The sequence below is a fragment of the Siphateles boraxobius genome, unplaced genomic scaffold, assembly GCF_051911475.1.
Source record: "Siphateles boraxobius isolate OS27281-9 unplaced genomic scaffold, OSU_SipBor_1 11, whole genome shotgun sequence".
NCBI lineage: Eukaryota > Metazoa > Chordata > Actinopteri > Cypriniformes > Leuciscidae > Siphateles > Siphateles boraxobius.
In genome coordinates, this window is record NW_027508711.1 from 1,836,366 (window position 1) to 1,980,544 (window position 144,179).

The 144,179-nt window shown below is 39.8% G+C and overlaps 1 protein-coding gene across 1 annotated transcript; it reads right to left on the reverse strand.

Moving 5' to 3' along the window:
- Positions 1–396: 396 nt before the first annotated feature.
- On the reverse strand, positions 397–65,485 carry ccbe1 (collagen and calcium binding EGF domains 1). The gene is made up of 12 exons (XM_077194001.1): positions 65,430–65,485; positions 65,220–65,336; positions 65,016–65,096; positions 23,884–23,936; positions 22,874–23,008; positions 21,248–21,385; positions 18,526–18,632; positions 15,695–15,803; positions 14,700–14,839; positions 3,722–3,757; positions 2,128–2,163; positions 397–833 (listed from the first exon to the last, which is right to left on the reverse strand). Exons 2-12 carry the CDS (start codon positions 65,324–65,326, stop codon positions 573–575), a joined length of 1,203 nt encoding a protein of 400 aa, XP_077050116.1. The 5' UTR covers positions 65,327–65,336; positions 65,430–65,485; the 3' UTR covers positions 397–572.
- Positions 65,486–144,179: the final 78,694 nt, after the last annotated feature.

A 144,179-nucleotide genomic window follows, 5' to 3' on the forward strand; every position in this document is an offset into this window, starting at 1 on the left:
TTTTTTTCACGAATCTTTAATGAATGGAAAAAAGAGCATTTATTTATTTACTGTCACTTTTGACTAATTGAATGTGTTCTTGCTGAATAAAAGTATGATTTTTTTTTCAAACAATAACGGCCCAAAACATACTTGCCCCAAACTTTTGAACAGTTGTGCACTGCATGTTTTATAGTTTTGAAATGCTTAATACTTCAAACAATCCAATAAATTAAACTTCATACCTTTTTGGATTTAACTTCAACTTACAGTGATTAATGTACAAATATATCTTCATAAAAACTATAAGAATTTTTTTAGGGAAATATTTTTAGACCTACAAAGAAATGAACGGTTAAGAAGAATGTCTCCTATTAGTTATTTTGATAGACAAATGACACATTCCAAATGGCCAAATTACAAAAATGTACATCCTTTATGTTATAAAAATAGAGATTTCATACAATGAAATACATTCAGCCTTTTTTTCAGCGAGTATACAGTTAAATAGCAGTCATTCTGTGATATTTACACTACTCATTCTCTCTTTAATCAGTTATTTCTTTCAGTTCTAACTCTGTTCGAGGACAGTCTCAAATTGGCCAATCAGGATTGTTTAAGGTCCGGGGCAATTTCCTCTTTCTGGTGCTCTTCGGGGGGCTCTGGGGTTTGTAGTCTTCTCCGGAGCCGAAGTCCAGAGTTTCCTGGGTATCCCTCCAATTGTCTGGTGCAGACGGGAAGTCCTCTCCTGAGGAGTGCAACGGTCTACTGAACACTTTGTTCTGCAACTCTGCGATGTCGTTACGAATGTCAGCCATCATGAGTAACAGGAAGTCAAAGGATCCTGGCGGGCCCTGAAAACGCAAACACATCATCATCACATGAAATTCCATGTCGCTGGAAGAATTGTCCCAAATCCTCAGTATTAATAGAAATGGGAAGCACTCATGTAAAATACAGATGAGTCACATTGTCAACACACAGACTCTCTTTCTGTAAGTCTAAATTACTGAGTTGTTCCTCCCTTACTGTGGAGCTCAGGCAGATATAATGACAGAACAAATGGTTGATAGATAGAAATACAGAACAAACGATAGACAGATAAAATGACAGAACAAAAGATGGAAATAACGACAGAACAAACGATTGATATAACATCAGACCAAACGATTGATAGACATAACAACTGAACAAATGATTGATGGATAGAAATACAGAACAAACTATAGATAGATATAATGACAGAACAAACGATTGATGGAACAAACGATAGATAGAACAACAAACGAAAAATAGATCGAACAACATAAACGGTAGATCGATATAATGACAGAACAAACCGTTGATAGAATGACAGAAGCGATTGATAGATAAGTCGAGAGAACAAACGATAGATAGAAATACAGAACAAACGTTAGTTAGAACAACAGGACAAACGATAGATGGAACGACAGAATACATTTTAGATAGAATGACAGAACAAACGATAGAAATACAAAACAAACGACAGAACCAACGATTGATAGATATAAATAAAGAACAAATAATAGACAGATAGAACAACGGAACAAACGGTAGATAGAAAGACAAACAATAGATAGAACGACAAATGAAAGATAAATAGAACTAGAAGAGAAATAGATAGATCTATTTTCAGTGATTTCGCATGCATTATTTTAGAATAGCAAAATATTTACGTACATAATTAATTTTAAACGTAACAACAACTACAATACATATTATTAGGGAAAAAATATATTATTTAAATGACAAGGGTATAGAGAACAAAAACATGAGTTGGCTTTGATATAAATGCCACAGATAATTTAAATATATAATAAAATGTATAATACTTTTTTAATACATTATAATCATTCTTTCTACTATTACTATGAGTTGGTATTACTGATGCTAAGCTGCATGGCACCGTTTGCAAGGGTTAGAGATTTTGGCTGTTTTTCAAGAAAAACAAATCTTCTAGACTTGATTTTGTGAATAATCACACTAAGATGTCTGCTTTAGTACTTTGAGAGAAAGAGACAGACAGATGAAAACTGATCAAAGGTGAGAGTGAGAGAAGCTAACACAGACAAATATATTTCAGACATAAGAACCATGAGAGAAAGTGCCATGATAAGAAGTTCTTACTGGAGGTCCGGAAGGGCCGGGAACCCCTTTCTCTCCCTGGAGAAACCAAACAAATATTTGGGTTAGCAGGATTACAGTAAAGAAGCCATGAGAAGTCCAACAGGACAGTTATTGCCCGCTATCTCTCAGTAACATGATCACACGTGAGAAAACAAGCCATCGCTATAGTCAAAATCAAACGTCTCTACTCCATCGTTCAGCATCTCAAACGCCAGCAAATGAATCGCTACACAATACAATTTAACTGCTACATAAAACCAAAAGACAGCGATGGGTTTATTCAACATGACAAACGCTATCTGAGCACTGTTTCTGCGCACCATTTGAAGCTGGTCTATAGCTCATTTGGGTTGAGGTATGGCAGTAGGTACCACACAGACAGACGTTGTGAGATTTTGACCCCTCTGTGGGGATTATGTAGGGTCAGGGTTCACGTAGAGGTAGTAAGCGGCCCAGATGTTTTTAATTTGTGGATACAAAACCAGAAAAACACACTGTACACACATACTATACGCGGATCAACCTTGAACCTCTCTGTGCACATACATGTTGGAAAACAAACAAAATGGAAAAGCATGCTTATATAGCAGTTCACCTAAGGCCTGAGACATACTTGACACACTAGCGGTCAGAAGTTTGGAATAATTTTTTTGTTTTTTTTACAAATGTTTTTGAAAGAAGTCCCTTATGCTCACCAATTAAGGCAAAGCAGAGTAAAACTGTAATATGGTGAAATATTATTATTATTATTATATGTTTATATTATACGCTAATTTGCTGCTCAATATTTTTTTTATTATGATCAATGTTGGAACAGCTGCTTAATATTTTGTGGAAACCTTGATAAATATTTTAGAATGCTTTGATAAATTGATTTAGGTGAACATTTATTTAAAATAATAGAAATCTTTTACAACATTATAAATGTCTTTACTGTCACTTTTGATCCACTTAATGCATCCTTGCTGAATAAAAGTATTAATTTCTTTCTTTTTTTAATATTACTTACCCCAAACTTTTGAATGATGGTGTATTACAGTTGCATTAAACATTTAAATTGTAATAATATTAAACAATATAACTTCTTTTTTTTTTACTAGATTTTTACTATAAATGCAGCCTTAAATGTCAAATCCCCCAAACCTTTAAACAAAGTCTGTAGTTCACAAACTTTGACAGATATATAATAGTATGCAATATGATAAATACGATAATATAACTATGATATCAAAGCTTTTATATAGCATGATTATCTGTGGTGTATTGTGAAATCCCTCATTGTAATTACTCAATAAAAACTCAATATTATGACTAATCATATTTGCCATTTCAAGACCGTAATAATCGTGTTTTGACATTCTGAAATATCTGTAATTTGTCACGCCATCTATGATGTCATATTTGAACATTTTGGCCTTTGGTCATCCACACAAGAGTTTATTTCATTAGTGATTGGTCACCACTGATCTTAAACATCTTTATCCTGTTTTTCCAAATATTTGAATTCTGCACATGGAAAATAGCCCTTGGCTATTTGGCCATGGCTTTGAAAAGTGGTGGATAGAGATAAAGATAGATGGAAAACATACCGTACCTTCATGCCATCTCTCCCTGGAGCCCCGGGAGGACCCTAAACACACAACACATTTTGATTAAACACAAAACCACATACATCTATAAAAAAATGTTTTTCACAAATAGCATATAGTTTCAATTTTTTCAGGAAATGTATAAGGGCATAGAAGATCAAGTCTGCCAAGACCATATACATTAATATTCAATAACACGCTACACCTATTCAGAGAGTTGTCATGATTGAAATATCTAGTTCAGTCCTGAAACTCAAGAGGGTGCAGGCTGATAGATCCTTTACATGGAATCTGCAAGCAATCACACCATTTCCACATAGCAAAAGCCGATTGGCCTCTGCTGATCCTCCAGCCAATGAGATTGCTTGCTCAACATTTAAATAATCTCGTACTGTAAACTTGTACTGCAGCACACTATCAGAGTTCCTCTGAAACCCTCCACCTTCCTTATTGTTTCATTGCTTTTAATAGAATTACTAACATTATTATAACATTTCAAATCAAATAAATAAATGTTTTTGTTTAGTGCTTGATTAGTTTGATTCACATCTAGGTTATCCAGAATGTTTCAGGCATTTTGTGTCGGTGAGTTCTACCAGAAAGACTCGGGAGATATAACAAACAAAGCATTAATTTATTGACAGTCCAGCAAGCAATTATTTATAAAGTTCTTTGGCGTAGGCCCCGTCCGTAGTTCATAATCCGAGGGTAGCGGATCTGCATTTCCTGCCTGAAGACGAAGGCAGGGGCGCAGCCGACCCCCCCGGGAGGTATGGACAGGACCATCCTGGTGGTGGTGGGGAGGATGGAGGTAGTTGTCACGTCAGTATCTGCAAACTCAAACGTGTAGTACCAATCTTTTATACAGAGAGTATAAGGACGTGATTGGATAGTTGTGAAGGTAATAAGTGACGTAGTAATTTAGACTTCCTGGCAGAACTTTATGCTAAAGCTTTCATTTTGTGCAGTTGCAGTTGTGTGTTAGAAAATAACACGTCCATTAGCCCACAGGTTAACGGCAAGACTTTTTAAATCCAAGCCTAAGAGTCTCCGGCTCATTCTGTAACAGGTAAGCCGTTTTGTTTTTGAAAATCAGTTATTTTGTATATGGATGGGTTGTAGTTATTCTGTGCTGTTTTTTGTCAATGTTGTATAACTTAAAGGGGATGTCCAATGCTATTTCATGCATTCTGACTTATTTACACGTTGGATTATCATTCTAAACATGGCCAAAGTTTAAAAAAATATACGAGTTGGATGTATGACGGAGTATTTCTGTTCCAAATACACTCCTTCAGGGTTCGTATAAGTTTTGGAAAGTTTTTTTCGAGTATGGGCCTGTATGACGTCATGAAGGGCGGAATTCCTTGTATCTCCAGAGTGAGAGCAAGAGCTCGCACATCAACGTGCTTCGTTAGGGTTATGGAAGTCATCAGCAGCGCTGCAAGGCACGCTTCCAGGAGCTCGACTGTTTTCAGGAAGAAGCGGTAAAGCTGTATCTGTCTTTTACAGATCTGATAAAATTAAAGACTCCTCGGGAGTATGAAGGATGAAGTACTACTCAATAGATACTCAAAATTAACATGAGATTGGCAGAAACTGTGTGTGTTATGTCCCCTTTAATTCACAATTGATAAAAGTTCACGTCTTTGTTTAGTATTCCTAATTGAACTGCCTACGCCACTGGTATGTCTATTTATGCAGCAGCATATCTTACATGCTCACAGCAGTGAGTCTCTGTGTCAATTAGCAGACGCAACCCATACTTGCTCTGAAGCTACAGCAGCGTAGCAAATCTAGTCCGCCAAAGCAAATACATTAACATATTCAATAAATAAATTCATTAAACTATTGCGAGATTTGTCATCAATGAAATTAATTTATAAAATGAAATATATTTTGTGGCCTCTCAATTACTAAAACTACCAAAATGCAGTATAAAATAGTTTTAGATGGATCATAGCACATCACTTCATGGCATTGTCAAGACTTAAGACAAGCATATATTTGAAAGCCAGGTGCACACTGTGCGATTTTTAATAGTCAATTACGATTGTTGCTTGTCAGACTGTACAAACATGATCCTCGCTGTAAGCCATGTCACACTGTAAGATCTCAGTTGTCATTAATGTCAGACTGTACAACAGTCAAGACGCGTTAAAAACGGACTCACGAAAGAAAAGTTGTCCGGAGTTTTACATCATCAATCAATCTGAGACGTTGGGTGATGTGAGCTGCATTAGCCTACACGTGGGATTGAAATGGTGGCTACAAAGAAATTTCTAACATTTATTTTGGTTATGGCTTGTCTTGAAAAATCGTGGCCAAAATCGCACAGTGTGCACCGCTTAAATTAGATTCCAGAAATTTAATAATGTTATTATTAATAAAAAGTCTTTATCATGCTGTAAAAATACTACTATCAGAATTATCATTTAAATAGACACCAACAAACAAACAATCAAAGGTTTAAAAGTTCATCAGTCTTCATAAAATAGCTTTTTATCCAAACAAACCCATTTGACAGCTAAAGGCCAAAGTAAGGACTTTCTGCCATCCAAGAAATACATAATTAGATTCACCAAATTATAGATTAGATGGATCTGTTCATTCAACTTTATTTTCACTCATCAAATCATGCTTGTCCAGATCTCTAGAGCAGATCTGAGACACATTTGTACCAGAATGGAAAACATGATTCATTGATCTAAAAATACTGCATTGAATTCTGTTTTAATGTGGGTGATTAGAGAGAGCTGGTTCTGGGCCAGCGGCAACATCAACAGTCCTTTAGTAAAGACACAGAATACGTGTTTAAAGATGGAGCGGTTGTGGCAGACAGGGGAGTCTCATGACTACACACATAGGTCTCAGACTTGTATTTATGCACATGCAACACACAACACGATCCTACAGACGCAACTGGCGGCAGCTCCTTAAACAGCCTTTTCCAAGTACATTGTTCCAAATGGCATTACTTCTCATTTATCAAATAAAAAAAAAAGAAACTTTGAACACTCTCAAAATAAATTTATGTTATGAGCTACGACTCCAGAGCATTGAAGGGCTCATGTTTCTACATCCAGGATTCATAAATTATTACACAACTTCAGAAGTATTTTTCTTCATTGACGACTCGCGCTTTAGTGATGTGGTCTAATGCATTAAAAGCAAAAGGTCGACTTTATCGGACGGGGTAACAGCGGCCTCGAGAAGCACATGGGCCAAAGAAAGCAACCCATGTGCAGTAACGCAGTCAGCCTTTTCTCTGTTATTGCCATTATCATTTGTCAACATCCAGAGGTAGGATGAATGTTGTGTTTTGGCATATTGAAAAAAAAAGTACTACGAAAGGCTTGGCACACGACCAGCTTTTTTGGTCCGAAATATATCAATCATCGGTTGAAAGGATGTGTGATCAAATATGAAAAAGGAGGACAGACAAGAACAAAAAAGGAATTTAAAAAAAGGTTGAAAGTGATTCCTGTTACCCGTCTTAGATTCCACCCCACCTGCAAAGACGCCCCCCTTCAGAGAGTTAGAGGTCAGACAGCTGAAGGTCAGGGGGTTTAGGGGACACGTGTTCAAACGCTAGCCCAGGCGGAGGTGACCCAGCTAGGCATGAGCCAATAGTATGACCTGGAGAGCTGAAAATCTGTTGTTTTATTAGAGCTAGACATTTGCAAACTTAAAATTATATCCCTACTTTATTTAAATTCAAAATAAAAGATTGCTTTTTTATTAATGTTAAATAAATATATAAATATTTAATTGATATAATATACATTTTACATTATATATAACAGTAATGTTAAACTTTATATAACATAAATGTATTAATTAGAGGTGGGCATAGATTAATTTTTTTAATCTAGATTAATCTCATTGGAATCTTGGAATTAATCTAGATTAATCTAGATTAAAATGGCTCATTTGAATTCTGCCGAAGGCATTCAGAACATCTGTGCTACCCAAATAATGACTAAAAGTAAGTCTTTGAGAATAGGTCGCCTCGCGAAGGGATGTGAATTTCTGCCAAAAATGCCATTCGACAATAGAGGAGCAAAAGTCGAATATCGGTCAAAAAAATAAATAAAATAAATTAAATCAATAAAAAGCACAATTAAAATGACAGAAAGGGATGCCAATTTCATCTTGAGCGATTTCTCATCAAATAAACTTTATTAATTGAACAAGTAACATGTTTTCGTCGTTTTTTTTAACATAGTAGGCTAATTTGAAGAAGAAGTAGAAATAAGCACGACGTAGCTCCGTTTTTGCATCGCCAAACCAGATGCTCGTTAGATCAAAAAATAATGTCATGTCATATGATTTTATGTGAACCTGCCTTTACCGGCAATAGCCTCCTCCTTTTTAAACAAATTAGTTTCAATAAATGTAAATTATTCGTGTGACTATGCCCCTGCGCAATACACAGACATTACTGCGGGATGGCGGGTGTTCATTTCATAAACTGTACACAATGGTAGCTTATTTATTTTGTAGCCTATAAATTAATGTATATGTCCAACGGATAATGTCATACTTTTTAGTAGTGCTATCGTTGCGTAATAATCTGTTTGGTTGTAAAATGTATAACCCGAATGAAATGAAATCGAATGTATCGTCCTGTGGAATCATTCATTCACAGACAGCTTACGAAGATGTTCAACTAATAAATATCTTCATCGCTGGCAAAAATATGATGCATTTGCAGATTTGCTTTCACTAGACTAAACTGTAGCTCTTGATGTTCTTAAATCTTCTTGTTACGACTCCGTGTCGAGTGTGATTGAACGCGCTTCAGAGTTCAGACGATTCAGTGCGTGAGGAACTGAACAGAACTGATTCCCGAACCGATTTAGACAGATCTGCCAACTTGTTTGATGAAGTCTTTGAACAGAATCGACCCAAAAGAGTGATTCATTTGTAAATTGAGCATCGCTCATGCCCATAAAAAAGATATACACCTTGTGTCCCTGACAGGAAAATACCCTGCTGCGCGATTTGCGCGAAAATATAACGATATTCGAAAAAGCTATTTTATGATCCCAACCCAACTTTGAGAATAGATTAACGGCGATATTTTTTTTATCGCCCGATAAGAGTCTCACGTTAACGCAGCACGTTAACGCCGATAACGGCCCACCACTAGTATTAATTAAAATGAATAATAATTAGTTGAATAAATATATTATTCAATTATATTCATATGAATTCTAATTATATTAATGTTATATATTACTGTCAAAGCGACACTTTAAAAGGTATGAATGTGGTTTTAATTTATTTAAATTAAATTACAATTAAGTATTTATAAATGCAATGTAAATCAAAATATTTATTAAAATATAGTTATATATATATATATATATATATATATATATATATACACACATAAATATTTATTAATAATAAAATCAATACAAACCTAATAAAAAATTACTTCAAAAATATTAAAATAATTAAATAAGAGTAAATGGACAATTTAAGAATGTATTTATACTTTTAATAATTTCAGTTTTTTTCCTTTTGATATCTTGCACAGATATTGTTGCATACATGTGAAAAACAAAAACTAACTGCATATTAAACATCAAATATGCTCAACGCAGAATCTGTGTATAGCAACACAATGGCAACCACTCGCACCATGGTGGCAACTGTATGCATGAGCAATCTTTTTTTTTTAAAGAATATACAATATTGTTGATTTGTACTAATATTTTTTTTAATGTAAATTATGGGATGTTACTGCAAGCAATGTTTTGAAATTGGGACTGTGTATATAATATTTTTAGCAGGATTGATATGACACAGTGATTAACAAGAAAAAAAATGCAATGGTACTTCATGTCAAAGAAAAGTGTATCTTGGCGCGGTATTAAATGTAAACATAGTCGATAATGCCTTAAATGAATGTAAACAGTCAGGACATAAAAACGGGTAAGTGTCAAAATACTGGATCCGGCCATTAGGACTTGCAGTGTAATAGTGTGATAAAGTCACACACAATCCCTTCCATGTAAATTTAAATTAGTCTCAAGCAGGTTCAACAGTGAGAAGCAGGATATTCTGTTGCAATCCAATTGGTTCAAAATCCAACACCGCATACGATGGTAGTCCAAAGCCTTTTTAAATGATTTTAGTGTAAACAAAACAGATCCTTCACCTGCTGATCCAGTTTCATTCTTACAAGGCTGTTGAAACTATTAAGAGCCTCCCGTAAAAGCAAACACGAAGTGGAACTGCATCCAATAAACAAAGAATTCCGTGGCTACAAGAGCTCAAAACTGATTATGTCCCAAATGAGACCAGACATTACAGATTTACTCAGCGTTCATGACCTTAGAGTAAAAATATTTCAACTACAAATGCATCTTAAGTGTATAAAGAAAAAATTCAGTGATATTTCCATGTCAACAACATACCTAATTTCTCAGTAGATCTACAAATATTCGCGGTCATGAACTTAAGACATGGTCTCCAGAGGCTAGATACACACATGCCGCAAAGTGATGATTCGGCTGGAAAGGTTAACATTAGAACGTCTGCTGTGATTCACAGCGCTTGTAATTTAAGTGTGAAAAAGTGTGTGTGTGTGTGTGTGTGTATCTGTGTGAGACCGTCAGTCTGGGGAAGAATGTGTGAAAGAGTAATGAGGGTTAATAGTCTGTAACAGGAAGTGTAAAGCGTGTCACCGTCGATGGCAATCGCAGGTCAGCATGCTGTATCACTATCATGCTGTGTCTAAACTGAAGCTTGGCTCAATAAATATGCAAATGCTAAAGGTGTCAAATGAAGAGTTTAAGGCCACATCCTCACGAAGCCAGAGTTTTCCCTATCCAATGTTTTTTCCCCTCGTTCTAAATTTTTTTTTCCGTAAACACGGCGGCGTCTCAAGAAATATCTGCGTACACACGAAACCACTGAAACCGACTCACACCGATGTAGAATACATGCCAGACCAGTATGAGGCGCTGTAATTCTGACACAGATACACTAAAAACAGAGAAGAAGACCTTGCGTGCGGTATACAATAATATACAGTATGTAATATTAGGCACAGTAGCTTCTTTTTTTTTCTTTTTTACCAAGAACTTTATTGAACAATATGAAAAACCATAAATGGCCAGGTACAAAATAGGGATGAGTCACGATATTCGATTAGTTAGCAGACGCATAAAGCTTGCCACAAAGAACCGGCAAATAGCCTCATCATTAGGCATGTGTCAAATATAGCAAGGAGACATTTTAATTGTTTATTTATAGACTAATGTTTTCTGTGACAATGCTGACTCGCCACCTTCGCAGTATTGTGAAGGTGCATAGAGAGAAATGCGCACTTCATACGGATTATTAGAGTTGTCTTTTTCTTTTCGTTTTGAATTGTTGTTTAAAAGTAGACATTCCAAGCTTAGATATATTTCTGAATTTCTGTTCATTTATGAGACAAGCTCCAGTTCACGTGGGATGCTAGTTATATCGCGTCGGCGCCTCCATGTCCTGATGGCTATTGTCTGCTATATTTGCTTCTTATTTATTAAATCCAGGCAATTGGTTGATGAAACATTGATTAAAATTAAGATACAATTTATACAAAACGAAATTCACTTTAAAGAAAGGCTTTATACAAAACAAAACTTAATGAAGTGGTCAAAACGATGTGTCTCGATATTGCGCATCTCAAGCCTGGTTCACATGAGACGATTTTAAAATTGTCGGCCGAATTTCCAAACCTGAGAGACCCCACACACAATGCAATAAAAAATCATGGGTCTAAACGTTTTGGTCGTACCGTGTGTGGTGCGCAGCCACACGGCAAAATCAACACATCACACACAAATCGATTTGAGTCTGAGCATTCCCAGGTCAGACGGAAAATCTCGCAAAATCCCTTGAGATCAAACGTGACTTCAGAGTAAACAATCATGGCGGACAAAGAGGATGCAGTGGCGATAGTTTGTAGTTTGTTTTAACCGAATCCATCTCCGACGTCCACCAGACTTTCTGGTGCGCCATGCCGTCGGCTGTTTTGATTTTGTTTCCCGGTGCTTCCTCTGCACCTCGTCACCTCGCTTTATGATTGGCAACACGCCACAGTCCACAGGCTGCGTGCTCGTTTGTCCCCGGGGGACATCACACACGAGGAGAAATCGGGCCAAAATAATCCAACATGTTGGATATCCCCAATTTGAGATTGGAGCGGTCCCGACGTCCTTCTGAGCAGAGGAGAGCACTCTTAACACCACACACGGCAGGAATATCTGATCAGATTATTTTACGATAATCGGAGCATCCTTAAAGAAATAAAAGAGGCTCAGTAGCTTCTGAAGCATGAACTCAAGCAAGTAGTCACAGTTGTTGTTGCTGTTAGCCTACTGATTTAGCGTGTCTGACTAGTCAACACGTGGGGTGATGACATCATCGTTTCACAAAATATAAGGCTTGGCCGTACACACGAAAACACAAGGGTGTCGTTTTCAGATTTATCCACCCTGGGACCCGGTTTAAAAAAATAGCGGTTTCAGTCTCCCAAAACGCCGAATCCGTCTGGACGAAACGCCGATCCGATAAAAAAAAATTGTACGTATAGGCTACAGCTAAACGCGTCTCCGTGTGGACAGGGCCTGAGATCAAGTACAACTAGGGTGAGCAGATGAGATTGGCTAAAATTTGGGACGGATGGGGGGAGCGGGGGGTTGGCTACTATGGATACTTCCCCACCCACTTCTCCCGGTACCTGCAGAGAAGTTTTTGCTTTTTAGCGGCGTATTGAGGTTCCGGTACACCAGCCATGTAAACGAAACGAATCAATGAATTAAAATAAACTTATCAATGCAAATCTAAATTCGCGCCTATGGTATCTTTGTAGAACTTAAAAAAAAGAAACAAAAAAGATGCTGCAGCTAATGAGCAGCCAGCAGGTCAATTCCACGGACAGTTTTTAATGTTTTATCATAACTAATAACTAGTAATAACTACAAGATTTTGCTTTAGTATAATTTTCGGGACAATTAGGGCCGGATCGGACAACAGCTTAGATTTCGGGACTGTCCCGAATTTTTTGGGATGTCTGGTCACCCTAAGTAGGCTACAACTAACAATTAAGTTACTCAGCATCTTAGGAATGTAAGTGTAATGTGATGTTTATAATCTTTACACCAGGGGTGTTCAATCCTTCTCCTGGAGGCCTAACTTCCAGCAGAATCGTCTATTATGTTTAAATGCCTGATCGCACATAGTCCAGAGTTCCAGCACTAAAAACATACGTCACATGATTTCAAACACAACAACGCATCTCTATGAACTTCTTCACCCCCTTCTGAAATATCGTACTCGTTAATTTACCATTTTTAGCCAAAGGCTAAAAATGTAACTGTTTGAATGTTGACCACCTTGGCAACTAACTAAAATAAATAAGTTGAAATTTAAGTGCTAAAATTGCTTAAACTATCAGTGAAATATAAAATCAAATAAAAATAAATAAATACTATAATAGTTTATAAATAATTTGGTTACACTTTAGATTAGGGTCCAATTCTCACTATTAACTAACTATTAACTATTATCCTTTGCCTAAATAATCTCCTAATAACTGCTAATTAATAGTTAGTAAGGTAGTTGTTAAGTTTAGGTATTGGGCTGTAAGGGATGTAGAATATGGTCATGCAGAATAAGGCATTAATATGTGCTTTATAAGTACTAATAAATAGCCAATATCCCAGTAATATGCATATTAATAAGGTTAGCATGCACTAGTTAATAGTGAGAATTGGACCCTAAACTAAAGTGTAACGAATAATTCTAAAATAAAACTGATCATATTTCTATATAATATGAATTAATATATCACATACTACTATTACTACGACTACTACTATTAGTACTACTATTATTATTATATTACAGATTATTTCACAAAAAAAAAAAAAAAACTATTTAATGTTATAGTAGGGCTAGAACTAAACCTCAGTTGGAAAATTATGTCCAAGAGAAGGATCGAGCACCACTGATTAAAAAACCTTGAACCTGCTTAAGTACATCCTTTAGCTAGTCATAATAAATGTGGACACCCAACTAGACTGATGTTCAATAATGTAACCCACAGGCCACCCAGATGTCACAAAATGGATGCTGAGCCAAAGCGAGTTATCTTCATAGATGGTGAGGCACAGACAACCGGCAATGGAAAACAACACCATTGCTCTGTGTCCGAAGCAAAACAGACAGAATTAACATACATCAGGATTAAATGGAGCAGTGCAAGACTAGGCTAATTATAATGATTAATATCGATGCAGTAAAATGAACTAGTTCACATTAGTCCTCAAATCAGACACTTTAGGATACTGATTATAGCTGATAGTACATGGTCTGTGAGCTCTCTAGGGCTACGTTCAGACTGTAGGCAAAATTTTTTGCATAACACTGTTAACAGCACAAACCACATGGAATCTGATCTTTTCGATTCTGATTTGAGCCACTTCCATACGTGGTCCTAAACCAGACACAAGTCTGATGTTTTGAGTGCGACCCTAGTCTGAACAGTCACATCGGAATTCATGCAACTTTTACGTCACTCTAGATCAACATTCGTCACAATTCTGCACTGCTGATTTTTCATACCAGTTGTTGTTTATAATAATAATAATAATAATAATTTCTTACAATTATATAGCGCTTTTCTAGGAACTAAAAGCGCTTTACATATGGAAGGGGAAATCTCCTCAACCACCACCAAAGAGCAGCATCCACCTGGATGATGTGACTGCAGCCATACTGTGCCAGAATGCCCACCACACACCAGCTTACTGCTCTACTTACTAGACTCCACCAAAAAGCCAATGAAACTTAGTCAGTGGAAGGACAGTGAGGTGTTATACTCCTAAGTTCTCTATACAGCTCTATACAATCAAAACTTGAGGAAAACTGGAAAACTTTGCTTTCTTTCTTTGGTTACTTAGGAGGATTGATACGTACCATTGGGCCACGTCGTCCCTGTTTAATATGAGACAGGTCTGGTGAGGGCCCAATGGGCCCCATGTCTCCTCTGGGACCTGGCAAACCTGGTGGCCCCATTTGTCCTGGGGGGCCAGGGAAACCTTTGGGTCCTGGGCTCCCTGAGAGGAACATAAGAAGTGACAGTTTAAAGAAGTAAGGCATTATGCAAAATGTAGAAATTACATTAATAGAGAAAATAAACACTAAATAACTGTCACCCCCCCTTTTTGAGCATAAACTTAAATGTTTGTAATAAGTGGATGCTTTGGAATAAAGACCTGAGTTTGGTCTATCTTTAAAAAAAAAGACACGCAGCAGATTATTAAAAATTAAAGAGCATGTAAATGTTATAGAAGTTCAAATTTACTGTAAAGCAAATGTACTGTACTAAACATTTTTTTATTTTATGCAAAATATTTGTTACAATCAAGTTTTCTATAAAATTGCTATAAAATCAAAGCCATATGTCTAACTAAGTTGTGTACCAAATTTTAAGTTGATATCACAAAAATGTATTTATACCAAAACTAGCCACCAGGTGACACCTACATGCCATTTAATTTTTTATGCATTCTCCTGTAACATATTAACAAATTTCTTTCACAATATCACTTCTATCACAAAACAGTCACCAAATATGGAACATTTAGTCTCAGACCTTTGCAATGATATGTGTTAAGTCAAGATTAAAAAAGGTGATTATAAAATAGGTAAAATAAATTTTATAATATGAAACATGACACCGTCTAGAGGAAGGAGCCCGCTAAAAGGGATTAAAGTACCGCTTTCATGCTAATGCAATGTCCAATTTAAAAATGGTTTTCACAGGATGAATTCTGAGTGTATACACTTTCGAATGATACCTAATTTATGATGATTACTAAAATAAATAATAGGAAAAAAGTTGACAAAAAATAGCGGCAAGCATCCCGCAAGCAGGACGGTTACAGTTAAGGAAAGTTAACAAAGCTCACCTGAAGGCCCAGGTGTCCCTGGAGGTCCAGGTAAAAACGAGTGTGTCATCATCATCTTTTCATTGGTCATCTGCTTATTGACCTCTGTGTTGCTTGGCATCAAGGTAATCTAAGGAAAGGAGAGTTCATCCAGGGTCTTGCTGTTTCTTGAATTACAGGACTAGATAAGACTGAACAGAATCACGACATGCACTAGCTTTTTGGTTCTAAAGCTCAACAGAACCAAAAATGCAAGACCTGCAGTTATTTTACAGAAAAGAAACCCATAAATGACAATAGAAGTTATTATTTGCTCTCTCTCATGCTGATCCAAACCCAAAATGTGGTTATTTCTTTTCTGCAAAAAAACAAACAAACTTGTTTAAAAAAATAAATGAATGAATGAGTGATATAGATAACAAGCCATATGGACTACTTTTGTTTATATTGTATGATGATGCCACTATGAATGAACTACATTAAGTTTATTCAGCAATATGACGGAGAGTAAATTCGTTAGAACAATTTCTTCAAGCATATGTTTAAGGATGTTACGGTCACCTGATAGCAATTACAGTACAAAAATTCGGAAACTACAATTTTTCATGTGTTTGAAAGTAGTCTCTTCTGCTCACCAAGGCTGCATTTATTTGATAAAAATAAAGTAAAAACAGTAATATTGTGAAATATTATTACAATTTGAAATAATTGTTTTCTATTTGAAAATATTTTAAAATGTCATTTATTCCCGTTATGCAAATCAGAATTTTCAGCATCATTAGTCTTCAGTGTCACATGATCCTTCAGAAATAATTCTAATATGCTGATTTGCTGCTCAAGAAACATTTCTTATTATTATAATCTGCTTAAATTTTTTTTGCGGAAACAATGATACCATTCAAACATTAAGATTAAAAAGAGAGAGAAAAATTAATACTTTTAGTCAATCTTTTATTCATTCAAGGATACAGTAAATTGACCATAAGTGTCAGTGAAGACAATTATAATGTTACAAAAGGTTTATATTTAATAAATGCTTGAATAAATGTAATAAATGCAAATACTGTTAATTGAACTTTCTATTCATACAAGAGTCCTAAAAAAAGTATCACCATTTCCACAAAAATTTTTATTACAATATTACTGTTTTTACTGTATTTTGAATGAAATGCTTGGTGAGCATAAGAGACTTCTTTCAAAAACATTAAAAAAATGTAATGTTTCCAAACCTATGACAGGTCCTGTACATTATCTGACAGGAGGGAGTGGCTAAAATATGTGATATTATAACGTATATATGAGAATTATAATTGAAACCAAAGTAACATGAGCATGTAATCTGATCTATAAACTGTAACATCTGTGTACATGCCATTTACAAAAACAGGAAATCCCTGAATAATTCAGGTTGGTGCATGGACTGAGATCAGTGCCTGTCTTTTACAAGCGTTCTTTGTGGAGTATTTCACTTCAAAGAACTAAAAGTATCCATTACCTGCTAACCTCTGAGCTCTGGACATCAGTACTCACACACACGCACAGACCTTTGAGGTCTCGCCACACACAGCAGATATAGCCCTAGGCCAAGCGCATAAATCTGCGCAAGTGTCTGTGTCCAGCCCTTTGCAAGCAATTTAAATCTCATTTGTCATTGTTTCTGGTTTTGATTTGTGTCGGGTTCCTCGGACTGCACATATTTCAATTCTGAGTGCCAATATCAACCACTTATGATGCCGCGAGAGATCAGCAGAATTATGTGCCGTGAAGAATAGTGCTTTTAGCAAAAAAAGATCTGTAGTTGAACCAAAACACTACTTTTCTGATTCAAAGCCAGGTAAATATTGCAGACTGCTGCCTAAATAGTCAGCTACCTCCTAAAGCACCATCCTAACCGTCATATAACCTCATAAATTTGGTAATCACACAATATTCTAAAGAGGAAAAAGTACATTTTGACAGTTTGACTTCAAATATATTTTAATGATACTGTTCAGTATTGAATTACACACCGATCACAAACTTTTAAATGGTAGTGTAAGATTTTTTTAATTTTTAATCTTGAAAGAAGTCTTTTTTGCTCACCTAGGCTGCATTTATTTAATCAAAAATACAATATTAGCAGTAATATTGTGAAATATCTTTCAATTTAAAATAAATGTTTTCTTTTTTTATATATTTTAAAATATAATTTATTACTGTGATGGCAAAGCTGAATTTTCAGCATCATTACTTCAGTCTTCAGTGTCACATGATCCTTCAGAAATCATTCTTAAATGCTGATTTGCTGCTCAAAAAACATTTCTTATAATTATCAATGTTGATAACAGTTATAAAAAAAAGATATACTTTTTTTACATCCCCTTCTCATAGAACTAAACCTTTTGCCTCACTCTTACCAGTTCACCACGTTTTTTACTCTCTCAGTCTCTCCCTCACAGTCTTTTGGACCACACACACAAGAGCTATATATCAAGCTGTGACCATGAGGGTGCTGAGTAGATTTGTTGACAGTCTCGCTCTGACTGCAGAACACTGACTCTGTGCCCTCAGCCCGTCTAAACCGCATCACTGCCTTCAACATGGTTTACTAGCCTGCAGCAAGGACAGACATAAGTCCCACTACCAGATCGCTCAGCCATTTGGGCCATGTTTTAGCACTTTTTATTTCGCCTATAAAGTCGCCAACACATCCCTGAAGACCTGTATAACCTGACTCTGACTTGCTCGTGAAATGTTGGCAGGTAGGTTCTCGTTGGGTCGGCTTAAGTCTACGGATTAGGACATGCATATAAAAAGAAATCTGCTGCTTGTTTTAATGAATAAGCCCTGCAGGTGAAACTGGAATAGTGTACCTTCTGTTTGAGTTGGAGAACAGTCATCTTCATCTGATGGAAGTCTTCACATGTGGCCGAACACGTTCCCTCTTTCATGACATTGTCTGACTTCTCAAACAGCGGAGCTGAAAAGAGACAACATGCATGTGGAATTTAAGAAAGGTTGTTGGACAAAACCAAAATAAATTGAAGCTCAGTGAAAAGAATCCATCCATGATGGCAGACGAGTTGAGGGAACTGTTGATTATCAATACACATATTTCATGAAATAAAAAAGTTCTCAATGGAAGCAATTCAAACTCATAAAAAAAGTAAAATTTTACCCATTTTTTTGTGTATGTATTTTTATGCTTAGAGCTTTGCACCATTAGCTTAGCAATTTGCGAACACCAAATTTTAATGAAATCAACTGTCAAGCCTTGTGAAAAAGAAGTAGACTTAAGCATTCTTTCGAAAAAAGGAGTACTTATGTAAATAATCTACTTCAAAAGAATATACTAGTGCAAACTGAATGTGACTGTTTTCGGACACTTATTGCATGTTAAAAATTAAGTTAAAATGTATTAGTTTACATTTACAGTATATTAAATGCAATTAGTGCTTTTAAGATGCACTTAAGCAGGCATTTATATGTAAATTCATAATTACTTCTATTGTCTTTGGAATATGGTAAAAGTGTAATGCCGATTGTGCTGAAAAGCTTTTATGGTAAACTAAAATATGCTTTAATGTAATTTCTATTGAATATTGTCTATTTGTAATTATTATATTTGTATATTATATTTATATAAGTTACAATTTAGTACATTTAAAATTTATGTATATAATCAAGTACTTTACATGTGCTTTTATATGTTAGTCAACACATTAAAATAAGTGTACTTCTTTAAAGCATGGCAACAGATTATAAAAGCAATGATTTAAAATGTACTTTAAAGTAAAACTATTAATTTTACATTATAAAAGTGCTTACTGTAAGTGTGTTATGAAACAGTCAAGAAACACTACTCTAAGTAAGTATACTTAAGTGGGCTTTTATTTTTTTCTATTATATTAAAATAAAATAAAATAACTTTTACAGTTACAGCGCATTAAAAGTTTTTTGCATATTCATAGAACCACGTATACTAAATGAGGCAAGGGTGTAGAGTTACAATCAAGCTATTTTAAGGCATGAAGATTTTTTTTTTCATGGAAAAAAACATTTAAATATGTCAGTTTGGTGATCAAAGATGAGTTTTAAGGGATACAAATATTGACTACAGACGAACTTTAAGTCTTATTCAAGGTCATAATAGAGGCTCACTCTGTACAGGCATCATCAGAATTGTACTAGCTCAGGACATTCCTGCCTAAATTCAGCTGAGTTATATCACAATCTCCAACAGCTTAGTTTGACTGATAGCTGATAACCTCATCTGATCCACACACTGTAATCTCAGTGTTCTGGAATTCTCAGAATTCTTTTTTGTACATCTGGGTTGTTGCATCCTTGAATGCCCCAAAAGGTCATCTCGTTTTGCACTCAAACTGACCCAAAAGAGAGGAAACAGCACACAGGAAACTCTGACAGACTGACACGCTCCACAAGAAAGCCAAAAAGATAGATGGACAGAGGAGAGGAGAAGAGGAAGTGATTGATGCTAATGCTAACCGCTAGCTGGTGTCCAAAGTCATTAACCGCAATGGGTCAGTGGACTTCCTGCAGGGAGGCAGGAAGCAATGTCTTATAAATATGTCAAAGCAGAAGAGGCTGCAGAATGGATTTTTTTGTAAATAGTGAGGTGATTAAGAGTTAAGCCATATCTGACATGCACTTATGATGTTCTTGGTATGCAACCAAAGCCAGGAACAAGGAACATGTACACATGCAAAGTTCCAATTCCATGACATTATTCAGATACAAAGGAAACTTAAAATTTAGCATCCACCCTTTCCACTTGGCTTATTTTCTTCAAATCTCTGCTTGCATTTGCATTGCTACAATCAGACCTTAAAGTTTAATGATGCATCCATGACCAGTCAGAGCATTTTGACTGCCCTCAATCCTTTCCACACCTGTGTGATAGAGAGATCTGTGCATGGATTGTCAGGCCCAGACAGGAAAACGAATATCTCTGGTTTTCCTTGTTCTATTTAAAACCTCACACAGCAGCGATTCGTCTTTTCCGTGCTCCATTTCTGTTGTTTGTTGGAAATGCATTGGCGAATCAGAGCAGAACTGTGAGATTTGCAAAAGCAGCTTCCAACAGGAAAGTGGTTCTCAAACTGAACAAAAATCGCACAGAAAAACTTTGGAAATGAACTACAATCCCACAAAGTATGGCAAATCCTCCAATCAAATTAACCAAGATGATTCAACATAAAACTACTAACAATAACAATAACTTAAAAATAAGCATACAGATATGTTAAATTCAAAGGTTATCAGAAAATTATTTGACTGCCAAGTTGATTTATCTTTACAAACGAACAAGAACTTCTCTAGACCTTGCTTCAGGATTACAGGTCGTGAAGTACTTAATTTGGGCAATTAATCATTTTTATCAAGGAGGGGGTCTGTACAAGTATACAGTGAGGGCCATTAATGAATTTAACAAATGGGTCCAAAACAAGTGTGACAAACACAAAAGTACAGAAGAAAAGTAGAAAAACTAATTCCAAAAGAGAGAGCAAGGAAACTAATAGAATAAAGATCTTTGTTGAGAAATACAACCAAAGATCCAGAGCACACACTCACCTCTCTCGCCCTTGGTGCATGTTTTCCCATCATCCTCTAAGTAGAAGCCCCTCTCGCACTCACACTGGTAGCTGCCGGGGGTGTTCACACAGATCTGTGAGCACACCGTCTCGTTATTGTTGGCACATTCATCAATGTCTGACGCAAGAACAGAGAGTGAAAGTGTGAGGGATGGAAAGTTGGCAAAGCGCAAAAGACGTGTATTTGCTAATACAGAGCGCTTCTGTGATATCAGCCCATTCTGTGATATTGACTCCCATCAAATCAACACTTCAGCAGTCTGGGAGGTCGGACCCTTTAAGAAACACTCACGCTGATATTAAAGAAACATTGAGAAATCAAGCCCCATAAACTAAAAACAACTTATAGAGGGTACTAACATCTTCATACGGTTAAATATATGATCAAACAAGTACAAATTCAAAACATCTTAATCCAATTACAAGTTTAAAGTCTTCTTTTGAAAAACAAATTTTACAGCAGCAAAGAAAAGGTTCTTTATAGAACTTGAAATTGATCGTTCATATCACAGGATCACAATTATGTTTTAATTAATTTTTAATTGTAATTAAATGTTATGAATGAAATGGCAAGTAACATACTTCACTAGAAAAAAAAAATCAATAACTCTAGGGTTCTATATAGAACCCCAATTGAACCTTTTTTTTCTAAGAGTGTGATATTAGGGTTCATGGGTGTCAAAATAAATTAAAATGACAAACCTTTAGAATTTTTTAAAGATGCCCTATTGTTATAATTATTCATTTATTACAATTTTACAGTTTAAGAATATATAAAAATAAAATAAAAATGAAATGGGTACATGTATATTAGAGTCTCAAAACCATATAAAAGGAACAGGAACACATGCAAATGCAAAGTTTAATGAGAAATTTTAATGGTAAAAATATAATAAAAATTAATAATAATTTATAAACAGCGTGTCCACAAACCCTCTTTTGGCGTTTAAAAACTACTTTCAGGATATACTAAAGACACGCAGTGAAAAATGAGTGCTGAAAAGCTGTGGACAGGGTTATTTTTGCAGCTGACCTTATTGCAGATGCATTTGTAGGAGTTTCCCTTTCAGATGCAACATTTATGGAAGGAGAATATTTAAATGAATCATGCGAGGTGATTTACTAAGGCTTGCTCTACTTAACTTACTGGTATTAGCGCCATTATTTACCGCCCCCAAAAAAGCATGTCTTAAACCAGACTTCAATTTGTGTTGCTCTTGGTAGATTGCATTGGTCATTATGGAAATGCTCCGGTTGCATTTGTGTTCGTTAATTTGCTCGTTGTCAGTAGATCATGCGCTAAACTTTCCACTAACATCTGCACTTTTTTGGAACTTTTTTCTCACGCTAATGCGCCCTGTTTAGTAAACCTGGCCCTAAAATGGGAGTATGTACATTAGTCTCAATAAAAATAAAAAATAAATGAAAGTTTTTTTTCTTGTTTATGATTGATGCATTTACAAATTTGCAGCATTTGCACTGTAAAATCTGTGAATTGTTCTCTGGAACATTTCAATTATTACCAAACTCTACCACTCTCTGTATTTGAATATTCTCTAAGTACACTTTTATCAATATATTAATTTAAATAAGAGTAAAATCTTACCCAGGCAGTACGGCTTCTCACGGTTTCTATGTCGTTCCCGGTCATAGCGGTACCCAGAGTAACAGGTGCACACCACACGGCCAAAATGATCGGTACACTGCTGTTCACATGGAGCGCCGGCACACACATCATAGTCTGTATATACAAACACACCCACAAACAAACAAATAAATATAAACACAGCAAGAGAGGAAAGCACATGATTACAAACATAAATCCTATAAAACAAAAACACAATATCGCTGTAATTTCCGAAATCATATGCAAATGTGCTACTTCAAATCTTTTCCCTTCAGAATTTTAACTAGTAGAGGTCTAGGAAGCCAGTACTGCAAGTTCCAGCCCAAGAATTCTCGCATCTTTTCCTTATTCCACGATTTATCCTGGAAGAGCCAAATCCATCTCAGTCACAGCATGAAGTGCTGTGTGAGTCAGGGAAATGTGTGTCCATTCTCAACCGGTACTTTATGTGTTTCTCATCAGTGGAGAGGGGGCAGGTGAGGACACCAGAGAACATAAACAGCATAAAAAAAAGAAAAAATACTTTAAAAACAAGCTCTAGACTGTCTCAAAGGGCCGTTTCAGAGACCAATATACACCCTCTCAATGTGGCAGGGCGAACCGCAGAACGAAGACAATTTAATTGCATGCTTTTATTTGACAGTTACGAGTAAAAACTTGTTAGTGGTTTGAACCCCTCAACCAAAGATCGAGAAGTACATTACTGTATTCATAAGCTAATATACAGACCTGTTCCCACTATAAAAATACACACGAGGTAATCAAGATATCGTTACTGGTTGGGAAACTCTGCCAAGATCTTTAAGGTGTGCTGGAAATGTTAAAACAACATTAAAAGCACCCGCTGAGTTATGTCCAAAAGGAATGATTTTGTTTAGAACCCTAATGGGAGACGAGGGAAAACCCGTCCAGAAATATCAGAGCAAATTCAACCCAGAGGAGTCTAGTGTGGGTAGAGAGAGAGAGAGAGAGAGGGAAAGAGGTCTTACCTTCTGGAATACACTGGCCCAGTACAAACTTAAATCCTTCACAGCACTTCTTTCTGAAAGAGAGAAGAAATGACAGAGAAAATGTTAAATTTTCTTTAAAGTATGATTAAGGCTTACCCTTGACGCTAGGGCGATGTGTATGGTTGCCAGGATGATGCTACACTACTGTTCAAAAGTTTAGGGTTAGTAAGATTGTTTTTTAAGAATGACATTTAGGGCCAGACTTACTAAACAGGGCAAATTAGTGTGAGAGCGCAATTCCAAAAAAGCACAGATGTTAGTGGAAAGTTCAGCACGTGATCTACTGACGACATAAATTAAAGAACACAAATGCAGCCGAAGCATTTCCATAATGACTAACGCAATCTACCAAGAGCAGCGCAAATTAGTGTCTGGTTAAAGACATGTTTTATGTGGTAGTGATTAATATGGACTATGCTTTTACTATCATTAAAAAAATCCCTACCACATGCATCATCTTCTGCCTATTTTTCTAAAATGCTTCAACAGTGCTGCTCTGTCATCAACATGTTAAGCCCACCCTGACTTTTTTAATCATAGTTAGGACATGCAGAGCAAATTAACATTTTCTAGTGGCGTGTCTAAATTAGTAGGCTTAGCTACTTTATAACATTTTCTAATATTTCCCAATTTTAAATATTTTGACAATACACTCGAATTCAGTATCTTTTAAAACTTTATTCCCCCATAACTAGTGATGGAGACGAGACCGCCTATGCCGAGTCCGAATCAAGACCGAGACTTTGAAGGGTCGAGTTCGAGTCAAGACCGAGTCTTTAAAGGAACAAGTCCGAGACGAGTCCGAGAAAGCAGAAATCGGTCTACATACTACATCACTATTATTTGGGCAGTAAATTGTGCAAATACCAGTAAATTGACTAGTGCAAACCATAGTTAATCACCTTGTATGATTAATTTAAATACTGCATCTGAAAGGGAAACTCCTACAAATGCATCTGCAATAAGGTCAGCCGAAACAATAACCATGTCCATGCCTTTTTGAGCCATAGTTTTCCACTTTATCGCCAAAAGATGGTTTGCGTTGGTGCAAGCTGTTAGTAAATCTGGCCCAAGAAAGTTACAAAATATTTCTATTTCTAATTAATATTGTTCTTTTGAACTTTCCATTCATTAATGAATCCTGAAAAATGTATCACCGTTTCCACAACAACATTAAGCAGCAAAACTGTTTTCAACATTGACAATAAGGCCCTGTTTTTGAGAATGTTTTGGTCGATCGGATCACAATCAGATGAGGCTGACAAATACCCGTTTACCCCTGGTGTTTTAATCTCTTTTGTTCACTTTCAACCTATCCTGAAGTCTCAGAAATGTTGTTTCTAAATGCTCAAATTATGACCTAAAAAAAAATTGAATTTTTCAGGCTGGACCAGCCAATGCGCATGTACAGTCATAAGTGCGCATCTCTGAACACTGTTTCAGTAGCAACCAGAGCTTCTAACAGCAGCTGAAATAATGACTTTGCCAATTGACGATTGGCTCTTTTATTTAGAAGGCGGAACTTATTCCTCCATATTTTTGAGTAGTACTTTCTCCCATTCATAATAATACTAGTGCACCGTCTTTGTAAATCCAAAGTCTTGCTGGGACGGGTCAAACACATGAGTTTAATACTCAAAGTTATGGTTTTATTCAACTTAATAGATGAGAAATAACAATAACTTCAAGCCAGAACAGAGTTTAAAATCCAGTCTGAAACAAAAGTGTGCAAATGTGTCTGTTTTTATGATTTTCCTAATCTGATTTAATGTGATATCCATGCCCACAATACGAGACAGACAAACAAAAGATTAGAAGGAAAAATTTAGTTTTTTCTGGACAATGATGGAAAACTCAGACAATAAAATTCCCCCCAACCTTTTTCCTCTCTAAGTGGTTATTGTGGAGAAGTTCCATTTTCGGAATGACAAGGGAACAACTCATAAGCACTAACAGAAATGATTCAGTTCCAGACTATGCTACAATGATTCCCAAATGTTTCAATGCTCAAAAAATGAAAAAAATAAATAAATAAATAAAATCAAAAATACAACAGGGGGGAAATGGAATTTGAATATTAAGTAATGGCAATAATCCTTTCCAACCGTATTACTCACAAATTTTGTGGAACTGTTTAGTCTAGTCTGCCAGAGTAAGCTCTGTTGGTCTATGCTGGAAGCAAACTGATCAAAAATGTTTAAATAGTGCATATTAAAAAGGATATCAGCATGGTAAAAATTTTAATGCACTAGTTTACAAGTTAATAAGAACAAAAACAGCTAATATATTTCCACACAATCACTTTTACAGCCGCATACAGAGTACGAGGTCTGAGCTGAGCTACAAGCTAGTATGGTTTGAATCATGGGAGCTGTTCAGGTGGTCTGATTCACACAGAAAAAACTTTATTGTTTGTTTGATGTTCAAGATTAAATATTGGGAACCACAATCTCTCTCTCACACACAAACTAATATTAAACCCAAACCCTAAACCCAAACCCTAATAATAAATACACATAATAACATACTTCAGCTACATGAAACCATATGATATTCCTTAATGGAAATGACATTACAAAATGTGATTATTTAATATTTTAAATGAGAAGAGGAGAAATAACAGATCATTATTAAAAAATCAGTACCCACAACTTGGCACTGAACTTAATAGACTTGAAACACAGACTACATTAGCTTGTTTTCAGACAAAACTTGCAGTCTTTTTCCACATCACACCATTTTTTTCTGCCGCATGTTGCCCAGAACTAATGTGTGTCTTTGGAGTCCCCTCCAAGATAAAGAATTTTCCCACACTAACAAGAAACTTTAGCATTCAGGCTGCAGATACCTTGACTGGAGTTTGTTCCTTTCTAGACTCTAAATGAAGGTTTCAAAAGTGATTTTAAGTGAATCATGATGTCATAGGAGAACATTTTGAAATCATGATGCGATACAATAACCTTTAAAAGAACTTTGATGACATAATATAATCTTTAATGTTTTCTTATGTCATAGAAGACCTTTTAAGGTATCATGATGCGATAGGAGAACCTTTAACCTTTTAATGGATGTTTATCTAGCCTATGTGCTAATTAAAAGAACTAAAAAAAGAAAACACAAATAAATGTTTCTTTTTCTGTAATATATGTATTAAGGTGGCCCACACTAAAACGCAGAGCTGTCAAATCTACTGTGCAGTGCCACACAAGTGCCGTAACTCACATTTATGGTGAAAAACAGCAGAAATGGAGAGAGTCCATGGGGAGGAAGCACTGAGAAGTGGAAGAGGAGGGCTGAGCAGGCACAAATCTCCTGCTTTGGGAGGTGATGATGGGTATGAGAGCTGAACGAGGTGGAGGCGATTTTCACACTTCGACGTATGTTTGCAGTCATGTACACACAGACACTCACTCACACATGCATATGCACACTGCTATAGAAACATAAACAAGGCATGCAAATGCGATAAGTTTAATTAATTAAGTGCAATTGGAGATTTTCAGAAAAAAAGAAAAAATATATCATCAAGTAATATCATCTTACATGTATCTCCTATCAGAAGATATCTCAACAATGTGCTCAGATTTATAAGTATACTAAAGTATGTAATTGAAATTCCAAGAACTTCCACAAACACATACAGTACAGTATAGTCAGGATGTAGGTTTAGGTGCATAGAGATCCAAAAGAGAAAATCGTTTTATGGTATGCGGACACCAAAACCACCCTGATCCTCCACAAATAGACAAACTCTAATATGTCCCAATCTTAACAAACACGCAAAACTCAGAAAGGAGAACAGCCAGAACTGACCCTGGACCGGTGTCTGCTAGGGTAAGCTTTCCAAAAATATTTTTAAAACTTTGTTTATTGACTCTCTGAGCTGTTTACTCTCAGGGTTCCATCCATCTGGTGTTCACAAATATTCATATTCACAACTTTAGTTTTTTTTTATTATCTCTTAAAAACTCATATAAAACACAAACTTTGAAACCTATCATGATTATTTTTATTTTTGTAATTATGTATTTAGGTTATCATAATCATAGTATTAATGATATCTTTATTTACCCTTTATTTTAGTTTTGAAATGTATTGGATGTTATAAGATATGAGGCATGCAAATGAGGCATCAAGAAACAAAATCTGGACTGCATGAAAGTATTTATTAGTGCATGCGTCATTAATATGAATAATTCGGCAGACTCAATGTACAGGAGAACATGAAATCCAGCTGGACAAAATCTCATAATGATCTAAACAGAGCCAGAAATGTTCAAACACAAATCCAAGCTATACTGTATACATCACACAATCCAAAACCATGTAAATATACAAAACTTCACAAGGACTATAATATTTTGCCTTGAGCAACCCCAGATGTTCTGTTCTGACGTCTTATATAGACTATTGCTACTTACACCGATTCATAATCTGTGTGACACAGTGCTGGTTTAATCTCAAAAGCTTGAAAACACAACACCATTCATGATTCTTTGCAGTCTAAGTGTTCAGGTCTGTTTCTGAATAACATCCACTGTACAGATTAACGGCAAATTACAAAATCAGTGGGGGAAAAAATAGACTTTTTTCCAAAGATCAGGTCAATAGCACTAGGATTAAAAAAACATGACACATATTAATGTAAATCATTTGAATCACTCCCCATATTAGTGGCGTATCTGGCAGAGTGGTTAAAGCCTGACAGCCTGATAAAGGCCAGAATCTCTAGAATGACCATTTCCCATGACAGGACCTTTGAGAGACACTCCAGCCTACTGGAGTCTTCATGAAGGAAATTAGACACATGCTTCTGAGATAAGTTTCACAATATTAAGCACCTATACATAAAATAAATACTACAAAAACTATGAAAAAATACTATAAATCTATAAATGTCTGATTATATAATATGAAGTTAAGGGAATTATTCTTCTCAAATGGGCATTCAGCAACTATTTCAGCTTAATAAAACCGTTTAGAAATCATGTGGATGGTTTAGTAACCTGTTCTGGTGAGAATGGTGACTTTCCTCGCTCCCCCCAATGTTCCTAGGTGGAAAACCAACCTTCCAACATGAGGATTAACATCCCGGTATATTAGAAAAAGGAAGTCTCGTGAGAAGCGAGAACGAGCGAGAAACACAAACTGCTTTATGGCAATTCGACATAAACACACACGCCGCCCTCAATGTGTATGATGTATTACCCACCTCGGTAGACATAGCTCCACACGATAAAGTTGGCCGGCTCCGATAATAAACAAATGCACATGAGTAGCGGTAGAAAGGGGGAGAAGGCTGCCGCAAGTGAGTTTTTTTTACGACATTGTTGTGAAATATAAGCCTCACAGCTGTAGGGGGAGCTCGTTGATAAAACATGCGACAATAAAAGTGAAAATCAGCGAAGAAATAGCTAGGGTTGCCGAATGCCCCTTTAACACTGAAAACCTTTCAAAAGGATACTCAAAATGGGAGGTGCTACACAAAGCAAAGGATTACACGATTTGAAAAGATTTATATTTCTAAACACAGCAGCACTGATGTGTATGGAAGCATTTTTCTGCCACGGAATAAAAATGTAAAATAAGTAAATGTGACACACAAAATGCTCTTTTTTTTTTGACTTTTCTTTCCCCCTCGCAATTGCTATTCTGACTTTTTTCATTGCAATTGCGATTTTATAATTCGCAAATCTTGGGATTGTGGGAAATAAACTTGCAATTACAAGAAAAAAAAGGTTTCATAGATTTGAGATCCGTAGCTTTCATAGATGTGAGATCTGTCCAATGTCAGAAAGTTGTGAAGGTTCAGAACAATTTTTTCAGTTAAGTTTAGTAAAAAAACCCAGATCTTTTTGGACTGGAGAGGAAGTTTTGAGCTCTGAAAGTTACAATATGTTTTAATATTACATCAAACTCTTATTTCAAAAGATCAGAGACAACTTAATTTGATATGACCCCTTTAAAATGGTTCTTCTTAAAGCAACACCAAGTAACTTTTCCTCTGCGGTCGCCCTACAGGTTGGAAGCAGAATTGTCCATTACCGCTGTCGTAAATAATTTAGCCTACCGCAGCCTACTGTCGCACGCGCACGCACATGCTCTCTGTTTATCCAGCACCGGCTTTGGAATCAACAATGGCCACAGACAAGGTAGAGTATGATGCATGATTTTATGAAAGTATGATGTATTGCGACATCACAAACGAGCAATTGTAGCAATTGTAACGCTTGCCGTAAAGCAATTCAAATTAGTAGTTTTCTTATGTCTCATTAGAACTACAGAAACGCGACCCGATCTGGCCATAGCGTGGATATATCAGATAAAGGACCGCAAAGCTGTGACATAAGTGCATTTCACCATGTCACGACTTGATGAACCACTGAAACGATTTTGGAAACATTATTTTAAGGTAAAAAATCTTAGTTAGTGTTGCTTTAACTCTTTCCTTGCCAGCATTTTAGAAAAAAGTTGTCAGCCCCACCAGCATTTTTTAAAATCATTTTCACATAAAGCTTCATGGCCCCCCAGAATATTTTGTTGTATGAATATCTGAACATGCACAGAAAGAACAGACCCTCTGCTTTTAAAAAACAACAGCCCTGTTTTATTCTAGCTTCATACATTCCTTTTTATCAACACTTGAATGTGGGTAAGTTTCATAAAAAAGCAACATTTCTAGCAAAAAGCTGATTAAAGACGATTCAAGACTACTCTCAAAGACTACATTCAGGTCGGATCCAGAACGATAATCAAAACAGATGGAGTAGATCAAGTCCATCAACACGCCCAACGCTTTAAAGTCCTATAGTTTGTTCTGGGTCGGCATTTCATTTGGTAACATTAGGCTGTTTTGATTTATATGCAGTTTAATGTTGATGATCGCATTATTTTACATTTGCATCAGCTTACATATGATATTACATGTTTCTGCTTCTTCAATGCCTGTGTCTTGATCAGGATATTCAGTACTTTTTCAGAAGATGTGCCATAGTGCCCCTACTGTAAAACAGTGAAAACATGGAAAGCCTGGAAAAGACAATATACTTAACTATGCACTCATCATATTAAAGCCACCAAAAGCTAATCAAAGAAATCCAAAATTGTATTTAATTTTATTTCTGCATTGAACCTGATCAACTGAGTGAAACTATATTTCAATGGATTAGGATAAGTTACTACAATTGCTCAGATTTTTTTGTGGGACCTTCTTTCACACAGATGTTTTCACGCAGTAGATTATTATTCCAGAATGCCATGCCACTGCAGGCTGTTACATAATTTACAATTTAACATCCTCTAGGGGCCAGATTGTAAAGATAAGATCACATTGAAGAGCAGAGGAGGATGTGAGGCACTGCAGTGTGGTCCGATCGCTCCAATAGTGTACACGTCTCAGGAGGGGAGGATCCAAATGTTAACCCAACCTCAGGAGGTTTTAATACGGATAAAATGCATTGGTTCAGGTTGAATCACAACCAGACTTCTAACCAAATCAATGTTATATAAGAGAAAAAGTGAAAGAAAAAGAATTAGCATGCAGTGACACAAGGGTCAACACAGATCTTTGTAAGTGAATGGAAGAAAAGAAGTCTTGTCACATTTATTCAATATCACCTATTGATTAACACAAATCCTACTCCATTTGGAACGTTCCCCTTGAGCCCTGTTCACAAACTTAAGCACCTGGTCTCGACTCCTGAGAGCATTTTAGTCCTCACAGAGCAGGTGCATTTACTCGCAGATGAAAAGGAAAAGTAGAGTTTTTCTGGCACGTTAAAAGGGCTTACAGCAGGACAGCAAAAAAATGAGCAGGGAGGGTTTTGTTTAGATACATTAGTGTGGAAAAGGAAACGTTTATTATTTTTTCAGCCTCTGCTAAATGATAGATGAAAATTATGAAAATTATCCAAATAAAAACAGGTGCATTATCAGTGAGTCACATTCGCTTTTAAACAGAGATTTTACTTGACTGTCAGATGTTATTAGTGGGTACGGTAGCACCTGTGCTTTCCTAATGCTGTGTTTATTTAATTTCCCACGCGGATGGGGATCCGGTTACCAGGAGAAAATCAGGTCTGGATTAGCGTGACCTCAGCCCCACTTGCTGGGCTTTGAGAGATCTCTAATTACCTTATAAACAAACAGAGTAGAGACCTGGAATAAACACACATACAGACAGTTCACATGCAGGAAATAACATACATTCTGGCTACACTGAGAAATGTACCATGGTACACGGAGTCTATAGCATCAGTTCAGTTCAAAACAAATAAAGGTGCCTATATAGTTCCTATGATGCCCTATAAAAACCCTTTTAAGGTCCTATAGTTTCACGAGAGAGCTTTTTAAAGATCCAATTTTTTTTTATTACTCTGATACAGTTCACATCTAAATATATTATATTCAAATGAAAACACATCAACATGAAGCATATTCTGCTAATTTTGCAACATTTCTAAGTAAACAGTATTTTTAAAAATGTTGAGTGAGACTTTACACACACACACGCACACACACACACACACGCACACGCACACGCACACACACACACACACACACACACACACACACACACACACACACACACACACACACACACACACACACACACACACACACACGATGACAGCATTACAATTAACATGAGTTACGTAATCAGATTACTTTATTCAAGTAACTAGTAAGGTAGCGCATTACTTTTAATTTACAACATAATTTCTGTTACTTTTTTAAAATTACGCAATTACTGAAACCCGCAACAATTAAATAGGTTTGTAAAGGTTTGGAAAGCATTACTTATAAAAGTAACTTTCTCCAACACTGTCTGTGTCTGTGTGTGTGTGTGTGTGTGTGTGTGTGTGTGTGTGTGTGTGTGTGTGTGTGTGTGTGTGTGTGTGGTCACTGACACTTAGGACACGTCAGACTAAAATTTAGACTTTTTAAACTACACGACTTGGAGGAGTCCACCAAAAGTCAGAGTCAGTCTGCAGATTTTGGTCAGTTGGAATTGACATATCTCACAGAAAATAGGTATGATGGGCACAGACTCTGTTTATTTTAGTTTCAGACTATGATTCCAGCCAGTCAGAGGACATAAAACATGTTGAGATGATTTTAGAACACATATAGTTTTCAGTTATCATGTGTTTCCTAGCAATGAGGTGCACTTTTCTGCATGAGTTTGTTGTGTTCAGAACGAGTTGAAAGTCTGGTAGTGCGTCATCCTCAGTCACTTATTTTACGATGCATAGTTTTTCCTCTGAAACCACTTTCAAAGTCAACAAGTGATGTCTAGTGTTGAAAGTGCTCAGATTTGAATATTGTATTCCAGCTTCAAGAGGGAGGTAATTGCAAAGGCTCTAATGAATCATGCACAATAAGACCAGGAATGTGAATCAACAAAATTAATTGGGGCCATTTCAAATCCATCCACGATGACTTCAAGCTTAGCATAGCACTTGAACTTGATACTTTATATTTAATACTCACAGATACATTTTCCAGACTATCCAGCCAAGTACAGCACGAAGAGTCATCAACGTTCACAGCTGGATATCACAGGCTAACAAACGCATAACAAAATCTCAATTTCCTTCATAATTAGCATCCACATAATTGGCCAGGAGCCTAAGCCATTACCAGCGGCATAAGGTCGTATTATTTCATGAATTCACGGCAGGCATCTCTCTCCCCTTTTCCTTAGCAAAAACCGCTACAGCTGGAAACTGTAAATTACACAGACCTCCATTAACGTTTGACGATATATAATGAGTGTGTAACTCAGCGCAGGCTTTGTGTAAGTGTGTGGGTGTTTGAAGTTTCAGTATTAAGTGTGTAAGGGCCCTATTAGAGTCTATATCCCATTATATCTTATATTGTATGTCAGTAATCGCCCTTTGGTTGAGTTGGGCCTCTGAAAACTGATTTGATCTTAGAGCTTTTTTAATGCCAAGTGTGAATATACATGTTCAGGGGGGTCTAATTGTTTTGATGGTGCTCTGACGCAGAGGGCCACTTCACTTTCTCTACTTTAATGCTTAGGATAATGTGGCACAGATCAAGAGCCTGGAACACACACACACACATAGACAAAAACTCACCCTACATTCCTCCACACAGGCCCCAGATGTGGTTCCTCATTTTTCTTGTCTTCTCTCACTGTAACACCACCCACAGGTCTTTTTATAAGAGTAGGGAGTCGGTGTGCCTCCGTTAACTCACTGGACTGAAGTCTTTTTTTTCCCACATGCTTTAACGTTAAAATCACAGAAGTGCTGGTGCTTGTTTAGGTGTAACTGCTTGGAATCGGGCCTGACAGAACCAGCCTGCCAATGCAAAGATCTGTCTGTCAACATTTCAGACATGCTGAGGTGATGAGAAATAGAAATGAATTCAGATTCATGGTGTAATGGGCATTTAGCTTATCTGGAAACCCCACACTGGCATGGGCACCATATAATCCAGTTATAGTCAGAGACTTTTCTTTTACTATGCTGATTAAAGTCATTCATATCTATTGAAATTCACATTTCACTTGAATTTAAACTGTGCTGGCCAATTACTTCAAGCTGATAAATTATACAGTGTGCAATTGTGACACTTTAAATATACAGTATTATAAAAAAATGTATTTCAAATGTAATTTATCAGAGGGAATAAGGTGGGTAATAATTTAAAAGTAATCAAATAAAAATAATTAAATAATATGATTATAATTTTAAATTATATATTTATATTATTATCAAGAACAAAAATATTTTATAAAATAGCATTAGAACATTGATTATTAATATAATATAATATAATATAAATTTTTTTGGAGGTGTACTTTTCCTAACCCTTTTGTGGAGTTTTACATAACTGTGATGTAAATGTATATCAGGTGACAAATTTGCACAGGTTCACAGTTTTTGTATATCGGCCACATCTAGAATGCACATCAATACTTTTAAAAATGAATTCCAAGAAAATTCCAGCACAAGATTGGCAAGCGGGAAATGTTTTGTGAAACCTGAGATATTGGAGAAATATAATCTCTGTGTTGAGTTGTTGCTTTGGCAATCCTCCTCTCTTTTTTTGTTGCTCTGCCTCTCACTCTCCTCTATTGTTTTCATGCCACTCCTGTTCGCAATAAACAGCTCGAGAGAGGAATCTGGATCTGGAGCAGGCCAACTTTAGAACAGAAATCACTTACGTACGATTTAATGTCATTCTGTAAAAGTATGCATTGACTAGATCTGTCTACAGTTAAAAAAAATACCTTGTTGGTTTTCCCTGTCCAATGTTTACGATACGATATGTGATCATAAACTGCTTCGTTGTCTCTCGCCGTAGACAAGCCAAGAACTGGAAGCAAACACATGGGATCAGCATGAGGAATTATTTGAAAGCTGTTCAACATACAGTCTAGAGCAAAGTATGAAACAGTGACCAAGCGCTTCTATTCCAACAATCATTCTAAGCTTTATTTATAACATTATACCTCACATTAAAGCCATTTTCTCGAAGGCTTGTGTTAAACCCCTGAGCATATGATGTTGCAATATTTAGGAATCCCCAAAATCTTATAAAATCTCCCCAATAACAGCAGTTTGACATCCATCACAGTCCTCCGTGGTTCTCAGTGTCCTTCAAATATCAACACATGGGGTCCGCATACAATCTCAAGCCCCATGAGTTCAAAATAAAACCGATGTTTGGGCAATCAGATAACTTTATGTAACTCACTTTATGTAATCTATGGTAACACCGTGGCAAGCTATCTGTCAAAACACATACTTATGAATAAACAGCTCATCGACGCAGAGGTGAACCAAATGTCTGTCATGGTGCGCTGGTTATTCAACCGAGCAGTGAGAACGAAAGACCTCGCCAGAAAGTTCAAAAGAGGAGAACGGCTGTCGGAAAATAGTAGTGTTATGTCTCCAAAACACATTGCCTTGTGGGAATACTGTTACAGGAAGGCATAAATTACAAAGAACAGTTACCTCTCTGAAAAGTGCTAGGATATCTTTTTGGTTTTTAATATTTCTTCTTCCAAACGTCATATTTTGGAGGAACTTCCTACCACTGCTAAAAATATCTCTGTAAAACCACAGGATGCGTTGCAGACCTGAGAAAAGTGCCTTTTATCACGAATTGCAGATAATCTTTAGAAGGAACTGCACTTTTTCATGAAAGGTATAATTCATCATGTTTTTTTTTTTACTGGAGTAAAATGTTTTTCCTGTTACATTTACTTCTTTACTACCCCTTCATAGTCCAATTTCAGCCGCTACAGTTGCCTTGAGACTAACATAAACCTAATAGACTGAATTGATATAATTGTACTAGGTACAGAGGACAAGGCGATTTGTCTTGAAAAATGATATTACTCCAAATATGTACTGTGCACAGGTCAGCGTCTGTGGCGCTCTGATTGGGCAGATTTTCTGTAAGAGAATAATGCTGGATCACATCTTTAAGCTTCTGAACTGTCTAGTCATCCTAAATGCTAACCAGCCAAAGTTTAGTTGGTCTCCATGGTGCTCTTTACAGTGGTCACGCACAAGCCACGAAAACAAAAGCACTTGTACAATTCTGTGTAATAGAATAAAAAAGTAAGTACAATTAAGGGGCTTCTTGGTTATGCTGTCTCAAAATTATCTTTAAAGGGGTCATGAACTGAGAAATCAAATTTTCCTTGAGCCTTTGACATAAGAAGTCATCATGCTATAAGAATATCCTGTAGGTTTCAAAACTGAAAACTTCATTGTTAGTCCAAAACCATTTTTTATTGTACCCAAGCCCAAAGAATGACTCATTGTCGAATGTGCCTTTCTATAGGTGAAAGACTGCCTCTGTAGAAGAAAATCAAAGCCTACTCCATCATTGCAACTTTGGCCCCGGTCACTGGTGTATTAGTGAGATGACAAGGATAGAAGAGCGATATAGAATCACTTGACTAAAAATAATATTATTTTCCCAAGGATCTTAATGCTATAAATGTGGTTATTTGTTTTCAACAATGTGAATGTATCAAATGAGCATTATTTATTTGTATTCGGTACAATTCACTTTGGATTCTTGGGTAAATCAGTCACGATTTCAGCGCAGGATTTGCAAAAAGACTTTTACGATATGGACTCGATACTCGATGTTATTTCTAATGTCTGATCTGTGACCAGTGATATGTAATGATACATGTACAGTTAGATGTTCTTTGTCTACGAGTCAGTAGGGATGGGCGATATGACCAAAATTTCATATCACGATATAAGCCATCTTATATCCCGAAAACGATATACATCACGATATAGTACCTTTTCTGTAAATTCAATCAATTAATAGTTTATATATATATTTACCACATGGAAAATACTTTCTTTTAGTATATATCAACTAAAAGAATTGTTAATATATTGAGTATATACTCAAATGTACGCATTCATATGCGATTATTTTTTCTCTTTTTATTTAGAACTCGTGGGCAAATGTTTGATTAAGAATGTAGAAATATAAAATATGAATGAAATATAAAACACTTTTCAAAAACAAGTGATTAGGCTACAGGCCCAAAATAAAATATTGCTATATAAAATACCAAATGTAAACATTGTACTTTCATGCTTCAGAGGTAGCCTCTCGTTTAGGAATGAGCTCCTCGGTTTGTTCTGGCTCATCCTGTTCGGAGCCACCCGGTTCTGTCTCCTTCACTCGCCATGTTATTCACTGACTGCCTGCCATGGTGGCGTGCAAGTTTGCAGTCATCCAAATGATGAAAAAGTTTTGCCGTAAACAATGTTTTTTGCGACACCACAATATTAACGATATGAATTAACGCATAATATGAAACGATAGACTTTTTATATCGTCCATCTGATTTCGTCATACCACACAGCCCTATGTGTCAGTAAATCAAACCAGAGACTAAACGGTAAATTTCACATTGTTTCTCTTAGTAGGATAAAAAATAATAATATTTTAAACTGTGATAAAAAAGCAATCAAAGAATGCTGGAGCACTCAATAAAACAGCTTGAGTTTATCAGTGACTGAGTTCTGGACTCTCGCCTAAAACTCCCATTATAACAAAGTCCCATTTATCTATAGTCTATTGTTATAATTAACAAATCTCTTATTTACATTGTGTTTGCACTCATCATTGCAAGCTTTCATGCCACAATCTAAATATAATGCTATAGATCTAAATATAATGCTATAATCTACCCTTTTTTTAAATCGGAGGCTAAAATCAGGGTAGGAAAAATTTAATTTCAAAATTAGGAAAATATTTGATTGAAATCACACTAACATTATAAGTGCACCCCAGGAAACATTATAAAACAATACAACAATGCAGTTCCTGACCCCTTTAAAGAGAGGAATTTACACTCTTTGTAAAGTGTCTTCAAACTAAGCATTGCATTTTGCATTTGTATTACAGAATTATCTGTTCAATCAAATGTTTACAGCTGCTTGTGTAATTTTCTGGTGTGAAAACGGCTTTTAAAATATTTAAAAAAAAATTTTTTTTTAAATCATACCAACCCCAAACGTTTGAACTTTTGTGTGGGTATATGACAGTTTCTCTAAAATTCCCTGTCAAGCCTCATCTTATCCAAAACAAACAAAAACATATACATCAAACCTGCATGAATAGTTTGTTTAATTTAATAATGTTCACTTCACGCTTAGTTCCGCATTCCCAACTGAAGCATTGTCATATGTTCAGAAAATAATAAATCAGTTGCCCTGCAGTCAAATCACAACACTTCTCACAGTGTAAATGTGCAGAATGATCTGCTACAATGGCCAACATCCTCCAAAATATCAAAATATTCACAAAATGTCATTGAAAGGTAAAAAAGAAAACTGCTTTGATAATCACTTTTGGACGTGAATTACATTAAAGGACCTGCTGCAGAATATTTATGTCATTATCGTGTGAGGTCTTGTTTTTCCCATCACAATCACAATTCCCAACCTGAGACGCACTTGGTTTTTGTTGTTGCACATGCTCACTGACATTAGAAATGCCAAATTCTTTGTTGTCTTCACTACAGTCATAGGGTTCTAGAAAAGACCCCCTAAAGCCCATGTGGTTGTGGTTAGATGCAGTTCTGTGTCTCCTTTTGGCCAGTAATCACATGTGGAGCAATCTCTCTTCTCATCTCCATCTCTCTCTCTTGACACCAATTTCGTTATCTGAACCACCTAAATATCACACGATATTTCTTTTGAGCCTGTAAACGATAAGGGTAATTAAAACAAATAAAGAAAAGATGTGCGTCGTCTCAGATACATAAACCCTTGAAACCGAGTGAAACACCAAGAAATCAGTCTGAAATCTGCAACGTCTGGCTTCAATATACAGCAGGCGGAGGAAGTGAAGGTATCTTTAGAAGCGTGTTAAGGAGGACTGGCACTGAATCTAACCTGTGTGATGTCTCTCACCCTGACAACCCCGGAAATTACAGCGAACATGCCCGTCCATAGGTTGTTATACAGAATCCACGTTTACGGACATCCTTTCTGCACTTTATACTCTCTTAACTCGAACCATACTACATCCCTGGCCTTGGGCCAGATCAATGATGAAGAAAGGGCTTCGACTACTGGAACCCTCAATAGACTCACGATTTGCACAGTAACGGGAGGTTTTTCCGGGAAAATGTCAAGTGCTTAGCCTGACCATTTGGGCCGCTTTATAAAAAGTGACACCTTTACTGCCAAAGGACATGAATGAATGATGGGATGAATGAATGAACACGTCCCTGTTTGGTGAAAAATAAATCCTGGAGGCACTCACCTCTGGAAAGAGGTTTACAAAAACACCAAATCAGCACAAAAAGTTGTTGCTTGGAAACAAATGATTCAGTTAAGCGGAAAATATATTATATACGTCAACATGGCGATTTTAACGATAGCTGCAGTTAAAGCATTCTCAGACAAAGAAGTTTTTTCTTTCACATCCAATTTGTTGGAGAGTCAAAGGCTTATGGGGTATCAGATGACCAAGTTTTTCCCTGCGATTTAGCAAGAAAACCGAGCTTGTACAATTTGCATGTCCTGAACTGAAAGCAGTATGTCTAAGTGACTAAGATTTATGTATGACCTGGAAAGTCCATCTGACTGACAAAAATATTAAAATTCAGTAGCATACAATAGTATAATGGTGGTACAAAGACAAAATTCACAAAAAAAGACCGGTCTGGCATCCAAACACTTGAATATCCAGCTGCTAGCAAGAGAAAATTATTACTACTATAGCACAGTGCAGAACATTTCCTTTCGCTTGTTAAAAATTATCGTCTATGGGAGAATAAATTAAGAGTTAAAATGACCACAAATTGTGTATAAAGCAAGACAGCAAAACAGAAACGAAAAGCTCTGCTAGTAAAATATGCAATGCAAATCCAAAAACGTTAACCACCTAAAAGGAAGAAAAAACCCAGACTGTGGTTTTGCAGAACCCTGTACAATTTCCTATGCAAACCCACATTAACAGTTTCTTGACAATCCATGCTTGACTTCATTATCCACTGGCACATCAATCATGCAATTTAACACATTTAATGTCTTTCCATAAGAATTAAAATAAGCACAATTTAGCTGCTGTACTATCAATTTATAGCTTTGGTGGATCCTGTAAGAAATATCAAAATATTCATAATAATAAATATTCATAAAAATAAATAAATATTCTCTCACACACACACACACACACACACACACACACACACACACACACACACACACACACACACACACACACACACACACACACACACACACACACACACACACACACACACACACAGTACAAAGCTCCATACATCATCAACCTGTGTCTCGACCATCCTGTTTTAATTCAGGCCAAATCCAACATCTGTTTCTCCTTAGGAAGCCAAATCCTCAGTAGTCTGCATTCAAACTATTGGCACCTATTCAACACAAACCCCCTCAAAACCGTGGCATGGGCAAATGAATAATGACAAAATTATGTTTAAAAAGGATTAGTGTGTGGCAAAGACAGAGTGACAGTGCTATGTTTCATGTAGTTGGAAAGAGCCAAGGGCTTGTCAGTACAGCAGGGGACTGAAACAGTTAGATTACCTTGCTATTTTTGGTGATAACTAGACTCATCCTCACAACGGGGTCTGATAAGGGATTGTCCTAACAAGGTAATTTGGGAGGGAGCCACATTGAAAAGTTTAACACATGTGCTCAGATACACCGAACTGTGGAAATTAAAAGGATAACAAAATTTCCAATTTCCAGATCCAGCTTGATTCAATTAGTTTTCGGATATTCGTAAGTGACAATTACATGTGCATTTGTGTACATTTTGATGTACTGTGAAATATGTAATATGGACATTAATGACATAAACAACATTAAATTATACAAAATCATACTTTTTTTTTACTTGCTTATATACTTAAGTTCTGCTAGAATGCATTAGTAATGATGCTGAAAATTCAGCTTTGTATCACAGGAATAAATTACAAATATATAAAAGTAGGACAAGTTTATTTTAAAATTGTAATAATCTTTCACAATAGTAGTGTTATATTGTGTTTTTGATCAAATAAATGCAGCCTTGGTTAGCAGAAGAGACTTCTTTCAAAAACATTTATTTCACTGATTAAATGCAATAAAATTAACCCTTTTAATTTCATGGAGTTAATATTCTAAGGATTCGTAAACCTTTTAAGGTTTTAAGTTAAAGTTGTTCATACATAAAATGCTAACTACATTTTATATACAAAACCCTACTAGTAACAAGTTCACATTGCCCGGTCCCATTTTTGCCTTCTTCTCTCATTTCCGGACCTCTCGCTAATAAAACTTGCAAAAGTAAAAGACAAAATATACATCAATTAGACACTTAAGATCTGTTCTCAAAAAAAAGTGAATTTTCAGGTAAATGGTCAATTAACGCACAAAGAAAGCTATGTGCAACATACACAATGAATGTGCAGAAAAGTAATTAAATCAATATTTTTCCTAAGTTAGAAGTATAGCTTTTGCAAGTAGCACACAAATATTTGGTAAAACAGGATGTTTCAGTCATGCTTTTACAAGTGAGCTAAACATGATCAAACAAACCTATCATAGCATTGTGCAAATTTGTTTATAGAACCACATGCCATACCCATAACAGCAAATAATGAGCAAGAATGGAATCATCTATGAATAACAGAAGCTTGGAATTTTGAGGTAAACATGTAGACAGGATGAGTGGACCTCTGCCAAGCCAAAACCTTGAGGCTAATCCACACCAAAGAGAGACGCGGATCAAACTCATAATTTGTTGGCAAATAAGTAAACGTTTTTCACTACCAACATGCTCGTTCACATTCTATTTGACCTGATCGCTGAAACACATGGATTACAAGACATTTCAGTGCCCACCTAACAGGTCTGGACAGCTAGTATTAAGTCTGGCACAAAATAATAAAATGATGCTAATGCCCAATTACACAATTGTTCTGTTTTTGTGCCAATTTACTTCATCTTTAACTATCTACAGCTCATCATCTGCCATGTCTGCCATAAAAATAATAATAAAAACCATCTAAAACATTATTAATACTGTATAAATGATAGGTAATCATATATATATATATATATAAATATATATATATAAAGATTTATATTCACAGCCCCAAACAAAGATGTTATTTAGAAGAGAGATATTTATCCAAGCCTAAAATCCCCTTTGGTTGAAGGTCTGTTTGTCTTTAAGCTCTTCATTGGTGGTAGTTACTGTAGTGCTGAAACCTGACATCAGAAGTGAAAAGTCATTGGGAACTGAAGCACTTATAAAGGATCATGAAGATCATTACTATCATTTGGATAAAACAACCCTGGCAAAGGAATGTAACAACCACGCCAGCCACATTCAATGTAATGAACAGTAAACAAAGATTAAGTTATGAAAACAGGCTCAACCCAAGGCTATGAAAAATAAAGAAATCAAATGCCCTGATAAAATAATAATAATAAAAAAAATATAAATAAAATAGGTAAATTCCCCCCCAAAAATAAAAGAATAAAGTAAATGGTCATTTTCTGTCAATTTTAAGAGAGAGCGTAAAGGCAATTTTGGAGCACTTTCAAATCCATTATTGTTTATGGACTAATTTTAACTCCGAACACACTTATAGTGCTGTTTTTGTGTCTAAATAAAATAGTTCATAATTTGAAAGGGGTGCCAGGCTTTAAGTACTGTAAACAGTATTAAGCCACCATAAGCTAAATTTAAATTTAGTAAATTATGTATTACGCCAACAATGAGCTCAAAGAAGTAACGTGATTAAAGGCCCATTCACACCAAGAACGATAACCATAAATATAACCATAAAGATATAGTTCTAAAAATTGCTCTAAATATAAAAGTATAGCAGAGTTCACAGCACAACTATAGCTAACGATAATGGCACAGATAAATTATATCGTTGGAATCACTTTCAGAGCGATTTTTTCCAGCTGATGAATGATAAAAACATTGACAGCCAATCAGAATCTTTCCAACATTAAAGAGCTTGAGCCTTTAAAGCGGCAGACGTCAAAACTGAAACAGATGCTATCGTCCGCTGGTGCCTGGTATTGTTCCTAATATAGTTATCGTTCTTGGTGTGAACGGGCCATTAGAGTTTTAGATATTTCTGCAAAGTACAAAACCATGGTTATAGGGTTGACTATTGTTGGTGCTTTTACAAAAAAGACCTACATATTTCCTATAATTCATTGTTAAAAGTGTATAGAGTATGTGTAATTTTTTACATATCACCAGATTCATAGAATGACCAAAGTGTCCTGAAGCATGCACTTCACAGATGCATCTTTTTCGTAATTCACCTCAATAGCCTTGTGTATTGCCCTGGTACATCCTGCCAAAAATAAGAGAGATTCTTAAAGCTTGGCACACAAACATAGAGACCATCAGGAAGGAAGGACAATCCACAGAATACTTTGAAAAAAGGAATTCAAAAGCTCTCCAAATGGTGTGTTGATCCCTCTGTACTAATAAATAAAATCACTAATTTTTAATGCATTATGTAACAGTAAAATGCAAGTTAATTTGGCCTGGTGAGAAAGACAGGAAAATGACTGGGAAACTACTTACATTTCTGTAGGAATTCATCTATAAATACTGTAACCTTCCAAGACACAGTATCTATAAATAGGACATTTTTCCCGTCAGTAATCCACAAATATGAACTAGCGAAATGAACTGAATCAAATGATTTAATCTTATACTCAATATTGCTTTATTGTAAAAAGTCACGCAATGGTATAATCCTGCAAATAAAAAAAGACTGCCAACAGCTTTGGTTTATAGCTGCCTCGGAGAATGAGAATTCTTACCAAGCGTGTTCATGATGATATATGAGACTTAACAGATATGTATGACATTTATAGCGCTTGTTTGCCAATACTCTAGCATATCACAAGATATCCTGCTGTGATACTCCAATACCAGCTTACTTAATTACATATCATGAGCCTAGGAAGAACGCCAGTGCTATCCACTGGTTGAGATTTAAGACTGCCATATATATTGAAAATTAAACCCATTAATTTGGGTTTGTTTAGAGCTACCTGTCAAATGTTATATTCATCCAAACTCTCTAAACGAATAACTACTTGCATTGGCTTTGCCTCTGGCTCTTTCTGGGTGGAAATCATAAGCAATTTAATTTAGAGAACATCAATCAATGCCTCTATGTCTCAAATAAGTACTGCTTGACATCATCTGAAATGAGTTGAACAACATGGCAAAGAATGTGTTATGCAGAAATATCGTTTTTAATTAAAATATTAGTCAATAAATCCAGTAGATATTTCTAGATAAAAGCAAATTATGTCTTCATATCCTTCATAAGTTCAACAACATGCTTTGTTAACATGGCTAACTCAATAAAAATGGCTGGACAAATGGCTCTGGGGAGGGAAAAACTATATCATTTTTCTGTTTCTCTAAACAGTGGAGATAAATTACTGAAGGCCATCCAAAAGAAACGACAAAGAAATTTTCACTTATTTACAGCTCCAAAAAAAGGCGCTTCAAATCTTTACAGCCTTGAAAGTGAGAGGAAAATGGGTTCATGCAAAATTCAAGCAGCACTATATGGTTTCACAATCAGCAGCTTATGCAATGATTTTATCATAGCAGAAAACACTGGAATACTATAAACAATTTCATTTACAGACAGCTGATGACATAAATGTCGAGTTTCTCTGGTGACATCTACAAAGTGTTTTAGTTAACTGCCTCTGCCCTGCATTGTTCTCAAAAAGACTGACATGAGAACAATAAGAAACCTACATTAATGGCAGATATCAATCTACACCCATTGTAATTGCTTACAGGTGGATCAAAAATCTTGCCAGGTTGGAAATCAAATGGCTGACATGGAAATTTCACTTCTGCATTTGCAAGACTGGTGCTTAATGTGTGTGTATGAATGGACAAAACAGTGTTTTAAAATAGGGCACAGATTTCCTAGTTGTGATATTATGAAACTAGCTTCCCTCATAAATATTTTCATTGTATATTTTAATTTAAATATTAAATATTTTACTGTTAAAAATGTGACATTGATCTATAGATAAGGTCTGCAGTATAGAATTTGCTCATTTTTGCTCAGGTCAAAACTAAAGTGTAAACAATAACGATTAACTCAAATCATTAAAATAGCAATATTAATAGCAGATTAAATTGCTATTTCTCAAAATTTCTTTCCAGCAATGTACAGTACATCAGATTCTGTAGGTCATTTGATCAATGGATGGATAAGAAATTGAATTGGATGGATGACATGGCAATGTTTTCGCTTAGAGCACGAAACATTCAGGGTTCTAGCCCACTCTAATATGACATTTGATTTTAATTAGCCAAAATTGCAGCTGTACAAAGATGTATATCAGCAGCAAAAACATTTGTTTGCATTTTGATTTGTGATTTCACTGGAACGGACAGTGAACCGCAGAAAAGCAAAAGGGAGGTAGAGCGCACAGCTGTGTGTGGTAGAAAACATGGACGCTCTATGCCGCTGTAGACAACTGCAACAATAACTCAGCAAACAAATTACAAAATTCCAGCAAATCACTACTCATGATAACACATACAAACAAAATACAAACTTATGCCTCAGAAATGGAGATGCTTCCACTATATTAGATACATGACTGTCGCAAGTACTGGGAACATGATGTCACTGTCCCCACTGTAAATTATGCCTATCTACATTAAAAGGATGAAAAACAGAGATGGGATGGATAGCAGGATATAATGAAGCATAATCAGCAAACGTGAACGAGAGCAAGACCAGGGTTCCAAAGCATTTCATACATCACTGAGGAATGCAACACAACAAAAACAACACGTCCTCTCCCCCGCAAGCCAGCCAAGATATCCCAAACAGCACTGCAGACTCCCTGTTGCTTAACTGTGCTCTCAGATTGTGCCGAAAAGATCTCTGCTTTTTTCAGTCAATACTGGAAAAAATGGGCTTTTAACAACGTGTTTCCCGGATCTCTCTAATGCCAGGATGGAGAGAGAATGCTACATTCACTTTAGCCGAGAGGTTTCTCAATGAGCTGAGGTACTAAGTTATTCATCCTGAACGACTGGCAGAACTCGAGAAGAAGGGCTCCTGCCCATGTCTTTGAGGGTTTTGAGATTCACATGCAGCTAGCCATAAAAAAACCCAACCTACACCAAGGGCATTTCAAGTGATGGAACAAACTGAATTTATTAAAGTGCCCCTATTAGGCTTTTTCGAATATTACCTTTCATGCAGAGTGTAATATAGCCGTTTGTGAATGGAAAAGGTCTGCTAAGTTTTAAAGATCAAAATACACGACAAATAAAAGTTACTGCCTCCTAAAAGAAAGAATAGATTTTGAATTGTCGAAATAAGTCATCACCAATTTAGTCTCACTTCCTGTTACATACCTACATAATGTAGCAAAAATGCCAGCCCAAGGTCTTCATGGTCTACACTGTAGTTGTCGCTGAGGCCTGAAAGAGTTTGGTTCATGTTGCCATGAAAACGCTGTTTTCAACGATGCGATTACACTTTGCATACACTTCAAAAGGATGAGGACTCTCCCTGGAACTTATACGGAAAAACCGATGCCATCATTACTGTTCGTATCACTGTGTATCAAGCATTGAGAAAGCCTCTGGAGCTAAAATTCAGATACGGTAATGAGTGTTTAATTTCCGACATGCGCTGTAAGTGGTAGGCCAATCACAACAGACTGAGCCGTCTGACCAATCAGAGCAGAGTAGGCTCTTGGAAAGGACGAGTTTAGAGAGACTAAATCTTCAAACTTACTATTTTCAGACTAGACTGAATCTTCAAATGAACTGCTTTTAGACTCTTTGAGAAGTCTTTATTGACCTTTGATGGATGTAAATATATTGTAGGAGACCTTTAAAATAGCACAATTGGGCACTTTAAAAAAAAACAAGTCCTTGGAAATAGTGCAAAAGGTAGGGGTTCACTAGACAATTAGTTCTGAATTACATTATTTCAGTGACACTTATTCAATACGTCTTCCATTCACAAAGTACATAAGAATTAAACGGCGACGTAGATGTGGTAAGATTGTCCACATTCATTTGTGATGTGTAAGCTATGTCAAGTCAAGTCAACTTCATTTATATAGCGCTTTTAACAATATAGATTGTTTCAAAGCAGCTTTACAGTGATAATGGGAAATTAAAGTAACAGATTGTTTTGGCTTTACAGCAGCTCTAGAATAAAGTTATTGTGTAGCTTAAGTTAGTTTTGATTGATTCACTTCCGTCGCAATGATCATTAGTTATTAACTTAGGGGCCGCTAACACGACACCGTTCTAACAGAAAACCCTTAATGCGATCCGGCCGCTCATTTGCACAAAACAGTGCCTGGTGGCTCAAGAACGCAAACCATGAAATAGGTTCCAAAGAATAAAAATGGAAACACTCGAGAACGCAAACCATGAAATAGGTTCCACGGTACAAACATTGACAATTTTTGTATCGCTTCCGCATAGCCACATGAACCGGAATTATCCCGACAACGTTTTATCTGTACAGAGGTAAAGGGAAGGGAAGGAGGCCTTCACAGGGGAGAGACTAGCTGACACTTCAGGACTGCATTGTCTTCGTCTCCAGGTGCAAGTCATTCATCAGATCCAGATACGGCCTGGATCCGGCGGACTGCGGTAAACCACGGGATAAACAGAAAGACTAATATTAGCGTAGACACAATCCTTCTTATGATGTAACATGTACATCAGGATTTATGGGAAGTGTTCCCGGTTCCGGCTGACCTAATCTATGCAGCCTAACATTGAATTATAGAAGTCTATGATGTGTTATGTGTATGCTAGGTCAAAGAGATGTGTTTTTAGTCTAGATTTGAACTGACAGAGTGTGTCTGCTTCCCGGACAATGTTAGGAAGACTGTTCCAAAGTTTGGGTGCTAATTGGAAAAGGATCTACCGCCAGCAGTCCATTTTGATATTCTAGGTATTATCAACTGGCCGGAATTTTGAGATCACAATAGACATGATGGACTATAATGCGTAATGGACTATACATTTATTTTGGCCACTGTTTCAAATAAATACCTAGGGTTTTGTTTATTTTCTTTGAATAGGGTTGAAAAATAAGCAGATCTAGCAGCTTTTAAGGCCTCTCTGTACGCAATCGTGCTCTCTTTCCATGAAATGCGAAAAAAAACTCTAGTTTGGTTTTCTTCCAGTTGCACTCCATTTTTCTGGCTGCTCTCTTAAAGGTGGGGTATGTGATTTGCAAAACGCCCGGCAGATTTTGAAAATACACAACTCATAAGGTCCTACCTACTTCTCCTGCAACGCTGGCTCTGACTCCACCCATTCGAAAAACATGGACGCGCAATCAAGCACGAGCGAAAACTCAGATGCCCGTACATAGATACAATCGCTCACATTAGCTTCCTCCCCAAACAGGTTGTTTAGCTAGCTAGTTCTACATATGGCTGGGCTATAACGTTAGAACAGCTACAATTCTCGTGCTCATATCGTCAGTAAAGACAGTTCCCTGATTAGTAGTAAATACTACAAGTTAATCGGCTTCTCACCTGTCAAGCAGAAAAAATGCCACAGCCGCATCTGTTGGTAGTCCTTCCTGGTCCTTCAGTTGCCGCCAACGTTGAAAAGCATCGCCTAGAATGACCCTTGTTTTAGACCTTTCTCTTTCGGCCGTTTTGTTCGCAATTGCTCTCTCGAAAACAGATTTCCTTTTCTGTGATGGTGTCTTGTCTGACATTCTCCAAACGGAAGCAACTATACCTTTTCCTTCTCTCTCTGTACCGGGGCGACTTGCACTTCCTGTGACTGGGTCAGGAGTTTTGAGTATGCGCACGAACAGGACACGCGCGCGAGGGGGGGGGGGGGGGGGGGGGGGGTGGGGGTGTGGGGGGGGAGGGGGTACATGGTAAGACCGTTTGAGCGACGCATTCTCTGTCCAATGATTCTAGACGGTCTTGAAAATGATTGGCTGGAGTTTTTCGAGTCATGCCCGTTCCACAGATGATTAAATTGCTTAATTTTCATTTCAGTGCTTCTAATTTACAGCCAGCAAGTGGGTCAGGAATAGGATTTCAAGTAATTTTGAAAAAATGGTCAAAAAAGAAAATCACATACCCCACCTTGTATACCCCACCAAGGGCCTGAGTGTGCTCGTTGTACCAGCGTTAGACTATTTTTCTTTAATCTTCTTTAAGCGCAAAGGAGCAACTGTGTCTAAAGTAGGGATGCACCGATCCGATACTCAGCATCGGTATCGGGCCCGATACAGCCATTTTTGCCGGATCGGGTATCGATCAGACGAGGCCGGTCCAAATCCGATATTGTGCGTATACTATTCTGTGTTGTTGTTAAGCTCCCCAAAAGCACAAAAACATTATAAAGCACCATAAAGTTTTCGTGCACTGTATTACAAGTGTTCTGAAGCCATTATAGTATAATGTGAGATAGAAATTAACATTTAAGTCATTAAATTCAAGATCACGTAAACTTTTCCCTCCGCTGCGGCTGTCAATCATTCTTCATTCAGTATTCAGTGTCGCGTTCGGTTACGACAGTCAACATGATGAAACTCTCTCCAAGATGATTCTATTTTACTATTATTATACTTGATCTGTAGATAAAGCTCTATGGTTTCGCATAAAACAACTTTATCTTGCTGGACTTTATTGCTGTAGCTTAATCATGTTTCTACCGGGTGTCTGTTAGATCACAACACTAGAGTAGAGTCCACTATAATTGTTCTTCACGCGCACAGTAACTAAAATTTAAAACTTTTAAAAGAAAAGGCTCAATAAACTATTGCATAGACAGATACTGTATAATACACTACGCATCAATATGTCTTTCGTTTGTGCTTTGAACTTTTCAATGCGGACTCTGCGCGCATGTTCCTTCAAGCACATCATTCTGCGCTCGGGATGCGCATAAGCGCTTTGAAACGCACTGTATTGCATCCTTTCATATCATAATACAGTGACGCAATGAAAGATTATTAATGGCCTATCTATCATATGTTGCAGCCTCATTAAACAGGTGTGCTATACATTTAAAATATGTCTCAATTGTATATTAGCCTATAGCTATATAAAATAATTTATCTTTTTGATTATTGTTAACATGTTTTTCATGTATGTATTTTACAATACAAAGAGCAATGTGTAATGTTTTACCAGATTTAGTGTAACACTTATTGTCTCTGTTTTTTTCACTAGATGTTCAGATTTTATACAATTATTGTGGACTTATGATTTTTCTAGACTAAATTTTACTGCTGAACTATCCACTAATCTAGTTTATAAAAGCATTTTTGTCATAGATTATGATCATGTATTTTTTTTATTTTTTTTTCTTTATAATGAAGTGGTCTGTATTAAGTAGATTGTGTTTAACACACAAAAGAGTGATTATCAGTTCAACACACAGAGAGTTATATAAATTCTACTTAATTTAAAAAAAAACTGTGTTGGTATCGGATCGGCATCGATATCGGTTGATACTCAGAATTTTTGGTATCGGATCGGATCGATTCTGAAAAAAGTGGTATCGGTGCATCACTAGTCTAAAGTGCTGGAAAAGAGAGAGTCAAACGTTTCTGTCTTGAGTATTGAACATTCTAATAATCAAAGAATATTGGTAAAAAAATGTCACCGTTTCCACAAAAACTTTGAGTAATCGAGTCAAGTCACATTTATTTATATAGCACTTTTTACAATACAGATTGTTTCAAAGCAGCTTTACAGAGATTTACCAAGCGGAGATCTTGGACGAATTAGGGCATGGGCTGGAAAAGGGAACCCCTTCTGTACCCTTGTGGAAGGAGATCCTTATGGTTAACGATCTCGTCCTCCCTAACGCTCGTCAGGCCGTCCAAGCCTATAGAAAATAATGTCACAGTCCAGCTTAAGTAAGTTAAGAATAGCACATTTGTTTTCAACCCTGATAAAAATAAGAAATGTTTCTTGAGCAGCAAATCAATAGGTTACTATCATAAGCCTGATTCTCTGAAACATCGAGTGGAGAGATCCACCTATAGGAAGGGGATCCGTACCTGATCTCTGCAGAAGCATCCAATTGCAGCAAGAAGCACGCAGCCAATGCCAGCTAAGGCCCCACCCCCTTACGTGAGGGCATGTAACGCCTGTAGAGCTGTTCTCCAGTAAGTGTATTCGCTTCTCGTGCAGCAATCGGGGCAAAGCTGGTGGATCTCTCCACTCGATGTTTCAGAGAACCGGGGTTACTATAGTAATCTATTGTTCTCTTTCATCATCTAGTGTTCGAGATTCACCTATAGGAGAGACATGGACAGCTGCCTGATTGCCCAATACATTCATAGTGAGGTTCTGTAAGCCAGAGAAGGACGGTCGCCCCAGGGAGGCGGTCCCTGACACGTCCCATAATCATAAATCTGCAATCCTGATGCACACTTATAACTGCTGTGCACATGCAGGACATGAAACATGTATGTGGCACACACACGATAATAACCCCATGCTTGGTGACAGGAATGTGCTTAGCCTGCCCCTAAGCCCCTCGTGGAATGAGCTCTGATGTCCCCTGGGGTCTGCACTCCCTTTGATTCATATGCCAAAGCTATAGCATCCACAAGCCAATGTGAGAGGCGTTGCTTAAATATGGGACCTCCCTCTGTGAGGGGGCGCCCATGAAACAAAGAGTTGGTCGCTCTTCCGGAAAGCACTGCTCCTGGTCATGTATGTCTGTAAGGCACGGACAGGACTCAGAGCATTCAGCCTCTGATCCTCTGCGGAGGAAAAAGGTGGAGGGTAAAAAGCAGACAGCTCTAACCTCCGATGTGAATGCAGGGAAGCATTTAGGAATGAAAAACGGATTAGGCTTAAGGGAGACCTTATCTCCACTAAGAGAGAATTTATTGCACAAGGAATGGATCGAGAGAGCCTGTAGCTCACTGACACGTTTAGATGACGCCAAGCCCAAGAGCAACGCCATCTTGAAGGAAAGCAGCTTTAGGGAAATACTTCCCAGAGGCTCAAAAGGATATCTGCGGATTAGAGGATGCTGCCCGACTGTTCAGCCAAGTAGACCTTAATTGTGGAAAAAGACCTCCCTTTTTCCATGAGGTCTTGAAGAAAACAAAATATAAGGAACTGAGCACTGATATGATGTGAAACCACGCCCATCGCACCACCCTTCAAACACTTGCCACTTACAACCATCTAAGGGCCGTGTAGAAATGGCCCTGGCCTTCTGTATAGTAGCAATCACACGCGTCAAAAGCCCCAGTGCGCTTATGTTCGTCCTCTCACAGGCCAGGCTCATAGAGCAATGCTGTCCGGGTGTGGGAGATAAATCTCCCCGTTTACTTGGGACAATAGGTCTGTACGGCAGGGGGAGGCGCCACGGCTCGGCAAATAACAGAGGGATTATCTCCACCAGCCATGGTGCTTTGGGCCACCTGGGTGCTATCAGAATGAGAGACAGGCCCTGCTCTCTCACCCTGGCCAGTGTGGGAATTAACAGGCACAGGGGAGGTAAAGCATACAGTAGCACTTTGGGCCATGGGAAGGCCAGTGCATCTACCCCGAGGGGTGCATCCACGTCCTTTAGCGAGAAGAACATAGGACAATGATGGTTTTCGTGCAAGGCGAATAGATCTACGGTTGCCTGTCCGAAACTTATCCATCTCATGCATAAAATGTCCACTATCTGAGGGTGAAGGCGCCAATATCCGTAGATTGGTTTTCCCCTCGATAGAAGGTCCGCGCCTCTGTTCAGAATGCCTGGAACATGAGCAGCGCGTAACGACAGGAAAACCCGTCTGCTCCACACCAAAAGCTTGTAAGCTAGAGCGCGAAGTTTCGACGAGTGCACGCCGCCCTGAAGGTTGATGTAAGCCACTGCCGTGGTATTCTCGCAGTGTACGAGCACATGATGTCCCTTCAGGCGAGGCAGAAAATGATTCAGAGCTTTCCATATGGTCATAAGCTCTAAATAATTTATGTGCGTTGAACGTAGTCTGCTCGGCCACAAAACGTTCACCGTTCTGCCCTCCTCGGTGGCACCCCAGCCTGTTAAGGACGCATCTGTTGTCACAACTTTCCGCATCATATTCGTCCCCAAAGAGGTTCCCTGTGTGTAAAAGTCTGGACTCTTCCAGTGGCGCAATGCTGCCGAGCAGGCACTGTTACAGAGCAGCGAAGACTGCGTATCGGGCTGAAATGTAGTGAAAAAACCCATTTCAAGAACGCTCTCATTCTCAGGAGTCCCAGTGGCAAAACCTGGATAGATGAAGCCATAAGACCCTGCAGTCTGAGGGATGTGCGATATTGTATTTTCCGCCCACCTCTCTGAATTGCGATAGACGGTTCATTAAAAGAGAATGCGCTCTTGAGAGAGACGCGCTCGCATGGAGACTGAGTCCAACTCCAATGCCAGGAAAATCACATTTTGACTGGGTGTAAAATTGCTCTTGTTCACATTCACGCACACGGCAGGTGTCCTGCAACACTCTCTCCTTTGATTCGACTATAAAGAGCCAATCGTCTATGTATGTCAAAATGGCATGCCATGACATTCTCATGGGTGTTAAGCCCGCCTCCGCACACAGACAGAAACTTTGAGGGCTTAACAAGAGCCCAAATGGCAGAACTGTGAATTCGTAACATGTGCCTTGGTAGGCGAAACGAAGAAACGTTCTTTGTGGTGGATAAATGAATATGTGGAAAAAAGCATCTTTCAGATCGACCGATGTGAACCAGTCGTTCTGTTTTATGGTGCGGGTGAGCGAGCCATAAGTTAACATTCGGAAATTGTATTTCCTCAAATGTTTGTTCAACACTCGGAGGTCCAAGATTGGGTGGAGAGAGCCGTCCTTCTTTGGGACTAGGAAATAACGAGAATAAAATCCCTGATTCATCAGATTGGGGGGCACCACCTCGCTCCCTTGTTTAGAAGGGAAGATATTTCCTCTTTCAGAAATTGTGGGGCGCTCTCCTCCATGTGTGAAGAGAAAACGCTGTTGAAAACCGGGGTTTTTTATTGCAAACTGCAGTCTGTAGCCCTGCATTATTGTACGCGTCACCCACTCGGGAGCTGAAACAGTTTGCCAAGCCAATTCTGACTCGCAATTCTGACTCACATGACTCGCGAGTGTTCCCACGGCGCTGTGTAAGCCCAGCTGGCTCATTTGTGATGCAATGGCGCCCCCTTGTGGACAAATATAGGTGACATGCAGGGGTTCAAAGAGTTTGTCTCTCTCTGCAGGGAGATGATTTCTCTCTGCGGAGAGAGATCCTCTCTCCGTAACAAATTAATTGGATTTGTTTTTAATGTGTTTTTGTGTTTTTTTATGTTGGGGGAACACTGGGGCCGAAGCCTTTAATATTTGGGTGAGGGGAACAGAGTATGTGCGGTGTGGTGACACTACTTTTGCACTTTTCCTCACAACAGACCCCCTGAACGTGGGGGGAGGACACACAACGTCCACTGAACACATGGGCAGGGCAGCCTCGGGAGGGGGGGGACCAACCCATCCGCGTGAGACCCTCCGTATTTTGAACAGGGGTTCTAGGGCAGGAAGAGAGTCCAAGGGGCTCATGGCCCGTGAACGCAGAGTTGATGCCCACATCGGCCAAACATCAGGCAGGCTGCTTGCATTTCGAGTTGGTGGGGGTAGGGTTCGATTATCTTCCTCTCGCGGCTGTTGTGGGGAGTTCTTTGTGGGGCCTTTCCTTGCCCTGATGAAAATTTCGTCCCGTGACAGGGGGGTTAGGCAAACGCGCAGGGGGCCCCCAGACCACCCTAGGCGGGGTTAAGGTGTCTGGCGATGGAGGGCTCGATAGCGGGGGGTCACCTATGCCAAGAGCCGCCATATCCTTCGTCTCGAGGCCTGTGAGACCCTGCTTGAGATCGAGCGGGTCGCTCCAGTTGTGCCTCATGTGCTTCGCGCATGCTGAAAGGACGGGGAAAGAGTTGTTTCCTCAGACCGGGAGGGGCTCCCAAGCACTTTCCCGTCATAAATGTCTCTTTCCTGGTCGGTGGCGCTCTGTAGAGAAGGCCACTCAATGTTGAGGCGAGGAGGAGTAGACTGAGGCAAGGCCACGGGGGCATAGGCCTGGGGAACGCCAGAGGGCCTCCTCGTCCTCCGAGACCACAAGAAGGGCCGCGTTATCCTCATCGCCGGAACCAGCCGGTTCATCGACAAGCGGGAGGTTGCCCACGAAGATGTCCTCTTCGGGGAATGCAGGATTGGGCTGGTCAGCCAAAAATAAGTGAAGTAGCGCCCCGGGAGGCCCCCCGTCGTCGTCACTGTGTCCCCCATCCGAGTCAGAAAGGCCGAGCTAGGCGCACTGGGTCGCTGCGACTTTAAGACGACGTCGCAAAAGCTTCTTGGGCAGCATAAGGCACTGACTGCAATTCTCCGGGTTCTTCAAGGCTTCTTGAGCGTGTTTGAGGCCCAAGCAGACCACGCAGAAAGAGTGAAGGTCCTTGGCGGACCACATGCGGCCGGGTGGGCCCGTGATAGGCTGATCCCCGGAGAAGCGGCAGATTTGGACAGCGACATACCGGTGAAAAACTCCGTAGTGGGCAGCCGTGGAAGGGGGAGCAGGTGAGAGAAGCAAGAGCGCGGCTCCGGATGCAGAACACAGCTAATCAGGCTGAATAAACGACTGTCACATCTGGCAAAAGCTGATCAGGCGATATGTCCTTCTGAAGACACGCAAGTGTGCAGTGTAAATCCAACCGAACTGTACAGGTGCAGGGATCGCGAGAAGCGAATGTCAACTGGAGAACAGCAGCGCTCGCAGGCGTTATATGCCCTCAGGTAAGGGGGTGGGGCCTTACCTACATTAGCTGCTCGCTTCTGTCTGTCTAGCCAGACTTGGTGCAATTGGATGCTTCTGCAGAGGTCAGGTACGGATGCCCTTCCCATAGGTGGATCTCGAACACGAGATGATGAAAGAGAACAGCATATTAGAATGATATCTGAAGGATCATGTGACACTGCAGACTGGAGTAATGATGTTGAAAATTCAGCTTTGCCATCACAGGATTAAATAACATTTTAAAACATATTCAATTTGAAAACAGTTCTTCAATATTTCACAATATTACTGTATTTCTTATGAAATAAACGCAGCTCTGGTAAGCATAAGATAATTATTTAAAAAGAAGCTTTTAAAAAGTCGTACTGACCCCAAACTTTTGTGTATGGCAAACTTTAGGTGAAAATTTCTTAGTTAATATCAACTTAAACATTAAATACTTACAAGTGAAGAAATGAGGTAATGGGAACTGGTTAAAAGACAACATGACTTACTGGATTTACCACAGGAGGCCCCAATTATTCAGGTTGTTGACCTTTGACCTTCTAAATTGCACGAGCAAACCATTACCGGCCTAACCATGAGTCTTTATCGTTTTGACTAGAGAGACAAAACAGACCACCATTGCTTCTCATTACTGCAAAAAGAACAGCGATTATTAGCAAAAATATGTAAAACTGTGGTCAGGTAATTAACCTTTGTGAATGTAAGACAGTGAGAGGGATGGCCATCATTTGTATGTGACACCATAATGTCATGTCACAATAACACGGTAAAACTTCTGAAATAGGATTTAAATACAGTCACGAATATAAAAAAACAAGGATGCATAATTTTTATACCTTAGTAAAGGTAGTTTATTTAGCCTATCAGTTAAACCTAAATAATTTCAGAGCCATTCTTAGCATTTTATATGAAAGATTTGCAGGAGAATTTTTCATAAAACCCAGCTAATGATCAAATTTGATAACGTTTTCATTATATTCATAAAATCGCATAAGCAAATCTGTCTGAAGGTGACACCATTTGTTTAGATGTCAATGGGGCGTTACAATTTTCACCTCCGATAATTACTTCAAGACTGATATTTCGAAGAAAGCTCACAAACACATCTGAATTCATAGGTTACAGCTGTGTACACACTCCAATGCAGCATTACCAACCAGACCAGCGTTGAAAGAAACTGCGTCATGACAAGATGTGGAAAGCAAAGAGAGAACATTTTTAAAGGAGACTGCTAAAAAACAAACACCTATTTTCATCGGAATTATCACAGAATTCATCAGAGAATTGTGTAAATTCCAGTGGTTGTTGGGTAACGCATTCGGTTTTCTTCATGCTTTGACTAGCTTAGCTCAATTGATCCCAAACTAACTCTGGCCACGTACCAACTAGAATCACTCAATCTAACGTTTTCCTGAGCTGGCTGAAAGCACGCTGAAAACGCTTTTCAGGGGACATTCATTAACTTTTGGGGTTTTTGGAGAAGAGAATGAAGGTCTTCCCTGTCGTAAATACCGGCCAGTTGAAAAGCCTATAAATCAGCTTGAGTGCTGTTGACTCAGTGGTCAGTGGTCCATTTGATTTAAGCATCTACAGAACTAATGATGTGCTTTAAAAAGATACATATTCAGCGTAACTCCTGCATGAAATCATTGTGGCTTTAAAATCACCCCATAACACTATAACAGAGCTCTGTATGAGCAAACAAGAAGGAATTCGTATGATATTCAAAAAAACAATACCACAAAGAAAAGACTGGTACAATGACCATGGATTGATCTGCTGCCATTAACTCCCACAGACATCGTAAAGAGACAACAGAGAACAATGCAAAGGATTTCCTGTTAAATCACCCTTTTCATTTCATGGGTCAAAAACACCAATATCCTATTCCCCAGAATTTCACGAGCTGGTGGTCAAACGGTTTGTATGACAGCGTGTTTGACCTGATGAGGACTTTGAGCTGATTGATGGATACTTTCACTGATATGAACCATCTGGTCAACTTAACCAAGAAGGGCATTATTCACTGTAAAATTGCATAATTTTTCTGCCTAAGTCATAAAATGAAATGTACCAAAATCCCAAATGGCAGATGCTCTGAGAGTGATTCACATCAATTACTTCCAGCTTGTGGCTTTTGAATATTAAAGGGGAGGAAAAAACCTTCTTAAATGTTTTTTGGAAATAAATCATACTTAAATATTGTTGCAATTAAGCAGTAAAGGTATCTTATGTCTTCAGCCTGCTCATGTGCTGCCGCATGTGTTAATCTAGACGACTGAGTTCATGCTCATAATAAATATATTTAGATGAACCGTTCCTGATGAAATATGAACACTGGCAAAGTCTAATTCAATTAAAATTGATCCATTTTAAAAATCAAATTACAATAACAATTTAGAAAAACCTTGTATGAGAACACACCAGCTTCTCTAACAACATTTTGATCTTAATCTCTGCCACATTTTTCTCTTCATCACGATGTTCCAATCACAGTTTGTCTACATGTCTGTGGACTTACACAATTGATAAACAATAAAAGAAGAAAACTTAAATATCCCCATATATATTTAAGTGAACAAATAATAAATCTGTTGCAAATACAAAAGAAACAGGACACTGAAAGATTCTCCAACTTCAATTGTCTTCTCCTCAATGCAGTTCCCACACACACACACACACACACACACACACACACACACACACACACACACACACACACACACACACACACACACACACACACACACACGAAATTTCCATGCCTCATGGTACATTTGAAGGCAAAACATTACTAGGACTTCACATTTTGTGAAAGGCAATAATGTCATGGCGTGTTTATGTATTAATTTGGTGTGGGATGCGGGATAGGGCTATACGTGGCTTGTCCAAACAATGGAAGTTAAGGGGCAAAAGGGACAGTAAGAATGTTTTGGAAAACATTCGTCCTTCAGTTTTAAGTCCCAAATCTTATAGTACCTTAACGATCAATGCTTAAGCTGCTCAGCGGTAGGTAACCTGTACCCTTGTGAAACCATGTTGCAGGTTTTGGTTTACTGAGCATATCCCAGACACATCTGCATTTTCTCAAAGGAGCTTTTGGACATGTCTGGGTTGAAATAAACAATATGATCTTGTTTCTTTTAATGGACACTTTTGGAAATAATCTCCCTAGACACCAGTGGATATTAAAGATGAACTAGAGGGGTGAGAAAAGACATGCGACTAGATTTTATGGGGTTCTCAGTTTGTATGGTTAAGCCGATAATTAAAAAGCTTTCCGCTGGCGACGAACAAGTGCTTGTGGTCAGATGAACTTAATGTTTAAGTTCATGGCTGGTTTTCTGTCCTAGAGGGGATAGTGATAGGGTTTATATGATATGGCCTTTGTCTGTTTGGTTCACTTTGCCTTTTGCCCTGGAATGCTTCTACTTCAGAGTACAGAAACAGGCCTAAAACCACCAGAAATATTTGGAAGAATTACCAACAACCAAGTTCTCCAGAAACATCTCCAGTATGTTCTGGAAAGCCCTATTCGGATCTGGCTTCACAATGTTGTCCCTGATCCCATTTCAGTGAAACAATACATATTTTAATCCAAAACTATAGGACTAAATCACTTTGTACGCTGCACTTCATTTAAAATAAAGACCTATAAATTCTATGGCACTATATCAACAACTTCCCAGCAGCCTTTCAGAATACACAGCTTTCCCCTGTAAAACTATATCTTCCAATAAAGCTCAACGCTAAATAATGGAAGGATCCATGACGCCATTAAAAATAACTCATCCACTTGTTCCTGACGCTAGTATCTTTCTGAAGTCTCAACAAAAATGAGCAAATTAACCATTTAAACAGGATGCGTCAAAGTGAACATTCCTTTATGCTTCCATTTACTCTTCCATTTGTCCGGTTGTCGACAGACTCAAGTGCGTGGAGTAGAAGGCTACATTGGGATTGAGATCCCGCAGGTCCCAAAGCAAATCTTGTGGGAGCGGGCGGTTTTACCCATAGACTGTAAAAAAATATGGACGTAGAGTCTGTGACATCACCCGTAGGTTTCTGAAGAGCATTTTTGCAGCCCAGAGTGGCCCCACCGTGCATCATTCCCGGATAACCGAAAATAGGCAAAGAGGCTGAGGTTACGTGACGGCTAACAGACAGTAGGCAAACGGGTAGTAGTGACAGCAGAGCAATCAGCCTGTCACTCAAGTGGCCATGCCCTTAATTATGCAGAACTTTAAGGCTTAATATAGTTTAAACGGATGAAGAAAAAAAATGTAATTAAAATTTGATTAAATAAAGGATGTTTTAAGCTATGAAAATTGTAGGATGTTTTAATGGTACAAAGACCTCTTATATGTAAAAAGATCATGGCAAATTTTATATGTCATGACCACTTTAATGTTAATTCAGTGTGAATAATTACAATGTATATGCATACAGTGGTGTTCTGAAATGAGAAGGAAACTGTCCTTACAGTTTTTTTAAATGTTTTTTCCAATGTAAATTCATGTACACTTAACACTTAATGTCTCCGGTTTAATTAAACATTACTTAGGCTACACTATAAAAAAATACAATCAGGTTTCATTTTGTCTCGTCAAAGTGGTGACATCCTAAGTGGGCCAGTTGTTTACTTTATAAATGGGGTGGTTGATTGCGATTTCACTTTTTTCATTTTAAATAGTGTGTAATGTTGCTGTTGGCGCATGAACAGTATCTGCAAAGTTGCTGCGCTGAAAGTTCAACGTAAGCAGAGATACCGTCTTTTAAAAATCAGGAAGTTTAATGCCTACAAAAACGACTCGAATGGAACTACAACGAGGTACTTCCCGGGTTTTATACGTAACTAACCCATAAATTTACATCAACCCTCCCTCCGGGAATATGCAAAAAAGGGGACATGGCCATATTTCTGCGGCTTTGTCGAAGAGGAAGAGTTATAGTGGAGAGCAGTAGCCATGCCGTCGAAAGTGTGTTATTTTCACCCAGCTGTCAGGTCTTCTGTGTTCGGGCTTCCTACGGACGCTGTAATTCGTCAACAATCGCTACAATTTATGTTTGATTATGTTCCTGAAAATTACAATCGTAATTTAGCTCTCTGTGCTGCGCATTTTACGGAAGACAGATTCCAGAATCTCCACAAATTCAATGCCGGATTCAACAACAAACTGTTACTAAAGCATGAAGCAGTTCCAACTTTAAAACCAGAGGCAGCAGCTGTTGAGCCACAACCTGTAAGTAAGACTTAATAATTTTAAATGTATTTGCATGTATAATTTTAGACGTAATGTTTTAGTTTTATCAAGGACGTAAACAAATGCCAGCGCTGGCTTTAGTAGCTACTTAGTTATGCTATTTTGTGTCTATGACAAACGCGTACAAACATTTTGGACCTGAATTTGTAATTATGTACTAATTTATAGGCATATATATTTTTACAATACCTTTTGTATTTCTTTGCAACAGATGTTTTTACGTTCTGTTGGCATTTTAACACAGTTGCCACATGTACACCTAAAGAAAACGATACACAGAGTAAACTAAGTTTTGTGAATAGATAAACGGTTGTTTATTATATCGATAAAACAATAACTTTAAAAAACGGTATTACTCAGGCATTTATTCAGTTCTATTAAATATTTAATCAGGAGAAAACCGTATCTCAAAAGCAAACAAGCAGCAGTAGCATTTTCAAGTAACAGTGTATCGAAATTCTTATATAATAATAGTAGGATAGAATAATAATAATACAAAAATGTACCATTCAGAAACGTTTTGTAAGAGCCGTGTTTGGGGAGGTTCTGCTTGACTCTCTTCATTGCCGCTTTCTGGGTCTGATTCTGGCTCAAACTGATACGGCAGTATTGACACCATTATTTACATTTGACCGGAGCACATGCAACTTTCGCCCGTAAAGGTAATGGGCGTGAGGTTTCCGGACAACTTGCGCTTCGCAGTTTAGCCAATTGCAACACACCGGCCCAACTAACTAATCTGAGCCCATTGCCTGTTTCTGAGGGAGTAGTTTCATAGAATCAGGAAGTCAACCGGTCGTTCAAATGACAGAGGAGAAAGCGGCTTACAATAAAGGTGAAATTTATGAAAAATAACGCTTTAAAAAACAAAACAAAACACGAAGACATGTTATATTGCACCCCATAAACACAATCATGCAAAGAAAAAAAGCAGTAAACCACCCTTTAATTAGTCTTCCCATAAACACCGTTCATTTAGGCTGAATCGCAGACGTGGAACGCACATAAAACAAGAGGCGGGATTTATCGCGTGAATAGAGCAATTGCCCAATTATAGTACGATTGAGACATTGCCTCCAATCACGTGACTTTTCCCTGTTCATCCTTAATTACTCCCCACCAAACCCAAGGCACACTTAAAGGGGACTGTTAAAACTCAATGGGCTTAAGGGAGGCGAGAGACATGCTGCTTCCCGAATGTAACTTTAACCGCTGGTGTCGCTGTTGGAAAGTGTCACTTAAAGAAACATGTGATTTACACTTTTAAAGTCCAATTTTGTAATATTTGTGTTTTATTTTTGAATTGTCGATTATTTTCTCATCCATTAGCAGAATTTTTTTTTTTTGTATAAAACATTGATATGCATTTAATTTCATTTATTTAAATAATTAGCACAGCTGGTAGTTTGATTTAGATATGTAGGCTAATCGTTAACAGTCCTTATTCAGATACAAAATACTACAGTCAGCCACAAGCAAATTGGCACAACATAGAACCAAAATACTTTTATACACAAATAGATTCAAAGTCAATAAGTCAAATATTCAATTCTCAAAAACTGATCATTCATTGATGGACAGAAAGTTTTAGCAATACATCCCTGGCTAATTTTCACAGCTATCAAGCTCCAGGATGGATCACAACCAAAGACAAGGTCAAACAGCAATGCATGAACATTCTCCTTAGTTAGACATTATAATCTATTCAAGAGACAAACCCTGGCTTGCAGGCATGTTTCTAACACAAGAACAGATGTGCAGAAGATCAAATCAAATCAGATCACATCAGATCAGAAGAATTAATTGAACAATAAATGACACACAAATATTTCAAAATATCCCATCACCAGTTTGAGAGCCGCCAAGCCACAACCGAAAAAAAGGGGTGTGGTGGTTATGCTAACTGCACCTGTTAATTTACGATGAGCTCATATCAAAACAGCGATTGAGTCATTTTAGCGATCTGCATATGAGCAAATGGTACTGACAAGCGTGCTCACTTGAGACCCAGTGTGTAAATACTCTCAAAGCACGCTTGAGAGATTTAGGGACTCCACAGGTCACCAGCGCTGGCGCACCATACACGCCAGGAATTTACAAGGACAAGCTTAACAGCGATTTTGGCAAGTGTTTCAAAGCATCACACATCAGCGCCTGCTAAAATAATAATAAAAAACTGTAGTAGTTTGTGTTTTAACTTGCTACTTCCAGCTTCCAGGATGCAGGTGGACTGAAATGCACCACCACAGAGGAGAGTGCCACAATTATCAAGTGATAATGGAAGGGAGAATACAATCGTCTACAATTTTGATTACTTGATTTCTATTCTAAATACATTTTTAAAGAAATAATTAATCCTTAAATGAAACCTGTCATTATGTATCAATACATTTCCAAACCTGTGTGACTTTATGCCATCCATGGACCACAAATAAGAGATTATGAAGAATAAAAGTAGTCCATATGTCAACATTTATAATACTTTATGGTGCTTTCAGTCTTTTGCAGCTCAGCAGCCCTTATCTATGCTTGCTTTAAAGTCAAGTACATTCATAAAAAACGTATTCTTCAAACATAAGGGTTTGAAAAGTTATGAGAGTGAGTTAATGTAAGTAGATTTTTAAACAAACTATACCGTTAACTGAGTGGCTGTGCAGCAACACAATAAACCTTAATAACAATCTAACCATCCCTTGGCAAAGTAGTAGATTGGAACGACAAGACCTGCTTTCAAAACTAGCTTAAGTTACTGCGCTAAGGCTGAGGAATCTTGGTCTGCATTGCATCCGGAGACGGCTTAAACCTCCAGCATCATAATCCCCAACCTTCAAAGAATAATATCTCCTTGCTTTCTTTCACTAATTCTAAAAGGTCACAGGCATGAAAACAGGATTACTTAACATGCCCCACACAAAACACCAACACTACTAACCAAGTGAAAGAAAACCCTCGGCAGTTTATGAGAATGAGAAACTGACCGACTGATTGAACAGATTTTAGAGTAATTTTCAATTTGAAAGGAAATGTGGGTCTCAAAATATAAACTCAGTATATGGTTCTTCCAATCGACACATTAGAACTGCATAAAACACAGCTGAAGTCTGTGTACTGTTGGTGATGTAGAATACAATGGCACATTAAAAACTGGCTGCTGTCAGAAATGGAGCCAGTGGTTCTATTTCAAACTTAACCATAAAACAACTAAAGACAATTTCTTGGCAGCCTTCCTGCAAATACGATTTTTTTTTTTTTTTGTAGAAAACCTTCAAGCAAAGCAGGTTTCATTGCATAAACATGTAAAATAACCATGGTAGACATACATATAGGCTCTTATTCATATGAGAAGCTCTAATTCAGCCCTGCTTCAATAAATACAAAACGTTAAATAAATTAGAAAAGCGATTACAGACTATATATACGCACAATCATACACAAGAACCTACAGAGTGCTAAAATGTATAAGTAAACAGTTCCTTACCTGTAGCATGTGGTCACCTCTCCCGTGGATTTTACGCACGGGTATTTCGTCGTTGCGATTTTGCTCTCTGAACACACTTCTCTGTAACACAAAGAAGACGTCAGCTGTTTCTTTTACAGAAACAATCCTTCCTGACGCACATGAAACAAACGTTCCATCCTCTGAGTTGGTGCAAACAACGAGCTGACAGCACGCGCAATTTACCTGTCCACATCCTCCTTCTCCTCTCGGAAAGTCCACGGCGTTCCCAATGAGAAGAGTATTACCACCACAGTGAAACTGAGAGGAGTTCCTCTGCCCGTGGAGCTCATTTCAAACACTCTGAGATGATAAAAAGATATTTGTCCGAATAAAGCCAGTGTCTTGAAGTTCAGCGCTTGTTTCTGAGGAATTGAGAGAGTATTGATTGGTTACCTCCTGCGAAGCCCCACGCGCAGATTCCCTCCGGCCCCTCCTACTGCAACCCTTGATCAACTTCCATAGGTTCAGAAAAGCAAGTTATAGATATAATATTTAATAATTGCCGCACGTAACAGTAAAGTCATTGCTGAAAATAAGCTTTAAAAAAGTGAAAACCCAGGGAGTGTGAGGATTGAGTTACATAATTATTTTAGTTTATGTTATATAATCTTATAACATGTTTAAATAGAAATTAATGTGTGTGTATATATATATATATAAATATGTCATTTATAAATATACCACTAAACATTAAGATATATGTCTCTCAACTAATGAGATTTTTAATTATAATCATAGAATAATTAGGGAAAAGAGTTAACAGTTGTAGATGGAAAATGTCAAAATGATATTTCAGCATGTTTCTTTTTCTTAAAAAAAGATACCCTATAATAAAATATATACCCTATGACAAGTGTTTAATTTTGAATATAAGAATTTCAATTGCACAAATAATCTTATGAAATAAATGTTTTATGAAATAATGTATATAGAAATGTGAAGTGAATGAAAATATTAAATTATAAAAATACAAATTGATTGCCTCCTATTGATTGTCCTCAAAGGTTAAACTAGGCAAACTGAATGCCTCACAACAGGAATTGTTTGCACCAAGTCTTCATCCTTGACCTCTGACTAATGCCATAAGCTGTTAAGGGACCCAAATTGCCCACAAGGCCAGGGGCATTCTGTTGTCACAAAAAAAGATTTAGGCTAATAGTATAATCCTTGAATTGTAGTTATTTTTAAGTTAGTGTTATTGATGCCCATGTAATTCATAGAACTATTTCAGTTGTGGCCACAGATGAACTGGGGGACTTTTTGAAAGTTTCGCCCCCTAGTGGCCGACAAAGCAGCAGCTGTTTCTTGTTTGTATGCAGAGGAGCCCTCACTAAAAATGATCTCCATTCCCAACCATCCGAATAGCGATAAATGAAGATGCTTTCGCCAGAAAAAAAACTTCCTGATGAATAATCTCGCATCTCATGAGTTTCAGAACCGTCTCTCATGAGTAAGCAACTCTAAACATATCAGACGAGGTCGACCTTGGAAGCGCTTGTGAAGCGCAAATAAATGATCTGCTTCCAAACATTTGTGTTTCCATGGAGCTGTTTGCATGATGCTGCTGATGAATCTTGGCTGAGATCACTTTTTCGTGGCGTGTTTTTTTATAGTGATAAACCCTCCTTGTCTTTTTCTTTCAACACTTTCATTACAATCCAAGCAACAGATTTAAGATGCAATTTGATGTCATCAGGGCCAATGTCTAGACTTTATGGAGACTTTAAGCTAAGTATTACAAGTTCACTCATTGGTTTCAAGGCTCAAAATCTGGGCAGAATGTAAATTCATCTTGCTTCAATAATTTTTAGAAAATTAGTGAATTAGAAAAGAGACAGTTGTTAAAGTGCCCCTATTATGCTATTTTAAAGTTTCCTACTGTTGTTTTGGAGTCTCCTACAACAGGTTTACATGCATCAAAGGTCAAAAAACTGTTTCATTTTCTCATAATATACATTTGCACATCACCACATTTTCAATGATTCTCAAACGACTTGTCAGTTGGTAAAAAAACCCCACAGTGGCTGGTGAGCAAAAATGTTAATGTGAAGCCCTGTGTGAGTGGATGTATTATAATCTACTCTATAATATTTAAACTTTCATTGCAGTATTTGTTTTCAAATTCTTTCCAGCTGTTTATATAGAACATTTTTATCTCAGGTGGTTGCATAATTCATGCTGTGCTATTCAAATACCCAAACAACAAGTAAATAGAACAAATGAATTGTTTTCAGACAGAGAACACCTGCTCTTATAAGAATTTAAGACGGCAAGACAATCAAACAGAAATGAGCAATATAAGTTTTCTATTGTTTAACTAAGCATTTTATGTAGCTGCAAAGTGAAAACACAATTTAGCATTTTGTTGTGCTTTAAGGGATGGTCTGATTTACATAAAAGTTAAGAATTATGTGGACTGTTATGAGTCAGCCATGATTGCAATGATACAAATATGTGCTAGAGTGAGTGTGCTTGCAAGTTTAGTTTTCAATAAGGCATAGGAAATAGGTCAAATTGAGCAGCGTAACCGCAGGAAATTATGCAGTCTTAAAAGCCTTCCAAACATTTTAATGTCAAGATGCAAATATTTGCAGTTGGGTATGACTGAAGAAATAAGCCCCCCCCCCCCCCCAATGTGTTGTATAATAGCTGCAAACATTCCAAGTTCCAAGGAACAATGATTTGTTTCAATGTAATGAAGTCTTGAGCCAAAAGTCAATTACACAAATGTGTTTTTGTAAGCAGTGGTTTTGTACACTTCCATTGAAAATTTTGAGGTCAGTAAGATAAATGTGATTCTTTTGAACATTCTATTCATCCAAGAAATCTGAGAAACTGTAGCACGATTTTAATAACAATATTACACAGCACAACTGTTTTCAACTTTGATATAAATAAGAAATATTTCATGAGCATTATTAGATATTAAATATTATTAGAATGATTTCTTAAGGATCATGTGACACTGAAGACTGGAGTAATGATGCATGTTCCTGTCATTTTGCCTCTCAAGGAAATTGATCATGATTTAAAAGTGATATTTTACTGAAAAACAAAACAAAAACACTGAAAAACCCCATAGAAAGTTTTTTTTTCTTCAGTGCAGACATTTTTATATTTCATATCTAATGCTTTGAAGTGCATCCAAATACTTTTTGGTGACAAATATTTAAATTAATCCATAGGCTAAAGGCCCTTTTTAAACATGTGATTGGATTTGGGACCTGTGCCATTTTTTCTTTACACAAAGTGAGAATCATATGTGTTCTTACATGAAGGTTGAACTCCTTGTGATAATGACATTTACATGTGTGTACTTTGGTGTGTAAGAACAGGAAGAATTTACCATGCTGACCTCTGGGTCGCCTAAATCAATGGTCCATAATCAAGGTCATCCGGGGGGCTCAGCACTGTTATTTTTTCTCCTTCCCTTTCTCTCTTCAGTTGATAGTTGACACAATGAAGAATACAGCTCTAGATTTGAATCCATGTGAAATTGTCTGAGAACAGAAAATGAAGCTGTTGGATTTACTACGACTCTGCATCAACAACAAAACGTCCAGTCAGGATGAGAGAGACCTACTTCGATTTATACATCATGTAACACACAGAGAGAGAGAGAGAGAGAGAGAGAGAGAGAGAGAGAGAGAGAGAGAGAGAGAGAGAGAGAGAGAGAGAGAGAAGGGGGGGGGGGGCATCTTGATATTTGCTGTCTGTCAGATTTTCTACCTCACATGACCTGCCTGGATACTAGATTTGTGAACCGAGATTTACTCACTGGCTGGTCTGTGTGTCGATACAGCAAATCGTTATGGTTTAAAAACGCTCATCCTGTCATACATAAGCACTTCATTACGTGATATCAGTTTTATTATTACCTCTTATTGTTGTCAATGCTGGCATAGGAGTATAAGATATCCCTTGACCAAGGGAAAAATCCACAAGAACACGGCAAACTGCATTTGTAGTACCGCTGTTGACCGCTAGATGACTCTTCGACTCCAGTGTAGCGCTTCACACCTCCGTCATCGTAAACAAAATGGATGACCAGTGTTATAAATACCGGGGTGCGTCACGACTAGGGAGTGTGCCTGCTGTGCCATTTAAGTTTCTGCAGTTTTTGATGGCTCAGCAGAGAGGAGGAAAAAGGAAGATAGATAAATTAGAGAGAGCAGCTAGGGTCATTATATGTCTCCAGGTGCAAACATCCCTCACAGCCAGTCTTAAAGAAGAGAGGCAGTGTATTTCCCTGCCTCTCTTCTTTATATCCTACGTTTTACACAAGGCATTTTTGTTGCGTTGTTGTGCAATGTGTCTGTGTATAGCCTAAATTAATGTGAATATGAATAACTTGAAATAGCCTCGAAAGTCCCACCTTTGGTGTTTCTGTTGTCTCTAAACAAAACATGCAATCTTTTTATTTTATTATTTTTAAATTTTATTATTGCAATCGTTTAGTAAGAAGCAGGCCTATAAAAAGATGGCAGAAGGAAAAAATAATGAAATTGCAAAGCTAAGTATGTGGGGTCAAGAAAGTTAAGCATGTCAATTATAAGAATGCTAGATTAACTTTTTAAAATAAAAATTGCAACTGTTAGCATAGGCTAAGTTCTTTAATTAAAATATCACATTAGCTGGACCAACTTTGAAAAATAAAATTGTAATTTTCATATTTTGTAAAAATATAAAGATTGATTTGAGCAATACGAAGATTTAATTGATGTCAGCAGTATTTATTTAAATACAGTATTTAATTGCTGTATTTATTACAGTGGTGATATAGCAGGGGAGTCCAAATGTCTGTCAAAATGCCTAAAAAAAAATTGGAACCCACTGTACATTTTGGACAGCGTGACAAACAGTCACAGTCCCTATTGAAGAAGATAGTAGCAGATGTGCTTACGTGATTTGAAAATAGCTGCCAGGGGTTTTCGCCAAGATGGCTGCCAAGTGAGCAAACTTGGTCCAAATGAGAATTTTGGTTTAGCGGATAGAAGACTGTAAAAGATGGTGAACCAGATCTGGAAATGTCACAAGTTGGAATCAAATACCCTTCGCCCTAATGAGCCCCTCAATACGTCAGAGCATGTCCACTAACTACTAGGCCACAGCTCCCAAATGCATGCAATCTTCTAAAGTGCAAATTAATATTTTCATTTAATGGTATAAAGCATATAATACAATACCAGTGCTATTGTTTAATTGTATCTGCAGTTTGCATGTGTACCTTTGAGTCAGGCCTGCAGATGTTGCAGCATATTTCTCATTAGAGGATCCTGTGCACCACTTTACCCAGGGAAGTGTCACCATAATGAGTTCGGCTTTTGTTTACCCCCTTATATTTTTTTCTTGGTCCATTCGGTTACATATTATACCTTGCCTGAGAATTGGGCCTGTGGACAGGGAAGATTCTCTGTGGTGGGCATAAGGTGATTACACAACGCTTGGCACACCAATCACAGAGCGGCACCATGCTGACTCCTGGACACACACATGGCCAAACTAATGTCTCTTTCTCAATTCATCCTTCTGTTCCATTTTCCCACTCCTTGATTGCATCTTTTCCCTTATCAACCATTTTATTTCCCTCAATTCTTACCTTTTTTTCTTTCAACAAAGTATATTTTCTCCTCTCCCCAGGCTAACATATTCCTATTCCAGCCCCAAACTTTGTCATTTTAAATGACTTTTGGGCTCTATAACCCCGCATTTTCAGCATTTGAAAGAACGACAAGTAGTAATTTATGTATATACATTTATATAATCATTTACTTTATCATGTTAAAATATGCTCCAGCATCCCCACAATTTCAAACATTTTGGAGACTAGATAGATGGATATCATTTAATTAATTCTACTGTTAAAAAGTTTGGGGTCAGTAAAATTATTTTTTGAATGTTACTTTTATTCAGCTAGGACACATTAAATTGATTAAAAATGACAGAAAAGACATTAATGTTTAAAACAAATAAATGCTGTTCGTTTCAACTTTCAATTCATTAAAGAGTGCTGAAAAAATGTACGTTTTCCAGAAAAATATTACACACCTGTTTTCAACATCGATTATAAAATGAAATGTTTATTGAGCAACAAATCAGCATAATAGAATGATTTCCAGAGGGTCATGTGAAGGCATCTGTAGGATCACTTAAGACTGGAGTAGTGCCTGTTAAAAAATCAGCTTTGCTATTTTAAAATATATTTAAATAAAGAGTTATTTTAAATTGTAATACGATTTCATAATATTACTGTTTTACTATATTTAAAAAAACAAAAACGCACATGGCAAGACTTTCTGGGCAACGAGGCAGCCTTCGGTTTCAGATTCAGCCTTTGAAAGCATTGCAGCTGAGAGAGGACCTTGCAAGGAATTCTGGGATAAGCAGAGAGCGAGAGCTGCAGTGCAGCCACCATAATCTGTTTACGGTGTCTGTCTGTATAGACGCCAGCTTCTCTTCTCCTCCCTCACAGTTCATACTCTGAATTGCACAGTGCAGTCGTAGCAAATGGAGGCTGTCATAACATCAGCATCCATCACTGTCAGACAGGCACCTGTCAGCTACAATACAGGAAAGTCCCATAGTGCTATTGCTTCAGACAAACACTCGCAAACTCTCGGACACATAAACCAACAGTCTGTCTGACCACCTAAAAAGAGGAGGTACACCTACTTGTGTTTTTATATTTAACAAACACATAAAAACGGTCATGACCCACACTAATATGTTTTTTCACAAATAAAGAGCCAAAAATAGATGTTTTTATATTCTAATTGCCCGTGGAAAACTTGCTACCATGACACCAGGTAGTTGCAATAGCAAAAGTGTTCAGATTTACCATACTTTTGATTTTGAAGTAGGCTACTGTATGTAGTTTGCAGACAAAATTGAATTAAATAATTTTTCATGTGTTTATAAATTATTATATATTTTTTCTGAAATAACACCACATGGAATGTTACAAGGTCACGTGACAACAATTTTGCTAACTTATTTGACATGTATATTTAAAAATAATTTCCGAATTAATTTGTCTGTGCGTGTGTGTGTGTGAGTGTGAGTGTGTGCTGTTTACTTTTGCATTCTGTATCATGTACTGTTTTAAACGTAATTGGTATAGGCCTAGAGTTAGTATGCAGTAGGGATGTGCCCGAAGCCAAACACTGGGTGCTTCACAATATCCCTCCTTGTCTCCTCGCTCCTCTGTCCTCCATCCTATGACCCGGAAACCAATCAAGCACAGCCATCTTGAAGGACATCTCAATTCTCTAATTGCACCGCGAGGAGTCGAGGATCGAGGAGTGAGGAGGCTTTCAGAGGAGTCATGAGCGAGGATGCACAGGTGTATCCTATGCGGAAGTGTTTATTGACTAAACGTGATGCACGTATACATTCTCCTCCCCCTTAACATCGGTCACAATAATTTGAATTTATACTTTACCCTTGCAGTTTATATAAACCAAACATCTCACATATTTCAACAGGGTATCTTGCTTTATTATTATTATTCATTATGAATTTCTTAAATAAACAAACTTCAACAACATAAGGGCAGATCCTTTGAGCGCTGCTGATGACGCTATGAAGTGACGCTTGAGTGATCAAGTATTCCAATGTAAAAAAAGCTTTCATTCGATTCCTCCGTCCTCATTTTTTTTCCTTGCGTCCTTCCCTCACATCCTACAGGGGGAGGAGCTGAGACGCTAGGAAAGGAAGCGAGGGAAGGAAACGAGGATGCACAAATAAGAAATGAGAAGCACCCACTATATTCAGAAAGGAAATGACGCATTCTATGGAGCCCCTAAAGGGACATGGCGATGAAAAAAAAAATGCAGAAAAAAATATATTTCAATGCTTTCGTTTTCTCTTGCAATTCTATAGTCAAGTAATTATATTGTATGTATTTATATTGTATATTGTACTTTACCGCTATATCAATATGAGGAGTATTGAAATCGTGTTTTGAATGTGCGCTTGCTATTCACTTTCACTTCGAAATTGCGTTTACGCGTAGGCTACTCTGTGTAGGCTATACGAAGTGCTGGTACTGACAGAGCACACATTTTATAAGATAACATATATTGTGAATGACGCTCAGGATCTGTTGCGAACCAAATCCTCCTACATCGCCCTGTCAGTCATCCCTCTCTACTTTAATGTATCCACCTCAGCAAAACTACACACTGTTTCACACAGAACATGTTTTTGCTGTGAATAACTCGAGACACAGGTCAATGGAAATAAAAAAAACCCCGCAAGGTCTAGAGATGCTTTTTTTTTTAAAGTTGAACTTCTTTTAGATTCTTCTTTTTTCTTTGAGAACCACATTTTTAGAATGCTGTGTCATGCTGCAAAAGACACGAGCACAGTGGTTAGACATCTGTCTAGCACGTTTATATTGAAAAACAATGGAAAAGTAGCGCAGTGGAATGGAAAATCGCGCTCTATGTGAACTGCCTCTAACCATGTCGCTTTAGGGGCTCCGTAGAACGCGTTACTCATTTTCCATGCCTTTCCGAATTTAGGCTTCAGGCATCTCTATTATGCAGTAGGCAGTACGCTAATATTCAATTCCTAACATGGCCAAAAAATGATTTCAGATGAGTTCTCTGCATTGTAAAACCCATGTGGTCATGGTCTGGCTGGTTAGCTTCAGTTGGTCCCTGCTCATAAATACCATATACAACATTATGTGGTTAAAAAGGCATGACTGAGTGATGAGAGTATGCAGGTAAGATGACACCTCTTGTACAGTTCTTGTGTAACTCCAGACACCTTGTCTCCACCTGAGCTCACCGGATGGCATCAGACCTGCTGTCCTCTGGCTGTTGTCCGCAGGGAGCTGCTGCCACTGTCTAGCCTGAGAGCCCAGATAAGACAAATGATTATGTAAATTGTAATATGAGCTATTTGAAGCTATAAAGATGTAAAGAGGTTACAATTATACTTTGTATAATGTGTGTATTACTTTTAAGTGTCCAAATATTAATAATAATCAAATTATTTCACTTACACCTATGTGAATAAAAAATGCCTTAGAGTTAACTTTAACTTGTTTACTGTAACTAAATAAACATCTGCCAGACAAAGTTGACTTAATCAAAGTTGATAAACACATAGGCAAGGCAAGGCAAGGCAAGTTTATTTATATAGCACATTTCATACACAGGTAATTAAAAGTGCTTTACATATAGAAGAAACTGTAGTTTGGCTTCCGCCATTGTCACAACAGAATTAAAAAAGGCTGTGGTGACCCCCATTCTTAAAAAAACAGGCCTTGACCATCAAAACATGGACAATTACAGGCCAATATCTAATTTAACATTTTTAAGCAAAATCCTTGAAAAGGTTGTGGCTACGCAATTGAGATCATATTTAGATGTTAATGGTCTTTTTGAACCTTTTCAGTCAGGATTTCGCCCATCTCATAGCACTGAAACTGCTCTTTTTCGGGTGGTTAACGACATTCTTTTGTCCGCGGATTCAGGGTTAATAAACATATTGATGCTTCTCGATCTAAGCACTGCATTTGACACAGTCTGCCAAGAAATACTGATCTTTGAAATTCTGATCTTTCGGCATCACTGGTTCCTCTCTTTCCTGGCTAATTTCTCACATCAGCGACAGAAAGTACTATATCACCATACAAGGGTATAGATCTGCCTCTGCTTCGCTTACACAGGGTGTTCCTCAAGGTTCAGTTCTTGGCCCACTATTGTTTATCATCTATATATACTGTATATCCACTTGGTGACATCATACACAGGCATGGACTTCAATTTCATTGCTATGCTGATGACATTCAAATTTATCTTACCACCAGCTTTGATAGGCCATCCCTGCCTAACTCACTCACTGCATGTATCAGGGACATCAAGCATTGGATGTCCCTTAATTTCCTCAAATTAAATAATAAGAAAACTGAGATATTGGTGATTGGCTCTGCTGCCTCAGTCAAAAGGATGGACCTGTCCTTTAATATTGACGGAGTTCATGTTAAGCCTTCGTCATCTATTCATAACCTTGTTGTGTTAATAAACTCAACTCTATATTTTGGCTCTCATATTTCTTCTCTTGTTAAAAACTTTTTTTCCCATCTTCGTAATATTGCACGTCTTCGATCTTCGATTATGGAAAGGCGCTATACAGTATAAATAAAACAACTTATTTTTCTTCTTCGAAGAGCTAATCCCCCCCCCCCCCCCCCCCCCCCATAAAGAGCTTTTGAACACATCTGAACAACTAATTTACATAATAATAGACAGCAGTGACCTCTCTATGTGACCTCAATCAATATACCTTATTGCATATCAGGAAGTGTCTACCTTTATAATTACACCTAAATGACTTAACCAATTTTTAGCAATATCCATTTACTAGCCTTTCTCTCCCAATGGTAAAGCAAGTAGATTTTTTAAATTCTATGATTATATAATGCCAGTGCAGTATGCTGCATTTATGTCAATGCTTACTGTTACATTCTCAGATTGGGTACCATAGCAACCACCGTAATGCAGAATACCTCCACAACCATAGCAATGCTCTAGCAACCACCCTCCACACCCTAAACCACTCACAATACATTAGCAAAAGCATAGCAATGCCTTAGCAACCACACTGAACACACAAACCACTCATAATACATCAGCAACTGCATAGCAATGCCTTTGCAACCACTCTAAAGCACTCACATTCATAACATATAATGCCCTTGCAACCACACTGAACATCTAAAACCACTCACAGTAACATAGCAAAAGCATAGCAACACCCTAACAACCACCATAAACCACTCATAATAGCTTAGCAACTGGACACCAATGCAGTACAGACACACTTAATACTTCAATAACCACACAGCAATGCCTATAGCACCCACCCTGAACACCCTAAACCACTTATAATACTCAAGCCCCTCAAGCTCCTGCCCCTTTTGTCTCAAAATGTATTGTGCCCCTCTCTGATAAATGTAAATAATAATAATAATTATTATAAATATTATAATAAATAACAATACACTTATACACCATTGCCACTAACAATAATAATACAAAAAATATTATAGAAAATAATATTATAGAAAATAAATATTATAGAAAATAATATTTTTTGGGCGGAAGCATTTGGAGGAGGTGAAGCAGGTGGAGTTTCCTTTGCAGCGCAGTTCGCCGAGTCTTCAAACTACACGCAGGTAACGTTAAGCTAAGCTAATATGTAAAAGTGACATTTATCCTACCATGCTACTGTAAAAGTTGCGGCAGCATGCGAGTGCATGCTTAACTATAGTAAAAGTATAACTCGATTTCAGCCGCATTCTGAGTCTGACAATGTCATTCGTTTTTATCCAAGGCCATAGGAAGTGTTATTAGCTTGGGGAAATACATCTAGTGAAATGAAATCTTAAGTCCATGTCCAACTCTACATTGTAAGGAATTTAAATCTTTGATTTCATGGTAGGCTAACACTAACATGAACTAACGAGCAACACATTTGTTACTGTAGCCTATTTGTTAAAAATAATACAACTTGTTTGTTGATATTATGTCACAGTCAGTGCATTAACTATTGTTAACAAATACAACTTTTGATTTTATTAATGTTTTAGTAAATGCTGAAATTACAGTAATATTAACTAAGATTAATAAATGCTGTAAAAAGTGCAGTTCATTATTAGTTCATGTTAACAAATTTAACTAACGAACCTTTATTGTAAAGTGTTTCTGATTTCATGATAGTTAACTTTCATAATACATATACATAAAATTTACAACATCAACAAAACTAAACATGAATTCCTTATAATAATGATAATAAAATACATTTGTAGTAATTATTTGAAGTAATATATATATATATATATATATATATATATATATATTGCCCTTTTTGGTCCTTCCGCCCCTGCCCCTGAGTAGGTCTGTGCACGCCACTGGTCAGTGTGTTCAGTACATCAAATGATTTGGTTGTGGTGATTCCATGGATTTGTATAATTTTTTATTAATGTTATTCAAAGTCGTAATTGCAGGTTGCAAGTTTTCTCCTGTTGTATTCCTATATTTCTATTTTCATTATAGCTGTACATGTAGATTATAGTTCAAAGCTCTGTCTCCTGTTTTAAGGGGTTAAGTGTGGCTGCTTCCCCGTGACAGCCGCCTGTCTCTCTGACTGAACATTTCTATCTTACGCAACACAGAATTGAAAGCCAGCCCTCCTGTGTTTTAGTCCTCTGGAAATTTAACAGCTCTCGGAGAGAAAATGAAACACCTTTGTAGTCTCATCCTGAACGGAGTAGAGCGACAGAAAAACCGAATGCTCTGCATCCACGTCTACAAGGTTCTCAGTACAATGGCTTCCTAAAGACATGCAGCTAGGCATCTGCTATTCTCCACACATGAGTATGTGACAGCTCACCTGACACACAAAGAATGTATACACTTGAGATATTCCATAATCCCCTTCAGACAAAGTGGTTCCTTGTTGCTACAGGAACTTGGCACATCGAGGGCCTGATGATTCAGTCCTTCCAACCTCTGGAGATCTTCTGAGTTAGCCATGTATTTCTGCACACACAGATCAGCCCTGGAGGTCACCACATTATCCACACACCAGCGGCACTTCAACGTGACATATGTTCGAAAGATGTGCGGCTATGTGTTATATGTTTATCTTGGTTGTGGATATATTGTGAAATATTTTGTGCTGAGATATTATGACCTGAATTAAACATTTTACTGTGTTCAGTGCTCCAGCTGACCTCTGGAGTTGAAACCGACATCTGCAAAGAATCAAATGCCATTGTAACAATGCATTTTTTCCCATCATGCTTACACAAAAACTGCTCTTCAGATGCTCAACTGCCGACCTCAGTGCTGTGAAAACATCTTGTTCACTGAATTCCATTCAATTCTTGATTCCATAACAAAAGGACAGAAATGTGTTAGAATGCTGCAGTAAAACAATTAAATTGTAAACATTGAAAATAAACCTAATTTATACATTTCATCATTGATTTCATGGGTCTATAATATAATATAATATATAATATAATTAATACAATGAATTTGTAGGGTCTATAATATATTATATTTTTTTGTAGAGGGGGTACTTGTATTATTTGTATTTATTTTCTGTAATAACAATAAAGTTATGATAGAATGAATACATATAAAAAGATACATAATAAATACATTTTGAACAACATTCTTTTGAAAACAAAACTGGAAAAAGATTAGACCTTCTTAAAAAATCTTAAAATGAATCAATTTAATTATCACAAAATCAGCATTTATAAAATAGTTATTTATATTAGGCTATAGTTATTTCAAAATATTTATTAGCATTTATAGATAATAAATAAGCATTTATATCTAATAAATTGGGTAAGTACTTATTTTATGTAGTATGTTTATCTGTAATTATAAAAACAAATAATAACAATAAACTAGGAATAAATTCATAAATAAATGAATGAATTAAAAAAAAACATGCTTTTCAATACAAAACTGGAAAAAGATTAGCCTTTTAATTTTTTTTTAGATTAATCAATTTCATCATTTATCACAAATCAACATTAATCAAAATAGTTATTTAATAATAGGTATGTAAAAATATTTATTAGCACTTGGGAGAGTACTTATATTTACTTGTATTTTTTGATTATAATAACAAACAAACAATCAAGTATTTAACCATTTCAATAAGAATACCAAAAGATTAGTCTTGAAAAAACATTACATTATTCAATTATTGATCACAAAATCATCAATTATCAAAATAGTTATTAGATTTAGTTCCCAGCATTAAAGATCACAATTTGAGCTTTATTAATAGAGCTCGGACGCAACCGCTTGGAAAAAGTCAGGTGTTGGTTTCGTGAAGAGGAATAGTATGTCCTGGGTGTGTTTTCTCTGATGTGTCCTCTCACAGGCCCCATTGCACTGGAATAAGTGAGTGCTCAGGCCATTCTGAATTTTTCATTGGCCCCTGGAGTTCAAGACTCACATAGTCTCGCAGGTGTCTGCTACAAGAATGTGTGTGTGAGAGAGAGACAGGTCACCTGATCTCTACCCAAATCAGTTAGACAGTCATTCTAGACTTTAATCGCACCAGGTCAAGAAGTTTTGACCGACAAGGGCAAGTGTGGGAACCAGAGACTGAGTATTTGAGTGTGTTGTCGGACTCTGATGTGTTTCTATCTTGTGAATTTCTTTCTTTCTTTCTTTCTTTCTTTCTTTCTTTCTTTCTTTCTTTCTTTCTTTCTTTCTTTCTTTCTTTCTTTCTTTCTTTCTTTCTTTCTTTCTTTCTTTCTTTCTCTTTCTTTCTTTCTCTTTCTTTCTTTCTTTCTTTCTTTCTTTCTTTCTTTCTTTCTTTCTTTCTTTCTTTCTTTCTTTAGGTCATTTGTTTCATCAGTATGATGTCTTGTAGAGTTTCAGAGCCTGATGTTGTGGCTGTGACTGTCAGTCATGTGTCTCTTTCACATCAATGTGACATCCCAGCCTGGAAGACCAGACAACATATATGGTTGTGAATGTGTATTTGTGTCTATGCTTTCTCGTGTTGTCAAATGGATTATAGGCCTACATGTATAGGGCTGTCAAAATTAATGCTTAAAGCATTAATTATTCTTATTATTTTTTTCAGTTTATCATGTTTAAAATATTTAACGGAATTAACGCAGCATCCATTTTCTTTGCCATCCTTTGACTAGCGTTACATTATATGATCACTCTCTTATTCATGCAAATGCTTATAAGGCATTCAAGCGCAAAAAGACGAAAAAGAAAACGCAGTGCTGTACTGGTGCGCGTTTATGAATCTCCTGTCTGTGTTACAAACACAGAAGTCAGTGCTTGACAAAAACCACAAAATTATGCCAAAATTTATGCCAAAAAATATCTGTTTAAAGTGACGTCAGCCTAATAAACCCGCTATCAAGGATAATCGAAGAAATCACTTACTGCTCTTGACTGAATAACATCTATATTTATTTTATAATATATGCAGTGAAGACTGTGAAGTGTTTGATAACTTTATTAAATTTCTGTATATATACCTGTTAGACCTAGCTAAAACAGACCACTGTTTACAAGGTTACATGGGTCAAAAACAACGACAACAATAATTTTTTGTGCATTTTGACAGAACAAGTAAAATTCTAAACCGCTCTGGGGTGCGTTTCCCAAAGCCAACTATGGTCGCAAGTTCCGTCATTACCAATAGAGTTCAATGGAAATTGCGATCATAGTTGGCCAACGATGCTTTTGGGAAACGCACCCCAGACTGGGCCAATAGAAAACATTGAGCCCTGATATATTGAAGCGCACAGGTAAATGTGACATTTTTCATAATGGTTATATGTGAAGACTGTTTTAAGTTCCCTTTCAGTCGATAATGTCGGACGTAGTCGACGCCGACTGAAATGGGATCACGCTAGGGAGCCTATCGTCTTCGAGTATTATTGAACGAGCCAATACACATTGGCGTGCAAGATTTGCATCTCACACTCCGCCCCGCAGCGCGGGTATAAATACGGAAGTGGATGCACGCACCATTTGCCTTTCGCTTCGGAGCCGAGCTTCATGTCTGGATCTGAAGAGTGTTGTTGTACAACGAGCGAGTGTGTCGGCGCTTCTTTGGGAAGTCTCTCCTGGTGTCGGTGGTTACAGCGCGAGTGCAGCGGTGATCGCGAGCTTTAAGCTCTCAACTGCTGTTTTCACAGCAACCAAATTTCTGTTTGTGTTTGTTTGTCTGACGGTCGGTTGAGGGCGAGAAAGTGAGTGCTTCACTGGCACAGGGTGCACCATTCCTGTGTCAGTGTTGCCGCGGTCATTCCCCTGTGTGCTCCGGCACTGGTGAGAGTTTTTCACTTCCTAAAAGAGCAACACGGGTGCGTTTGCGTCTTTTTCAAGATGTCATTCCGCCCGTGCGTTTCTGGGTGCGGTCGTTCCCTGTCTCTCTCTGATGGTCACAATTGTTGTATCACGTGTTTGGGCTTACAGCACGCTGAGACAGCTTTTGTGGACAGCTCATGTTTTCACTGTGGGAACATGACTGTCGCAGTGTTGAGGGCGAGACTCGCCTTCGTCCGCGGAGAGCGAGTCCCCATTGCCATGCCCCACCCCCGGGTGCTGCATGGGATGGGTGACCGGAGGGTAGTGTTGGATGTCCCGCCCGGTAACCATTCCCTGTGGGCTCCTCACCCCTCCCTTCCACTGCTACCATTGGAGCCTCCGGTGTTATCTGCTGGTCCATCTGTAATGGGTGGGCCAGCGGTTTCACTCGGGGCTCCCCTGGGGGACAGGATGTCGATTGCAGCATCGGAGGGTGATGTCTGGAGATGACGACTCGGCTGCGTTGTCTCCCTCCGGGAGTTCAATGTTGCCCGAGCCGGATCCAGAATTATCAGCTATGCTGAAACGGGCCGCCGAGGCTGTCGGGCTCGAGTGGAACCCTCCACCGTGTCCTGTTCAGTCTCGGTTGGATGATTGGTATCTCGGGGCGGGCCGTGCTGGTTCTCAGCCCGCCGCCCCAGTGCCCTTCTTTCCCGAAGTGCATGAAGAGCTTACTTGGTCGTGGACGGCACCTTTTACTGCTGAAAACGACTTAAGTAGTTCTTCCTCCCTCACTACCCTTGTCGGAGGAGCGGTGAAGGGTGATGAGGCTATCCCTCCAGTGGAGCGGTCTGTTGCGACTCATTTATGTCCAACGGCCGCTGCATCCTGGGTGGGGGATCCTTGTTTCCCCTCGCGGGCCTGTGAGTTCGCGTCAGGATTGGCGGTCAGAGCTTACAGAGCTTGCGGGCAAGCCGCTTCCTCTTTGCATGCCTTGGCGTTGTTGCAGGTCTACCAGGCCAAGACACTCATGGACATGCACGAGGGTAGTTTGGACCGGGCGCTCATGAGTGAGCTCCGCACCGCCACTGACCTCGCCCTCCGGGGTACGAGTGTCGCGGCGTGTGCGGTCGGTCTAGCGATGTCCACTTTGGTGGTCCAGGAACGCCATCGTTGGCTCAGCCTGGTTGAGATGGCGGATGCGGACAAGGTTCGGTTCCTGGACTCCCCAATTTCCCAGGTTGGGTTGTTCGGCGACATGGCGGAGAGCTGCGCCCAACAGTTCTCTGCCACCCAGGTTCGGACGGAGGCTCCCCGACACACCCTATCCCGGCGGCCCGCTGTTGCCTCCACCCTGCCGCCGGGGATAGTCCCTCCGCCCGTTCGTCGCCGAGGGCGCCCCCCTGCCGCTGCCTCCGGTTCCGCGGGGTCTCCGCAACAGCCTTCACCCAGGCCCCAGCGTAGAACCAGCAGCAGGCAGGCCGCCCAGTCTGTCTCAGTCACTGCCCAGCCAGGGGGCGAGTGTCAGAAACGTTCCTGAGACAGGCCACCCAGGGATGGGGGGACTAACTCTTCAGATGGTTACCGTTCCACCATTGGTTCTCCGGAGTCCAGTGGTACCCAAATTATCAGAAGAGCGAATTTCTCCGTCCCTGGGTCCCAAGAGGGCGAGGCTGGCGGCTTGCGACCCTGTAGAACAGCCTTGCTCCCCCCAGCCCCCTCTTGTTCGCCAGCCCGCAACACGAGGCGGTCGAGGACCCGGTCATCCGCCTTCTCTCCCATCCTCTGTTGCCCCGTGGAGACAGGTAAGTGCAGCACGGCTTACTCAGACCCCGCTTCGGGCCGCCCACGGGCCTTCCGAGCCGGGTCCCTGTCCTCCACCGCGCTGCCCCACCCCGGGTATGCCTGTGTTACCTTTGGTCCCCCTGGTCCGGTTCGTCGAGGCCTGGAAAGTGCTCTCCAACCCGTCCGGCTGGCTCCTCCGTACCATCAGGCTCGGCTACACGATTCAGTTCCGCCGGAGTCCGCCCAAGTACAGTGGCATTCGCCACACTTCAGTGTCGAGCGAATCTGCTCCTGTCATGCGTGCGGAGATCGCGGTCCTGCTGGCGAAGGACGCGATAGAGCCGGTGTCGGTAGCCGATATGAAGGCCGGCTTTTACAGCCCGTACTTCATTATACCCAAGAAAGGGGGTGGGTTACGACCAATCCTGGACCTGCGAGTCCTGAATCGGGCCCTTCACAAGCTCCCGTTCAGAATGCTGACGCAGAAACGCATCTTCCAATGTGTCCGTCCCCAGGATTGGTTTGCAGCGATCGACCTGAAGGACGCGTACTTTCATGTCTCCATCCTGCCGCGACACAGGCCATTCCTGCGTTTCGCGTTCGAGGGTCAGGCGTATCAGTACAAAGTCTTACCCTTCGGGCTGGCCCTGTCACCCCGTGTCTTTATGAAAGTTACGGAGGCAGCCCTCGCTCCCATGAGAGAGCAGGGCATTCGCATTCTCAACTATCTCGACGACTGGCTGATACTAGCTCAGTCTCGGGAGCTGTTATGCGAACACAGGGATTTGCTGCTCCAGCACATCAGCCAGTTGGGTCTTCAGGTCAACTGGGAGAAGAGCAAACTCGCCCCTGTGCAGAGGATCTCTTTTCTCGGTTTGGAGCTGGACTCGGTCCAACACACGGCGCGCCTCACAGAGAATCGCGCCCGGTCGGTGCTGAACTGCCTGAATTTTATCAAGAGCAGAACAGTGGTTTTTCTGAAACATTTTCAGAGGCTCCTGGGGCATATGGCAGCCGCAGCCGCAGTTACGCCGCTCGGCCTGCTTCATATGAGACCACTCCAGCACTGGCTTCGCGACCGAGTCCCGAGGTGGGCGTGGCGGAGAGGCACGCTCCCTGTGAGAATCACCCCGGCCTGCCTCCAAACCTTCAGCCCGTGGTCGGACCTTTCGTTTCTCCGGGCCGGTGTGTCCCTAGAACAAGTGTCCAGGCATGCTGTGGTCTTCACAGACGCCTCCAACACCGGCTGGGGGGCCACGTACAACGGGCATGCAGTAGCTGGCACCTGGACGGGGTCCCGCCTGCATTGGCACATCAACTGCCTCGAGTTGTTAGCAGTGCTCCTTGCTTTGAGACGCCTCAGGACGACGCTGCTCGGCAAACACGTACTGGTCCGGACGGACAACACTGCGACCGTTGCGTACATCAACCGCCAAGGTGGTATACGTTCCCGTCGCATGTCACAACTCGCCCGCCACCTCCTCCTATGGGGTCAGAAGCATCTGAGGTCGCTTCGTGCCGTTCACATCCCTGGCCTGCTCAATCGTGCCGCCGACGAGCTCTCACGACAGATTGTGGCCTCGGGAGAATGGCGGCTCCATCCCCAGGCGGTCCAGCTGATATGGGACCACTTCGGGGCCGCACAGATAGATCTGTTTGCCTCTCCGGACTCGTCCCATTGCCAGTTGTTTTATTCCCTCGAGACGGATGCACTGGCTCACAGCTGGCCCCGGGGCCTCCGCAAGTATGCGTTTCCCCCAGTGAGCCTTATTGCACAACTACTGTGCAAAGTCAGGGAGGAAGAGGAGCAGGTTTTGCTAGTTGCCCCTTATTGGCCCAACCGAACCTGGTTCCCCGAACTTTTTCTCCTCTCGACAGCTCCTCCCTGGCCTATTCCTCTGAGAGAGGATCTACTCTCTCAGGGACGGGGCACCATATGGCACCCGCGTCCAGACTATTGGAGACTCCATGTGTGGTCCCTGGACGGGACGCGGAGGTTCTAGGTAGTCTACCACAGGCAGTCGTAGATACCATCACGTCAGCGAGAGCTCCCTCTACGAGGCTTGCTTACTCCCTGAAGTGGAAACTGTTCGTTGAGTGGTGTGCTTCTCAAGGAGAAGACCCCCGAAGGTGTTCGATCATTTCCGTGCTTTCTTTCCTGCAAGAGGCTTTGGAGCGTCGGCTGTCCCCCTCCACCCTCAAAGTGTATGTCGCCGCTATTGCCGCACATCACGATGCAGTAGACGGGAAATCCCTGGGGAAGCATGACTTGATCGTCAGGTTCCTGAGGGGAGCGAGGAGGTTGAATCCGCCTCGCCTCCCCTCTATACCCTCTTGGGACTTATCTCTGGTGCTAACCGCACTGCAGAGACCGCCCTTCGAGCCTTTGCAGGTAGCAGAGTTAAAAATTCTGTCCCAAAAGACAGTTCTCCTACTTGCTTTGGCCTCCATCAAGAGGGTAGGGGACCTGCACGCATTTTCGGTCAGCGAATCGTGCCTGGAATTCGGGCCGGCTAACTCTCACGTTATCCTGAGACCCCGGCCTGGATATGTGCCCAAGGTTCCTACCACCCCCTTTCGGGACCAGGTGGTGAACCTGCAAGCGCTGCCCCCGGAGGAGGCAGACCCAGCCCTGGCTTTTCTCTGCCCCGTTCGCGCTCTGCGCTTGTACGTGGACAGAACGCAAAGCTTTAGGACCTCAGAGCAGCTCTTCGTCTGTTATGGAGATCAGCGGAAGGGAAAGGCTTTCTCCAAGCAGAGGTTGGCCCACTGGATAGTGGATGCCATCATCTTGGCGTATGAGTCCCAAGGTGAACCCTGTCCCCCCGGACTGCGAGCTCACTCCACAAGGAGTGTTGCCGCTTCTTGGTCGTTGGCGCAGGGTGCCTCGCTGACAGATGTCTGTAGAGCTGCGGGCTGGGCGACACCTAATACGTTTGCTAGATTCTATAGCCTACGTGTCGAACCGGTTGCTTCCCGTGTGCTCTCTTCTCATAGAAGCCAGTAACACCGTGAGCCCCGGTTCAGTGTCGGCTTGCTGCGCCATTCCCCTCTTACGGACCGGATACGTGCGCCGTTTCGCTCCGGTTGAATTCCCTTGTCCGGAACCTGTTGAGCTCCTCCGTACCCCCCCCCAACGTCGGACGTGGCGGAACGTCTGGCGTTAGGCCTACCACTCGTATGCAGTGTGGAACCCGTGTTAGGCTGGGTCCATATGTTGCGGTCCCTACGGCGACCCCATATGTGTATTCTTCCACGATACGGCTCCCCAAAGTGAGCCCGTGTCTTTCCCTTGGCAGAGTCCTGCCGTCACTGTAAATTGGTGTGTCTCCCCCCTCTCTAGGCTGGAGCCACCCCAGTGACATTCCATATGTTATACTGCCCGGCCCTCCGCCCAGTTCATATGTGTATTTCCCCCCCCCTCCCCCTTTCGGGTTGGTTGGGCTTCCGCAGCGTCCCTTCCTTCCAATGTTGGGCACGCTTTCCCAGTGTTACCAAGTCTAACTGAGTGGGTCTTGTGGAACAGCAGCGACTTCCTGGCCTAAGCCCTGTCCTTTTCCGCTAGAACGTCGGGAGGATCAGAAGGCTTTTGTCTAGGCACTGGAAGGTGGCAGCGTTAGTGGCTTGTTCAATGGTTGATCCCATTTCAGTCGGCGTCGACTACGTCCGACGTTATCGACTGAAAGGGAACGTCCTGGTTGCGTATGCAACCCACCGTTCCCTGAAGGAGGGAACGGAGGACGTAGTCCCCTTGCCACTACCGCTGGACCACCGCTGACTCCGAGTTACGCTCGGCTCCTCAGCGAAAAGCAAATGGTGCGTGCATCCACTTCCGTATTTATACCCGCGCTGCGGGGCGGAGTGTGAGATGCAAATCTCGCACGCCAATGTGTATTGGCTCGTTCAATAATACTCGAAGACGATAGGCTCCCTAGCGTGATCCCATTTCAGTCGGCGTCGACTACGTCCTCCGTTCCCTCCTTCAGGGAACGGTGGGTTGCATACGCAACCAGGACGTTCTCTAAAATTAAAAGTTGTTATATATTTTAAAGCATAATAAATGTTAAAATGCATAGCTTTCAATTATACTGTAATGCTGAATGGCTATAATTAATGGCCATTCTTTGCTGAAAAGATGCAATTAAACAACAATTTAAAATATAGGCTGTCTTTATGTTGTTTCTACATTAATTTGAAAATTAAATGTGAAATTATTACAATATAAAAATATTTTTAAAAATTCCATGTTACACACACACACACACACACACACACATATATTTATTTAAGATCTTTAACCATAGTCTGGAGATGCGTTATTCAGACATAAACACATGGTCTGTCCATCTGTCAATATGTCTACCTGTTTTTTCCTCTTTCTTTCAACCTGTTTCCTCCAGGTTTTGACCAATCATAGGTAAAATCACCCACTCCAGTAGTCTAGCCAGAGGAATCCACATCACTCAGTCCCTCTGTCCAGTCCAGCTTTGCAACATCTGCTGAATTGCGGTTTGATTTCTCCATATAATCATCTGTGATTAAATGACAACCGAACATGAAGGGCATTCATGTCTGTTTTATAGTACCCACTCTTATTTTATCCGGAATCATTTTGCATTCTTGGTAAATCACAAACATCTGGTCATTCCCATCTGCTCTAATGATGTGTGGATGGGACGCAGAGATTATTAGACCAAAAAAATATATTAATGTTGGGGTCATTTAGAGACAGCAGAAGGTCAGAACTGCTTTTAAATTCAAACGTGCAAATAAACACATTCTGTACGTAAAACAATCCACAGAAGCCTATTTATGTGTTTACTGAATACTTTTACTGAATACTAATCAAAAGTGACCAACATTTATAACGTTAAAAAAACCCATCTATTTCAAATAAATGTGTCTGTTTTGACTTTCAATTCATCAAAGAATCCTGCAAAAAAATGTATCATGGTTGCCACAAAAAAAATAAATAGGCAACATTGATAATAATCAGAAATGTTTCTTGAGCAGCAAATAAGTATTTTTTTTATTTGCAAATCTAATTTTATTTATGTGTGAATGTTATTCAATTTTTGTGAAGCTCTTTACATTTATTTGTGAATCTCAATCTATTTATTTGGAATAATGCAACAATTCCATCCCCATATCATGTGATACTGAAGACTGGAGTAATGGCTGCTGAAAATTTCATGCTGAATAAATTATACTTTGAAATGTATTAAAAATACATTATTTTAAATTGTAATAATATTTCACAATATTACTGTTTTTACTGTATTTTTTTTTATAAAAAATGCAGACTTGGTGAGCATAAGAGATTTTTTTGACCCCATTATTGACCCCATCTTTTCATTACCAGATTGTATTGATCTAAACAATGATGGGGAAAAAGCGGAGTGAGCATTTATATATATACCCCCACATAAAGATAGAGAGAGCTGGGAAAGTTAAAGGATGATCCTGCTGACTGAGCATGAATGTTAAATCATAAAAGGCATTTTAGAGAGAGCTGAGGAAAACAGTCACACAAAACCCTTCTCTGACTGACTGCAATGCAGAGAGACAATTAAAGAGAGTGAAATGTCAGAAAATGTCTTCCAAAAATACATTATTTTAAAGTGAAAAATGTTTTTCACTTTAAAAAAATTGATTATGTCTCAGAAACACGATAATGTTGTGATTAATAATTAATTGGTAATTCTTTATCATTTGAGACTAATCTCATCAGTAATTATTGATTACCTAATAAGAAACTATCTTAGGCCTAAATTTTATATTTCTTATTGATTAGTTTCAATATTAGTTATTATTAGTTAATAGCAGCCGAAGTGTTAATGTAATACTACTCATTTGTCCTGCATTACTTCCCATTAATGATGGACCATTATTCTATAGTGTTACCAAAACAACTTAATGGACGCCTTGATAGAAAACAAGTGTGTGTGTGTGTGTGTGTGTGTGTGTGTGTGTGTGTGTGTGTGTGTGTGTGTGTGTGTGTGTGTGTGAGTGTGTGTGTGTGTGTGTGTGTGTGTTTGTTTGCTCTGGTCCCTGTAATGAAGCTAAGAGGATGACATTGTGCTCTGTAGTCTGTGATATTGTCTGAGAAAGAATGACACATAATCACTAGCGGGATTGTGGACATTGACTCCCTGTTGCTTAGTCATCAGGGGACAAAAAACTAGACACAAAAGAAGTCAATGAGAGAGAAACAAACAGTGCTACAGTTCCTTCAAATGTCAAGGTCTCAGAAGCCTATGGCCATAAAAATCTGGTCCTCTAGAAACTCTCAACTACAAATCTGATGGAAACATACTGTTCATTTAGGGGACAGTTCAGATTTGTGGATTGTCATTAAAGGTATTACATGTAAAGTTTAGGGTTGGAGTTTGAAAGTAATGATAATACCTCAGAATTGAATCTGACTCTTTCTTACCAAAGACTATTTTATAAGATTCAAAAAGCTGGAATTTATAGCTGTGCTGCTGTTTGTCTTGTATCCAAGGCCTAAGGGACGCAAAATCTGAGGGAGCAATAGAAAAAAATGAGCCATCTTTCACATTTCCAACATCCCGATGTCTTTATAATTGGAAAAAGCCAAAGTCAAATACCTTCTACAATGACTGAAATGTCATGGTCATTTTAAAAAAAAAGTTCAGTTTTAATCACAAATCACTGGTCAGGAAATTTGCAAGAATTGCAAAAACATGTTAAAATAACTTAGCACAGAATAGCCGTTCCCAACATGGAGACAGATTTTACAGCAATAAGTCAATGTTCTTAATTTCTTAGCTTCATCTTTGGAAAAATACGGAACAATTACATTTTTATTTGAGTAAAATTATATAATTCCTGAACAAACGCTTTCCAGGTTGTGATATTGGGCAAATTGAGAGCAAGTCAATGCACCAAAATCTTAGGAAGATGAGGGATTACATTACTTTGAAATTATTTCCATGACATCTGAATTAAAGATTGCTTTGAATGACACAGCGATCTATCATTAACTTCAGGTAGATGCATCCAATAGATGCATCACAAACCATATTCCTTTCTTTTTTGTTTCTCCTACCCTTTGGTGGTAGATTGTCCTTCCCTTCATTAAAAGAGCTTGACTGATCTAAAGGAATGTTTATAACTAATTTAGTTGTTTAGCCTTAACAGTTTTGTCAACAAATCCAAAATGTCTCAGACTACAACCAAACCAAAGAATATGGAGGTAATGAGAAAGAAAAAGGAGGGCAGAACGCTTTAGAGAGCTACATATTCTTTCCATGCTGTCTTATAGCACATAGAGTGTTGTATTAAGTCTTCATGTAGTCGGCTCATTTGTTTTCTCTGGCCCATATACGCTGTCTTACACGATGTTGTCGTCATAAGCTGCAAGGGCCATAACTCAGCGAGTCTGGTGATGGATCCACCAGAGCCTAGCTGTAGATAACTACATAATCAATCATAAAGAGGCTTCATGCCGTTTGTGCGTAGTTTAGAAAACTGCACATTCAACAAAACCAACTTTGCCAGCAAGTCTGCCTGGCTCCCGATGCCCCAATTTCTGTCTCTCAACAGGAAGTCATCGTTGTGTCTGAGGTTTTATTCTCATCTCCATGGCAACACTTTGTATGTTTGATTTGTATGGAGAGCATATTAATTAATTAGTGTGATTGCCTCTTATACTTCATGTCCAGACTGGTGGTAGATTTAGTCTTGCTGATTGATGCTGTTGTTTTTCCCCCAGCATTTTTATCTTCACGCTTGTTTGACTGCTCAAAAAATGCATGTGAAATAATGTCCGATCTCAAGAAAATCTTAAACACACTTCAACACAGGAAGCAGAACACACTTGTTTGCAGAGACAGGACCCCGGTAAGTCTAACCCTGTGGTTGTATGTGAGAGGCAGGTGAGCTGGCTTGTGTTTCAGTTGCGTGTAAACACATCCCAGCTTGGTAACAATGAAACCGGGCACATGGTAATCCAAGCAGCCCAGCCCGTGCCAGGGTCTGCCCTCACGCTCACCTTAGTAAACACACATGCAAAGCTGCTTTAGCAGCTTTTTTAAACAATTTTTTTTAACAAATAGAAGGCATACAAATTCACTCTTGTGTCCTAACCAGTTTCCAACAACTTTTATCTGTCCACATTGCAAGTGGAAATGCTACGGAACAAAGTGAATCTACAAATATTTGAAGTTTATTTGGCATTTTGGACCAGTAATAATATTGCTTGTTGCAGTATCAGTTATGCTAAAAATGTAAATTAACATAGAAGCGATTTTTAGCTCTATCACACCTGCTCAGGATGGTGTAAATTCATTTTAACTTCAAAGATGCAGCTTCTGTTTACCTCTAAAATGAGCCAAATTCTTCAGTGTGCCATCCCGCAGAAGCTGATTTCACCAAGTGCATCATCTTCGTTAATCCTGGAACAACATTCCAATCAACCAATCAGATTTGAGGGACAAGTTTAGTGTGTTATTCACATATCATTTCACTCTGATTTTAGGGATAACTTGGGTAGGATTAGGTTTCGGGTTAGGCATACTGTATGGTTAGGATTAAATGTTCGGACAGGAACGAATTGTGCAACTGTTCCCAAAGCCACAATAATTGCACAATAATTCACAAAAATAAGACTTTGGCGAATATGTCAGTCAATTCCATTTCGGTTCCAGTTCAAGGAGGTCTATAATACCCGAAGAAAGCTTATTATAAAAGATAGCATTCCCTTTCACCTCAATGCTTGAGTGAAAATGACATATACACTACAATTTAAAAGTTTGCAATCTAACACCTTTCTTATTATTATCAATTTTGAAAAAAGTTGTGCTGCTCTATTTTTGAGGAAACAACTCTTTTTTTCCAGTATTCTCTGATAAATAGAAAATTCTAAATAGCCGTTTTTATTTGAAATATATATTTTTTGTAAACATGTAAAATAATTTACTTTAAATCTTTTATATATAAAAAAGCATATTTGCTGAATAAAAGTACTAATTTCTAACTAATTAAAAACTTTCAAACGTTAGTGTATATAGACTTTAAGCCCTATCCGGACGGGATTAGTTTTAAAAGGGTTGATGGAGTAATGTAATTTTACCACAGGACGTCTGTAATATTAATGGCCAATTCGCACAGGACAATAAATCTCTCCCTGTCACCTCCCAGCCATCATGTGTGTATTACCTTCCTTCCTGATATCACATGCGCAAACACATAACCTACATACAGTATAACAGTAAGGTCCGGTCGAACGATTTATTAATTAAATTAATTAAACTCTGATTGGATTCTGTTGGTAAAAGGGACTTACCTAAGAAGTTTCGTGCCTCTGACAAGTGCTTCCAACCTTCTTTTTTATCTGAATGGTATGTGGAAAACACTTGAGTTTTGCCACATACTCGACATCCCACCACCTACAATGCAACTGAATGCTTTTCCAAGCGCCTCCATACTTGGGAAAACCACGAAAAAGTACTTTTAAACAGGAAATTACAGAATATTAGTATTTCGTGAGGTAATTTTTCCAAAAGGAAAAAGTCACCGTAACCTTTGTAACCATTTTCCGTAATTATTACTGAGATGGCAATTGCAGACGGGACTAAAATCACTGAGAAGCTCTGGTAATAATTACTTTATCCCACCTCTCCATGTTAAACTAATCCCGTCCGAATAGGGCTTTAGACCCATTATAAGCTGTGGTTGTAACCTAATAATGAAAAACCATGGCAGAACAAAACTTCAGCATTTATAGAGGTGAAACTGATAAACTGATGATTACTGTATTGCATTTTTGTACTCCTGAGTAAATCACTTCATTTCAGGTATTTCCAGTGGGACTCTCCCGGCACTTAGCATAGATCGAGTTGGATGAAAAACATCTAACAAATGCCAAGTTGCTTATTTGGCTTCTCACCTAATTCCTTTTTTTATTGTTCATTATAATTTCTCTCAAACTGGCTAGGACACCAAGCATACATTATACCATCAACTTATGTTCATAACGTTATGGATAGGCCAAGTAGTGTCTACACAGTTATGCATGTTATTGACAACAAAACAGAATATAATCAACATCTAACATGCCAGCAAAATCCTCTGTGTATGGTTCAGTGCGTTTCCTCCAGGCCTCAAAATCTGGAAAGGCCAGAAGATCTCTTTGGTAATTCTTCTCACCCTCGTGCCTAAGGGAAGATCTCTAAATTGCTTTGTTGTTGTTGTTAGTCTTACTAGCCTTATTATCAGGGTCAGAAAGCCTTTCAATAAAGCATCAAAGCAAAAGGAGTCTATCCTCAGATAGTCAGCAGAGACGACCTACAGTACAGAGCTGTAACCAAGCCTCAAGATGGTTTACCATCTTCTCTGTACATTGGGCTGTTTACATTTTCTTCTGTATCTAAACTTGTGGATGCCATTCAAAAAAAGGTAATGCTTTGTAATGACATGGTAAAAAAAGATTTTTAGAAGTTTAAAAACAATCAAACAAGTAAATAAACAAGTAATTAGGCAAGATTATTAAATATTATGGGGTCCGTTTTACAAGAGATACTTTAAGCCCGACGTCTTCAATCCTGCTCCTGGAGGGCCGGTGACCTGCAGAGTTTAGTTCCAACCCTAATCAAACACACCTGAATCAGCTCATCAAGCTCTTCAGGATCGCTTGAATAAACAAAGACAGGTGTGCTGAAGCAGGTTGGAACTAAACTCTGCAGGACAGTGGCCCTCCAGGAGCAGGATTGAAGACCTCTGCTTTAAGCTATCAGTCTTTATACTTTCATGATTTTCAAGTGTAATGTTTTATTAAATGTATTTTATTTGTAACGTAAAAATTTCGCAGTGAAAATTGTTTCAAAGTTTGATTTTTGAATATATTTCAGTGCAGGTTTAATTGATTACGGAGCCCCTAAGAGACTGAGAAAAATCTGAGATGGGAGGAAAAATATATTTCAATGCTTTTGCGTTCTCTCGCAAAAGTTTTGCGATCTCCTGAGAAACTTGGTGTTTGTTCGCAAAGAACTCAAAACATTTGTGAGAGAATGCAAAAGTATTGAATTTTTTTTTCTTAATAAAAATCTAGTTTTACTGAGAAATAAGTAAAATTACAGAAGGTAAATTGGTTCCAAATTAAATTTAGTTGACTTTAAAGGCCATGTTGCAGGTTAACCACCACTTTCGATTAATGGGTACAAAAATCACTCAAGATATGTATATAATTTTTAAAATGTCTCAAAAATGGTCTTAAAGACCCGTTTTTTACGTTTTTGGTAGTAACGTTTTTTTTTACGCAATTCGGTGACGACGTCAAGTTGGAGAGAAGTGGAGGAAAGGTAGCCTGAGTCTAGTATATGGCGACTGACTGGGATGAGGAAGAAGTGGCAAGCGCCAACATGTATGATGGCCCGCAGCCATATAATTTCGAACCTTCCAAAATGAGGAATTGCCAAGAACTGATGGCCGTTAAAGCCAATTAAATGCATGGTCCGAGGACAATGAGTGGAGAGTTGGTGAAGTGTCCTGGTGAGTTGCTATCATTTAGCAATGCAGCAATGAGCACTGGAGCTAGTCTACGAGCAGCAGTGCACAATAACGACACATATTTTTTCTTACTGTCATTGAATAGCACCGAGTGAAAAATATGTATTTTTATCTAGTGGCAGTGATTATGACGTTAGTTCAGATAAGTACTGGTAACCTTTGTCATAGTGTCGTAGTACTGGTAATCTTTGTCATCTAGAAATAGAAGGCATTGCTAGATATATGTGTTCACACCGAACGCAAATTTAATTATTTGCGCGAGTAGATTACATAAGTCAATGCAAAGACGCAAATAGACGCATCATTCGCGCCGGTTTTCGCAAATGACGCGAATTGGGCGACGCGTTTGCCGCCAACGTCTTCCGCGCAAGTTGAAAAATTTGAACTCGAGCAAATGTTCAAGCGTCTAACTAGACGCATATTTGACGCTCTATTCGTGTTCGGTGTGAACACACCATAAGCGTTTATCTCTTCCTCCGGTGAAAATGTTGTTGCAAACGTAGCCGCCGCGTGTCTGTCGCTGTGTTTGGCAGGTGCTTGTGTGGGCGGTATAGAGAGAGATTGTCATGACAGATGGTGGAGAATTGGTTGGATCCAAATGCAGCAATAGTATAGTCAGGGCAATCCAAATCATCGTCATCCTTGCAAGCGTCATAATCCAAATAATCAGAATCGTAGTCATCCATGCCAGTGTCGAAATCCATTTTAATCAGTCCGAATAATTATATTACAAAACAAGCAAGAACAAAACGAGAACAGACAAGAAACAAACCTCAGAGTTGCAGCGTGACAAACAATACAACGACACGATGACATGAACTAACAAAACCAGGGTATTTATGCACAGACACTAACAACATAAATGGGAACAGCTGGGTGCAATCACAAGTGATGGGAACAAACAAGGATTATGGGAAATGTGGTTCTAGAGTGAATGGATACAGGAAGGAAGGGACCTCTAGTGGACACCCAGTGAAAACACAACCAGACAGTGTGACATAACCCCCCCTCTACGGAACGGCTACCAGACGCTCCAAGACCAACAAAAACAAACAAAACAAGAGTCCAGGAGGGAGGTGGAACGGTGGAGGATCAGGGGGAGGAATGGGGGGGCCAGGTCCATGGAAGGGAACAGAAACAGGGGTGATGGTTTAGCCGGCGGCCAGGGCGAAGCAGACAGTCCATCGGGCGGCCAGGGCGAAGCAGACGACCCATCGGGCAGCCAGGGCGAAGCAGACGACCCATCGGGCGGCCAGGGCGAAGCAGACGACCCATCGGGCGGCCAGGGCGAAGCAGACGACCCATCGGGCGGCCAGGGCGATGAAGACCCCTCAGGCGGCCAGGGCATGGAAGACCCTTCGGGCGGCCAGGGCGGTGAAGATCCTTCGGGTGGCCATGGCGGTGATGACCAGGGCGAAGACGACCACTCAGGCGACCACGGCTCAGGAAAAGGAACAGACACCGGCTCAGGAACAGACACCGGCTCAGGAACAGACACCGGCTCAGGAACAGACACAGACACCGTCTGAGGAAAAGACACCGGCTCAGGAACAGACACAGACACCGGCTGAGGAAAAGACACTGGCTCCGGCGGGGGAAAAGACACTGGCTCTGGCTCAGGAACAGCAGACACTGGCTCCGGCTCAGGAACAGCAGACACTGGCTCCGGCTCAGGAACAGCAGACACTGGCTCCGGCTCAGGAACAGCAGACACTGAGGAACAGCAGAGGGCATGACAGGTCCGAAAGGCACATCCAGGATTCTGGCCAGACGCTCGAAGTAGCCCAATAATGTTTCAGAGGCCCCGAGAATCGCTTTCAGGACCACTGGCTCCGGAATCAATGGACTCGGTATCACCAGAACTGGGACCACCGGACTCGGGACCACCGGAACTGGGACCACCAGACTCCGGACCACCGGAACTGGGATCACCGGACTCGGGACCACCGGAACAGTCACGGAGGAAGTCTTCCTTCTCCTTCTCCGTTTCGGGACCACCGGAACTGAAACCACCGAAACAGGGACCACCGGAACTGGGACCACCGGACTCGGGATCAACGGAACAGGGACCAGCGGGACTGGGATCACCGAAACAGGGACCACCGGAACCGGGACCATCGGGACATTAGGGAGACGGGAAGTCTTCCTGCTCCTCCTTGTCCGCAAGCAACTGGGTGCTGTTCTCTCCCCGGAATTAACCGGGAGCGCAGCATTCTCCTCCCTGATACGAGCCATAGAAGCAAGAGCCTGAAAAATATTCATGCTGCTGGATCCATTTGATGACAGAGTCATTCTGTTACGACAGATAATGGAGAATTGGGTGGATCCAAATGCACCAAAATCCATTGAAAGCGTCATAATCCAAATAATCAGAATCGTAGTCATCCATGCCAGTGTCGAAATCCATTTTAATCAGTCCGAATAACAACATTACAAAACAAGCAAGAACAAAACGAGAACAGACACGAAACAAACCTCAGAGTTGCAGCGTGACAAACAATACAATGACTCCGTGACATGAACTAACAAAACCAGGGTATATATGCACAGACACTAACAACATAAATGGGAACAGCTGGGTGCAATCAGAAGTGATGGGAACAAACAAGGATTATGGGAAATGTGGTTCAAGAGTGAATGGATACAGGAAGGAAGGGACCTCTAGTGGACACCCAGTGAAAACACAACCAGACACTGTGACAGAGATAGGCAGACAGATAGATAGCATAACGTTAGCATAGATAGCTAGCAGCTAGATAGATAAATAGATAGAAATATATAGTAGGTAGATTGACAACGTAGAGTTGGTCACACGTCAGAGGCGCCTGCGACATTGGATTTGCAGTTGCCGCATATATTAGCCTATCTATCTATATCTATATATATATCTGTCTATCTATATATCTAGTCTATATATATATATATATATATATATATATATATATATATATATATATATATATATATATATATATATGTATGTATTTATGTATTTAATTTATCTATAATCTGCCATCTGAATAATCTCGTCTACTACTCGTCTCTCTCTAGTCACTCTCAATGCTCTCAAGGCGGTCTTTGGTAAATTCTCTCCCCAAGGTGACGTAATGCAATGCATTGTGGGGGAAAGGAGAATCGTTGCAAACCGCTGTAAGTGTGCCATCACAAACCCTAAAATTTACATAAACCCCGCCCCGGGAACTCGATTTATAGATTGTCATGACAGAATATGCTAATCAATGACTTGAAGATAACTACACATAAGCTACATAAATTCATCAACTAACCATTCAGAAATGTTGTCTACAAGTTGTCACTTCTTGTGTCTCTCCATCTTTGTCTGACTCTAGTTTGAGCATAAAAGGCTGACAGATTTGAAACTTTCAGTGCATGTCTGTGTGAGGTAAAAGGACACAAACTGTTGTAGCTCCGCCTCCTGTGCTGGGAGCAGCAGCTCATTTGCATTTAAAGGGACACACACAAAAACAGAGTGGTTTTGCTCACCCACAAAAAGTGACAATTTTAACATGCTAAATAAAAATATCTGTGTGGTATTTTGAGCCCAAACTTCACATACACTGGGGACATCAAAGACTTATTTTACATCTTCTGAAAAGGGGATTATACCACCCCTTTAATATTTGTATTTGTGGAAACATTCAGTAAATCCTAACATGCTAATTAACACAATGTGTTGATCAGCATAGCAATTGCTGAACAAGACAGACAATATAGAACATTTAAAATATGTATGTTCTTGCTCATGCTCCATTTGTCATGATGGTACAAATCATCCCCAAATCATCCCCCTTAAAAAAAAAATAATAATGCACAAACTCTCCTATATTAGCATAGCAAAAAATTAACACTTAACACTAATCTTAAACAAAAAAAACCCCCATTATATAACAATTTATTTTAGCATTTACTCGCCCTTTAGAGTGACAGCAAAGAATGTTGGGAAATAAAATTCCAGTCTAGTTTCTGTTAAATTTAAGTTTGTCTAAATTAAAAGAAACAAGTTAATTAAATTCAAAACAATTAAACAATTCAGATTACTTCAAATGTGTCAGTTTCGTAAACTCAAAAGAAAAAGAAAGTAGTGAATACTCAAAAAAGTTAATTTGTTTGAACTATTTTGTTTAATTTAAGTTTGCTCTACTCAAACCAATTAATTATTTTAAGCGTTAGGGTTTACAGTGGGCACATTTATAATTGTTCATGTACTGCCTGTAATGGGGTTTGAACCTACTACCTTTCAGTTACCAGCACAAAACATCAGTGAAGTTTATAATTTCTGCACCAAATTGAGCCGCAATCTTTGTTTGAACATCCCGACTGGTTCAGATATAAAACTGGCTCAACTAATGGCATGAGTTTGGTACAGAGTTGAAGAGAAAGTTTGACAACAGTTATTATTTTTTGCCATTGTGGTGCTGCTAATGAATAATAAATGACAAAACGTACCTTTAAACACTATATGGAAACCCAAGAGTCCTTCTCCCCTGCTGTCCGAACAATCCATGCAAACTGCAGTCGTTGAATCTTTGAGTTTTAAATGAAACTGTACTCAAGGGCATGACCTCTGTAGAAACGCATATGTCTGTGTGATGTAAGCCACGTCTCTTTTGTTCCGCCCTAATGACTGCACTGCCAAGCAGACATAGTATTAGCAAACATTTCAGATAAAAAGAGAATCATTATGTAACGAATGGGGCAAAAATAGTTTTGCTGACCTTGGGAAACATGGTGGGAAACATTTCAGCGGATCATCGCAACCAGCTGTTCCCTTGAGTGCAGATGAGTCTTAAATGCATTATTAGCATGATGTGATTTTTATTGTTGCATAAGAGAATTTTTGGAAAGCTTCAGAGAGCTGATGAAGTGAAAGAGAGAGATGCTCACACATCTGGGAGCAGTTCCTGACATGGGTGACCGGCTCTTTCACTTCAATAGTGGTGATGTGAAGAATGATCAATCATGATACACCTCATTCACTTTATGGCTAAGCGCCACATTTCAAGGAAAGCTCTCACGTACCTATTCTTGGGAGTTGTGGCAAGATGCACAGGGAAACAGGAAACTGTGTGGCTGCAAACACACATGCAATCATAAACTTTAGCATATGCACAGGTATACACTCAACCATGATAATGAAAGCCCCATTTCTCAATCCATTAATTGATTACAATTCCAAATACTTTTTTTTGTATGCAGGCCATAACATTATCACAAAACCACTATCGGTCAAAAGTTTGGAACGATTTTCAACGTTTTTAAAAGAAGTATCTTATGTTCAGTAAAAACTGTAAATTTTTTAAAATATGATTACAATTTAATGTACATTTTTTTATATTGATATATTTTAAAATATAATTTATTCCTGTGATGTACAGCTGAATTTTCAGCATCATTACTCCAGCCTTCAGTGTCACATGATCCTCCAGAAATCATTCATATCAAATAAATTCAGCCTTGGTGAGCATTAGAGAATTCTGTCAAAAGCATTAAAAAAAAATCTAAATTATTCCAAACTCTTGACCACAAGTGTATAAATGTGTAAAATGAGCTAGAATGTGCTGTCAAGACATTCATTGGTATGTTTGTTGTCTTTAAACATTAAGTGTCCAACTAATCCGATAAAAAGGTGTGAAATATTTGAATTTTTATCTTACTATTTAAAAATTCACCACAAAGGTTAATACATTATTACTGTAGCGGTCATTTTAACAATTACTATCTTCTCAAACCTTTCAACTTTTCTCAGAAATCTGTCAGTTAATTATTTCTACAAAGTCAATCTCGAATGGCACTTTCAATTTTGCATGTCTTTTGGAATATCGAAATATGGGATCTGAGCAGCAGACAATCTTGATGGATTTGTTCTTGGGTTGAAGGTCAGGTAAACATCTTGGGTTACTTGTGTGTAAGATGTCGAGTTTAATTTCAGGGGATGCCAGAGAACTTAACAAACCGAACATGATTCCTTGAGGACCGTAGTCTTCTTGTTCACTGGTGTGTCTGAAAGATTTCTTCAACCTGTAAAGCAGCCAAAGAGATATTTTCAATTAAAATTTTTAACATTAAACCTGACCACTTAAAGGGTCAGTTCACCCAAAAATGAAATTTCGGTCATCATTTACTCATATTGTTCCAAATCCACAAGACTTTTGTTTATCTTCAGAACACAAATGAAGGTATTTCTAATGAAATCTAGAGAGATATCGGCCCCTCCATTGAAAGTCTATTCCCTCAAACCTCTGATGCTTTAAAACGCTCATAAAAAGATCAATATGAATCGAGCAGTTGAGTCTTCTGAATATACACGGTCACTTTATATGATGAGCAGATTTAATTTAGGATTTTGTTCACATATAAACATTGATCAGCAGCGAACCTGCATATATAGCATATAATTTGGGAAATAGAAGCTCAAGAATTCTTGCAGGTTCAGTTGAGCTTCTTTTTATGCCCGCTGATCAATGTTTATATGTGAATAAAAGTCTAAATTAAATCTGTTCATCATATAAAGTGATCATATCTCTTCAGAAGGCTTGGATCAAACCACTCGATAGGGATTTATTTTACGATATCTTTATGGACCTTTTGAACCATCAGAGTTTTGTTGAATAGACTTTCAATGGAGGGACAGAAATCTCTCAGATTTCATTCAAATGTCTTCATTTTTGTTTCGAAGGTAAACAGAAGACTTATGGGTTTGGAACGACATGAGTACGGGTAAGTAGGCTATATAAAATACAGAATTTTCACTTTTTGGGTGAACTAACCCTTTAAGGAGTCAATAATGAATTTGTATTAGTTTTTATTAATTACTTTTATTAGTTTATTAATTATTAGCAGCTTTTGGAGCATGTTTTGCTATGTTAGTTAAAATGAATACCAACGCGCAACGCAGTGCATGTCATTACACATTAAAATGAAGGAAAAACCTGCAATCTATCTGCAATGCCACTTATAGGAGTCCTAAAATGTGAGACCCATGATTAAACAACCTTCTCATTCACCTCTACAAACGTGATCACAGCAATTATTCGATAATTAGCATTGGTGCATCACTTCCAGCGGCTAATTGCTGAAAGCTTTTAAGAAGTAACCACAAACACTGGACTCATCTAAATTAGTGGTGCAGAGGCGATTCACGCCCTTAATTTATTTGTAATTTGATGTTCGCTTACTAAACTGCAGGGTCATTACATGGTAACCATTAAACACATGGCTTTTGGGAAGGACAATATAATTTTCTCAGTGCTGGGGGAGACAATTATCAGAAAAGAAACCATAAAATATAGTGGTATAATATATATGTAATTCAGTTCAGTCTTTCATTAATCTTGCTTAATTGCTTGAGTGTCAACTTTTAAAAAATAAACAAACTGAAATTGAGTCAGATTTGCATTTTATTTTGTGATTTTACTGGAGTGTTGAGTTGAAAGAGTTGGGTTGAAAAGGAACATGCAGTGACAATTATGTCACCCAAATATTGTTGCTACTGTATTTGTCGCCTATAACCGGCTCTATCACTGACTAGAGAGAAGGATATTACTTAAAGGATTAGTTTACCCAAAAATGATAATTCTGTCATCATATACTCACCCTCAAGTTGTTCCGAACCTGTATGAATTTCTTTCTTCTGCTGAACACAAAAAATACATATTTTGAAGAATGACGGTATAGTCAAACAGCTGATGAGCCCCATTGACCTCAATAGTATTTTTTTCCCCCAACTTTTTTCCCTTCTCTTGTGTTCAGCAGAAGAAACAAATTCCTATAGTTTGGAACAACTTGAGGGTGAGTAAATGATGACAGATTTTTCATTTTTGGGTGAACTATCCCTTTAACGTTGGCATGAAACAGAAGTTGTGATAGTCTTTTCTTACCTATTATATATATGTATATCCGAGTGAAATGTCTTCTCGAACAAGAAAAAGTGTGGGTGGGACTTGGTTTTGTCCATCAGGAGTTGATTGGATTGTTGAATCATTGTGGTTGCTATTGGTCGATCTCATGTGAGTGACAGGATGTCCCACCCTGATGCCTGTAAACACATAATCAGAGAAAATAGGTGTGTTGGACATCGGCTGTGGCTGGATGTAACTGATCGGCGAGAGTTGCCGTGTGCAGGGAGGGAGGAGCTGAAAACGGAGAACGGAAGTCGGACACGTGGTGTTTGCATACCTTACCACACCTGAAGTAAAATAAATGCAATATTTGTCAAATACACAGACATTTCAGATATGTTCCTATTTAATACTTTATGTACTGCTAAATACAGCATATTTGTACAAGAATAAAGTTCAAGATAAGCCTATACTAGTTAAATACCAATGTAGTTGGTTCTACGTTTTTCATTAGTTTTATTTTGATAAACATGACACAATATAACATTGTGACTACATGAAAAGAGCTTTTACTGTTATAAAGAACAGATTTGTGAATATTAGTAGAACTGACGGTGTGAGAATAAACACGAAACACACGTGATCGTTGTCATGCGGTGAATCGAGCCAATCGTGGAACAGTTGTGTCATCATCAGAGCGTGTGCAGTCACTCTGGAGAAGCTGCGCAGAATGAATCAGCCGGCTGCTCTCGAATCACTCTCGTGGTTCTTTGATGGCATATGTCACAGTCACATGGCATCGGCGCTGTCTCAAGTCGGACACAATTTCTTACCGGCATGCACAGATTCAAGTCACAGATACTTTATAATAAATATTGCAAAATTCCATGAAAAAATAGGAATTGTCAATTTTGATTTCATGGTGACTTGTACTAATGTAACCAACTGTAAAGATTTATAACTGCTATAAGAGGAGGATTCCGAGTGAAGAATCCTCAGATAACCTATAAAGCAACAGCTGTTTTCAACTAATGTGAAGAGAGACCACATTACCACAGATTTTTAGAACTGAGATGAAAGAAGGGGCCTGAAGCCCCCTAATTAGCGTCTACCAATGCCTATTTTTTTATGTGCCTATAAATGCGTCAAATGAGGACATAGTTAGCAACTTAGTATCAAAAACAGCAAGTTGCCATGTGAGCATTTGATTGGCAGGTTCTGTGATAAACTGTCCTTAAATGCTGGGCTCAGACCAAAGCAAAGGTCATTGTGTGATATGCATCTGTCACATCTGCTGCCATTCCCTTGAAAACAAGAACATCAGAGATTAATTATCAAATAGCCAGAGCTTTAATGAGGGGAACAAAAAGGTCACTGAAGCTCCATAACACATGCAAAATGGGGCATTGCTAAGCTGGGCTCCCTTGAATATGACATCTTGGACAATTAGACAATCCGACAGGGACGGACATGTCAAGGGAAAAGCTATGAACACTAACATCAGAGATCCTGCCCTCCTGTAGCGGCACTTAAAGAGACTAGAGAAGAGTGAAGTGTTCACAGATGCAAGTGTTTACCTTTGAAAAGCATCTGCAATGTAGAGTGCTGATATAATTTGAAATGAGTCATAGCTGAGCCTGAGACTGATAGGGTGAAATAACGAGCCTCAGGATAGCCAAACACATTAGGGATTTACTTAAAGTCAGCATTAAATGTAAAATGACCAGTCACAGTTTGCTTTTTGCCGTGACATTTAGGATCAAGTAAATATATATACAGTATACAGTAGTCAACATTTGAAGTGGATCAAAACCTTTCATCAAAGTTATACATGAATTTTGATCAATACACGTTCTTGTCTTAGAACATTGATGAACTTTTTTGAAACATACGTCTAACTACGGTTGCAGATGCTCAGTCAACTTGCACTCGAATGTTCACGGACCGCCTTTGACCGTTCCAACATGGCGGACGGCTTAAGTACAGCAGCCCATAGAAACAGCTACTGATAATGCATCTATGTATCTATTCTTCCAATAGGCAACAGTGAACAATATTAAGAAATATCTGTCCGTCACACACACACACACACACACACACACACACACACACACACACACACACACACACACACACACACACACACACACACACACACACACACACACACACACACACAAATATTTCAATATTTTGAGAGCATAGTAGTCTGTCATTTCTTTGCAGAATCATTCGTAATGTTTTTTTTTTTTTCACCAGGAAACATTATTTATAAAACTAGTTGAAATCGTATGAACTGTTGGCTTCAACAAATGTGTATACCATGGGTTAACATCCTCATAGTGTCACGGGGTGTATGCAGGAATACAGAAGAATAAAGTTCCAATGAAGTTTATTACACATAATCCACAAGACAGGCAAACAGACATTAGCAAAACATCATTAAATGAGAATGAGATCAGACAAAGAGAGAAGACGGGTACAAGTAACGAACTAAACAAGATAATTAATAGAACCCAGCTGGAACAAATGACCTAATAATGACGTGACCATTGTAACTAAAGAGTGGCGGAAAATCAAACAAAGACAGAAATGAACTGAAGAAATGCAAACTAAAAGTCCTTCAACTGACTAAAACGGAACATAATGGTGAACACATAGCTCACAGTAAGGCTGTCTTTAAAGGTTTATGTTATCAAGTCAATTTCCCTATGGAGAAAATGAATGGGATTTTTACTTCCAGAACCCGACTGTTGCGCTCTATTATAAAACCAACACACCAAACACTCATATTGACTATTTTAAAAATGGGCATTTCATCGATTTTCATTCCTCTGTTTGGTGTTCACGAGGTAGACGTGATCATTTGCTCTTATTGAGGCTGTAGTTAAATCTCTTGCTAAAACACAACAGCTTACAGTTTGTTTCTCAGATCACTCTAAGTGCTTTTAGACAGCGAGAAGTGTGAGAAAAGCAGGACCCATTGGTCCAGTTATCTCTAACAAGCCTTTGGAAAAATGCCAGACATCAAACATGTGCTCTACTAAGTCATTACATGCGTGGGTGAAATACCTCATGCCTTGTATAAAATGCAGTGTATTCAGCCCATAGCCTGTTTATTTTTGTATATTAATTACCATTTTGAATTCAGTGAATTTATAATTTCAGTGGTTCTGTAAGGGTGAATCTCATCTGTCAAGAACATGTCAAAAACGTGAGGTGTTTCACCACAAAATGTAAAGAAAGAAATTATATTTTAATAAAGATTATTTTAGGATTATTATTGGATTATTAATAATAAGCATTATCATATATAATTTTCTTTATGCAAATATTATTTAAAGGTGCAATTTTGGTCCTCTAGTGGTTATAAAACAAAACTGTATGCATTTTGCGGCAGAATGTTGTTTTGGTTGTGCTTCTGCGCTTCTGCGTGACTGTACGGATCAATATTATCCTACTGGCCATTAAACATTCACATTTGGTTTAAGATATATAACTAGTTTAGATGGAAAGGATGTGAAGCTGACTAGCTGAAGATGTTGCAGTGCACCCTTTCATTAACACAGTGCTTCCTTGAAAATAAATTCCAGCACAGCGCTACAATAATAAAATGACCCTTCACAATATACAATGCTTAAAATTATCTCTGTTAGAGAGCTACATATGGCAATTTATCTGTTTAATAAAATACTTTACTCATATACTTAACAGGTGACGAATGTAGGCCTACACAGTTTCATATGAAAACCATCCTGGCGCGTCTAAAATATACACACTTATATGGCTTACCATAGTGAATCAGGATAAGTCAAAACACATTTTGGAAGAAGGACTGATGATGTAGTGACTCATTATACTCATCATATTTGTTTCATTTTGATGCTAATGTGAAATGTGACTGGGAAATATTTTATTCACAAAAGTATTTTTGTAAATAAAGAAAAATATAACCGGTTTCAAATAGTGAGTGTATATATTCTAGGAAATTAAAAATGAAGTCTAATTTGCTTATGGGAGCAACTCAACATCTCTGATTAGTTCTGGATCTCAGTCAGACAAGCAGACGTCTCTGAGGACACAACACAACTCCACAAACAAATCTCCCTCTCGTTCTTTTCTCTTTCATATATATGAGCCCACAATTCATAACTCCGCATATACAACCTGCATTATTATGTAAATCTATCTTCACATTTTTATGTGCCTGTCTGTGCGAGTTGTTCACTGTAGGACCACGTGTTCTGGGTATCTGACCTGGTGAAGCATGACACCAGCTGGTTTTACAAATGTGTTAGCCTCCCTGGCTTACAACGCTAGCTCATTAGCTAGAATCAGATGTTGTTCTGCAGGGCAAGAACAAATGTCATCAGGGTATTCTGCACTGAAGGACTGAACAAGCACCTTGGCTCTGTCTCAAATCACATACAACTATACAAGATACTATGTTGTAGCTAGAGCAGGGAACTGGACTAAATGGCCTCCACTGCTATCCAAAACAACAGTTTATATTATTGAAATTAAATGGATGAAACCAAAGAAGAAATTTCTGGGTCATATTTCACCCTAAAATCAGCTTAAAAAGAGAGAAAAGTCCTTATGCTTTAGCAGAAGAAAATGAAGCCTATATTCTTTAAAACAACATGACATTCAGTATATCAATTACTATAACTGTACTTGGGAATTGAAATAATCATATCATACTTTTTGCATCACAGTAATTACAGTGATAAGATACTTTTCAATATTTCTGGGGTATTTGGAACTTATTTATACAGGTACTAATATTAATACAGGTACTACTCTTATCTATACAGACTTATTTATCATAAAATGTCACTGTGTATTACATACAGGATATTCACAGTGTTATAGGCCTATTAGACAACTTTAGAACATCATATTTCATGTTACGAAAACAGCCCTCTTCCACATCAGAAACATCGCTAAGATGCGAAACATGTTATCTGTTTCGGATGCAGAAAAGTTAGTTCATGCATTTATGACCTCTAGACTGGAATACTGTAATGCATTACTAGCTGGTTCTCCTGCTTCTTCAATAAACAAGCTACAATTAGTCCAAAATGCAAATGCTAGAGTTCTGCAGGTCAAAAAAATATGATCATATAACAATTTTATCATCTCTACACTGGTTACCTATTAAGTTCCGTATCGATTACAAAGTATTGCTACTGACCTATAAGGCCCTAAATGGTTTAGCTCCTGCATATTTAACTGATCTTCTATCACCCTACAATCCATCACTCTCTTTAAGGTCACAAAACTCTAGGCTTCTAGTTGTAGTACCTATATCTAAGTCCAGGGAGACCGTTTTGACATTTGGCTCTGGAATAGCCTTCCTGATAATGTCCGGGGCTCAGACTCACCCTCCCATTTTAAATCCCACATCTCTTTAGCCAAGCATTCACATTATGCATCTCATAACCTTGTACTTCAGTTATATCAGATGAATTGCACAATTATCTTTAGCTTGAAATGTTATGAACAGCTGCTATGCTAACTATTTTCCATCCTGATATGGAAGGTAACTAGAAATTACGCCAGCCACAGTTTGGATCCAGCGTGTTACGAAGACTTCAGATGATCCAACGCCTGTGTAGAGATGACTTCAGGTGGCGCCAACTCTGAATCAACATACACAACTGACAAATTTTCTATATATTGTAATCATCGTGATCATAAATTGTAATCATTGCATTAATGGGCTAATTTTTTTCTGCCTAAAATGAATATATGATGTTAGCTAAATGCATGATTTGTATTGTCTTGTAGAACTCACAATTTTGACATATTGACATTTCTTTGACAGTCACCTCTGATCACAGATGACTCTAATTACTACTGTAATTTGTAATATAGAAAGAAACATGTATTTTCTGTATGATATGTATTGTGAAATGCACTATATTTGCACATGTATAAATGTATAAATATACTGTAAATATATAAATGTGAATTAAATTGAGCTGAATTTGTTTTATTTTCTTGTGATTTGGGGTGAAATGTTTATATGAGATATGAGATTTGCATAAATGAATGAATGAATGAATGAACGAATGAACGAATAAATGAATGAATGAATGAATGAATGAATGAATGAATGAATGAATGAATGAATAGAAAAAAAAACATAACTGACAAATGTCACCATTGATTTGTTGGGTCTGTAATATTTATACTTATAATCAGCCTACTATAATATTCTGTCTTTAATAATAGATATACATAATAATAATAAATAATAAATTGACAAATATAAACAACAATCAGCCTACTCTATGTATAATATTCTGTCTGAAATAAGCAAACAAACAAATAACTAAATTCATTTCTAACCCTTAAACAGGCAAGAGTCGAAAATGCTAAGCCAAAAATAATTTCATGTCATTTTTTATATCATCAAATTTTTAAAGATTTGATATATTTTGGATTTTATGAGTTGTGTCTCCTGAGACACGTTGCCTGATTAGGGTACAAAAAATTGACTAATGTTAACTGTTAACTGTTACTGCCACTGCATGTTTAAAACAACTATATCCCATACTTCACCTGATCTAATGTTGAGAAATGATACATCATTCGAAAGCTTACGAACTCAAGATTCAGCCTGTGGAACCCGTTTTGAAATTGGACGTTGCGTTACCATAGAAACGGTACTCTAAATTATTTTATCGGGCTCCTCCCCTTTTGGGCATCGTCATGTTTCATAATTTGAGATCAAAACCTTTTCTAATCTTGACAAAACACATATTTTCAGAAAGGTCTGAGTCTCAAGGTTCCATATTTTGTGACAGAAGTGATATTTGGACAGAAATTTATTAATTTGTTATGGCAGAATGCATACAATTAAATTCAATGGAATGTAAGTCACCCGGTGGCTATTTTTAGTATTATGCCTAAACAAAATCTCATGGGAACTTCAATTTTTGTGACATCAACTTCAAATTTGGAACACAACTTGGTTAGATATATGGCTTTGATGTTATAGTAATTTTATAGTAAAAAATATTTAGTAAAATACATATTTTATAAAAAAGAAAAAATATTAAGTACAGTAAATGATTTAATGTAAGTTTAAACTTCCATAACTTTTTCATACTTTCATTTTTTTGAAGTTTTTTCACTTCAACAATAATCTGCTGACTGTTTTCTTTAAAACAAGACCAAACTTAGGTCTATATTCCAAAGCATTCTTGAATAACAATCGTTTAAGTTTGAATAGTGCATTTTAAATAGAGCTAGTTTAATCCCTTTTTTATACCCTAAACAGGCAACGTGTCTCAGGAGTTACATACATTTCAAAACGTGCTAAATAACAACATGAACAACATATTACTTAATTTTCTCCTTCTGCACCTTAAGACAATGTTCACAATTAATGTCAGCAGTATTCTTTTTTTTTTCCAGAAGAAAAGTAAGTTTAATATATATTTACTTATCTCAAAATCTGAAAGTTCTGCACCACTGGCAGCCATGTTGGATTTAGGTCAGGCTGACTAATTGATCACAAAAAATTTGAAGCAAATTATGTGACCAGCATACTCAAGACAGACCAGGCTGTCATAAGTGATAAAAGGATTTGATGAAAAAATCGTTCTTATGCCCCAAAAAATACAATAAAAACGATGTATCTTGTGAGTCACGTTGCCTGTTTTAGGGCTAAATTTGAAAAATAATTAGATTTTAAAAGGTATATTTTTTGCCACCATAATTAGTAGTTCCTCCTGTCTCATTAGGCAAAAATAAGATACCTGAAATGGTTGTTGTTGTTTTACCTTTCAGTCGGAGAAAAATATCCAGGTAGCGAGGTCAACTGCCTGGCATAATCCCGTTTCTCCCCAGACTGCTGTTGTCCAGCAGCTTGATCTATACTGGGTAATGATGTGTCTTTTGTTATATAGCATTGTGGGTCAGAGGGTAGACTGCAGATTTTCTGAGGGTCTGAAAAGAGAACTTGAACTTTAAAAAGAGCTGTAAGACTTTAGAATGTTACAAAAGTTAAGTCTATGCAAAAATAACTTTCTAAAGCTTTAAGGTACACAAGCATTAGGCTACTTCTGTATCCAGATATTGAGCTGGGATACAAGAAAGTGCTTTAGCATTCAAAAATGCAGCCTTCTGGTTCTGGTTCTTACTGTAAAAAAAGATGTGTACCGAGGTCAATATATGTGTGCTAACAGTAAGTGCATTGATCTTGGGCAGTGCTTATGAACTGAAGGGTGGTCTCCTTCCCATGAGGGACTTTGTAAGCAGTTTGATTGAGGTCCACCTGGTGCTAAGACCTCTGGAGGTCACCTTACTCAACCCTACGCTGCAGGAAGCCAAACAGCTTCTGACAGGCATTTAGCAGCGCATAGGATTGTTGAGATGAAAGCCACTCTTCCATTTGTCCAACGACCCCTGTGGAGACCGAGCCGTGTATCCATCAATCTGCTCAAGGAAAGGTGAAAGAGCAAAAGGGAAGACAACTGACGAACTGCTCTTCAGAATCCAATAATTAAGTTGTTGTCAGCCGTAAATACCCTGAGGGAAATAAAAACGGGATGTTGCATGGGAGGAAAAAGGAGGATAAAGGGACCTTGTGTAAAGAAAAGTGCTGATGGAGTGAGCTGGGCTGAAACAGGTAGAGGAGAGATGGCACGTGTGGAAGGATTGTTTTAGGGAGGAAGTCAGGCGTGGCCAGCAAGATAATGAGAAGATCAGATAATTAAAAGTGATGACAGAGAGCCTGAATGTCCTATATGAATTTCAAAATGAATAGTGGTGCAGACAGACGGACAGACGGACAGACAGACAGACAGACAGACAGACAGACAGACAGACAGACAGACAGACAGACAGACAGACAGACAGACAGACAGACAGACAGACAGACAGACAGACAGATAGATAGATAGATAGATAGATAGATAGATAGATAGATAGATAGATAGATAGATAGATAGATAGATAGATAGATAGATAGATAGATAGATAGATAGATAGATAGATAGATAGATAGATAGACAGATATATAGATATATAGATATATAGATAGATAGATAGATAGATAGATAGATAGATAAATAGATAGATACTGTAGATACTGTAGATAGATAGATAGTTCTATCAGATAGAATCGATAAAGTTGTACATACATGAATACTTATACATTTGTTATGCTATATGGCAAAGAAATGTTTTTTGCAGGTCTACTTCATCAAAATATTAAGATTACCTGAAGAAAGTTGACAATTATGTTAAGATTAGCAGGTGAGTTGGAACCAGGTGCAAGTCTGATGTAAATGAATGTCTGTGACGGACAAAGTTGTCCTCTGGCTAGAGTGCATTAAATTCACAGCCTGTAGTAATCAAACATGACATCTGATCATTAAATTCGTCCTACAAAGTTGGCTAGAGCAGAAGTACAATAATGAGAGGGGAAGTTTTATAGAAATAGGTTTTATAGCCTCGAACGAGCACATAGTTCAAGACTAAGATGTTGTAGTCTTGGTTCATTTCTCACAGCAAAACGTGCAAACACAATCTTCTTAAAACCATAGTTCACCCAAAATGAATTTAAAAAAAATGTTATGCTTTATTTTGATGGTTCCCTTTAAACATTCTGTTGACAATAAGAACCGTTGCACCTACATGTCAACTAACTCTCATTAAAGTATTAGTTGAGTATTAGTAGACTGTTAGGTTATAGTCGGTAGAATGTCTGTTCGGGGAGCATCCAAAATAAAGTGTTAGCCGATATTAAGCAGACAATCTACTAATAATCTAATGACAGTCAATGTCCGGTACACATTTTACGATTTTGGGATTTTGGGTACGATTACCTCAAGCTCCATTTGCAAAATTGGCATGCCAAGTTGGTTTCTTGACTGTGTCCATTTTCTCCTCTTTTTTTCAGCGCACATTAAAAAAAACAATTGTTGCTCTATTTTTTTTTACCACTAGTGCTTTCTGATGACGTTTTATTCTTCTATACTAACTTGTGTCATAGCCTAAGATTTAATAGGTGTCATCATCGTACAGTCTACTACATACATTTCGTTCCTAAGTTTTTTAAATCCATGTTGAACATGTGATTTGTAATGATCTTATAGGATTACCAAAATTGGATTGTCTGTAGCAGGCTTTAGTTGACTTATAGGTGCATTGTTACTTATAATAATAAGCATGTCTAAAGTGGGCCATCAAAATGAAGTGTTACCAAAAAAAAAAAAAAAAACTGTCATCGTTTACTCACCGTCATGCCGTTCAAAATCCTTATGACTTTCTCTCTTCTGTGGAACATTCAAAATAAAATAAAATAAAATAAAATAAAAATAAAATAAAATAAAATAGAATAAAAATAAAATAAAATAAAATAAAATAAATAAAATAGAATAAAAATAAAATAAAATAAAATAAAATAAAATAAAATAAAATAAAATAAAATAAAATAAAATAAAATAAAATAAAATGCAGAATTCATTTTGGGTGAACTAACCTTTTACGTTTATAACCAACCGAAACAGTTCTCAACTGAATTATGACAACTGCAACAGAGACTAACTTTGAAATAGTAAAGAAGAAATGCTTTGCACCTTTTGCATGTCGATTTCATGCAAAACTCAAACAAATGAGCCCTGGGGCGACCTCTATAATTATCATCCTCCACAGCTGAGAAAATTGCAGGATTTGCGATTTTCTATTATTCTCTTGAAGGTGAATCATTGAAGTTTATATCCAAGCAAGGAGTCATCCTTTTCCCCAAACAGAGGCCAGAAGATAAGCATAGATAATTGCAGTCACGTGTGATAAATACAGTACAAATTTTTTTGCTGCACTCGAGGTCCAAATCATGTGATCTTCCCCAGCCCACACAGGAAGTAATGCGTTTCCATGCAGATAATTGCAAGGTGCTAATAAAATAATTGCTGATGAACTACCATTTAAATTGGTGCTGATGTCTATGTGTGTGTGAGGAAGAGGAAACTACCTGATGTTTTCCGCATGGAAGTTTTATTGTTTAAGAATAGGGTGTAAGAAAAGGCTGTAGCCGTGACAGTGCCATCTCTAGGGTCTGCTGTAATGATGGCCACTGACATAGATTCATGTTTATCATTACTCTGTGCGGTTTACAATAACACCTTGGCCGGCTTGAGAGTGTCAGCGGGGAAACGGTATTAAGAAAAATGCCTAGCATTACATTTTAGCCTGCAGTGAAAAAATGCCTATCCATCTCTTATTCTGGGTGGCTAACTGATGGATATCAGAATACTGCAATTACACGGGCAGCCTGGCAAATTGTCGTAACACTCCTCACCTTGTTGGACAGGGTCTTGCGTTTGTCTGTGCGAGACTAAAGACTGCCTAATCTTGGTCACATGTATTAAGACTGCAATCTTGTCTTTTACACCAGATGTTCTCAACTGCTGGGACACAACCCCAAAAATGGGTTGGAGGTCAGGACAGCAGGGAAAGAAAAATGTTGAATGTAGATAACGGAAAATACTAACCATACATATAATCGTACCAAATAAATAGGCTTTTCAACTTTTAGTCAGAAAAACGCATTTTGTTGTTGTTGTTGTTGTTGTTGGCATCAATAGCTGTGGTTCCAATAGCATCAAACTGATATTTCACTGCAAATTCATCTCTCAGGTGGTAGAAACTTGCAGAATAGAGAGACAACAAAACGGACAGTTTCCTTGACATCCCTTCAACCCGAAAAACAAAGTCAAACCTACGTAAAGTAAAAGAAACTACGACTCAGACTGCCTTAAAAATGGTTTCAAATGGTTTGTGTTGGCCACAATGTGTTTTAAGTGATTAGTACAGAAGTGCTAAGAGATCATGCTGTCTTGTTTTAGGGTACGTTTTCACGACAACGGAACGGTGTAATAAAAACTGAAAGGTTTTTCCTTTGCATTCAGACGACAATGTTGTCAAAACTCCATTCACAAGGACTAAAAACAATGTATTATGCTGCCAGGCCAGTAGTGGGCGATGTGACATTGTAAGGAAACACTACACACCTATAGACTGAACAAATAGTACTGTATGTATCCGCATGACATCACTGCTTTTACAAATTCCCATTTTTGTAGTTTACACTGAGACGATAACGGTATCGTTTTCAAAAACTTGCACTTTGAAACCCGTTTTCCAAAAGTTTGCATTTTCACAACCCCAAAAACGCTGTTGTCATGTAAATTAATGATTAAAAAGTTTTTAGTTGAAAACAGTGTTGAGCAGGAAAAGAAAAGTTGTGTTCTCAAGATCTCAACCAAAAAGTTGTTTTCTTGGTTATCTGGCTGGAACAAGAGATTCTAATGAAATAGATGTACTGTTAACAAGCGAAACATTGGATTTTGCTTTTTATCCAGGGACTCACTCAGGCTGAAATATGGTCATGTCTGTCTGTGATGGAGCACTTCCTAATCAATGTCTGACACTTGAGAATGAGACTAGCTTTATCATCATATGAACTAAAGTGACCCTCACCTCAACATGGTCAATCACATTGCCAGCCAACTTGAGGGACAAGGATGTCTGCATACTTACAGACTATTTAGCACCCAAACTCTGGAACAGTCTTCCTGGCCTTGTTCAGAAAGCAGACACACTCTGTCAGTTTAAATAGACTAGAAACACACCTATTTAACCTGGCATACACATAGAGCATTGTCAATTCTATTATTCAAATCAGTAATTTCTAGGCTGCATAAATTAGGTCAACCGGAACCGGGAACACTTCCTATAACACCCGATGTACTCGTTACATTGTACAAAGAATAGCATATGCTAATATTAGTCAGCCTATCTCATCTTTATACCAAGGTTACCGCTTTATAGATGGTTACATGGTTTATAGATGAATTGATGATCTTTACAGTGGAACTTTTGTTGTGTAGAGATCATGATGTCAAGACAAATCATGCACACAAGAAAACAAGAAAAATTGCAGTCTCTAGGACTTGTATTGAAGCTTTTTTTGCCACAGAAAAAAAAACAATGAAAAAGATAATTGTGAAGTTTTATCTCACAACTCTGAATTGCGTATCACGTGCCCCCAGAGCAGGATCTCAGAGGGGGACCGAGAAAGTTATTTTTTTCTCTCTGAATTGCGTGATACAAAGTCGCATTTGTGAGTTATTTACGTTTATTTAAAAGTTATTAAGTCCAATTATAAGAATATATATATATATATATATATATATATATATATATATATATATATATATATATATATATAACATCAAGGAATATTAAATGTGACAACAACTGCCTAGAGATTCACTAAAGGCTTTTAGTTCCTCTTCGCATATTTTTCTGGACAGTGGACACATAAAAAAAATCTCTATTTACTACCCCTCATTTCCCTTTATAGACCCTAATGGGTCTGTGAGCCACATTAATCCACCATCGATGCCTCAAAAAAAAAAACATTTTCCACCTTATATGTCTCTCTATCTCTTAAATTTAGACATTTTTCCTTTTCTCCATCAAAAGACACAGTCCATAAACTAGCTTTCATCTGTGCTGCAGTTAAATTATTACCTGCAAGACTAATCGGGAGGTGGTTTGAAACTTGACTTTCTCTCTGACTTAAGAGCCTATTGACACAGATGCGGTGGTCAAATATACACAGTGATGCTATTTTGGTGACAGTTTCATTAGCTCATGACAGTCCCATCAACACCTCCGTTAGCACATTCAACACATGTGGGGATTCTGTATGGCCAAGTCCCCGATGCGTGTAGAAATGACGAGCATATGTTAAAACGGCCAAATTAAGCATCTGTTTGGAAATTACTGAAGTGCAGCAGCAGTAATGAATACATCTCATATGCAGAGGCGAATCCACAACCCAAACTTGGGGCCTGACAAATGGATGATGTGATTAAATTCACTGACTTGATTGGGGAAACACAGGACATCTGTGATGGTAGAAAACATTAGCAACTGAGAGTCGGCTCTTTGCAATCAGTGTGGAGAGCGAGCACGTATTTTACATTTCTTTTCAATCAAAAGCAATCAGTACTTAACCTGTTAAGAAACCTGCTTACCTGCATCTCATGCAAATCTACATTGGACATGTAAACATTAGGATTGTTCAAATTTCAGAATTGTAGAATTACTTCCCTTTCAGTTCATGAGTGTGAATTGGCCTCAGCCCACAGGAAGATTAATTGGAATTTGAAAAGAAATTCAAAATAAGGACTGCATTCTGGGAAATGAAGTCTGTCTCTCTCTTTGGTCACTGTGAATTTGCCAAGTAAGATATTTTTCCCTTTATCAAAATATTTTGTTGATCCTGGAACAACATTTCTGTCCAAAAATTAAGTCCTAAACATATCCCTAACCCTAAACTTAACCCTATAACTTATCCCATAAATCAGAGGGAAATGATGGTTAATAATACTAATGTAGAAGCACCTAACCCTGGTTGTAAGTCAAAACTTGACATAAATTGTAAACTTGTCCCTCAAATCTGATTGGTTGATTTGAATTTTGTTCCAGGATCAACAAAGATGTGGTGAATGACACAAATCAAGGTGAATGAATGAATTAATCCATCCATCCATCCATATATCCAACCAACCAACCAACCAACCAGAAAACTTTAAACATTTTCCAGAACTTTAAAACAAATCTTTTTCAACACAGTTTTAAAGGTCTGTTTTGACAAACATTGAGTTTCAAACATAGTTATATAAATTTTGCTGCATTTAAATTAATTTGAATTTTACTTTTTCAAATTTAAATTGTAGTTCTCCAAAAAATCAGTTTGCTTCCTCAACTCAAATTCAGAAACTGAATTGGAATTTAAAAGGCCTTCTCAATTTAAATTGAGCATTTTGTTGCATAAAAACTGTCACTGTTTTAGTGGTTTCATGAAAGAAAGTCTTTCATCTGAGGAGCACAAAAAAGAAGCTTTAAAGAAATGTAATTTGTTGCTCCTTTTCCCACACAATTACAATGAATGATGAAACACTTAACCAAGTTTTTAAAAGTGTAGAAACCATGTTTCTTTCTATTTTTGCCGAATTGTCCTAAGGGCAATCAATCAGAAAACGTCTCGGTTACGTATGTAACCCTAGTTCCCTGATAGGGAACGAGACGCTGCGTCAAACGCTGCGGGAACGCCCCTGCGTTGTGCGTCATGAAGCACGTATGGAATCAGCCCAATGGAGAGATGAAACGTCATAGGCGGGTGACGTCATCGACCAGGAAACTATAAAGCACCCCAAAAACACAAGCGCATTAGCTTCTGATAGGCTTGAAGGAAGCGCTAACGGGAGTGCCGGGAGTATGGCGGAGCGACGCAGCGTCTCGTTCCCTATCAGGGAACTAGGGTTACATACGTAACCGAGACGTTCCCTTTCAAGGGAACTTCGAGCTGCGTCAAACGCTGCGGGAACGCGAATACCCACGTCGCCATAGGACCAAATGACCGTCATGTGAGACTAGCGCACAGAGGACGAGAGCACCTGTGCCCCAGGGGTAGAGCTTAAGTCTAGGTCATAGAACTTAATAAAAGTATGCGGTGAAGACCATCCAGCCGCATCACAAACATCACTCAGGGAAACCCCCGACAAAAGAGCTTTAGAAGCAGCCATACTCCTGGTAGAGTGAGCTCGGACAACCAAAGGTGAAGGCTGGCCAGCCGACTCATAAGCAAGTGAGATAGCCTCAACCACCCACTTGCTCATTCTCTGTTTAGACGCCGGACACCCTTTCCTGGGTGGCCCGAAACATACAAAAAGTTGTTCTGATTTCCTCCACAGGGCAGCTCTGTGGACATAAGCGTCTAATGCCCTAACAGGGCAGAGTGAATTAAGTTTCTCCTGGTCCGATGACATAAATGGAGGAGGACAGAAAGCCTGCAGAACCGTAGGTCTAACAATATTAGTAGGAACCTTAGGAACGTAACCTGGTCTAGGATGCAGAAAAGCTTTAACCATGCCAGGTGCAAATTCCAGGCACGAGGGTGAAACCGACAGAGCCTGCAAATCTCCGATTCTTTTTAGTGAAGAGATAGCAAGCAAAAAGATAGTCTTAAAAGTGAGAAACTTCTCGGGAACTTCTTCGATAGGTTCAAAAGGAGCTAGGGAAAGACCTTCTAATACAATGGCCAGATCCCAAGTCGGCACCCTCGTACGAACTGCTGGCCTCAGCCTCAAAGTGCCACGGAGGAAACGAGTTATAAGCGGGTGTCTCCCAAGAGAAACTCCACTGAAAGGGACGTGGTAAGCAGCTAGTGCCGCCACATACACCTTTAGTGTGGAGGGGGATAACCCTGTGGAGAAGCGCTCCTGCAGGAATTCCAGCACTGCACCCACTGGGCAGTTAACTGGGTCCTGCAGGTGTTCTCCACACCAAGAAGTGAAAAGTTTCCACTTCAAGGCATAAAGCTTCCTCGTGGATGGAGCTCTGGAGTTAAGAATGGTCTCAACAACCTCGGTTGAGAGACCGGAGTCTATGAGCTGGGCCCCCTCAGAGGCCAAGCCCACAGTTTCCACAATTCTGGGCGGGGGTGAAGTATCGTGCCCCCCGCCTGGGAGAGTAGATCCCTCCTGACCGGGAGCTCCAAAGGAGAACCGTCCAGGAGAGAAATCAGGTCCGCAAACCATACTCGGGCCGGCCAGAACGGGGCTACTAGTAGTAGACTGACCCCGTCCCGGCGGACCCTCTCCAGAACTCCTGGTAACAGAGCAATCGGGGGAAAGGCGTACAGACGTGACCTCGGCCACGGCTGCACCATAGCATCCAACCCCAGGGGGGCTGGAAGAGTGATGGAGAACCACCGATGACAATGAGTGGTCTCCTTGGAAGCGAATAGGTCCACCTCGGCGCGACCGAAACTCAACCAAAGGAGCTCCACCACCTCGGGGTGGAGTCTCCATTCCCCTGGCCTCGGCCCCTGCCTCGACAGGGAGTCTGCTACCACATTCAAATACCCAGGGAGATACATTGCTCTCAGAGATAGTAGCTTCCCTTGGGACCACAGGAGGATCTGACGGGCCAACTTGTAAAGCCGGCGAGACCGCAGGCCCCCCTGATGATTTATATAAGAGACCACCGACGTGTTGTCTGATTGAACTAACACATGATGGCCTCTCAGGTCTGTTAGGAAGTGTTTCAGAGCCTGAAACACAGCCAACATCTCTAGACAATTTATGTGCCACGAAAGATGATGATCCTGCCACAGACCTTGGGCTGGGCGACCACTCATGACCGCCCCCCACCCTGTGAGGGAAGCATCCGTCGTTAGCGTTATGCGACGACAAAGAGCCCCCAGCACAGGACCTTTGGATAGGAACCAAGTTTCTCTCCACATGACCAGAGCACGAAGGCAGCGCCGCGTGACTTTGAACGTGCGGAGCGGATTTCCCCTCGGGGAGAATCCCTTGGTCCTGAGCCACCACTGTAGCGGTCTCATGTACAACAGGCCGCAAGGTATAACGTTGGACGCTGCTGCCATCAGACCCAACAGTCTCTGAAACTGCTTGACAGTGAGTAGCTGGCCTAGCTTCACTTGTTTCACAGCTGAGAGAATCGAAGCGATGCGGGTCGGAGAGAGTCGCGCCCGCATCGATACCGAATCCCAAACGACACCCAGAAAAGTGGTCTTCTGGGAAGGAGATAATACACTTTTCTTTGCGTTCAGCCTCAACCCCAACTTTCTGATATGAGCGAGGACGACATCTCGATGCCGAACCGCCATCTGCTCGGTCTGAGCTAAAATCAACCAATCGTCGATGTAATTGAGAATACGAATGCCCTGAAGCCTCAGAGGCACTAGTGCTGCATCCATGCATTTCGTGAAAGTGCGGGGAGATAAAGCTAGGCCAAACGGAAGAACCCTGTACTGGTACGCCTCGCCCCCGAAGGCGAACCTCAGGAACTTCCTGTGTTGTGGAAGGATGGACACATGGAAGTATGCGTCCTTCAGATCTATCGTGACAAACCAGTCCTCGGACCTGATTTGAGACACGATCTGCTTGATAGTGAGCATCTTGAATTTTAGCTTCCCTACCGAGCGATTCAATATGCGCAGGTCTAAAATTGGACGCAACCCCCCATCCTTCTTTGGAACGATGAAATATCGGCTGTAATAACCTGACTCCAAACTGGGAGGAGGAACCCGTTCTATAGCCTCTTTTTGAAGGAGCGTTTTCACCTCTTGTTCCAATACCAGAGCCTGCTCGGGGCCCACCACTGTGTGCAGAACCCCTCTGAATTTTGGTGGACGACACCTGAACTGGATAGCATAACCCTTTTCTACTGTCTGCAGGACCCAATGAGATATTTTTGGAAGGCTTTTCCACTCTGCCAGAAATTCTACTAAGGGTACCAGCCTCTCGAGACTGGCCTCTGGTGTAACTTGAGCAGCAGACGCAGCGCCCTGTAACGGCGCACCGGCAGGGAACAACTGGTCTGACCGCTCTGAGACCCTCCTCAGAGGGAGCGAGCGTCCCTCGGGAAAGCGCTCGCTGGGATCGTCTGTGCCCCGGCATAAAGGCGGGGTTGGCAGAACGAGCCCCTGAGGGCACCGAGGAGGAATGGGCACCGTAAAAAGAGGTGAACACCTTTCCGCCTCGGTGGGGACCACCCTCAGCATCCTGAACGGCTTGGCGTCAGGACTTCTTCTTAGCCGAAGCCTTCTTAGCCAATATAACTGTCCTCAGATCAGTTCTACTGGGAGAAGGCTTCGGCTGAGAGTGTCGCGGCTGAGCCCACTGTCCAGCAGGGGGAGCACGAGACGCGACACTCTGCCTCTGCTGCGCTCTATGTGATGAGCTCGAAGACGGCCGGGGCTGCTCCCGCCCAGCAGCCCCAGGGACATGAACTTTAAGGGGAAGAAACTTTTTAAAAGCTGCAGTTTGTTTCTTTTCTTCTTGGAATTTATCGATAACTGAATTCACAGCATCACCAAACAACCCCATGGGAGAAAGAGGAGCATCTAAAAGAAAAGCTTTTTCTCTCTCTTTAATATTAGTCTGATTTAACCACAAATGTCTTTCTGCGGCCACCAGAGCTGCCATAGAACGACCCATTAATTTGGCCGATTCTCTGGTGGCACGCAGGGATAAATCAGCAGCCTGACGCAGTTCGCGAACTACGTCAGTACTGACCTCCTCACTCTCACTCATGTCCCTTAGCAGATCAGCCTGGTATGCCTGCAAGATTGACATAGTATGCAGACATGACGCAGCCTGACCTGCTGCCGAATATGCTTTACCCACCAAAGCCGAAGTGTTTCTTAAAGGCTTGGTGGGTAATGCCGGTGCCTTAAAAGATGATGCTGCTTCGGGGGAGAGATGGCTCGCAAGCGTCTCTTCCACACGAGGCAACGCACCATAACCATGAGCCTTGGCTCCCATAATATTAGCGTATGTTGAAGTCTGGGGACTAAACACTCTATATGACACCGGTTTTCTCCATGATTTCGACACCTCGGTGTGGAGATCATGGAAAAACGGCAGGCACCGGCGTGGAGGCTGCACACGTGACGGCAAAAATCTCTCATCCAACTTTGATTTAGAAACAGACTCCTGTCTAGTCACTGGCCATTCAATATTAAGTTTTTCAACAGCTCTTGTTAACACCTCCATAAGCTCATCACTCTCAGGAGTGTGGGGTGGCGAATCCTCCACATCTCCCTCAACACTAACAACATCAAGTTCCTCAGAACTGGATAGCATTGGTGCCTCAGCCCGAGCGGAAGAAACCGCAGCGCGTGCTTCCGAACCCGGGACTGAGGCACTGGATCTCACAGGTGAAGGGAGAGATAAGGCAGAGCCCGTCTCAAACCCCGCTGTGAGATCCATCTGCGATCCCCACGATAAGCGCCGCCGCTCTGCCTCGGCAGAAGCGGGACCCGAACCGCGGGGAGCGCGCACCGAACCGCTCTCCTCAAAGAGCGACCGGCGGGAGCGGAGCGTCCTTAACGGCAAACGCTCGCAATGCTCACAGTCTGCTCCCTCGAGAGCAAACTGGGCATGCTGAACTCCCAAACAAACAACACAAAGATCATGTGTATCCCCGCTCGTTAAATAACGCGAGCAGGGAGGAACACACTTTCTAAACTGCTGTTCGTCCGCCATAATCTCTCAATATATATATATATAGGGATAAATTGTTTGTGTGGTGCAGGGTATGTAAGACAGACAATATCACACAGGGACAGATTCACATGTAGCGCGACTGAAAGCACAGAAGCTAATGCGCTTGTGTTTTTGGGGTGCTTTATAGTTTCCTGGTCGATGACGTCACCCGCCTATGACGTTTCATCTCTCCATTGGGCTGATTCCATACGTGCTTCATGACGCACAACGCAGGGGCGTTCCCGCAGCGTTTGACGCAGCTCGAAGTTCCCTTGAAAGGGAACTTGTGAACTGGGTTAGTGTTGAGTTACTTTATCTTAGCCTTTAAATGAACAAACTCTCATCTGCATCACCTCTGGGTAAATGGACCTGAATAAACTGAGGCTGAAGTGACTGATTTATTAGTCTGATCTTGAGCACCTTGGTTCAGGGACAGTTAATGTTTAATGAGGTGGTTTAGCCCAATGGCCTTAACCTAGATTTGAAGTTCAGACTTGACTGATTCCATTACTCATGATTACCTGTGAAAAGACCACCCAAGTAGTAACCCGATAATACATGGAGAAAGTTCTCCGTTAGCATTCCGTCATCTCAGTTGTACTTAAACTTGTGCAGGACTCCCTGGAGGTATGTAAAAATAAATAAAATACAAAGTATAATGTATAATTATATTGTATATAATTGTATATATGATTTGCAGCCAGAAGGTGTAGTGTAGTAAATACATCTATCAGCAGGATCTTACTGGATGATGCAAACCAGCAAAACCATGTGTGGTCGAGACCACTATTGTTATATTTTTATATTTTTCAACCCATAATATAGTTTTCTTTTGGCATTTTGAATGAGAGGAACTGAACTGTGTATGATCCACAGCCATGTGAACCCCTCTGAGAGTTGAATGTTTGTTCTGTGCTATAACAAGCTAAAAGGAGAATTGAGCCTTGTTGTTTTATTCAGGGATATATTTGGGTCAGTGGAACATGAGTCCAAACACTACTGGGATGGTAGATCCATCAGTTCTAAGTGAATCTATGATATCATATCATGATTTCAGATGTGAATATGGGATATATTGCACAATTAGCAATGAAATCAATAAAATAAAAGGTCAAAAATAATGAAAAGTTATCGATACATTGACAAACAGGGTCAAAGAGAGTGACTATCTTGTATGCCACATGAATCAAACATGCACTCTTCCCACCACTGATGCGTGAGAGTACAGTTCGGATATCAGATGCATGCGCACGTCCTTCAATAGCGGATGTTATAGCATCTCACTACCACATGATGATATCACTGATGCCATTGTTGATAGACATGAGGGCACAGGTTAATGACCTTTGTAACCATGCCATATTGCCTGTCCATTTCTCATGCAACCAAGTGCTGAGGACATGGTACGTCCCCTTCACCGCGATTAGGCCGGAGTTAAGAGGCGTTACTTTACACAGACTATCAATGAATAATAGGCTGGAGATTTTGTTACATTGCCACATAACCTCCTGTTACAGGTATGTTTAAACATTCCATTCAGGCATACAGTAACGCTCAGCTGGATAACCAGTCTGACAGGTGTTGTATCTTGATAAAGATCAGATAAAAAGCAAACAATGCTATTTAATAAATAAATGATGCCAGGACAAGACGAACGTTATAGGCTAGTTGTAAAATTATTCCAGTTTAGTTGAACTTATTTTGAAAAGAATAGATGTGTTTGGTGACACTATTTATAAATTCCACATACTGACTATGTAAAGTAGTGTAATTCTTAGGGATAGGCGTTTGCTCAAAAGTTATTTTTCCTTTGGTACCATCAAACCCGCAGCACATTCACCAAACCTAAAATGTTTCTTTTCACACTTTATATTAAATTGGCTCTACTTAAAAAAGGGTAAGGGTAAAAAGGGTATTGTAAAGATAAATTTGATATTTCGTCAGCAGAACAATCCAAAAATACATGAAATAACAGTACAACCCACTGAAGAGATGCATTTCTATCCCTCACAGCCTCGCTTTCACTCCCGTTAAAAATCAAAGATGGCCCAGTAATTAACCTGACAACCACCATACCAGCAAGGCCATAGAAACTTCCCAGAACACCTAGCATCCACTTAGCAACGGCATAGCAACTAAAACACTTTAGCAACACCAAAGAAACCACCCAGAACACCCTAACATTGTTGCAGTAAGTTTTGGATGGGGGGAAAAAAAACATCTTCAGGAAATTTAAATGTTGTGTACTAATATTATCACTTATACTGTATATAGACATGAAGACAAAACTGAATTGAATTGTATGACTAAAATGGCACTAATTCTCTTTGAAACATGCTAATTAGGTTTTACAGCGTACTGAGAATCACTATAACATAAAACAGTTTAAGGGTTCTTATCACATTTCAGCTTAAACTGACTACAGTAACATGGTGTGATCTGATTAGACTAACGCAGAATGAGTTAATCCATCACAATCAGACAGAATTCCAGCCACGTCCCAAATGTGGACCCCTGAGCCCTTCAGTCATCACACGGATCGTTTTCTGCGATACATTTCAACCCAAAACTTGATTCCTGTTGGCCACTGAAATATTCAGTCCAGCTGGTATGTCTGTGACCCATAGATTCTTATCCTTTCACCGTTATACTGGCAAGACGAGGGTTTCAATGAATATTTTATTTGGCACAGAGTGAATGGGCAACCAAGGAATGACATAAAGGTAACACTGAGTGGTCGTTGAGAGTTACACCTTCCGTAGTGTCATCTCCACGTTTCTCAGCTTTCCATTGATAGCTCAAGTGCTATAATATGAGCTACCAAAACATGTATGAGACATCTGAGAAAACAGAAAACCTCTCCTTAAACAAACGTGAACAGAATTACACATTTATTTAAGCAATAGATGGTCTATATTGCATGAACGCCCTTCAGCCTTGATTATATTCACAAATGACTGCCTCAATTGCTATTATAAAACAGTCTAGGGACATTGCAATCAATATAATGGAGGCACATATTTCTCCCCTGAGAGACTTTTAGCCAATAATCATTTTATTTGAACACAGTGTGAAAAAAAAAATGTGTACAATCATAAATGGCCATGTACTGTATAACCAGCTCTGCCAAGCTGGTTGGATAGGATTAGAGTAATACTAGACCGAAACAACAAAAAATAATAATAATTCTTGCCAAAATAAATTTAAAATATAGTCTTTGTAAACAGGAAATTAAGGTAATTTGGAACTTAAGGAATTTATTCTTCAGATGCCAAAATATATCACTAAGTGAATTGTGTGTGTGTGTGTGTGTCACAACCCAGCTGTTACTATATTGTGTATTTTAGCAGAACAGGTAAACGCTGAATCAGCATCCAGGATTGGATCTGTTTTTTTAGGCTTTGTTTGACCCTTGAGAAAAATGCTACATTTGTGTGTTTAAACTGTCCACTTTGTACAAACTACACAGTGAAAAAATTATTCAGCACCCAATGGGTTTACACGTGGGTAAACCGTTCTCCTCATTACACTTGCCAAATGCAAGGTACACATGCCGCCTTTTGCCTTGAAATGACAGCTTGGCAGAGGAACAAAGGAGAAGGGGAGGAGAAGTAAAAAAGAAAGAAAACTAGGTTAAGAAAACCCTGATTTTGTAATCCTGCACACCTCATGTGAATGTAAAAGGTCTACAAAGTTTTAAAGATGTGCACGATAAATGGAGTTATTGTCCTCTAAAAAAAGTATTGATTCCGAACTGCCTGAAATGAGTCGTCACTAATTCCAGTCTTACTTCCTGAACCTACGTAGGTTTGTAACAAATTTGCATAATCCCATCCTATGGTCTTCATTGGCTGCCCGCGAACCATGTCTACTTTGACCCTCAAACACTGTAGTTGTAGCTGAGGCTGGAAGATTTTGGTTCGTGTTGCCAGCATGTTGGGAAGACACTGTTTGCTGCGCTGCAAAAACAAATCCACTTTGCATGCACTTCCAAAGGATGAGGCTTGAAATGATACAGTAAAACCGACATCATCGTTACTGTTCTTATCACCGTCTATCAAGCATTGAGAAAGCCTCCGGAGCTGAAATTCAGATATGGTAATGGACAATTGGTTTCCAACACACACTGTAAGTTGTAGACCAATCACAATAGACTGCGTCATCTGACCAATCAGAGCAGAGAAGGCTCGCAGAAAGGAGGGGCTTAGAGAGACCAAATCTTCGAACAAACCGTTTCAGACCCTTTGAGAAATTAGGTGACATGCAATGTATATTATGAGAAAATGAAAGTGTTTTTTGACCTTGGATGCATGTAAACCTGTTGTAGAAGACCTCCATAACAAAATTATGAGCCTTTAAAATAGCATAATAGGGGCACTTTTAGTATTAAACTTTTGTGCATAACTCACTCTTTACTCAACCTTCAAATTGCTAGCATACTATTACTTAGTGACTGAACTTACGATTTTCACCTGGCTGATTGCAAAAAGTCTAGTTAAAATATGCTCATGCAAACGGCTTTGAGTATTGTGAGATACATTTTAATCTTTAAGACATTATTTCTCTTACGAGAGGTTCTCTCGTATTGCGCAAGTTAGCTTACGCTACGCTACGGGAAAGATTCATCTTTTCAAGATATTGAAGTCAAAAAAAATAAACCAAAAATAATTTTTGTATCCATTGTCAATGCAGTGCAGCAGCTAGCAGACCTAGAGCAGGCTGTCTAACGTGCTCATAGGCTGCCCTGCGGGAACTGCAGCAGCCTACCACTGAGCCCGACGTGACGTTACGTCCAATGAAGGGCGCTCGCGCCTTAACAGCGTCAAAGCCCGCCAGTATGGCCGTGGCTTAGCGTATATAAGCAGGGCTCATATGCTGTATTCTCTGATTTTCATCTCTTCAGCGAGCTCTCCGCATCGCTGGATCTAGAGAGAAGCCGCCGCCGTCAAGGAAGCAATAAGCCAGCTTAGGACAGCGCCTGAAGAAAAAATTCTCTGTCAAAAAGAACAGCGAGCGTCTTTTTCAAGATGCCTCGCACTTCCTGCGGCTCGTGTGGAGCCACGTTCAGCGACAGACACCGCCACGAGATCTGCGCTCTGTGCCTAGGCCAGGAACACGCAGCCCTCGCCCTCTTGTCTGGAGGATGCGAGCTCTGCGACGCGCTTCCGATGTCGACCCTGCGGGCTCGACTCGAAGCTTTCAACCCCACTCCACCCTTTGCAGGACCGCGCAAAAAGAAGTGCCGTTTCCATAGGATGCCGGAGCCCATGGCCACCGTGACGCGCTCACCAGATTCTCTCCCTCGAGCCTCGCTCTCGCCTTCTCCGCCCTCCCCTCACCGACTCGCAGCTGCCGCCCACGTGCAGCACTGCCGTCGCTTCTGATGACGAGACCGAGGAACAGGCCACTAAGGACTGCTGTTCCATCCTGGCATCGGACAGCAAGGAATGGTCGGGCTCTCACCACTCCTCCGCCTCTTCGATCCAGGAATCCGGCCGGACCCGGGCTGGAGTGGACGCTGAGCTGATGCGCCTCCTCTCTCAGGCTGTCGAACAACTCAGGCTCGAGTGGTCGCCGCCGAAGGAGCCCGCACCGAACAGGCTCGACGGCGGCTTTCTTCAGAGTCGCCGCCGTCAAGCGCCCGCAGCCAGGGCCGCCGCGTTTCTGCCTGAACTTCACGCAGAACTAGGTAAGTCGTGGAATGCACCTTTCTCCACGAGGCTCCAATCCCACTTCTCCGCGTCGCTCTCCCAAGTGGACGGTGCCGCCGAGAAAGGATACGCTGCCCTTCCCCCTGTGGAAGAGACGGTCGCAGCGCACCTTTGCACGCTCTCCACGAGATGGCGCTCAAGGTCTGCCCTCCCGTCCAAGACCTGCAGAGCCACATCCACCCTTGTCGGTCGTGCATACTCCGCCGCCGGACAGGCCGCTTCCGCTCTGCATTCGATGGCTGTGCTTCAAATTCTACAGGCCGACCTCCTCCGTGAATGGGATGAGAAGGGCCGGGACTCAGCTGCCGTCACAGACTTGAGGAGCGCGACGGATCTATGACTCCGCACTACAAAGACCGCAGCCCAAGCCATCGGAAGGTCTATGGACGCGTTGACCGTCACAGAGAGGCACCTCTGGTTGACGCTTGCGGGAACTCGAGGGAATTCGAGCGCGCCACCTTCCTCAACTCGCCTCTTTCCCCTACCGGTCTGTTCGGCCCAGCGGTGAGCGGGCTCGTCGACCGTTTTTCGGAGGTTTAAAAGACCACGCAGGCCATGAATATCTTCCTGCCTCGACGCTCGAGTTCCTCTACAGGCCGGTCACGTGATCCTCCGCCTGCACGAGCCACCACTCAGCGCCCATCGCAGCCTAGCCAGCCTTCACATCGACATCAGGGCGGCCGCCCTAGGTCACGCTCGGACAGCCGTCACAGGTCGCCGCACACCAGAGGGCCTCGGCATAAGATCGCGCTGAAGCCCGAGCATGCGAATCCTTCCTAGCGTCAGCGGGAAAAGTACCTATCACTCAAAACCGTTTTTCTGACAGCCCTGTCATCAGTGAAACGTGTGGGGGACTTACACGCGCTGTCTGCCAGCGCCGCGTGTCTCGAGTTCGGTCAAAATGACTCAAAAGTCATCCTCAAACCCAGACACGGCTATGTTCCTAAAGTGATTAGCAATCCATTCAGAGCGCAGGTCATTTCTCTATCGGCTCTGCCTTCATCCGATAACGAGAGCGACATTAATGTCCTCTGCCCAGTCAGGGCGCTAAGGGTTTACACTGCACGCTCCGCCCCTTTCAGGCGCTCGGAGCAGCTTTTCGTTTCGTTTGGTGGGCGCATCAAGGGTCTCGCCGCCTCGAAACAAAGCCTATCCAGATGGATTGTGGACGCTATAGCAGCCGCTTACGCGTCGACAGGTCTGCAATGCCCCCTGGGCATCAGGGCTCATTCCACCAGAGACATGGCCTCTTCGTGGGCATGGTCCAGCGGAATTTCACGACATATGTGGCTGGGCCTCCCCGTCCACCTTTGTCAGGTTTTATAACCTAGAAGTTCCCGCTCTGCAGGCAAAACTTCTGTCAGTTTAAGTGAGAGGTACGTTCTGTCCAGATATGTTTGTGCGCAGGCTACTCACATGTATACTAGCTCTTCTGGTTGAGCTGCACTATTGGGTATGTGCTATATGCTTATGCAGACCGGCGTCGCCGGTCTGTATTCCCTATGAGTGCTTATGTACAAGTGCTGGCCCGCGTTGCTGGCCGCCTTATTTCCCACTTATCTGGGTTCCCAAGGAAACCCTGGGACTCATTGTGGATAATTGGTGCGCACGGCGTTGACAAAGGGTTCCCGTAGCGTAAGCTAACTTACGCAATACGAGAGAACCTCTTGTAAGAGAACGTATCGGTTACCTAACATAACCTCGGTTCTCTCTAGTAGAGGGAATGATTATTGCGTAACCTGCCGTGCTCCCGCCACGAGCGTCTTCGCTTCAGTTGATGAAAACCAGAGAATACAGCCTACGACCCCTGCTTATATACGCTAAGCCACGCCCATACTGGCGGGCTTTGACGCTGTGAAGGCGCGAGCGCCCTTCATTGGACGTCACGTCACGTCGGGCTCGGTGGTAGGCTGCTGCAGTTCCTGCAGGGCAGACTATGAGCACGCTAGACAGCCTGCTCTAGGTCTGCTAGCTGCTGCACTGCGTTGACAATGGATACAAAAATTAAGGATAATTTTTTGCTTTCAATATCTGGAAAAGATGAATCTTTCCCGTAGCGTAAGCTAAATTACTCAATACGCGTTCCCTCTTCTAGAGAGAACCGAGGTTACGTTAGGTAACCAATACGATTTTCGCCCTAAAGAATGTGCTAATTATAGTAAGAAAACAACATTTATTTTGTGTGATAATTATGTAGTTTAGTACACACTGTGTCTATAGTATTGCATTATAACTCCACTTCCATTGTCCTTTTCCAGTCTAGTTGGTATCCCTATCGTTCTGTCCTCTACCCTTATGTTGTGTGGAAATGATGGATCAGCCTACACACCTGGATAACCCTGCTCTCCTCTCCTCCCTGCAGCCCCGCTGTGTCTCCCTTCCCATCAGCCATTCCCTTTCATCTGCCTCTTCAGATATCTCCATGACTCACTTATGTAGGACATTGTTCAGTAAAAGGTTTTTTTTTTTTGGGCTGAAAAATAGTCTCATTGTTCAGCCCTGTAACCCCACTGGAAGTGCAGAGAGTTGATCAAAGCAAGGGGAGGTAGGGAGTAGTACACTGTGTGTACTGAAAAAAAATAACAATTACTATTGTAATTGCTGTAATCAATAATATCTTGGTTTGAGATATTACTATTTTTACTCTCTCCCTCATGCAAACAAATGCAGACACGCTTGAGTGTTTCTTCAACTACAGTCAATTTTATACATTTTTGTTGTTGTCAATTTTTCTTTTTCGTCTAAATTTTCATGCTTCCATAATTTATTTTTTGAAAAATCTTGTTTATGGACCTAGACCTTTTTAGAACAGACCATCTTAGAATATATTCCTCTTACTATTTCTAAATCTTTATAGTCTCCGTTTAGACTAGTGGAAAGAAAACATCCAAAATACACATTTAAGTGTTTATTATTTTACTGCACATTATCTGTGTCTGTGTATTTAAATTATAATATCTTTAAAGGTGGTTCTCTCAAAATGAGTCCGAAATCCCCACTTCAGTGTCACTTACATACACCAAACTTTCCAGTTTTATTACTATCTATATTTTGAAGCTTTTTACACAGGGGTTTGTTCATATTTCATTCATATTTCATTTTCTTCTGGTCATTGATGGCATTTTCTGGGATGAAAAAGACATTCAAAACCCTAATGTGTCAAAACGAACAAAAGCAAAATAAACAAGAATTTTAAACCAGCGGATTAATCCAATGTTCAGATTTGAACACTCACTTTAACTTAAAAAAAAAAGCGTCTGTTGTATAGGTTTTTGATGAATTCCAGAAAAGTGAGCAACATCTGTAAAATTGCCCTTACAGTGGGCGATTATTAAAACATTCATCATGCACGTCCCCACAGGTTTCAGCAATAAATAATAATTCACCCTCACAATGCACTAATTTACCATCCAGCCTGTCTGAACAGGCACACAGGTTTAAGTAGATGGTAGGAAAATGAGACTATTGTTTTGAAGACATAAGCGACATACTAGCAACAACAATATTCTAGAGATCAAAACTTAACAATCATTTAAATTGCAACATCAGCTACAGAAGAGAAAATAAACCTTATGCAATTGCAGTCTGCCATAGATGCAGAGCTAAAAAGAAATCTGTTCCTCATTCCATGAATAATTACTCAGAGGCTTAAAGGTGGATCTCATTTTACGTCTCAAAGACTGTGAGACAGAACGAACATTTTAAGATATAGTGTGCATATTCTATTCTATTCTATTCTATTCTATTCTATTCTATTCTATTCTATTCTATTCTATTCTATTCTATTCTGTGCTATTCTCTTCTCAATATAAGTTACATATATTTTCACTGGTGTTTCTGAACAAAATGTGTCTAATTCATTGTTTTTCAAGGTCCACTGAGATCTATTAAAATTTGAATTTGAGCCTCCAGCTCTAACAATGGTAAAATATTAAAATCAGTTTTGAGTAAAATTTGTTTTTTATCACACCCTTATTTCACAGTCAGAGCAGAAGGAAAATAACAAATAATAACCACAGCAAATAAAATAAGATCTTAATAAGGTTTGTGTTCATTTGAGGTGAATTCCTGTTGTGTTTGTCATCAGTCCACATAACTAAGTTAAACAGAACAATAATCAGCATATCTGATTTGTATAATGAGGCTGTTGGTTGCTATGAATATTCCATATGTATTCTACTCCACAAGGACATCCAGGTTGTTCTGTACCCCAGTGTTTTTTTTCCTCTATATTTTTACATTAAATGTATAATCAAGCCTGATCCGCTCGCTTGTGTACGTGCGCTCGGGCTTGTGTGCATAAGACTTCATATTTAAGCGTCCACTGTATGTGCTAATGAGAGGCGCGACAGGGAACATCCTGATTTTCTCACATATTCAGCCTCCTATCTCTGCTGAGACAGCAAGGCCTAGCCCCAGGGGTCCCGAGAGAGAGAGAGAAAAAGAGAGAGCATGAGAAAGGTGAAAGGAAATGAGGACGAGTGGAAAGGAATTAGAGAAAGCAAAGAGGTGAGATGAAACATATAAAGGAAATGTATTGGAAACAACTGCATGTCCTCATTACATACTGAGTCTTGTTATATAACATAAACACGTGTCTCTTTATGTAAAAGGTAAGTGTATTTTCCATGAGAGTTTTGGAAGAGTGGAAAAATACATTAGATCAATCTGGATTTGCCCTTAAATCATCATATTGAAGATTCACCCCATATACTACAGGTATATAACTGAAATGGCATTTTTGGGTACAAGAAAAATCAGCATAATCTGCATAATAAAAGTAACTTGCAAGCTCTCATCACTGTTCACTTAATGGTTAACAGGAATAGCTAGTCTGTGACATATTGCAGCTTATTTGATCTATTTACTAAATGTTTAATCTAGTTTTAAAGGTGCACTCAAATAATGTTTTTTAAAAAGTCTGAGGCAATAAAATAAATAGTTCTTTTGAAAAAAATCGTATTAAATTAATAATAATAATAAGTAAAAATGGTAGTAACAATATATAAATTATTAGCATTATACACTCACCTAAAGGATTATTAGGAACACCTTACTACTAAGGTGACCCCCTTTCGCCTTCAGAACTGCCTTAATTCTACGTGGCATTGATTCAACAAGGTGCTGAAAGCATTCTTTAGAAATGTTGGCCCATATTGATAGGATAGCATCTTGCAGTTGATGGAGATTTGTGGGATGCACATTCCACTCCAAAAGCTCCCATTCCACCACATCACAAAGATGCTCTATTGGGTTGAGATCTGGTGACTGTGGAGGCCATTTCAGTACAGTGAACTCATTGTCATGTTCAAGAAACCAATTTGAAATGAGTCGAGCTTTGTGAGATGGTGGATTATCCTGCTGGAAGTAGCCATGAGAGGATGGGTACATGGTGGCCATAAAAGGATGGACATGGTCAGAAACAATGCTCAGGTAGACCGTGGCATTTAAACGATGCCCAATTGGCACTAAGGGGCCTAAAGTGTGCCAAGAAAACATCCCCCACACCATTACACCATCACCACCAGCCTGCACAGTGGTAACAAGGCATGATGGATCCATGTTCTCATTCTGTTTACACCAAATTCTGACTCTACCATCTGAATGTCTCAACAGAAATCGAGACTCATCAGACCAGTCTTCAACTGTCCAATTTTGGTGAGCTCTTGCAAATTGTAGCCTCTTTTTCCTATTTGTAGTGGAGATGAGTGGTACCCGGTGGGTTTTTCTGCTGTTGTAGCCCATCCGCCTCAAGGTTGTGCGTGTTGTGGCTTCACAAATGCTTTGCTGCATACCTCGGTTGTAACAAGTGGTTATTTCAGTCAAAGATGCTCTTCTATCAGCTTGAATCAGTCGGCCCATTCTCCTCTGACCTCTAGCATCAACAAGGCATTTTCGCCCACAGGACTGCCACATACTGGATGTTTTTCACTTTTCACACCATTCTTTCTAAACCCTGGAAATGGTTGTGCGTGAAAATCCCAGTAACTGAGCAGATTGTGAAATACTCAGACCGGCCTGTCTGGCACCAACAACCATGCCACGCTCAAAATTGCTTAACTCACCTTTCTTTCCCATTCTGACATACAGTTTGGAGTTCAGGAGATTGTCTTGACCAGGACCACACCCCTAAATGCATTGATGCAACTGCCCTTGTGATTGGTTGATTAGATAATTGCATTAATGAGAAATTGAACAGGTGTTCCTAATAATCCTTTAGGTGAGTGTATAGTTAATAACATTAATTTACTACATATGCAAAAATATTATTACTGAATTAATAATAAAATAATTATAATAATAACAACAACAATAATAATCTCTCTCTTTCTTAGCGTTATTCCCACTCATTTGCAGGGCCCGCTTCACACACACACACGATTTGGCACAGGTTTTAGGTTGGATTCCCTTAATAACAACAACAACAACAACAACAACAACAATAATAATAATAATTAAAGCTGCAAGCAGCATTTAGCGGTGTTCAAGCAGTTAAGGCATTTAAGATTTTTAACCACACAAGCATCAAAAGACATTAAGTTTTATGTAGCAAGCATTTAACCACTGACATCATAGATGGAATAGATCATGTTTTAGCATGATTTACCATGTTCCAGTGTGATTTACTATGAATCTAGCATGATTTACCATAGTTTACCATGATATACCAAGTTCCAGTATGATTCACCATGATTTACCCTGTTCTAGCTGTTCTAGTTTTAGCCCCAAATTGAAATCTGAGACATACATCTTGTTCGTCTTGAGCCAAGGATCACAGTGGTGTAAAAAACATGAGGCTAGGACCAACGGTCTAGGAGTTATTATCAATTTAGTACTTTTGGTTGCTGTAGCGCCACCTATGGGCCAATTGGGGTCATACTCTGATAGGTTCTCCCCAAAAGTGTGGCCTACCATCTGGCCGAGTTTCAAGTCTCTAGGCCTTACGGTTTGGGCTGCACGATGCGTTTTAGGGCAATTTTTTTTTTCAAATAGCAAATACAATAGGTTTTCAGCACTAAAGTGCTTGAACACCTAATTATTATTATTAAGTGATAATAATTAATAATAAATATATAATATGGATATTAAATATTAATAAAATAATAATATACAACTTATATTTTTTTATTATTATTATTATTATTATTTGTCAGGGTTCTGCCCTGACAGTCTTGTCTCTGTTCAATGTTTCTTTGTTTGTCTTGTTCCTGAGCACACATGGCTTTATCTTTGTTTGTGTTGGCCATTTGCTCCTCTTGTACCAGTACCACCTCCTTGTTTCCCATTATCACGCCCCCTTGTTTAGCCCTTGTCTGGTCCTTGTTTCACTAATTGTGCTCATCCTGATCCTCATGTGCTCTGGTCCCTTTATATTGTGCTCCTTTCCCTCATGTCTCCGCTGGTTCATTGCAAGTGTATGTAGTGGATGAGATTACTGCTTGTCTACTGTTCTTTTAGACAGTGTTTCCTGGCAGTTTAGTTTTTGGCTACCCGCCAATAAATCCATAGAAGAAGAAGGAGTTTAGTTTGTGCATTTTATTCTTTTTAATTTGCTTTAGTCTAGTTCCAGTCTTTTGCTCTAGGTTTCTCAAGCCTTATTTTTTGGTTTCTATTTTTTATTTGGCCTTCTCTGTTTGTAGCTTCAGTTATTTATTCCTAGTATTTCTTTTTGGTTATAATTTTATTGTATTTTCTATTTTCAGTTACATTAGTTTATTTATTTTCTGTTGTCACTGTGCTGAGTCTATTTATTTCTGTTTTGCTTTTTCTTGTTGTTCTCTCTTGTTGTCTTGTGTCTGTTCCTGTCCTCCATCCTGGCTGCTGCTTTTAAGACTCGGCAATGGGACTGATACAGCTTTGGTTACAGCGCAAAGTTTCCAGCGCCTGGTTTCTCAAGCTGCTGCCTGATGTCCAGTCATTTATCTGGTGCTTCTCCTTCTCCTCGATTCTCCAGCATAGCAGTGCCCGGGTCGGATTTCATCTGTCTTCCCTTTCTCCTGTTGACTTCCCTGTCCTGCTGGATAATCCTCACTCTTAACCATCCCTATGTCTTGTCAATAAAATTCCTTCCCTTGGTCATTCTGCACCTGGGTCGTCTTTCTCCATAAAACTGCTGTGACAAAAACCTGTTTATTATTATAGAATTTAATAAAATGCAAAAACATGAATTTAATACGTATGAAATATTATTACTAAAAAAAAGATATATAAGCAATTATATTAAATGTATATTATTATATAACTTAACATTTCATAACATTCTACATATACAAAAATTATTATAACAAAGTAATAATAATCAAAGTATACTGGTAAAAGTCTATACTTTATTGATTATTATTACTTAGGGTAATTATTATTAAACATTAAAACAAATATACAAATTATAATTTGGGGAGCAATACTGTGAGGTTTAGCATTGGATATCTGTCAGTCAGGTTCAGAAGTTACACAAGCTCACATTGAAATGTTATGCAGAGCAGCAGACTTCTGACTGGGGATTTTCTTTTTTTTTTGTCTCAACGGATGGACTGCAGTGCAGCACCTGAACACTGATAGTGCAGGTGAAGAGAGACGACACAATGGCCAAGGCTGTTTCAATAGTGTTCACTAACTGAAACTGAAGCTGAGCTGAGTCAGAGATCCCATTTAAACACAGACAAGCTCTTATTCTGGGAGTTAAAGTGACCATGAAGTATTGACCAAGGTTGTCTCTTTATGTCTTTCTCTCTTTTACACCCTCCTTATCAGTCTTTATTATATGTCTGCACATCTGTGGCATTTTACCTTTCTCTAAGCAATCACCTAGCAACCACCTAGAAACAGCCTTGCAACCGCATAGCAACACCCAGGCAGCTGCCTATTATGAGTTTACTCTCTCTCTTTTCACTTTCTCCTGCAAGTAATGTCCTCACATTAGAGGTAATGCCTCATGGCCGCTGGAAGGACAATTTCATTTTCGATGCCCTGATGCTTCTCTTTTGCCCCCTATGTCAAGGTGGATAAATCCATACCGCAATGAGTCCACTTGATTGCTTTAGTCCACAAAACACTTACAGTATTTTCATGGATGCACAAGTCAGACTCAGCCTGAACGGCTTGCAAAGGAGAGTTTGACTCCACAAGGAGAGTACTGGCCCTCAACTGACCTTCAGTTTTGTCTGAAGTAAAGTCATCAATCATTAGCAAACCAGAACAAGCAGAGGACAAGGGTGCATAGCTAAACATGATGTAGGGAACCAAACAGCACGTTTATTCAGATTGTCTTTTAGTGTTATTTATCTTTTTCCTTGCTTGCAAAAAATACTGTAGCCTACTAAAATGCAGTTATTTTACATCACAGTACAATGTAAATTACATGCAGTTTAGCCTACATTTGAACGACCGGAACCAGATAAGACTTTAAGAGAAGTTAAGTCATAAGTAGGCCTATTAAACATTTTGGAAGTGTGAAAATACCTAATATTAATTAACACATCGAATTAATAGCTAATTTTGCGGTAGCTCTGTTTAATATTTCGATGGCATGGCTGTCGAGGAGTAATTTGATGGTAAAGTGGATAAGTTATCATGAGTTTGTAAATGTTTGTAAAGCCGATAACAAATGTCAGTAGAACGGGAATATTTTTAAACGAGCAGTTCATTCGTCAATCCGTTAAATCTTACTTTCGTGCTGTGGATACAAACCGAAAGACAAAATACAACGAGCGCAGAGCTGAAAAGGGGCGGGGCTACATAAGGTCTAGCTGCTTTAAAGATGTATGTGTCAAAATCATTGTTGCAAAGACAAATATAGTACCAATTAATTAGTTTATAAAAAAAGTTCTGCAATCTTTTAAAAATATGTAGGCCTATTTTTAGATATATCAAAAAAAAAAAAAACAACAAAAAAAAAAACACCTGCTGTATGCCTATTAAAAGAATAGTTCACACAAAAATGAAAAATAAATATTTGGAATATGGACCACCTTTATGATGTTTAATTTTTTTCCTAATTTTGGATTTACTTTCATTGGTGGTCAGGCAGTGACCAGGCAATTCTTGTAAAATAAATAAAATAAAATAAAATAAAATAAATCACAGTTTGGGCTTTGTGAAAAGGTAGACATTCGGGTTTGAAGTGACGAGGGTGAATGAATAATGATAAAGCTTTAATTTTGGGTGACCTATCCCTTTAAGTGTAGGATAAAACTGTCATTATAACACTTTCACAGCTTTTAAACAACGTTTTTACAAAGTAACTGTGCTAGCAGAGCTACTTTCTTGCGAAGGTGAAACAATGATGTCCAAAAAGGTGGTTCTCATTTATCCAATGTTTTAGATGTCAAAAAGAGACGACTGACAATAATGTGTCTTTCCTCAAGGAGCTTTTTTGTCCTATAAAGGCACACTTTCAGAGGACAACACAGAGGGACAGAGATGTCATACACTTTCAGAGAGCTCAACAATAATTCCCTTAATCCAGATAACAGATTCATATTCAGAGCAGTTAAGGTGAAACCGCCCTGACAAGCCTCCAAACATTGAACGTGAACTAGCACAAGGTCGAATGAAAACTAAAACAGGATAGTCCTCCGTTTCCTGTTCGTTTTCTGCTGCTCTGACATGGCAAGACAGAATCAGAATAATAGTACTTTATTTCCCCTGAGGCCATAATGCAGACACAACGGCCCATGATACAAGACAGATCTGAGGTAGGATTACAGTTAAAGAATATGAGAGAGAAAATGTTGCTGATATTCAGAACAACAGAAAGAGCTATGTATATGTATGGCGTAATCACAACCTCACCTGCTAATGCACTGCACCATTTGAAGATGTTCCTCATTATATTACTTATTATATTTTTAAAGTGCTTCGAAACTGATGCCAATCACAGATTTTTATCTTATTGAATTATATATTGTAGAATTCATCATCATGTATGTCACAGGTCGGGAGGGTCATCTCAGTCTACACCCTCCCTTTAGCCAGTACCACTGAGGAGCAGATCAGAAACCAAGCAGAACAACAGGGTAAAAATTGAACAGACTTTATTGACTTAAAAGAATTTGTAAATCCTAATCTAAAACTTCTTCTTTCTCACCATCCAATGGCTGCAGGGGACGTCGGCGGGGCAGCAGGTAAGTGATCAGTACAGTCGACTCTTCCCAGACTCTCAGGTGTCAAAGGCTTACGGTTGTGAAGGGGACGTTAACTGGGCAGCAGGTAAGTACTCTCAGTACGGTTGATTCTTCCCAGTACAGCAGGTGCAGAAAGCTTACAGCTGTGAAGGGGCGTCGACTGGGCAGCAAGTAGGTACTCCACGTACGTTTGGTCTTCCCAATACTTCGGGTGCAGAAGGCTTATGGCTGTGAAGGGGTGTCGACCTGCGGCCGATACCTGCGTTTCCTCCGTTCTCCACGACAGCGATGATGAAACAATGCAGCGGGCTTCAGATAGGAAACACTCGAAACAGCAGATAACTGGTTTTCTTCCGTTCTCCAGAACAGCATCAATAATGAATCAGGATACAACAGGCTTTGGATATACAACACTCAGAACAACGGATACCTGAGTTTTCCTCCGTTCTCCACAACAGCAATGAGACGAAATGCAGCGGGCTACAGATGGGACTCACTCAGAACAGCAGGTAACTGGATTTCCTCCGTTCCCCAGAACAGCATCAATGAGGAATCAGAATACAACAGGCTTTGGATATACAACACTCAGAACAACAGGTACCTGAGTTTTTCCTCCGTTCTCCACAACAGCAATGATGAAACGAAATGCAGCGGGCTTCAGATGGGACACACTCAGAATAGCAGGTAACTGGATTTTCTCCGTTCTCCAGAACAGCATCAATGATGAATCAGAATACAACAGGCTTAAAATCTATTGTCACTTAATCTCTTCCTAAGAAAACTCCGGACTGTAACACAAGGCAAGACCGATGGACACGTGACAGAATTCTGTACAGTAAGCATGCAATAACTTCACTTCAACCACACACAGTGGGACACAGCATTAACACACGTCACTCTCATCCACTCCGTGAAATTTAAGGTCACGGCCCACCTCCTCGCTCTGGACAGCGGGGACAGTAAGACGGAAGAATTCAGTGACTACAATCACAAATCATAACAGCTGTCTTCTCATTCAGGCGTCTGGACTCCGGTTTCTATATCCCTCCTCCTCATATAGAGTATCTTGTGTGCAAATCACATGCAATACAGCCAGTAGAAGGTTAGTACTTATCTTCACCCAGGTAAGTGGACTCGATGGTATTTTATAGATGAGTTCGCCCTCCGTTTCCCTTTTCTCCGCCACCCCGTTCTTCGTAGCGGATTCCTTTCCACGGATCGATCTCCCCAGCCGATTTGTCCCACAGAAACCTCTCAGCCCACCTCGACAGGAACAAGAGTCAAGACGCATCGGAAACCCAACACACCCCCCCGGTTTCTTGAAGCTTTGCTTTTATCCGTTTCTAAAAGGCTGCTTGTCCCAATCATCCAACAGTCGTTTAATGCGCCGCACCTGTTTCACTCCGTCATCAGCGGCTGCTGTTACTATGGTAGCGACGCATCCGAGGCTTGCTTGGTGTTCGGTTGAAACCGCTCCGGGCGGAAACATCCCTCCGCTGTGTAGTTCCGTCTCTAGTTCGTCACCTTGTGACATACTTCCCCGCCAATCCGTTCTAGTCCCGAGAACGGGCTCCGCTCACCCAGGCCCCCGTACCTCACAGGGGGTTGACCTCGGTTTTCCCTCTGGGACCGCCTCGGCGGAGATTCGGGTTCCAACGGTCCCGGTGCTAGGCCTAAACCCCTTGGGACCACTCCCCATCCTACCAGTAATGGTGCTGGCGCTGCCACGACAGGGGGTGCTTCTTCTCTGGGATTCGGGTAACTCGGGCAAGGGCGAATCAGATTCTGGTGGAGCACTCGCTCCGGGCCCGCTCTCCCTTCGGGCCTGATAGCATACACGGGTTGATCTGGGCGTAGTTGTCGTAAGACCACATAGGGCCGAGGCTCCCATCGATCGCTCAGCTTACCCTTTCCTCGATGACGGTTATCCCTCACCAAGACTCTCTCTCCTGGGAGCAGTGGGGCTTCTCCAGCCGTTCGATCATACAGTCTCTTGCTCTTTACCCCCGCCTGGCTAATCCGGTCCGAGACCTGGCCATACGCCCAGTGGAGTCGCTGATGGTGTCTCGCCACCCAGTCTGACAAGCTCCCTTCCTCCATTTGGGCAGCAGCCCCCATCACTAAGTCGACTGGTAGCCGTACCTGTCTTCCAAACATTAGATACATTGGAGCATACCCGGTGGTGCTATGGACGCTGTTGTTATATGCTTGGATCAGAGCCGGAAGCGCATCCGCCCAATGGCCCTGCTGATCCAGCTCCAACGTTCCCAAAAGACTCAGCAATGTTTGATTAAACCTCTCGCATCCTCCATTCCCTTGGGGATGGTACGGTGTCGTATGGGTCTTCCTACCCCCGTACAGTTGGCATAACTCATGTACCACCCTGGACTCGAAGTTTGGCCCCTGGTCCGAGTGGAATATTTCAGGGCACCCAAAGGGCTGAATCACAGCCCTCCATAGGGCATTCGCGGTGGTGATAGCAGTTTGGTCCAAAGTCGGAATGGCCCAGGCGTATTTGGTGAATAGGTCGGTCACCACCAAGATGTTCTGAATACGGTCAATCGGCCTCCCCAGTGTCAGATAGTCCATAGCGACCATGTGCATCGGAGCCTTTGCCTGAATCGGGACCAATAGGGCTCGCCTCTCCTTCCTGGTCTTAAACACGGTGCACCGTGGTCATCCTTGAAGGTAGGACTTGGTAATTCTCTCCATCCCAGGCCAGTAGAACTGGCGCCGTAATAGTGAGATCGTCTTCTCCAGGCCCTGATGGCCCAACTGTGTGTGATAGGCCTGTAGCAGGGACTGATGTTGCCCCTCCGGAACTACCACTTGCCAGATCTTCTCGCCCAAGGTAGGGTTCCGGATGGAGCAACAGAGCACCTCCTCCCTCAAGGCCAACCTCTCCCATTGTCCTAGCAGCTTCCGGACTGCCTGAGTCTGACCTTGGCGTTCTCTGGCCTCTGGCCATCTCTCAGTCTGAACCCACTCTCGTACCGTCCTCAACCCTTCGTCCTCCGCTTGTCTCGACCTCAAACGCCGTGGGTCCCAGCCCCAACCAGTGGGGGCCTCTTCCTGTGGTGATCCAGGCGCTTCCACAATCCCCACCATCGCTCTTTCCTCCTCCTCGCCACTGGAGTTTGGCCCTGGCCCGCTGGACCCCCCACCAGAAACCATCAGCGTTTGTATGTTCCTTCCCTGGCCGGTACTTCAGCTGGTAGTCGAAATTCGCCAGTTGTGCCACCCATCTCTGTTCAACAGCCCCCAGCCTGGCCGTCTGGAGATGTACCAGAGAGTTATTGTCGGTTACCACCAGAACCTTGGTTCCCCACAGGTAGTCCTTGAACTTTTCGCTCATTGCCCACTTCATGGCCAGCAGCTCTAGTTTAAAGGAGCTGTAGTTAGCATCTTTCCTCTCCGCCGGATGTAGACTTCCGCTGGCTTATGCAATCACCCTCTCCTTCCCCTGCTATTTCTGGGCTAGCACGGCACCAAGGCCGAGATGGCTGGCGTCAGTGTACAAGATGAAAAGCTGGGAGAAGTCTGCGTAGGCCAGAATCGGGGCCTGCAGTAGTTCCTGTTTAAGCCTCCGGAATGCGGCCTCACATGCCTGGTCCCACTGAACCGTAGGAGACCCTCGACCCCTCGAACGTCCCGTGCCGCCGAGCAGCTGGTTAATGGGCTTGGCGATTTTAGAGAAGTCCTGAATGAACCGCCGGTAATATCCGACGAAACCCAGGAAGGATCTGACCTGTCGCACACTCTTCGGCGCCTCCCACCCTTGTACAGCCGACACCTTCTCTGGGTCCACAGCAATCCCGGCTCCACTCACAACATGGCCCAGAACCTCTTTCCGTAGAAGCTGACACTTGTCTGGTTGCAGTTTTAGCCCATACTTATCCAGGGCGCGGAAAGTTTGCTCCAAATGTTGGAGGTGGTACTCAAAGTCCGGTGAATAGACAATGACATCATCGAGGTAGACCAGCGTGGTTTCCGCCAACTGACCCCGCAGACACCGCTGCATAAGCTGCTGGAACGTGGCCGGGGCGTTGCAAAGGCCAAACGGCATCCGTTCCCACTCATATAGGCTGAAAGGGGTCGTGAAGGCCGTCTTCTCCCTATCCCGCTCGTCCACCTGCACCTGCCAATACCCGCTGGCCAAGTCAAGAGTGGAATACCATGCCGACTGTGTAAGACTGGTGAGTGAGTCCTCTACTCGGGGCAAGGGGAAAGCATCCCGCTTAGTCACCAGGTTCAGCTTACGGTAATCCACACAGAATCTCCAGGAACCATTCTTCTATCGTACCAGTACGATAGGGGCTGCCCAAGGGCTGCTACTTTCCCGGATAATCCCCTTGTCCAGCATCCCCCGCAGGAGGGTGGAAACCTCAGAATATAGGGTCGGTGGCACTGGTCGGTAGCGCTCTCTACTCGGGGCAGCGTCTCCTGTCGGAATCTGGTGTTTTACAATATCCGTCCAACCATAATCCTCGTCATGGGTCGAGAACAAGTGCTACCATTTGAGCAGGAAGTCCTGGAGCCGCCCAGTCTGTTCCTCTCCCAGTCCTTCACCGCGTAGGGATCCTCCCTGAAGGTGGATTGGCAACTCCTCTCCCTCACTACCCACCGGCGGACGAGTTTGGGTAAGGGCGACTTCCACCACTGAGGGGCTTACCCGGCTAAACTGCACTTCACCCTGATCTCTCACTTGCAGCTGACACACCGCGGTAACTCGGGCCAGACACTGATGACAATGCAACAGGACGGGGAAAGCATTCGTGTTCCGTACCTTCACAGAAATCCTCCCCCGCCGCGCCATGGCTAGCCCCCGAGCCACCTCTAGTCTTGGACCGTCTGGATGGGGTTCCACCAATACCCAGTCTCCAGGGCCGTAGAGTTACGAGGGGAGCCTGGCCCAAACCACAGCCTCACTCTGAGCGGGAATGGACAACGCGTATCGGCAAGCCGTCCTCCCAATGTCCTCTCGATCTCCTCGTGTCTCGGCCAGGTGAACCCGCCGACAATCGGCCTTAATCCGGTTCCACTCTTGGCTTTCCGAGGTCAGGGCTGTTTGCTTTGGTCCACTTCGAAACAGTTCCTCCCAACATTCTGCTATGATGTTCATGCCCAACAATGCACAATGGGTTCCTAGGCAGGCGTCATGAGCGATCACCACCCCTTTCTGGGGAACAACA

Coding starts and splice junctions, on each gene's coding strand:
- ccbe1 (XM_077194001.1), bottom strand. CDS start 65,326: ATGAGCTCCACGGGCAGAGGAACTCCTCTCAGTTTCACTGTGGTGGTA. Junction 15,804..18,525: donor TTCTCCAACTCAAACAGAAG/GTACACTATTCC, acceptor TCCTTTCCTTAG/ATTACCTTGATGCCAAGCAA. Junction 834..2,127: donor CCGGCCCTTCCGGACCTCCA/GTAAGAACTTCT, acceptor TTGCGTTTTCAG/GGCCCGCCAGGATCCTTTGA.